A 144,179-nucleotide genomic window follows, 5' to 3' on the forward strand; every position below is an offset into this window, starting at 1 on the left:
GAATCATACCTGCGTTTGGGTTTCTTGGCTGTTGTTGTTTTTGGATTCAGCCTTCAACGTCAGTAGCCGTGCAAGTTGAGCTCCGCTCTTTCTCCTAATTGGTTAATTTTTTTCTCCGATGTCAACGCTTTCCTCCTTTTTTTCGGGTCCCTTTCCAAGTCCTTATAATCCGAATGCACGACATAATGAGTGGTTGTCAATCAACTTTGTTTTCAAATCAACATGCTGTTTAAGCCCCTCCATCCACGTTCACCATCAAGTTTTGTCCTCCTTCTCCCCTTCAGTCTTTTCTTTTTCTTTCGTTTCCAACTGCTTGGCTTCTGGTTGCGTCTTGTTCCCTTGCGGCGACTCCTCGGACTTGCCGGGTGAGTCCGGTTTTCGGACGGCCGGACCACTCCGCCCCTTCTTGGCTGGGTCTTCCTTGCCTGGCTTAGCCTTCAAAGTCAAGTCCGCCATTTTCTGCATCAGCTCTTTCTGCGAGCTCTTCTTCACACTCTTAGGCGCCGGCATGGGATAGTGCGGCTTGATGCGCTTGATGTCAACGCTCACGTTGGTGTAGAGCTCGTTGAAGGTGTAGTTCGGGGTGCGGTACACAATATCGTTGAGGCCGTCGTTTTTGTAGCGCCCTTTGAACGAGCTGAGCAAGCCATGTCTAGAGTTTGGAGAATTGGGAACATTGACACCAATTCCAAATAACGAATTGATAGGGAGTACCAAATAAAAGTTAAGATACAATTCTTTTAAAAACTAAATTCTTCAATAATGAATGCCCTTATTTAGGCAATTTGAAATAAATGCATACACGACGTTATGACTTTTCTCCAATAATATTACAGGAAAAATTAAATAGAGTGGTTATTGTACATATAGATGAAGTCAAGTTGCTGATGCATAAGTTTTTAAATGCATTTCATTTAGTTTTCACAACGTTTAACTTGCATACATGATAAGAATGTGATCGACCCCGAAGCGACAAAGGACATGAAGGTGGACATGATACAGGGCTCACACCTGTAAATAAAATGGTTATGTCCCAGACCCCTTCACAAATTCGTACCAAAGATACAAAAATAAATGAAGAAAACAAATAATTAAAAATTAATAATGCAGTTTAGCATAAAGCTGAATAGCTGCAGATATTGAGTATGAATTCCTCAAGAAACTGCATTTTGGTTTGAAGATGAAAGCTTTTCTCATGGAATTTAAAGAGACTCTATTTCATTTCGTGCATGTACAGAAAATAGGTGATTTTTTTTTTAATTTTTTTTTGTGAAAAGAATTCGTAGTCTGGCTTTGCGGACCCTTGGAAAGAGTTTGAGCTGAAGAACCCGCCTTGGAAATTTGATGGATAGTGAAGATGAAACACCTCATTTCTCCCAGCTATTTTATAAATTTTTTTGAATTTTGAATTTTAACACACGTCTCTATGGGGAATTATTTAACCGTGTGAGCCCTACACACCTTTCTTTGGAAAAGGGCGCGCTCTTGTGATGATGCTTGATGACGTCAAAGTGGCCGACAGGTCCCTTTGGCCGACTGACCACCAGACCACTGTCCTTCATCCGGTTCCAGATCTCGTCATCCTCGCCTCCCCAGCCCCAGTACACGTTCGGGAAGCCGTTAATCTGCCGAATCTGGCCCTTGGTCAGTCCCGAAACAGCCCCGAAGAACGCGTCGTACGGCAATCTGCGATTATTATACGCAATGTTAGATCGTTAGTGCAGACCGTTTGTCGTGTCGCCCAGAAGCAATTCAGTATTCCGCGAGATAGCCATTTCAATATACAAGATGATGATGATTTCATTATGGGCCCTTGCTAATGATGATGATAAGCGTGGCCTACATAGTTGTTAAGATATTTCCTCATTTGTAAATTGATGTGGTAACAATGATTATACTATGATGAACAAAACTAATTATTTTCTGTGTACATTTTATCAGACGAAAAACCTGATTTGCAGTAAAAAAAAAAAAAAAAAAAAAAAAAAAAAAAAAAGAGAGAGAGAGATGCTACTTGCCCGTAGAGGGGAGAAAGATCTCGAGAATGAGAATTATACAAGGTTTACAAATGATTTCTTCTCGTGCTATTTAAAGCTTTGTTGAATGGAGATTTTTTTTTCTGAAATAAGATTCAAGTGAAAAGACCATACCCACTACTTAATCATCTCAAGATCTTATGATCCAGCTTTAGGAATAGAAGGCAGAGCAATACCGTTTATTCGTGAAATATTTAAAATGTATCTATTCTGCACGTCATTACATATGTTGCACAGTAATGTGTCAGCAGTTCATTGTGTTGGCAAGTATGTTTATAAGAGGAGGTACTATTGGTTCTCACCGTGCAGAATGCTTTGAAATCTACGTTATCGACCAATCAATGACAGCTTCAAACAACCGTAATTTGAGACATGAACTTTTTCTTCGTACTTAGATCGCATTATTGTTTTGCGCTTGGATATCACGTATCACGCCGCCTGTTTTCGCAGATCACGAATTATCTGATGAGACCGACATGAAAAATTGCTTTTAGTCTAGGTCACACTCTGTTTACCTTGTGTGTCCGACATGATTATTGCATATACGGCCAATGCACTCTTCTAGAAGAGGGAAATATTGTAAAATTGAGTTACAGGTGGGTTTTCCAGGTTACACTCCACGCTTACTTGTACTTCCACCTGTCCGCGCCAGACAGAAAGTGACGCGGCATACCCGAGCAGCCGTAGTAGTTGTGATCATCTAGCGGCACGTGGTCGACATCGTGGAATATAAAGCAGTCGTAGTTGGTGAAGTTCAGCGCTTCCAGGAACCCGACATTCATCAGCATGGCTCGATTGAACAGGTCTTGATTGGCCTTGGGATTTGAGATACAAAACAGAAAAGTGAGGTCATAAACCTTAAAGGGATGGTACAGTATTGGTGGAGATGAGAATTGGGCCAAGAATAACCAAGAAAACACTTATGATATAGTACAGAGCATACCATTTTAAGAGGAATTCAAAGTTTATTGATGAAAATCGGGTTTGGAATGACCGAAACATCCAAAAACAAAGTAAAACAAAGAGATCGTAATAAAGTGTGGGTCCCACACTTGATTAGAAGCGCTCTTTTTTTGGATATACTCAGCCATTTCAAAACCAATTTTCATCAAATAAACGTTGAATTCCTCAAAGAATTACATGCTCTTTCATATTTCATAAGAGGTTTCTCATTACCTTTCCAAAAAAATGTTAGAAACCTGAAATCAGGTCTCAACCAAAACTGTGTGATCCCTTTAATGTGTTGTATGAATGCGTTGTGTGTATAGATGTATTATTATTATCATCATTATCATTATTATTATCATTATAATGTTATTATCATATCATCATGTTTATAAGTACAATTACCATTATTCAGTCGTCTCATAATCATACTAAGGTTTAAGTATTATTATTTTGGTTTTATTTATACAGGGTAGACAGTCACTTCATTCGATTCAATTCGATTCAAATTCATTGATCTAAGCGTTGTTCTCCTAGTGGGCCCTGTTCGTGTCAGATACAGAAATAAACATTCAAAACAAACAAACAAACAAACAAACAAATAAACAAACTAAGACTGTAGGAAGTGCAAACAAATACCACATATAACATGTTTTAGATAGGCTCTACAAATACTCGTCTTACTAGGTGAATTACATATGCGTTATATCTCTGTTTTCTCTCTCCATGATTTCCTTATCTCTCATTTGTAAAGTTAGCCATGATTAACGATGAATCAACGTGTATGTTTTCTAAAGTGATTTGTACCATGCAGAAACAATACATGAAATGACAATGAAATGAAATGTGGGTAATGTGTTCCACAAGATCATGGAGCTGCTAAGGGTATTTACGACCTTAACCGACTTCGAATCGGGTCGGATGGATTAGATAATGTTCCTTTGGACGCAAGTTGTAACCTATATATCTAAATTCTCTATATAAATTTTCTATGACATATTTCAAAATCCGAATATATTATTATGATAACGAAAATAGCAATGACAATCATGACAAATAAAGTCATAAAGTAAAGCGAAGTTTTCTTTAATCATGTATTACGTCATACTTTAATGTTTGTGGTGTCATTCATAATGACAACATCAATCATTGCCTAATTTGGTTAATAGTATCAAGTGCGGATAATGATGGAAAAGAGTATGAGGGCAGTAAAAGCGGAATATTACACCTTTGTGTTGATGAGACTTTTTCAATAAAGAACTTGCCTGTTCAATGATAAAGAAGCTGAATTCGAGGAGCTGCCGCTGTAACATTGGAACGAGGTACTTGAGCACTATTGGTAGATGAAAATTTCTATCTCGAAACGGGATGATGATTGCGACCTGAAGAAAATAGAAGGAAGGAGAAATAGAGACACATTTCACATATTCTTGTAATATATATATATATATATATATATATATATATATATATATATATATATATATAAGTTTTGATTCATTACGCAGTAAATGAAGTGTGGAGCCTAGTATCATATTATGATCATGCTGAATGTGATTACATCTTTGCGTGGATATTTGTTTCATTCTTGACCGACGTCCATATCCCTATAGTTAAAGGAGCCCTGAAATCCAAATGCATATTGATTTGTGTTGATTTATGATGCCCTCAACATCACTTTTGCGGTGAAACGAATATCTAGAAACATTCCATATATTTTTAACGATTTTTTTCTTCTATTTTTCTTCAGATTACTTGGGAACGCCCACAAAAAATCCTTCTAAACCAATATTCTTGAGATGACCTCATCTGTCAATCATTGCTGAAAGTACTGAAATGTTTAACAAAAGACATTGGAATGCACCTTCCCCTCGACTCAGCCTAACTTGCATGTTCCCTCGCCATGTCTTTTGTTAGTCACATTAATATCACAGAAAAATGCAAGTTATGCTGATTGGATGTTTGGATTTCAGGGCCCCTTTACTGACAGGTAATGATAATGATAATAATAGTAATGATAATAATAATAATAATAATAATAAAAATAATAATAATAATAATAATAATAATAGTAATAATAATGATAATAATAATAATGATAATAATGATAATAGAGTATTATCTATTTTTCAAATAAAACAATCTAGCAGATCAAAGCCTGATACGGTTGCTGTACATCGGGCTCACAGAAATCTAAAATAAATTAATTATCTAAACAGTAACGCTGATTATAAAATGCATGAGAATGAAATACAGCGTAATATCAAGACCTAAGCTTCAATGATGGAGTAGGCCGGTGAGCATTGCACAAAATGTATTAAGAGTAGGGAAAATAGATCCAACGCACAAAAACATGAAAACTAAAAACAACAACAGCACTCCAAGAGAGCAGATCTCCGCCAAAGCAGCCGTGATTAAGATATCGCCATTTCGTAGGCAGTGCCTTCAACACAAACACAGACCCCGTTTACACCAACCGAAAGGCCGGCCTTTCGGTTGATGTAAACGCACAAAAGTCGAAATGTGGTACCAAATGGGGTACCAAATTGCGGTACCAAATGATAGCCCGCGTCTACCTCGAAGAGGTAGTCTCGGGCCGGCTTCGGGCCGGCCTTTCGTTGGTGTAAATGCAAGCGGACCCTAATGCACGACCTGCCCTCTCAGCTAGCTTTAGAAATCGCGCTGACGTCACGCACCGGTTTGGTTTCATCAAAGATTGTACACTACATGTATGTACGATCTTTGGTTTCATTTTGCGTTCACTTCCGTTGTGTCATTTTGTGCAGCTGGGACGGTGACCTGCTTAGAAAACCGGCTGCTGTCTCAGTAATTTTTTAGATTATTTCCTTCTTGACAGGTATAGATTTCTTTATAATGTACATCTGATTTGTTTACCCTTATTTTTCCGATTAAAATTCTGTAATCAAACGTCGGAGTAATGTTGTCTATTACCAGAATACAGTAACCCTTTCGTTTACAACAGTCCCAGTCCATTAGAGCGCCACAAACGACGAAAAGTAAACACGCGGGAGGGGATTTCTCTCCGAGGCCGCTGCTCGCTAGGCAGTGTAAACGCACGAAAATGCGATTCCGAGGACCGCAAAGCGGCCCGGCCTTTCGGTTGATGTAAACGCACAAAAGTCGAAATGCGGTACCAAATGGGGTAATAGACCCCGTTTACAGCGGCCGAGCCCCGCAATTTTGTCCGTTTACACTGCGGGGCTCGGCCCGGGCTTTTCATTCAAACCTTTCAATATTTTGTCGTAGTGGGCTCTGCTTGTAAATAAACGCCAGTGCCGTATATAAACGCAATTTAGTATAGTCTGGTTTTCATACCCTTTGCCAACTGGATTCCGTGGCGACGAAGTCGCCGTTCGGGCAAAGGCCTTTGCCGAAGGAAAAATCCTTTGCAGGACAAAACCACCTTAAACTATACTAGTTTTTCGACGTTGAGGGGGTTAATATCCTGAATAGCGAAATAGTACGGGCAGAGGGTCTGGAAGCCGGACTAAAATTGGCCGCGCATTTGGGCCAGTTTGCGTTTACACTGAGAAAAGGCCGGGCTCGGCGGCGGCCGAGACCACCTCCAAAGCGTGGCCAAAATATGCGCGGCCAATTTCGGCCCCGCATTTGGCCTTTTGCGCGTTTACACTGAAATGAAGGCGGGATCGGCCGCGGCCGAGCCGCGGCCCAGCCCCGCACTGTAAACGGGGTCATAGAGGTATCGGGACACCTACATAATATATTTTGTGAAGATCTGATTCTCCATTGTTGAATTATTTGGAAACAAGACTTATTTTATGTCCTTTATGACCCCCTTTGATCTTTGACCTTTGACCTCATGGCACTAAAATCAAAATCGTTTGTTTTTTACTTCATTATAAACGCACAATGCAAGTTTGGTGAAAATCGATCATCGTTTCTTTAGTTATTGGGAAGCTTAATTGTCCTTTATGACCGATGGCCTTTGATCTTTGACCTTACGACCCCCAAAATTTAACAGTTTCTCTCTTACTTCATTTTGAAAACATCCTGCAAGATTCGTGAAAATTCGATCTTCCGTCCTTGAGATTATTGGGAGATCAAGCTAATTTTATGTCTTTTATGACCCTATGACCCTTACAACTTTGACCTTTAGCCTCAAGATACTCAAAATTAATAGTTTCTTTCTTACTTCATTATGAACACACCCTACAAGTTTTATGAAAATTTGTTCATCCGTTCTCAAGTTATCTTGTACACAAACAGAAAACATAGCGTAGGTGTCACCTTATTGGCTGAGGTAAAACACGTGGTGTCTACACCACAAACAGGAACCGGTAGTCAGGATATGTACATATACAATATATTTAGATATATATATATATATATATATATATATATATATATATATATATATATAATGATACATCTTACCTTTTATACTGCTGAATGCGTGCAGAGTAAATATGATAATAATACAGATTATGAGATTTGTTACTATAATGAAATCGATAAAACGTACAGAGCGATTTATCACGTACAGGGCGTCCGTAAAAGGTAATAATGTCCTATCCAAGGGACACAGAGTGTTTTGCCGGGGGGGGGGGGGGCAGTTTGATTACACACGACATTGCGTTTATGCTCAACTTTTCGCTGCCATATACCAGCGTTTTGAAACGTGATTACTGCAAACACGGTTGCGTCCTAAAGGCCCGGTCACACAGTGCTTTGCGGCTTAGTCACGGCCAAAACACGTCAAAAAGTGGCCTTCCGTGAAGCAGACGATGTTGTTCGCGTTGATGTCGAGTTTAAGACGAGCTACGGTCGATTTATAGACGTGGCAGGGCGCGGGGAAAAATCGGAACGGCGTCGGACGCGGTAAAAAGTTTTGAACTGCTCAAAATTTTATTCCGTGGACAACCACGGGCGGCACACGTGGTAGAGACGTGCAACACACGTGAAACACACGTGATAATCCGTGTTCTGGCAGTGATTAAAACTTGGGGAGACGCGGTAAGACGCGAAAGTTTAGCCGTCTGTCACGGGCAGAGCACGGTCATCTGACGCGTGGTACGCGTTGGTATCACGGGAAATAGCGTGTGTTAAGCGGCTTATCACTGACAAATGGATTTTTCCACATACACACACGTGGCTGGACGTGGTTAGCCGTGCTTAGGCAGTGCTTCAGCAGTGGAACAGCCGCCAACGGCCATACCCCGTACAAAGCATGGTCAAACCAAAATTGACCAAAAAATTACCACTTACGACCACGTCCACCAGATTTTCTTAACTTTTTGTACGTGATTTAGACGTGGAGTGCTGTGTGACCGGGGCTTAACACAGCGTTTCAAAACGCTGATTCCAAACGCGGGAATCGAACCCAGGGTCCCATTTCATAAAAAGTTCATATGATAGCAACTCTTGCTGGAATGACAATTGTCATGGTAACGACAAGAATCCAGCTTCCTGATTGGCTGTTGCTATGGGAAGTGGTCATTCCAGCAAGAGTTGACATCCTAACATCTTTTATGAAACGGGGCCCCCAGGTCATTTGGATTAGGAGGCAGACGCGCTTATACCGACTGAGCCAAATCACCACCTTTTCAACATCGATAAATCAATATTATTGAAAATATTGATAACACAACAATTATGGTACCAACGTTCACAAGAACTTTGTTAGTCTAACCCCAGATTCAATGTTTATCTTCTTTCAGGCAAACTTTCCATCTACGACTTTCTCGTTTTAAATTTGTTAGGTCCCTGTTATATGACGAACAATAAAATCACAGTCTCATAACTCTTTTTTTTTTCATGCGCATTGCACTACACTTTTAAAATATCTCAGGAAATTTACAGTATATCACAAGGAGTAATAACAGGTAATGAATACAAAATCATCAAAGGATAAATCAACATAATAAAGACATACAAACAGTACCGCAAATTAAACAAATATGAGTTTTGTGAATGGGTAAAAGCTCGTCTCAATATCTTATATAGCTCACAGAGATGAATCTTTAGTTGATTTTCCAAGCTTCGATGGTTGGGGAATTCTAGATTTGGGCGGGAGGATTGTTCTGCAGAAGGGATGGAAGGGCACAAACCGAGTAATTTCAATCACCATGGCGGTTGTGTAATTTGTAACATGATAAAGAATCGAGACATTTTGGCTTCATAGACGGTGTAGCTTAAGTTTTGTGCGAGTAAAAGGTGATTATAAGATTTGACCCATACACTAGGGCCCGAATTCACGAAGGTGGTACAAATGAAACCATGGTTTAAACCATGGACAAAAACCATGGAGCGCCAAGTGTCGCATGGAATATTTCGTTACGAAATCAGTCATTTCATCGATGAAATGATTATTTTGTAACGAAATGACAACATTTTATAACTAAATGAACAGTTCGTCCACGAAATGATAATTTTGTTAACGAAACGGTCATTTTGTCGACAAAATGACCAATTTCGTAACGAAATATTCCATGCGACACTTGGCGCTCCATGGTTTTTGTCCATGGTTTAAACCATGGTTTCATTTGTACCACCTTCGTGAATTCGGGCCTAGGTGTTCACAAAAAAAAAAAAAAAAAAAAAAATCTCACTTTTGATCCTTAGTAGTTCAAAAGCTATACGTCAGGTAACAATGTCATCGATATAGTGATAGCTGAATAGTGTCGGAGGTCAATTAAATATGGATTATGAGAGCATGAATCAGTATCATTAAATCCGTGATTAATTTTAAAGTTGGGTTCCAGATTTTGGTCAAATTTGAACCCTCTGTACAAAATAGAACTCTACACAGGAACCAATGATGTGTATGTGAGTGTGTGTTTACAATGCCATGAATAATTGACACGAATACCACGAATACCACCTTTTCAGAGCTCTGCTGACTAGGCTTCTCTCTTGCTCCAAGGCACATGAATGCTTTATTAATAATTCATGATGGATTGCCCTGGGCACTGCTAGTTTGAATTCATGGTAAAGGGTAAATGCATGCACAAGAAAAAAAAAAGTAAGTACTTACATGTTTTCATGCTTTAATTTTTAGATTACCTTCAACAAAATTGTAGTTGTACACTATTCAGATATTGCTTTAATATAGCAATGTCAGTGTTATCTGATTATATAGTTTTTGAACAATGAAGGATCAAAAGTGGGAAACGTTTGGGTTTTTTGTAACACCTAGTACAAATCAAAATACATTTTGAATTCCAATTTGAGTAATTGTTGGTAGTGAACGATCCGAGACTTGTCTCGTCAGCTAATTATACATAAGAGGGTGTAGGCATACTCAAGTTACCGTCTTCATTATCTTCAATCAATTGAAAAATCACTTTGACAATTTACGATGTAGGAGTATACATTCCAGAGGCTTTGAAATATCATTCTTTTGGAAATAAAAAAAAAGGGGGAACAATGATGCTAATAGCATCCAGCCAGACACGTCAAACTCTTCACTCTTTTTCCTTGCTGAAAACAAACAAACAAACAAACCAAAAATACACTATACATAATATATGTGTCATTAAGAGAAATTGCCCCGGGTAACAGTCACATTTTTCAAAGAGGAAGATATGACAATATAGAAAGGAACGTTACTGTGATAATATTGAATCAGGCAAAGAACGCCGCATGCAAAATGTCCCGGAGGACATCAATACCTACAGCATTCCGCGGCTGCATTAGGGATTTAGGGGTCTTTGTCGTTCATGTTGGCGTCTTTTTGTGTCTGGTCTCTGCGAGCTTGGTAGTACTTGCATGATTTGTATTACGTCTAATCCCCCAAATATAACCAAGGAGGTACTATAGGCGAGCTCGCCTAGTACCTCCTAGATGTAACTATATCGAAGCGTACTGCACAACGAACCTTGCATCTTCGACATATCGACAAAGATTAGGAAACATGAAAAGGATTAACTTTGTCATTATCGCTTGAAACCTACTGGGATGTACTGTCAACTGTTTTTGCTCGAGTGCATCTGAAAATAAGCTGATCTCTTGCGGGTTCGAGAAGAGAGCCGATAGTAACAAATCGGAGTTATCGACCACAGAGGCCCTAAAATACAGAGTCTGTCTGTTCCCACGCAGAAGTTAACCATATTCCTATTCTATGGCTTACAATAATGCTAAAGATTGTTTTCGAAATTTAACGTGTGGATGAAACAGTGGAATAAGTCACCGAGTACACTTTCAGACACACCGAGCTATCGTATAGCCATACGTCGTATGGATGTGGTCATCCCACAACACGAGTCATACAGCCCATGAGTTCGACACTAGGCAAAGAAGGTCCATGAGTCGACACTAGGCACTGCTAGGTAAAAACAGCCAACGACTTCCACATTGCTCGGGCTCGTGGGCCTTGTTTGCTTAGTGTCAAACTCATGGGCTACTTCAGTATTACTCGCGGGCTGTGTAGCTCATGGGCTGCATGACTCCGGGCTGTATAACTCGTGGGTGTCGGTCTCGTGATGTGCACACAATGGCTTGAATTCACAAAGGTGGTTAAATCTTTGTAAATGGCTTAAACCATGGACAAAGACCGCAGTTTTGTATGGGGCGCCAAGTGTCGCATGGCCTATTTCGTTACGAAATTAGTCATTTCGTCGAAATGATCATTTTCGTCATCAATTACCATTTTCATCAATGACCATTTTCGTCGATATGATCATTTCGTCGACGAAATGACTGATTTCGTAACGAAATAGGCCATGCGACACTTGGCGCCCCATACAAAACTACGGTCTTTGCCCATGGTTTAAACCATTTACGAAGATTGTACCAACTTTGTGCATTCGGGACTATGGATATACGTCGTATATTGAGACTTTGTCCAACCCATCGTTTCGATAAACGCCGTAAATCCATACAACGAACACCGATATAAGAGCATTCAGACACACGATTACGTGCTATATCCACACGTCGTTGTCTTGTCTCAAAGTGGGGCCTCCTTGACTGAAATTTCTGGGCTTGATGATTACACGAAGAGAAGCAGTGACGGGCAGTATTTCTGCGTGATATTTCGTTGCTTCAGACTGTTAGGTGTGTGTGTGTGTGTGTGTGTGTGTGCGCGCGTGTGTATACATACACTTGTATAATTTATTTTACAATTGTACACTAATAACAGAGAGCATGGCAAGTGTGAAGGCATGTGCATGTGCACGTATGGCTACACATTATTGAAGGCTACGTGTATTTCCTTGTCAATACTGTCTGGCATTTTACCCTCTCTTTCTACAGTACAGTACCACACAAAAAAATTCGGTTCCACATACTGTACCTTCCAACGGGGCAAACAGTTCATTGGTTTCCAGTGGCCTCCCGGTAGATACCAGTAGTTGTTGATTCCGATAGCTTGGGACTCTATGGCAGAGTCAAATAGCCAATCAACGTTTGTGATGTTTGAAGCCCTGGCCGAATCCAGCTTGGAAGAGAGAATTTGATTGGCCCGTTTGACGGCATTTGAGACCTCCTCCAGCGCGGCCCCGAAAATCTTCTTCTTTGATTCCGACATCGGGGAGTCTCGCAGGTCCACCTTTCTTTTCCCAACTGTCAAGATAAGAGTTCCTGGGAGTTATAATTGCTATTTAATCGAGATAGACAAATGATATTGAATAAAACAATACTATTTTAATTAAGAAGCCATGGTTTTTCGATTCTTACCAAATGGGTGATTCAGAAATCTCTTTCACGAGGTTTAACTTGTACAGCTCTGTCACACTTTGCTTTGACAGAGTCAGACTGTTCCATGTTCTCGTTTTTACGATGAATTCTTCTTCTACTCAGTATTTCACATTTTAACATTGAGACAAAACGAAAATCGGATTTGAATCTAAAATTGAAATGATATACAACGGAAATTTTCCTTTTTTTTAAATTGTAAAAAACAAAACGAAACAAAAATAAAAACAACCCCCCCAAAAAAAAAGAAATATCTTGACAAAGTCTCATATAAAGCAACCTAGGTGCTTCTTGACTGGCTCTACAGAAGAAGCGGTTTTAAAGATTCTTGAACTTAGAGGATTTAGGACTTCTGCGGCTCCAACAGGGGAGCATGTTGCGCATTTGCACATTTATTCGTCCCAGCGACGATACCCGCCATGTTTGGTAAAAAATTGAATATGCGTTTTCAAGAAGAAGATGAAAATATAAAACATTGGACCCCAAATGTTCCCAACAGAGTCCCTGAAATCTTGAAATATAGACTGATGATGTTAATTTATGTTGTATGTTCCATAAGAGCGATTCTGATTCTTCACTTGTTATAGAAGCAATTTCCATGAGCTTTGCTGCACCTAATCGAGTCCTTTAAGGGTTTAAGTTTAAAGGGTGAAATAAAAAAAAAAAACTACTGTTATCTTGCGAGTATTTATTAGCAGATTTGCGGGGCAGAATGTGGGAGTCCTGTTTGCACAATAACTGGCGTAGTTCATTTTCTTCCTCTATTGCATGGTAGTGTTTTCGTTTTCCTGTTTGCTGCGGTGACTACAAAGCTCCTGTAATGATGTTATCAGTATAATAAATCATATATTGACTCACAAGGATGATCATTAATAATGATGATAATATAAAGTTGATAGTAATAAGGTATCAAAACACAAACAGCAAATTTGCACATCAGCAATGCATTTAGTAGGCCTACTTGGTAAAGCGTCACAAAAGTGGGACTGCGTCAAAATAGATGAGATAAATTCTTCAGGCAGACTCGTAAGATGCATTCCTCGTCCCATGGTAGCATTCGTATGATATATATATATATATATATATATATATATATATATATATATATATATATATATATATGATATGATATGATATAAAGCGTAGTGGCCAAAAAAAAGAGAGAAAGATATAACTAGATGAGAATTATTGCAGTGTCACCACTGCAGGTTGCTTATGATAATTATGGAATTCAGTCCGAACTTGATACTGCCCTAGTTTTAACTTAACTAAAGTGGCGACATGGGTTCTAATCAAAGGCTTGGAAATGAGAGACATTCATTGTACTCCTATACGTACATGTATGTGGTAAGTGTGAGCCTTTGGTGTAAGCCTACTGTACCGTGTCTGCAAGTGTACGGGTCGTCGCTGATCCCGTGCATATCGTTCATTATATGGTGGAACCGCGCGCGACTGCATCGTCATGGACCTGCGGTTTACGATGGTAAGTCTATGGCATTGTTAAACCAAGGAGGTGGAAGAGAGACCCTGCCTGTACAAAAGTTATTCAGTTATTCTTCAATGTCGAACTGGATGTAAATCTGTCTTTTCTAACATAAATAAAGGCAAACATCTATTCTTAATCCTATTGAGTATGACGGTTTACCACGGGCATAAACTTCTGAGCTCCAAAAGCAACCCGTGGGAAGTCATTTATCTCTTTTTGAAGAGTTTTTTTTTTTCTTGTCGTGTTTCATGCCCAAACAAACCAATTGATTTTGATCATTCAAGTGGCGAGTGCCTGGGTAAATAGACAGAGGACATTCACAGTTCGCCGACTTCTCACATACCGAGAGCATCAGTCAGTATCTCTACATTTACTATTTGTAGAAAGAATGTTGAAATAAGAGTTACACAAATCAAAAATTCGTGAAACTTCGCCCATAGCAGGTAACGTTCAGCGCAAGTCGCGTGTTCGAGTCTAGAATGAACAGCTATATAGAATGAACAAAGTTGAATGTCATGATTTATTATATATTAACCAAATTCTTTACCGCAGACGGGCCTTCATATACTTCTTTTTCTCTATTTTTTCTGCTTCTTATTTTTCTCTTTGTCTGTTTATCTTTTTCCTCCCTCACTTTCCTTTTATACTTTATATCATTCTTTCTTTCTCTTCACGCACAGCATTCCGGTTTCACATGTTGTTGTTTTTTTTTTCATTACACTTTGTGATGATACATATAAAAGGCCTTGAGCAAACTTTGCAAGATATTAGAATTAGCATAAGTTCTCGTTCATAGGTAAATAATACTTTTTTCTTAACTTTCATATCCACTGGATGCCTTTTCAAACGAAAAGCGAAGGCGGTGACCGCATAGTTCACAAATCGTTTGGGAAAGAGATCCCGTTCTTGCTGCTGAAGCTGATAACTCATTTTCAGTTCATAATAATGGCCACACTCATTACGCGTGCTCCATATACAGCACAAGTGTTGCTCTTAATGTCGACACAGACATAAGTTATTACAAGAAAAATGAATGTTTGATATGTATATGCATGATTATATATATATATATATATATATATATATATATATATATATATATATATATATATATTATGGAATACATTCATTCTCTTGCTAAAAATGAAATAACATTACATGCATAGAAGCATACTCATTTGTATTAAAAAAAACACCAAAAACAAAACAAAACTCTAAAGAGTACTATGAGAGAGCAACAGAAAGCTTGAAGGAGAGAGTGGCTACATATTAATCATTCATCCTTACCTAGTCCGGGGATATCGAGCTCGGGGCACACCGGTCTCTCACCAGTACAGGTAAATGGACCTAGTTGAAAAACAACAACAACAACACAAATAAACAACACCAAGGTTTATTAGATGAGTAAGCAAACATGAAAACAGAGGACATACAATACTCAAAATTTAACAGTTATACTGAAATCCATGGTATTAATAATTGTGTAGATATTATTCATCAATTATCCCTCAATTCATCAAAATACCCTAGCTGTGTCCAACTCTGTATCCCTTTCTTGCGCCGTACTTGTTTTTGTTGTAAGATATCACTGTATTTCAACTATATACGCAAAGACACCTATACATCGATCTCACATAACACTGGAAATAGTTAATATTTCCGCAAACCTCATTACAATTACCGGTATCCTTTTTAGTCTTGTTAGCACTTTGGCACCATCATTATTACTGTTCTAATCATCATCACTCTTATCTGTTTAATGATGAAGATGATAATGCAAACAATAAAGGTAATCAGAGCTCAGGTTCTCATCTTTCGATTCTTTCCTGACATCAGCATTATTTCTGTGTTGACAATCATAGTTATATTGCCATCGTCATTTCATTCTGCACGAATGGACAGAAACAACAGCTGCAAAACGCAAGAAGTGCACCAACTGGAGAAGATGAAGTGTTTTTGTGTATCACATGTATATCAATCGAACAGACAGAATAGGAAACACTATTTTCGGCAACTAAAGGTATCAATGATTGTATCATTGGCTCTGAAAGACTGTGACATAATCAAGTAAATGCGCGTCGGTTCTGTGAAACATTCTGAAAGACTTCTATGGCTTAAGATTACGTTTACATTGCTGAAGGACACAGGATATTGCTGTCATGCTTAGTGGGAGAAGAAAAGATATTAAAGCCTTAATTTCTGAAAAATAATAAAATGAAGAAGTAACGAAGGGACAAAGAAGCAGACAGACAACAGCCAATCACAATGATTGACGTATACCGTCTCCCACGCGGGAAATTACTATAAAGATGAAGTGTCAAGGGCCGATTCAGAGCCAACTAGCGTGACGATCAGCTCCGAAAACAGAGATGGAAAGATAAGATTATTATTGTTTGTGCTATCATGGGATTTATTTCTCACAGGCATTTTCATGTAAAGCAAACAGTCCTCGTCACGCCTTGATGGTGACATGAATTAAAGTGTGTGTGTGTGTGTGTGTGTGTGTGTGTGTGTGTGTGTGTGTGTGTGTGTGTGAAGTGGGGGGGGGGGGGGAGCTTCTTAGGTATATTGGGGAGATTAAATTCTGCCGACTCTCCTCACACCACGGCTTCTTCCCACCTCCCTGGATCAACGCCAGATGCAGTCGAGTCCGTTGCGGGGTCTAGGTCTGGTCGTCCAAGCGATCACAGACACAAAAAGGGTCAAAAGAGTAAATTGCTGTCCTGAAATAGAAACATACGTCATCAAGCTATTACATCCCACCCCAACCCCATACGCACAGCACACACATACATGCACACACCTATTTGTCAGATTATACGTCAACTATTTTTAAGAGGATACGGATTATGCAATTACCAACTTTGATGTAAGTTAGGTTTCGTTCAGCCATATTCGATATAAATCATCAAAAGAAGCTATTTATGCAGTTTACAGGTTGAAAAAAGTGTACTTGTCATGCTTTAGACATTAATAGGCACGATACCGTTAGGTTTCATACCCTTGCAGCTACTAGGTTACTGTACTTTAAGGTGTCTGTCTGGAAACGCGATCGACATAACTGACTCGGACGGAACAGTCGGAAAATAATTAAGTGTCAGCTAGCTTTCATGTATATACAGTGTATTATCATCATTCATACGCTGCTTACGGGTACTAGATATATCTGTCACGCACGGAAGAGATTAGAATTCAAGACCATATCTATATCCAAACAAACCTAAGTGAATATTGTAGCTGGTATTTCTCGCAGAGGGCGCCTCTTTCTCTTTCTTGGCGTCTTCCCGCCTCTGGAATTCCTCGATGATTTTATCCTGCTCTCGCATCTGTTCCCGGAAGCTCTGCGCCGGCTGGATGACGAACAGGTCTTGCAGACCGCCCGAGACGTTCGGTAGCTGCATCACGTCGCGTAGACCCTTGGTCAGACTTCGGCGACTGCGGAAGTAGGAGGACGGTGATTCCAGGGTACCTATGATGCAGGATTTAGATCGAGCCAAAGTGGATTCAGTTTGACGATTTTGTAAATTTTCTGAAAAGAGAAGTTAATAGTATTCGTGAAGGGGCGGGTGGTAGTTAAGATAATCTTATCCATATTTTCATGACTGTCAGCAGTTGCAGTACATAGTGGTAATGGTGATAGTGTCAGGAATGTAGTGGAAGTAGATCGGATACGTGTATTATTAAAGGAGGTAAGAATATCAAAGACAAAAAGCAGAGAAGCCCCTGTTTCTGTAGCACGACCACGCCTTGAGCATGGTGAGAGAGCAAAGTTACTGCTGAGTTTATGTTTGATCAATTACTTTCTCGTCATCACCCAGTCCTAAACTCATGGGTATTTGAATTTTACATTTTGCATAATCCTTAATTATCGTGTATATATGTATTTTTCTAGTGCTAAGATATTAAATAACCTCCCCGAAAATGTAATAATAATAAATACTTTAAAAGCTTTTCAAAGAATATTACATTGTGTGTGCTATCATAGGTTTTATAATGTTTGAGCTAATTTGCCTGCATTTACTGAACATGTGGTTGCCAACATTTTTGTAGCGTTTGTGTTCAGTAATTACATCTTTCTATATTTTTTCTCTTTTTTTTTTTTGGTATGTAGTTTCTGCTGTAGATGTGTGGTTGTAACTTTTATCATGAACTGAAATGTAAAAACGTTATCCTCATACTCTTTGGGATTAGTAGTAAGCCGCCAAGTTGTGATAGTTTTATTACGTATAGATTATGTCGCAAATTGCGTGATTCTAAATATTTGCGTGCGTGTTTGTTATCGTCGTCGTTTTATTGTTGTTGTTTTTTTCGGGTTGGCGTGGGGGAGTTTATAAATTGATGTCAGGACTTTCAACTGAGAAAAAGGAAGTGTTGGCATTGGAGTCAACACCAAAATATTTTCGAAGTGTTTCGCATATTATAGATTAATGTAATGTACGATGATCTACTTTTCTGTGTAGATTGTGTATAATGAATTTATCATTCTAGTTTTACTTCAAAAAGTCGATACTTATAACAAATACAAATATGTGTGTTACTGTATATTTGTTCTATTCTATATTTCATTTGTCAAAAGTGATGCGCTGGAGTGAAATGTTATGGAAAGTGACAAATAATGTAGCAGTTATGATTATCTTTGTTATTTGTTACAGTTTTCATGATTGGTGTATAGCTGAAGTAACTATTCGGGCTTGTACACTATGGTCTTTACAATATAGGGTTACATGTATAATGATTATTGGTAATATAACTATTCTAAGTCACATACCTTGTTGACTGTTCAGTTCCACAAAGTCCCATAAGGCGTAGGTTGATAGAATACTTAGACCAATGCAAAGATAAAGTAGAGTGTAGAAGATGGCTCGCCTCAGTCGATAGCACATCGTTAAGGATCTTTCAGGGGCAATTTTACGAAAGCACCCGCCTTCCAGACATCTTGGTATTCTCTCGCAACTACGCCACCCTCTCCTTTGCTTCCAAAACAGCCCCAGAGATGTTTGACATGACTTGACTTTCTGAACAATCTTATAGATAGACATGGCCCTGTTTATTACTTCTTTCGAGGAGATCGAAGTGAAGTTTACAGGCCTAATGACGAGATGGTTTTCCCGCGAAACACTAAAAATAAAATAATATTATCATTGAGTTGTATGTCTTTCAGGTAGTAAACGCTTCCTCCATGATTGGTCCACGTAGCACCTGTTGCTGATAGAATGTATTGGGTGAAAGTCTTCTACTACAACACCACTGAAGAAGATGCTCGTAGGAGAATGTATACCCATCGGGAGTGATCGATATTGGAGCTCGTCATTGAATGGTCAAAGCCCATGAACATTACATCACTCCAGCTCGGACTTCGTCCATCTCAGTCCCGACTCCCTCAAAATCGATGACCAAGCCTTTGTCCATTGTTCTCCAATAGAGCTCCCCCCTTCCCACACACACACACACACACACACACACACACACTTGTCATTTAAATCATTCATCTTCAAGCGTCCTTGCAACGCAAATTTCCAAACATGATTTACCAGCCGCCACGAGGGTGCTTACAAAATAATTAAAAAATGAGAGATAATTATCTATTCCCCATACAGGATCGAACGCGAATTCTTGTCAGCTTCCGATAGAATAATGATGATAACAATAAACATATTAATTATAAGTTACCAAGATGGCCTCGTCTGTCTCTTTCTGAGAGACTCTCTGCTTCGAACTTCTCAAACTAATGATTTATTTTAACCACATAAAGGAATCTCGAAATAGCATGAGCAATAAATTAGTGTACAGAACAAGAAAAGAATAAATACGTTTATTGTCACCATTTATGTTATACATGTATCTTTTTGTTTGTGTTCATTCTGCTTCCTCAAGTCAAAACACACACACACACACACACACACACAAGCATTGCAGTATGGACTTTAAAAAATAACAAGATTACAAAGGATCTCAAGTAATACTGCAGTATAGTTATTATACACAACATTTTATTTTATGGTTGTATGCGTTAAAAGATACAGCACATTCTAATTCACCAAGGATGCAGAAAACTTTCAGCATAAGCATGGCTTGACGATAACTTTTGTTTCCTTTTGAATGATAATCATATCTTTAATGATCATCCATATGGATTCCGGAATAATGATTAAACTCCTTTAGCTCGTAGGGAAACAATTTGATGAATTTGAAGAAAACTAATTTCTAGCTGGTGTATTTGTCTACTTCTCAAAGGCATTTGACACCATTAATCGTTATATTTAGTTATAAACATTAAGTCATTATGGAATACGTGGAGTCGCTAATGACTGGTTTTGCCGTTAAACAATCAATCAATCAATCATAGTTTATTTCCAATCAACGAAAATCAAAACATAATAGAAAGTATACATGTCACGAAATGATATTGTCCAAACGTTTACAAAAAAATTCATGTGGTATACGAAATAAATTATATACAACAACATATGTACAATAATTACGAGGAACAATGCATGTATACCTCGTGAGCGTTCGGAAAATAACTTCAATTATGGAAAATAGCGATCCACTAAAAAGCAAAGCTTGTGGAACGTGGATCGCTAGATAAATAATGAGTAAACAATATATTATTCAAGGGTGTTTTTTTTTTACAGCTATTGTATTAAATATAAATTACTTAAGTCATTTGTAAAAATATAGTTATTTTGAGATACGCTGGCTTCGGCAATAATAAGAAGACGCCTTCAGTATCCTAAATGTATGTCCATTTTATCAGATTTCAACGAAATTGTCTGTGGTGTCTCACATCAGGGGTCCTTGTTAAGACCACTTCTCTTTATTATTTACACCAATGACATAAGTATGTCACTGAAGTATTTTCTTATATCTTATATACAGATGGCACAACATCCTCTGCTCTGATCATGGCTTACTCTCATTATGTAATACAGTAAATCATAATTTAGTTAGTATGAATAAGTGGTTAAATGATGATTATAAGACTCGCTGTTTGTGTCAATGTATGTAATTATATGATATTTGGTAATCGTCTATGATCATGCTGATCTAACAAAATCAGTCTTGTTTTTTAATGGTGTTAATGTTCCAAGTGTTTTCTGTAATACACTTTCTTGGAATATATCTTAATTCTTGACTATCGTGAAAGTATCGTATGAGGTTCAAAGCAGAATTTCGAAGAAAACAGATGTCATAGGTAGATTTTCACATAGTTTGTTGCCGAGTATAACATCTTGCGAATACTGCAGTTTATTCTCATTCTTTCATTCTTATCGCACTGTAATATAATGATATGGGAAAACACGTCCACTTCAAATATCAAACATTTATAGCTATTCATAATAAAGTGATTCGAATGATTTCTAGAGCATTGAATCTTCTTACTGCTACTGAGCTTATGCAATATCAACTGGGTATCTTCATATATCAATGGGTCAATGGTCTGCCAGTTTGCTTAATAACTCCAAAACCAAGTTAAAAAAAAAATCATTCTACACCCAGCTCTTTAAACGATGAATAAATGAAGCAGGATCTTTTACGTGCACGAGTTGTGATTCTCTCACACACGTGACCTCCATTTTATGTCATTTCCGAGGGACAGAGTGTTTTGCCTCTTACTAGAGGGGACGGTATTTACACACAAAATCTATTGCTCAGTACTCGGGAATCGATGTCTGTAAACATCGTAATAGAAATTTGATTCCATGAACTATCTTGAAGGACCAGTGACCGATCACGGGGGGGGGGGGGGGGGAGATTTAGGGGGTTTAACTATACCCCCCCCCCCCCCGTCTTTCAAGTGAAAGGTAGAAAGCAAAAAATGTGAAGACTTTTTCCTCTTTTTTTTTTTGGGGGGGGGGGGGGAGGGGCTTGACAGCCGATTTGGCTAGAGAATTGTCGTAATTTTGATTTTTTTTTTTCAATTCAAAGTTTATTTCATTTTTCGACAAAACATATAAGTTACACTTCTTTTGACAACAGAGAATAAGGTAAGCATAACATTATGTATCGAAAAGTATATAAAACAATTGAGGAGGACCACATAGTAATTATACATTATAGTAAAAAAAAAAAACAAAAAAAAAACAGAAGTATATAGTACATGTATAACTTTGCTTAAAGTGCGAAAAATGGAGAGACCCACTAAAAAGACAGAGCTTGTAGAATGTGGGCCCCTCTCCCCTTGATATACCCCTCCCCCCCCCCCCCCCTTGGAGCAAAATGCTAGATCCGCCCCTGAAGACAAAACAAAAAGGAAGAATGGTCGGTTAATCTAATCGGTTAAATAAGCATATTCATAAGAATCTTTTGAGTGGTTCATAATAAACAAGCATGCTTTTTAGTGAACCTCACCGATCACGGGGGGGGGGGGGGAGATTTAGGGGTTTAACTATACCCCCCCCCCCCCGTCTTTCAAGTGAAAGGTAGAAAGCAAAAAATGTGAAGACTTTTTCCTCTTTTTTTTTTTTTTTTTTTTTTTTTGGGGGGGGGGGGGGCTTGACAGCCGATTTGGCTAGAGAATTGTCGTAATTTTGATATACCCCTCTCTCCCCCCCCCCCCCCCCTTGGAGCAAAATGCTAGATCCGCCCCTGAAGACAAAACAAAAAGGAAGAATGGTCGGTTAATCTAATCGGTTAAATAAGCATATTCATAAGAATCTTTTGAGTGGTTCATAATAAACAAGCATGCTTTTTAGTGAACCTCTCAATAACTTTGTATTTTGCAGGTATGCATGTATATCTTTATCAAATAGTATTCAAATACCATTTATCCTGTGCACAGTCGAATATATGCCTATGATATAATTCCTGAATTATTATGTGTTAGGTTTTGTTGGGGAAAAAATGAATTGAATGGAATTGAATTGAAATGTGATAATTATTGATTGAATCTGTCTCCACCAATTTCTTTTTGCAGTTATCCTGTGAAACAAATGAAGACCTTTTTAATGCTTTGAGGTCAAATATACCATCTATAAGCCTATGGGTACACGGCATGGGGTCAAGTATAACAAGTATCATACATATACTCCCATTGCGAAAAATCATCATGCTTGTCTTGAAAGAGAAAAAGAAAAGAAAAGAAAAGAAAAAGCAATGGAACAATCCAACGAGTGCACATGAAATAGCTTCACTTAAAATTTCCAATTCAACTTGGCCGTACAGATCAGACGATTAGAATCGTAGAGGCTTTATCAAATTAGGACTTTTACATTATATACATGAATAATAATAAATTGGTTATACTGCATGGGTACAGACTTTTAAAATTTGTTAGTGGTTAGGCTGGGGAATAAGAATGCTTTCCAAATTTATATCAAATCACAATAAACAAGGATGATGACATAGATTACATAAGTTGGGACTCTAATAGCAGAACAAAAGAAGAAAGCATGCATGAATTCTACACAGGTGAACTTGTTAAGCAAGCGGCATTATAATGAAATTACATTGTTACGCTTCTGAAATATGTGAGTATATGTCATCATTTTTCTTCAGTGTAATTTGTTTTGGAATTTATTAGAGTATCGATTTAAAAGGATGGTACAGTATTGGCGGAGATGAGAATTGGACTTTTAACTTTTTGCGAGATACCAAGAAAACACTTATGAAATGGTGCAGAGCATACCATTTTAAGAGGAATTCAAAGTTTATTTGATGAAAATCGGGTTTTGAATGACGGAACATCCAAAAAACAAATAAAAAAAAAGCGATCGTAATAAAATGTGGGTCCCACACTTTATTAGAATCGCTCTGTTTTGGATATCTCAGCCATTTCAAAACCAATTTCAACAAATAAAAGTTGAATTCCTAATGGAATTACAGTCATGCTCCTTCATATTTCATAAGAGGTTTCTCATTATCTTAATAAAAATGTTTTTGTGAAACCTGAAATCAGGTCTCAACCAAAACTATACGATCTCTTTAACTGCGAAAGAATCACAATAAATTCCACAAATCATTACATGGAACTGTCGATTTATGTGCTATATACATGATAAGAAATTATGAAAATCGTCTAGACTTCCCCTTTCATAACAACTTTAGTGGGGGAGAGGATTACATTATTTTGCTAAAGAAGGGACACAAAACATGATCACTTATAAAATGTGTATTTACGTATAAACCAATGAAAGAGGTGTCCTCAACTAAATTGTATCCTCATTGCAGACAACTGATTGCCGACTGTCGAGGCGAATAGGGACATGGTGTCTGCTCTGTTACTGGAAACATAAATATAAATTAATGCAGATCATTGCAACTATCTTGTTTGGTTAAAACGCACAAGTAAAACCTTGAAGTTTTGTAACTTTCTCTTTTTTTCCGATTTTGATGATGAATTTTCCAGGTTCTTCCTTTGCTTTATTGCTATTTTTGGTCTGAATGTGCTCTGCCATTGATAATCACGTCGCTAAGGGTGCGGAAGTGTGTTCTACGCTCATTTCGATATAACACGACACCTGCTCCACTCATCACGAGTAGTCCTACGAGAAGGGGAAGACCCCCTTCGCACGCTATCCGGATTTCCGTCGACTTCATCAGCAGATGGCCTTGTAATATCACAGGAGCATCTGTCAAAGTTTATTTGCCATTACCTACGGAACTTGAGTCAGGATAAAAGCTTCATTTCATATGTGTTGTTGTTTTTTTACGGTTCCTGATATTCCTTTTGTCGTGTCCAAATTTTGAGGTGTTTTTATATCACGTTAATATAGCTTGCTCGATTAACAGTGATCCTTTACTCGATTGTGACTTAGGTATTAAAAAATTTTCGATGCAGGTTTCTTGGACCCTGATGAAAGAGCCCGTGATTATTTTCATTGTCTCATGACTTTGCTTTGAACATGGACTAAAATCTATTGAATCATTTTATTCAAAGAATAAGTTGTCGTTTTAAGTTGTCACTATTCCGTTACACTGTTCGAATTCCCCGACATGCATTCGGTGCCCATTTGCAGTCCACGGCTGTATATACCTTTAAGAATTATCGAAAGATTAAAAATGAGAATTTGAATTGGAAAGAGAGGCAATGCAGCCATTCAGTGAAAGTTTTTTTCGCAATATTGATCAGACAACGTAATTATTTAAAGGGACGTAATAGTATTGTTGAAGATGAGGATTGGGCTTTTAACTTTCTGTGAGATACCAAGACACCGTCTTGTGAAATAACACAGAGCATGCCGTTCTAAAAGGAATTCAGAGTTTAAATTATGATGAAAATCGGTTTGGAATGGCTGAGACATCCAAACACAAGATAATTCAAAGCGATCCTAATAAATGGTGGGTCCCACCTTATACGGTTGCTCTCTTTTGCATATCTCAGTTATTTCAAAACCAATTTTCATCAAATTAACGTTGAATCCCTCTTGGAATTACATGCTCTTTGATATTTCATAAGAGGTTTCTCAATATATCACCAACATTTAATGTTAGAAACCTGACATTAGGTCTCAACCCAAACCATACGAGCCCTTTAACTCTTGGTATCGTCAGGGGGTTAAGAATGAGAAAAGAAGGAAAATCAACAACTAAATGTATCTCATAACGGCAGCTGAGGTCACGTGTTACGACATTGTTTGCGTAATAGTAGATGCCTATTTTGCATGACAATTGAAGCACAACTGTAGTTGTGTCCAACACTTGTGCACAACACGCACTAACGGGAAAATGCTACATCCATATGATGTGCTATTTTGTGTATGAAAATGTTTTGCATTGCTGGAAATGAAATAAACGAAATGAAAATGAAACGAAATGATGTCATCATGCCATAGTCACGCGATTAACATTAATGTTTTGAAAATGGCTTGGAGGGCTAACTTTGCTAACTTACTAGCACTCAAACTGCTATAACATTTGACAGCAAGTCAAATTTTGCTGGTCGTTTGTTCTTATGTGACGGATTTCATGAACAAAACATGTAAACAAAAGTTGAACATGAAAGCAAAGAAAAAAAAATCCACTAAAACGTTCATCTTATGTTCGATCCTCACTTTCATTATTCGAACTCTAAAGTCGACAGACAGTCTGACATAATATAAGATGTAGAAAAAAAATGTTCTGCTACGAAATCAAAGTTACATATACGTCACGTCATTGGTGGAAATTGGAAGGGTTTGTGTAATGGCGCCAGTCTTCCTCTAAGGTCACTTATTTCCTTCCGGGTGACTAAGACGACACGCAAAACCATTATGCAAATGTCCCCTATTATTGGCGTTGTGTAACTGTATCGAAAAGGTCACTCAAGTGTGTCTATACCTTACAAAACGGTTTAATCCTTGACTTTGAGCCTGCAGATAAACAATTATGTCATAATATTATTGTTCTATTTCTTCTGGAGCTCTGAATGTTTTATAATTTGGCAATCAATCAAAAATCTTCAGGCGAACAATAGATTGAGTTGCTGTTAAAAGTCAAATTAGTAACTTCCTTTTTGTCGTCCTTTCATAACAACGTCTACGTCTTTCATTAACACGAACTTCGATAAGGTCGGATAAACAGTACGGACGTTCTTTGTCATTTTTCCCGTATATATATATCTACATGAATAATCATACTACAGAGAAAAGCAACAAAACATTATTATGTCACTTTAAGAGATATTCTTAACGACAGGTCTGCTTGATGATATTCCAATAGAGAAGGGATATGATGTTTTGCAATAAGATTATGTGAACACGAACGTATCCGCCCACTACCATTTTGTTTCATTATGACTATGTATGAAGGGTATTCAAAACAACAGAAAACTTGATCATGTCGGTGTCGAGCTATCAAAAGTTAATGGCCAGGTTGGGCGTTAGTTGAGTTGTTGGCTGGTGTCTTTCAGTGAATTCACTGAATATTTTCGGAGAGCTCGTCAGACCAAGTAGGTTTTCTCCTGGGTCAGTCAACGATTTGTCAATTGACCTGTGTTATCATCAGTGACTAATGGAATAATAAAAAAAAATCCGAGAAAGAAATTTCTTTTGTATATAAAATCAGCAGCCGCGGTCAAGTTCTTATGACAGCGTTTGCATAGCAATCCTCAGTAGGTCTGATGCTTTTTTTTTTTTGTGCATGAAATTTCACAAAGTTCGCATACTTCAGAGGGCATAGTGCTCGATGGTGGACTATGTTCGCCACCATTTCTTAGAACTGTGCAACTATCTGATACACATTGCATGACCTGGAATGGAACGCTTTCTTTGAAAGGAAACATTCGAGCCAATGGGGAAGAATGCTCTAATCTGATCAGGCGTCATCATAGTCACGCGACTATCATCCATGGAGCCGCGGAACCAAATGGTTTGGGGTTGGGCTGCAGTCTCCCCCTCCCCCAACACACACGCACACGCACACATGGGTTTTAAAAAAAATGGACCAAGAAAATGGGGGGGGGGGGGTCGGAAAAAAAATCACAACACCCATGACTTGAAGGTTTCACTTTTAGATTATTTTCAGTGGTTTTCTGGAAGTGGCACCAGAAATATTAGTTCCCCCCCCCTTCACAGAATTCCTGGATCCGCCCCTGGAGACCCCACCCCCCCCCGCAAAAAAAAAAAAAAACAAGCAAACAACAACAACGAAAAAAAAAACCAAACCAAACAATCTGCGGCTCCCGACCCGATCATGATCGACGGTATTCCAAACAGGAGAAGAAAAAAAAATGACCATATCGGTGTCGAGTTATCCAAAGTAGGGCCTACTAGCAGGCCTAAGTGTTACACACACACACACACACACACACACACACACACACACACACACACACACACACACACACACACACACACACACACACACACAAATAAAAAAAATCCACTCTTGATCGTCAGCTGGTATCTCACTGAGCGGCGAACGTTTGCGAACGTAGCGAATTTGAGATTCGCCAACTTTTTTTGACGAATGTTTGCGAAAAATCAAGGTTCGCGTCTGCTATTTAGCCACAGTTAGCGACGTTTAGCGATGTTTAACGACAATTAGCAACACTTGAGCGAATGTTTGCGAAAGTGATTGCGAAACACAGGTGGCGACTGTTAGCGACTGTTAGCAATGTTAGCGACAGTTTTGCAAATGTTAGCGACAGTTTTTGCAAATATTAGCAACTGTTTGCAAATCCCTTGCGACAAAATTTTTTGCGAATGTTTTGGAACCTGGAAAAGCACCAGGCGATTATGTATAGTCAGACCGATGAAACGAACGTACAACCTTCCACTGCATTCAGATCTCTTGTGACCACCGTTCAAGATGGATTTCCAGAATATTGAAATGAATGTCGCAAATCCCTTGCGACAATTATTTGCGAATGTTTTGGAACCTGGAAAAGTACCAGGCGATTATGTATAGTCAGACCCATAAAACGAACGTACAACCTTCCACTGCATTCAGATATCTTGTGACCACCGTTCAAGATGGATTTCCAGAATATTGAAATGAATTTCTGCCAGGAAGAGGCTAAACGTGCTGCTATCCTTGAAGAGCTGCTTTGCCTGGCTGCTGCTACAGCTATCGTGCAGCTTAAGAGAAAGAAGATGAAGAAAAACAAGAAAGGAAGAAAAAAGGTTTATAAAGACTGTTTGGGTCCGAGAGTGGTTGTTGCAGAAGACAGACTTTGGTCAATATGAAAAGTTTTTGCAGCAATATTTACATGATGGACATGTCAAGAGCTTCAAGAACTTTCTTAGAGTGGAACCTTGCCTGTTTCAGGAGCTTTTATAAAGGAACCATATGGTTACTTGTTCGCTAGCAGTGGCGAATCAAATAAAAATGTTAGCGACACCGTATTACGACCTTTTGCGAATTCTTACGAGTCCTTGCGAATTCTTTGCGAATGTTTGAAAGTGTAAAATACAAATTCGCAAAGAAATTTTGAACATGTTCAAAATTTCTTTGCGAGAAGAAAAACTGCTTTCGACAATAAAAATCGTTTACGAACTTTCTTGCAACTGTTAACGAACCTTTTGCAACCCTTTACCTCTCTCTTTTTTTTTTTTTTTTTTTTTTTTTGCGCCATGAGCATCTATTCATGATGGATATCGGCGCATTACAAGTGTTCATATTATTATTATTATTACTTACGAACCCTGGCGAAATCTCAAATTCGCTACGTTCGCAAACTTTCGCCGCTCAGTGAGATATCCCCTAATAGTTCGAAAACTGTATATCAGATAATACTGCCATTGATATTGAGTAATAGGTGAATAGTGTACAATTTAGTTGGAGGTGATTTGAATATGAGATCATGAATCAGTTTCGTTAAATCCATGATTAATTTTAAAGTTAAAGTTCCAGATTTTGGTCAAATTTGAACCCTCTGTACAAAATGGAACTTTACACAACAACCAATAATGTGTATGGGTGTGTGCTTACAATGACCCTGAACAATAGACATGAATACCACGTATACCACCTTTTCAGAGCTCAGCTGACTAGGCTTCTGGACTCTTGCTCCAAGGCACATGAATGCTTTATTGATACACGTTGTAATTCATGACGGATTGCCCTGGGCACAGCTAGTCTGAAGTCATAGTAAAGGGTAAAATGCATGCACATAAAAAAACAAAGAACAAAAATAAGCACATGTTTTCATGTGCTTGCATACACTATAATACATTTCAGGATGAATAAAGACTAGCTGTGATAGTGGAATTTTTCATGAATATGTAATAGAGCATTCAAACCCTGACCATTGTTCAGGACCATTGTCTGGGTGTTAACCACACTCTCCCATACACACCAATTACCCCTGTGCAAAATTAAAATTTTGTAGGGCCAACAGAGTGTTGTAAATAGAGCAAAATATGAAACCTAACATAAAAATGAATATTTATTAGTGGAAAAATTGAGCAAAGAAAATGGGATTCCATTTATTAGCCGATGGAATCCCATTTTCTTTGCTCAATTTTTCCACTAATAAATAATATTGATTTCTGGTCAGTTTTTCTGTTTTCGTTTGTTATAAAAATAAATATTGAATTTAATGAAACTGATTTATGCTCTCATTTCCAAATAACCTCCAACAAAATTGTACACTATTCAGCAACTGATCATATCAATGTCTAGTGTTATCTGATATATAATTTTGGAACTAGAACGTGGGAAATGTTTTTTGTAACACCTACCGGTAGTAGATGGTCGCGGTCGGGTTGTCGATGGGGTGGTTAACTCAGGTTGAGTTGGCAGGTGATCGAATGTGCTGTCTGTGTGTTGTGTGTGCTGTGCGCTGACTGCTACTTGGATCTGGAATTGGTCTTGGTCGTCAGTGTTGTAAAGTCTTTCAGAATAGATTACTCAAGTAAGTTTGCACAAAGTAAATGTTCTCATTCTTTACTGACTTGTATCATTTTTTTTCTACATCAAAACATTTGAGTCGCATTCAGATTTAAGTTTTCGTATGTTCATTCGACGTCAGTCCCACGCACACCTATTGTTGTTAGCTTCCGTAGCATTCACATGTTCGCCGTGTTCACATAGTTCTAGGGCTGCACGTGTTACACGGACGTACACAACACTGCACTGTATAAATTTACACAGCATGTAATGAACTCCCGGTGATCTATCAATGAATGTCTGGAGTAGACTATTTCATATAGTACTACCAAGTACCAGCTTACGCTGAGGATTGTATAGAACCCTGCCAGTTTTTGCAAAATCTTGTAAACTTTATCTGGCCGTCCATCCATGGCCATTCCCGTCATCTTATCCGGCCACAAACACAGTAAATTCTAGTTTAAATCTAACCGTTACGAATATAGCCGAGCGAGTAGAACGAGTTCTGGTATGTTGATTGTTAGGCCTATTTACTGTTACCGGTAGACTCTATAACCACGGCATGGGCCATGGGCATGGTAGACCGTATAAATAAATTATTTGTAAATTAGAAGCCTTAGTAATTGTAAAATCTCTAACCCTAACCTGTTCTGTTATTAGTGTTACGGTTGTAATGTTACATAGTAAGACGTTTAACCGTTAGACCCAATCTAACAATACTATAGGTTCATTCACTGCTGTTCAGTGTCGGGGCAATAAATCTACATTCTGATCTAGAATTTAGATAGGATCTAGATTTGATTTAGATAGAAATATAGACCCTGATAATTCTATTGTAATACTTGACTACATGTTAATAGACCTCTACAGAGTTACAAGATAAAAGATTTACATTTTGTAATAAATTTAGTAATGGTTTTATATACAGATATGGTATTACAAGGTATGATATTACCAGATTACCAGATTCTGGACGCACAAATTTGTGCATATAAATGACATTCCGTACATGCGGGACTTTGTAAAATAGCCTCACAGAGTGTGTATGGGCCAAAATCGCCAAAAAAAAAAAAAAAAAAATATGACACAAAAATGTAAAAATGCTAAGAAATTCACAATTCACTTTGGATTTGGAGGAAGATGGCAATTAATTTTTATCACAAGTTTTTATCACGTGAACTGTTCCAAATGTTCATGTTAGACCTTTTAACGTAAAATACGAAATTTGAGCCTCATTTTCTGATTTTATCTTTGTCGTCTGCTCGGTAAGAATGTGTATGGTGAATCGTGAGTATGAATTGTGATTCTAGTGCAGTGACAAGATGTGAAAAACATAAATTGTTCCATTATGAAAATCGTGTCCGGAATTATACTGCAATTTTACACTGCGCTAAAGACAACTTTTTTTAGAGGGGTATACTTGAAGTCTATTTTCTAAAAATCAGAGTGAATAATTTTCATAATTTTGCTGAATTTGTAATTTTTAGGACTTTGTGGATAACTGTTGTTATTTTTGGCAGAAATTTCATCCTCTGAGTATGGAATTCAGAGCCACGCAAAAAAAAAAAGCATCTGGTGATACCATCCAATCTCCTATCATGATCGTTGCTATATGCACATGTGCATAGTTTGTAAGTCATAAAACATTTAAATTCATTTAAAAAGGTTGTGTACTCTTCATATTTTAAAGGGACTGTACAGTACTGGTTGAGGTGGGGATTCATGTTTTGAACATTCCTAAGTGAGATAATGAAAAGCCTCTTGTGAAATATGAAAGAGCGTGTAATTTTAAGAAGGATTCAACATTTATTTGAATTGGTTTTCAAATGGCTGAGATATCCAAAAAAGTGCTAATAATAAAAGGCGACTTGCCACAACTTTATTAGGATCTCTTTGTTTCACCTTGTTTTTGGATATCTCAGCCATTTCAAAACCGAATTTCATCAAATAAACTTTTGATACCCCTTAGAACTGCATGCTCTTTGACATCTCATAGAGTGGTTTCTGAATATCTCGCAAAACATTAAAAGCTAAATCCTCACCTCGACCAGAACTGTACACACCCTTTAATGGAAAGATGTGTTTTGCAGGTAGAGTTCTAATTTGAATTTATTTGGGTTTTTTTTTTTTCAACAGTTGATTGATTTAATGATAATAATCATAGCCAGTTGATATGACCAGGCCACAAACAACAAAGAAAACCTGTAACCCATGTACTGCATATCTAAATACCCACCATCCCCGGCATTAGCACCGGAAGATCTACATTATTTTCTGTTTTTGCTTCCAGTCTGTTCTGTTAACAGAGCAGTCACCATGTCCCTAACGTCTCGACAGTCGGCAATCAGTTGTCCTGGTCATACTCGTCCAGTGGTCCACCTTGGATTCAGTGAAGTTATTCAAGATCATGGATACTTTATGATCAGTGCTTGCAAAGGTCAGTTATTATTATAATATAAGTTGTTGTTGTTGTTCTTTAATGAAATCAGGAAGAATTTTATGGAATTCATTAGATCTCTTTTAAGTTAGCGTTCGCAGTAGAATTGAGTGCAGTGAAGTTGTTCTAGCCTTTGTTTAAAACTCTAGTGTGTCAAATCAAGACAACATGAAAATTAGACAAAGAAAAATAAATGAGATGTTTGATTCTAACCATGATGCATAATTAAAATGCCATTAAAAGTCAACTACTATTATATAATTTTCAGGGAGACACAAAATTACAATTTTTGCCATATATTGGGAACAAAGGTCACCACATATGCACGTTGAGATTGATGAATTTGATATACCAAAGCTTAGTTCCGATTTGTTTTTCTCTCATCCCAGCTTCTCACAGTTTGATCCAGGGCCTTTTAATCTTCTGATCAGTCATTGCAACCCTTATGCATGATCAACACAACCACCATCAGCAATATAAATGAGTGCAAGCCATTAGAATGGGACTTTTGACAGCCCCTCAAAATAGCATTTCAAACTGAGCTTTTCATCCTCGAGTCATCATATCTGCACATGTACTTACATGCAGAATGTACATGTATATGGGTGAGTGAAAGTAGAGAATACAAACTTTCAACTTATCACAAAAGCTCTGCTGAGCCTTACAGCTGTAAGTACAAATTGTTTTTCGGCGCTCTGAAGTGAAAAGGATTTCCATTGATTGCGTGTAAATTATCACTGGTTTATCTAGTGGTACTATGTGCTTTTGTTTACATGAATAGATTCTCCCATGAGGGGTTCTAGAAACTTTGCTTCTCTTGGCCAAACATAACAAAATGTTCCACTATCATAGGGTCAAGTTTTTTATACTTCTCATTACTCACTGGTGAGTGACCATTCAGGGTTGATAAAGGGTTGATACACATCTGACATCATCTGTCCCTCCTAGATGGCAAGCCCATGCTGAGACAGGGTGAGACGGGGGACTGGATTGGAACGTTCGATGGTCACAAGGGAGCAGTGTGGGGTGCGGCACTCAACAAGGAGGCCACCAGGGCAGCCACTGCAGCAGCAGACTTCACAGCGTAAGGGAGAAAATTTGATCTGACTTTCAGCCACCTACGGCAGACTGAAAGACATTTAAGACCGTTCTTGTGTGCACCGTTCTTGTGTGCACCAGCCAATGTTAATCATTGTAATCATTTTTAAGTATTGTTAAATATGCAAAATGTGAACAATAGTTATAATGAAATTGTTTCTAGATTAAACTGTCTACAGTTATGGTATAGTCAGAAAAATAGTGATATCTACTTATATTTTAGGCTTTATTGCAAAATTTTTTTCTTATGTGGTAGGGTGTTTTGTGATACAACTGATCATGACCTACACATATGCATCAAATGCGATAACTTGAACATTTTTAAAATCACTGCTCCCAATGGTAAACAAAACTTTTAAGTATTATTTTGAAATGCTTATTTCAGTGCCAGTGAAAGAAAAACATCTGATGGAGCATTTTCTTTTTCAAATCTACCACAGCAAATAAAAGTGCAAATAACTCCTGCCAAAGTTAAAGCCCAAACAAAGTTCTGGTACGCCTGCAAAAGTTGTCAAATTTTGCTCCAAAATGTGAACGTATGCCTAGGAAATGTGCAGAATAACGCTGTAATAACAAGATATTCGATGGGTAACGACGAAAATGGAAAATATCAACCAAAAACGTTCAGTCTCAGAACTTGCCTGAACGGGGTCAGGCTAGACTCGGACTCGGAGATAACTCGGCCTCGCTTTGCTTGACGACGGGATGAGTTGTATTGGTTGTCCCTCTGGATTGTACAGCGTTGAACTATGCATATGGAAGCGGCCTGTATAAACTACATTGTAGCCTTCTGGCTACTCGCAGTAATGGTCCGAGTTGTTACAACGCGCGTATCAAAAACCTCTTTGGCGCGCATGCAAAATTAGTGTGCGCCTCTCAAGCACCTCTAAAAACAATCAAAGACGCTTGATAAACAACAACAAAAACTTCAAAGACCGCGCGTCTCAGCAACTGAGGTGATGTGTGTATACTATATAGGCTTGAGGACCGCGCGCTGTCCATTTGTTTTGTACAGGATTAGCACGCACTTTCCTGTCTGCTCATCAAGGCCTCGTTTGGTACCCGTAGTATAGAGTACTGATGAACATGGCGATCATGAACTGTGTGTAAATTGTCTGAAATAGGGTCGAGTTTTCCCTGAGACCGAGTTAGTCTGGAGCCTTCTGGAATAAAAGTCGGTCTACCGACTTTTATTATTTTTCTCAAATTACTCCAAAACGACTCATCATTCTGGCAAACCGCGTCAGCCAGGTGAGTTTCTTTGTAGACTCTTTCGATATATTGTAAGCAAATATGAAATGGTGCCAGACGGGTTCTCAGGCCCTTACCAGAACTTTGTTTTCACTTTAAGTTTCAATCTTTCCCAAATTGATTTGCAAATAATCTGCTAGAATGGATGTAGCCAGCCTGTTGGGTATTTTGGGCGTAAAAATACAATTTTTCTTTTCATGGCTCTTGTCCTTGTATCATCCTACTTCTTCACAGAAAAGTTTGGGATTCGGTGTCTGGACAAGCCCTGCATAGCTTTGCTCACAAGCACATTGTCAAGGCTGTGGACTTTTCAAAGGTGGGTTCAAAATGGGAAGTCCCAAATGATAAGGATAATGCCAGTGATAATGACAATACATGTACTGATGTTGCTGATGATGATAATAATGATAAGGATGAGGATAATGATAATCATTATCATCTTTATCATCATCATCATCATCATCTTCATCATGATACACTGACTATGATGATACAGTCCGACCTCTCCTATCCAGCCTCCCTTTATCGGAATCTCTCTATTATTCGGATGCGATGTCGGCATGATTTTTTTTATGCCTCCGCCACGAAGTGGTGCCGGAGGCATTATGTTTTCGGGTTGTCCGTCCGTCCGTCCGTCCGTACGTCCGTACGTACGTCCGTCCGCTTTCGTTTACGCGATAACTTGAGTAATATTTACTGGAATTTTACCAAACTTGGTCCAAGTATGAAGTATGATGGGGCAATTATTTGATTAGATTTTGGGTGAAATCGGCTGAAGGTCAAAGGTCAAAGGTCAAGGTCAAATCATGAAATTGTATCCGTTTACGCGATAACTCAAGACTGGATGGAGCAAATTTCACCAAACTTTGTTGGAGGATGATGTATGATGGGACAATTACTTGATTAGTGTTTCAGTGAAATGGGACAGAGGTCAAAGGTCAAAGATCAAGGTCAAATCCTAAAATTTATCTGTTTCCGTGATAACTCAAAACTGGATGAAGCAGCTTTCACCAAACTTGGTCCAAGGATGATGTATGATAGGACAATTAGTTGAGTAGATTTTAGTGACATTGGCAAGAGGTCAAAGGTCAAAAGGTCAAGGTCAAATGCTACAAATGTTGCAATTTCCCCCATATCTATGCAATGCCCGAAGTTATTTTCTTGAAACTTGGTGTGGACATGTACTACTGCGTAAAGATTCTCCAGAGAGAGTTTCATGTCATAAGGTCAAAGGTCAAAACGTCAAAGGTTAGGTGAAAATGTTGCAATATTACTTTTCTCTCAAATGCTTCAATGTATCTTCGTGGAACTTGGTACATATGCATGTACTGTCTGGCAGGGATTATCTAGGGAATTTAGGGGTCATGGGTCAATAGTCAGGGGTCAAAGGTCAAGGTCAACTCCTCAAAATTTTACTATTTCCCTCATATACTAGTATATGCAATGCTTGCATTATTAGTTTCAAAACTTAATACATGCATTACCTTATGGAGATTCTCCGGGAAATTTCCTCCCAGATGGTCAAAGGTTAAGGGTCAAAGGCCAGGTTTCAATGCCCGTCATCACACTCTTTCTTCGTGCATTGGAAATTACTCATTGCATAAACTTTCCCAAAATTTCCCAAATATGTGTACCTGCACTCTTAGAAAATTATAGCAATCCCAGTTCAAGACATTTCTGACAAACCTGTCATTTCAATATTTTGCCAGTTATGTGAAACTGGCATGGATCACACATTGTGAAGACATTGTACTATACGCCTATTGGGAGAATCATGCATTATGGCAGAGGCATCAGTCGCCATAGCGACATTTCTAGTTTTTTTTTCAATCTGATAATTACAGGGAAAAGGGGTATATTCTAAACTCAAACAGAGTTCCTACACAAACTCGTATGAATTACATATATTATTCCCGACATAATTAACATACATTCACATCAAATTTTCATCTAAATAACATGCATTCAGACATTCACTATCCCCCAAAATTTTGAGCTGATAGCAAAGAAAGAGTTTTAGTGTATGCAACCTGCAATAGGTAACATATACAGTGAACATCATGTATCTACCTTTAGGTAGACAGCATGCGTGTATCATACACCGAGTCTCCCATATCTAGCCAAATTCCTTATCTGGATGAGTGCTGGTTCCAACATGTCTGGTTGGGAGAGGTCGGACTGTAACTGTAACAATGATCAGTTGAAGTGATATTTGATTAGTCACAAGGATGATTGATGATATTGATTATAATGGGTAGAATTCTAACATCCTAGAGGTCTGTATATTCCAACAGTAGCTACTCAATATGATACAGGCTTTAATCTTCGGAGGAAAGTGGAAACACCTCACTACCTCAGCCAAGGGATCAGAGGAGGTTAACTTTTCATTGGCATTAGTTTGTTGGTTTGTTTGTCCGTGTGCAAAATAACTCACAAAATAGTGAACAGATTTGGATAAAACATAAAGGAAAGGTTGAGAATGACACAAGGAACAGATGGTTACATTTTAGTAGTGATCCAGGAATTTTGATGGATTTTATGATGGATTTTTGATATTTTGGCAGGTAGGGTCAATGAACTTGAGAGTTCAAGCTGCACATTTTTGAGGTTTTCATACGCGCACTAACGTGCATGCTCTAGTTTCTGCTAGGGCGAGGTGTGTCGCGCAGCTGAGGGTTGATGACATAACAAAAGGCTTCTATATTGGGAATTTGGGTGATTTTCAGCATGCATCGGATGGGTGGAAATTACTGATCTCTATGGAAGAACAAGATCACAGGTGGAAATTAGCTGCTTGGCGGTGGTCTGTGCTCTCAGTGCTTCTCTAGTTTGTTTTGTTTGTTTGTTTGTTTGTTTGTTTGTTTGTTTGTTTGTTTTTTTATTGTAGCACATGTCAAGTGTGCATGACTGTGTGGGTGTGAGCTGCCTGTGATATGTGTGTTTGGGAGTGTGACTGGGTGAGTGTCTACATGTATGCATAGTATCTTAACACAACTTAAGGAGACAGTTGCTGAGGATCGAAAGGCATTCTTGTGTGAAGCTGCCATGTCATTGTTCTTGTTCATTGTGATTTGTTATGAATTTTGAAAACATTTTTTTTTTCTCATCTCAATCGCTATGAATTCTGAAACTCTGTACCCAGTATAACCCATCTATACAGGTGTTCTGATGTAAAAGTCTTAAAATCATCTGGAGGTCTCCTTTAACTGTGTCTATACAGGATAGCTCCAGGCTACTGACGGGAAGCAATGAGAAACTGCTGCGGATATACGACCTGAATAATCCCGAGAAAGACCCAATTCAGTTCAGCGGCCATGAGGATAACATCAGAAATGTTCTCTTCCTTCCTGATGACAAAACCTGTGCTAGCTGCGGGGACGACAAGACCCTAAGGTTGATCTGGGTTCCTTTCTCTGCTGTAATGTGATTTTATGTTGTGTAGGGGGAATGAAAAAAAAAATGAGTACGAGGTATGAGCAATTCTAGTCCTGCCTTTAATAGTAGGGCAGATATGTAACAAAAGCAGGTCGAGATGCTCACATCTGGCAGAGTATGAAATTTTGTGTGTGAGTAGTTTGGGGCGCTATTTTCAAAAATTGCCAGATCCAAGAGATCTGATCACTGGGTCGACCGCCATTTTGAATTCCAATATGGCTGCCAAAACATTCAAAGATCCCTAATTTGGATTCTAAATGATCTGTGGCACTAATATTGGGACACTAGGGATTTTTGACATGCTAAATGCAATGATGTATTGATTTGAAATGTCTGACAAACATTGAATGGTCACCATTGTGAATTTTAATATGGCTGCCCAGACAAAATGTTGAAAATCCCTGTCTGGAGTTCTAAATGACGAATGATGCTGAAATTGGATGCACACAGGTATTTTAACATGCTGAGTTTAAAAAAGGAACAATGTGATGTGTCTGACAAACGGTATGCCCGTCATTTTGAATTCCAAAATGGTTGCTAAGACGAGCATCACAACTAACATCCGCGGGCATACAAATAAAATGCAGCAAAAATAAAGCATAATGCACTTTCACTGATGTCACAGTGTACATACAGCAGCGTGCACTCAATCAGTTACAAACGTGCGCTCAATCAGGTAGCTAAACTCACTAACCCAACATAGAAATCTCTAACATGGCAACGATAAAGGAAATTTCAAAGTGGCTACCATGGAGCTTGTCAGACACGTCAGATAAACCTATTATTGAAGTCAGCATGTTACCATACCTTTATGTACCGAATTTCAATGGCCTATGTCATTCAGAACTTGAGATGGGGATTTTCTACTGTTTCATGGTGGCTGTTCTGAAATTCAAAATGGCAGCCAACCAAGTGATCAGATCTCTTGGTTGCGGCAATTTTTTTATATCGGTGCCCCAAAATACCCCTATATACAAAATTTCACACTCTCCGCCGCAAGTGAGCACCTGTTTCACAAATCTGCCCCACTATAATGCCTGTTTGCTTCATTAGTCTAAACTAGACATTATGAATGTATTGCAACTGATTGACAAATTGCCCTACATCGACATAGATAAGCACCAGTTATTCTGTGTTCTAGTGTTTAGTGTGTGGTGTTTTTTGTTTGTTTGTTTTTTAAGGGGAGAAAGGCTTCAATCAGTTACTATAAGAGCAACTTCACGCAAGAATTCATTAACTTGAATAAATACGCATTACCTGCTGCTACAGGGGATAAAAATCAGCATTGGCTGTCGGGCTGAAGCTCGATAGTCTAAAAGATACGAGGCCTGTCTAGTAATTATGAGATTGTTATGTATTTCTTTGTTTTTCAACTTTTGTTTTTCTATTGGAAATTGTCTCTGACCACCTTTCTACCACAATTAGCATTAAATCAATTCAATAAAAGTGATTAATAGTCAAATTTTGTATGGGTTTCATGACCGAGCACAAATGTACACAAAACAAAATCACAAAATTGTGCCTTTTTTGGTGACATGCAGTTTCAAAAATGGGTGTTGCTTCGTAATGGTACGCACAGATGTTGCAAATTCGGTCTCAAAAGTTACATGAGAAAAAAGGTCAAGAAAAGTAGAAGCCTTTGATATGACAAGGCCCCCTCGCGTTACAGAATTATTGTGTGAAACATCAAGAGGGGCGCGAATTCTGCCCTACCCCCCGGCCCCTTTTAGTGTTGGTCCGTTGAGGACAAGTCCTGAGCATACTCGGGCAAGTGTCAATGGGAAATACGTGTTATAGCAATATCAGCCCATCCTCAATGGGCTGATTTCCTTAGCCTGGAGAGTTCCATAACCTGGAGGTTCCCTTTGAAGATAGGTTTAGACTAGTTTTGATTAAGTCTGAGGAGGCAATGCAAGCCGATTCTACCCAGGAAGTACCAAGTGATGTAGAGTGGGCACAGAGTGGAAAATTGTCTCATTCCCAGAGAACTGTGAAAAGCCCAGGGTGGAAAGATGCCAGCATTGGTATGATTCCTCCCATTTCTAAATCCTGAAATACGAACCAAAGAAAAAAGTTTTTGTGACATGAGCATCCTTCTCACTCTCTCCCAATGACGAGCAGATGTATTCATTCTCGATGATGTGCCTGCATCTCTTTGAATAAACGCAGGATTTGGGACATCGCCGCCAATGCGGAGGTGAGGAAGATCCCGCTCAGTTGTGGCAATGCTAGCATGGATCTGGTGTGGGACGGTTCAACCCTGGTGGTCACTCATGGCAAGATCGTCTCCTTCTATGATACAGCAAGGTAAAGAAGAAGAAGAGAAAACAAAGACAAAAACTACAGTAAAGCTATTGATGGGGAGGTTAGATAGACAGGTCAACACTACAGTAGTCACCTCTAACATGCGAGGTGACAGCTCAGCTGGAATGCATCCAAATGAGTGGGATGAGTGCACAAGCTGTGTGGAATTGACAGCAGTGCACTTTGTATAATGGTATATAAATCACTTTGAGCACTGCAGTGATTGTGGTTTAAAGGCGCTATGTAAAGAAATCAGCAGCAGCTATTGGGTGAAAAGTTCAAATCAATGTTTGATGGCCCCTCCAAGAATGAGCTTGTGAAGTTCTCTGCAATGTTGTCATGAGGAGTCAGTCTTTGATCCAGATTGCTCTCTGAAGAATAATGATTGCATCTGTGTGGAAGCACTGGACCATATTAAATGTCTGGAAAAAGATCTCTTTCTGGTGTGTTGATGTGTATTGTAAGCAGCGTTGTATCAATAAATACCCAGAATAATGCTCAGATGTGCTCAGGCAAGCTATTCCAGACCCAGTCAGAGATTATGCCAATGAAAATTTCTTTATTTCTGACTTTTGCCATCAGACCATGAAACATCCAGGTTTGTGTTTTTGTGCGCCATGACCACAAAATCTTGCTTATCGAGCAAATCATTTGAAAAACAGATATTGCTATGAATTATTGAGTAGCATATTGCTGGTGCATATTCCGAGACAATTTTATCTGAATATGGCTCGACATTACACGCACACCCTTTCGCGTGAATGTGAGGAATTAGTGTGTGGGCATGGACCAAGACAAATGTTGGGAGTAGCTCTGCACATGGTAGCATGCTCTTCCTAATGTGATACTTATAGTGTTCTTCCCATCTTGTTTCCCTGTCAAAAAAAGTTTTGAGGAAATCAAGAGCTTCGCAGCAGAGACCACCTTAAACTCAGCTTCTCTCAGTCCAGACAAGAAGACGTACGTTGCCGGGGGAGAGGATTTCAAGATCTACAAATTCTCCTATGAAGATGGAAACGAGGAAGGTACAGAATCGTCCCCATATATTCTAGGTTCATTATCACAAGAAAATGATCAAAACAGGTGTTCCAAAAGAGAACTCATATAGACCAAGGGAAATGTTGGTAACATAGATACAGATGACACCATTTAAATATTTTATTTTTCAATGCCTTTTTTAAAAATGATTTTCTTTTAAACAAACAAAATTAATGTATGCATTTTCTCCCTAAAACTGTTATTTGATAATTTGTTATGTTTTCATGTGATATTTCAATTCACTTTTCCCCAAATGTGTAATAACTTGCAAAATGCAATAGCAACGGGTTATCTAAAAGTCAGATTTAACTGTGCAAATATCAAGAAAGTAATTATTATGGAAATGTTATTTTGTTCGTCAGTATTCTGTCTTATTTACATTAAATTTCCTTATTTTTCCCATCCTCTTCGTTCTTTAAATACAATGTATTTTTGTCTTTTGTTTTGTTTATTGGACATAGATATACTAAAAATTTACTAATTACACCATATTCCTCAAAGGTTGTAATTTGACATCATTAGGCCTACACAGTTTTGTTGCAGTCGTTTATATTGAGGAAAAAAAAAGGGAAAAAATGAGAATGCTGTTCTGAACATTCCTATGGGACAGTATGAAACCTTGATGCAAGGTGCTCTGTTGCAAGTTGAATGTCTCTACGGGAGTACGCAAGACTTCTGACATCAGGTTGAGACTACTTTATTACCAATAAATATTTTGTAGTGGAACAAAGAGAAACTTTGCTGTGAGCTTAATTTCTTCAATTCACATTTTCCCTATGAACCCACCTCTCCTTCAGTATCCTACAAGGGCCACTTTGGACCGGTCCACTGTGTACGTTTTTCGCCCGACGGAGAGCTCTACGCCAGTGGCTCCGAGGATGGAACGCTACGCCTCTGGCAGACCAACGTGGGCAAGACCTACGGCCTCTGGAAGTGGGTGGACGACAGCGAAACGGACGCAGTCCCCGCGACCGAGCCGGACACCGCGTCGCCCCAGGTGGTGAAGGTGGAAAGTTAACGAATCACAGGGTATCGTCGCACCACCTTTTCGCTTCTCTTTTCTTTTTTTAATGTCCTTCGTTCTTCAGTTTGTTTGACAGCTGGGGAGGATTTGGCCATAGAGGACATGTGTCGCCCCACATTCCTTGACTCTGGAGGACTATTAAAAGAGTTGGTCAGTGTTGTCTCCCTGCTGGCATCGGATTGTCCTGGATGCACTTTGCTGCGCGATCTTTTCATCATGCTCAGTTGACCGTTTGCCGATCACACTTGCACTCAAACTCAAAGGCCCGAATTCACGACGGTGGTACAATTGAAACCATGGTTTAAACCATGGGCAATTTGTACATAGCGCCAAGTGTCCCACGGCCTATTTCGTTACGAAATCAGTCATTTCATTGACGAAATTGTAATTTCATGACGAAATGACAACATTTCATTAAAGAAATGAACATTTTATCAACGAAATGGTCATTTCGTCAACGAAATAGGCCATGCGACACTTGGCGCTCTATACAAATTGTCCATGGTTTAAACCATGGTTTCAATTGTGCTACCGTTGTGAATTCAGGCCAAAGAGGGGGGAAAAAAGGAAAAGCAGTGTTGACATCGGTGTCAAGTGAAGATTCTGCAAGTTGCCACCCCCCAGCCTCCAGGTTACTTCATCCGCAGAAGGTTCAATCTGGCAGCTGCGTCATCCACATTCGCCTTGTGATGATCCGAGATCAAGTTGAGTCAATAGTATCACGTAAAAATGTACCCATAAGTACACAAAGACAGTGCAAGGCTACGAATGGCTGAGAATATGACTTGGGTCCAACAGGACTGAAAAAGCAAACGTCTAAGTGGGTACATTACATGAGTAAATGCATCTACTGACAAAGAAGTGTTTTATTTTGTTTTCCCCCAGAAGTGAGGCTGGTTGAGTCAGAAGTAAGATTCAAAATTTGAAAGTGTCATGAAAGAGGGACATATAGGAGAGAATGAATATCCAGTTTTGTAAAGTTTCCTTCATTTTTTTTTGTTATTTCGTGTCTTGAAATTGGTCTTACATTCTCCAGTTTTGCAAAAACACAAAGATTTCCAGTTGTCATCAAAGTTGTTATTGAATACCGTTGAAAAACAACACAGTGGAAACTCGATATAAAGAGATCTGATGTAAAAATACCTGGTATAGCAAACTAATTTCTCTGATCCCAATGAATATATTTCCTTTGTTTTGTAATGCTCATTGACTACTGATATAACAAAATGTATCTGATATGATATAAGGAACAAATTGTCTTGGTCCCAAGGATCTTGTTATACCGAGTTTCCACCGTATATATTTCGTGCAAGTACTTCAAGAAAAGTACAATGTGTAATTTGAAATGATATCAGAATAAGAGGGAGAGAGGGAGAGAGAGATGAGAGATAGTGATTTATGAAATGATGATACATGTATTTCAAAAATTTGTAGACATGTCTAATACAAGTAGGTGGGATATGCTCCAGTCTGACCGTTAAATCATTACAAAAAAAAAAAAAAAAAAACCAACAACAACCAAAAGCAAGGTGCTTGCAGCCAGTCATTCTTAGTTTTGTTTGGTGTAATGTCATCAGTTGATTAATCCCAATAGACACCACGATGTTTAGGGGTAAGCCTATACGACTCATAACACCGCATTGATGCTCTTTGGTAAGCCTATGCGACTCGTAACACTGCACTGTAAGCCTATGCGACTCATAATGCCGCATTGATGCTCCAATACCAGCAACGCACTGCAGTGCCACAAACTTGCAATGGACATCAGCATGCTAATTAACAAAAAGTTTGCGCAGGTTTTAACTGTGTGAAACATTGCATTTTTGTGTGTGTATGCATAAGTTTCTTATACAGAATGGCCTTTAGCGGTCAACCGCACATTTTTCATTATTATTTCTTAGTTTATTTTTGTTTATTTTTGGTGGCTTCAGAACAGATTGAGCAGAGTGACCCTGTCGTATCTCCTGCACAACATTACATTTCTACAGAGACACCAAAGACATGCACGCCTGCATGATATGTATTCATTAAATTTTGCTGATGCTGGATAAAAATAAAGGATAACACCACCACCACCAACAACAAAACATCAGTGTACTGCGTGATGAATTTACAAAAACTTCCTTCCTTGAATTTTTCCGGGAGGAATTGAATGTGGTTAATCTGCTAACACTTCTCCATTCTCTTTATTGTCTACCCGCAAAGGATGTTTGCGCACAATTGATGGCTATGCCATTTTTTAATTTTTTTTTTATTCTGTGCAATGTTTAACTTTGTCAGTCAAAATGAATGTGAAAGAGACATTTTTCTTTCATTCTCTTTTTTTTATAATTTTTTTTTTTTTTTTCTTCTGCACAGTGTTTAAGCCGTTGAGGACAAGTCCTGAGTATACTCGGGCACGCGTTTATGGAAAATGTGCATTGTAGCAAAATCAAACCCTCCTCAACGGGTTAACTTTGTCAGTCAAAATGAATGTGAAAGTGACAGTTTTCTTTTGTTCTCTTTTTTTTTGTAATTGTTATATTGATGTATGATCTCCTGATGTCTCAGCTCAGGTTTTCAGTCTGTTCATGCTCACCCATTTTTTGTTAGATAAATTGTCCAGAATGTTGCTAAAGCTCGTTTTTGCTGATGTGGTTTGTTACCACGATATTTAAAGCGTTAAATGGCGTGGTATAGGCAATTTGTAATGCTTGTGGATTTTAGCATTGTTCTTGTCGTACACACATCAAGACTGCAATTTCCTGTTCATTCATTCCTCGTGAAGATAAAAAATTGAATGAAATGGCAAATTAAAGACAATGCTCTAATGAGTTTATGGTTTTTATATCTCGCATATGTTTTCATTGTCCTTTGTAATTAATTGGGAACATGTTTGACCCATTCAGTAGCAACTGATTTGTTATGGGCCATTGGAAAGGCCATTGAGCAGATGTGACTATACTATTCAAAATGCATTGCAAGATTTATTTCATAAATACATTTATGGAGACAAAAGGTTACTACCATTCATTGTTATTTACTGCAAATTGTGCCTCTTGGTGGGAATACAAATATAGCACTGTATACGTTCATGCTTTAAGTAACTACACGTTTGTGGCATGGAGAACTTTCGATCAGAAATATTTATGAGAAAATGATTGCTAAAGCAAAGGTTATACTGTGCTGCATTTAAAAGGAATATGGTCTATGGTAGCACCTTTGGCTTTAAAAAAAAATGTAAATACAAATTCGTAGGTATGCTAGTTGAGAGGGTGGATATTGATAAATGATAGAATTGTGGAAAAATTTTTTAGAGAAATCTACCATAACTCATGACAGATATACCTCTGCACACTGAAGTTGTGAATACAATGACACATACAATATTTGTGTATCCAGACGCATGTTATTGTATTCCTCTGAGGTAGTGTGTGTGTGCGTGTATAGGTCTATCTGTGTGTGTGTGTGTGTGTCTGTCTGTGTCTGTCTGTCTATTTGTGTGTAAGTGGGGGCATTTGTGTAACACACTATCCAGGAAAAATGTCAAGATGATTTCCCAATTAAAGATACAAAGCAAAGTTAATTATATTATGGCGTTTTGTGTGTTTATCTAAATGAAAGTCTATGTACAGCATTGTGCCAAGCAGTGTGCAGGCGTGACTGGCAAAGGTCATTGTACTCATTCTCAAAATCACAGTAAATAAAGAATTTGCACTCAATCTGCCCAACATCTACATGTTTGGATTTGACATAGGGCGAATGACATACAACCAATGACGCATCTATTTCTGTCCCAGATTTCAGTATTTATATTCAAATTCAATGAAGCACACTTATACAATGTACATGTATATCATTGTAATAAACAAGAAAGAAAAGAACATTCCTCTATACCTTGGTAGATTATATAAATACAAGGACCTGATACATCGAGCCAGACACGCATGTAATCGAGTAAATGAACCACAATATGCAGATGTAAAGGACGGCAAAATTAGTGCCGTCGGGCACGACATCCCCTGTTAGCATGCACCTCAGTGGTAATACCAACCGACCTTTACCGGGTGGGGATTACAGGAGTTCAACACTACCATAAATAATCACTTTCAAGACGACACATCCAGATCTCAAGAGCTGCCGACAATCGAACGTCAAAAGAGATTCCAAAGTGTGGTTGGGGAGATGTGTAGCAAGATACCTGATATATAATGATGAAATTTTGAAGGTCCCATTCCTTTTTGATATTCTTTTGATTTTATCCCCGATATAACGAGGTGCCTGACACAACAAGGAAATTTCAGCCGTCCCAAGCAGCCTATTGTAATGAGTTTCCCCCTGTACTTGAATTGTGTGTTCCATGCAGCTCAATTAGGCCAAAATAATGGCCAAATTGGGGAGGTCTTTGTATCTATCACGAGGACATTGACGAGAAATTTTGGTTTTCAAGGAAACTGCCTGCAGAATCGGGTAGACCTGGAAGCTTCGAGATCTAGTTTTAAATTTCTCAGCATACGGCTGTGCAATCTATTCCTTCGCTCCCTTTCCTTCAAATGCGCATCAAACAAACTGTGTACATCTCTGACCAACTGACTCCATCTACTCTGTTGACCACTAGCTGTCTGTGAAGTATTCTGCTCCATCCAAAATGATCCAGAATCATGCAGTCACTGGTCACAAATACGTTACACACAACAACTACAAACAAGTTTAATATCCACATGTCACAACGATGCAGAAGTTGTAAAATGTACCATCATTACTATGATTAGGATCAGCTGAATATATATGGAATGTATATTTGCAAGACAGCACTAACATTATCTCGCCAGGTGGTAAAGCCATATATGCAGCTGTCGGATAGGTCAGGAAAGAAAAATAAAGTAGGCTAAACTATCTATCAGAGAAAGGACACACATCCATTTATCATCGTTTCAGGAGATGTGCATATGTTGAGACAGTCTTCCGTCTCCCTTACTGAAATGAAGAAATTTCATCATATGATACCTGTTACTATTAAAAAAAAATAATAAATTTAAAAAAAACAATGACAATGAAGCAAAAAAGATCCTGGTACATGAAGTGAGGAAAATGCACTGTTATCATGGTAGTTCCTACATCCTGACAGACATAATATTCAACTCCCTTAGCCTCCTACCACCCCCCCCCCCCCCAAAGAGAAAGTTATATCAGCAGTTGTCGGATAGGTCAGGAAAGAAAAATAAAATAGGCTAAACTATCTATCAGTGAAACGACACACACCCATTTGTCATTGTTGCCGAAGATGTGCATGTGTTGAGACAGTCATCCGTCTTCCTTACTGAAATGAAGAAATTTCATCATAATTATGATACCTGTTGCTAAAAAACAACAAAGCAAACACGATCCTGGTTCATGAAGTGAGGAAAATGCATCAACAGTTGCTATATCCGACAGTCGTAACATTCAACTCCCCTAGCCCCCCCCCCCCCCAAAAAAAAAAAGGAGAAAGAAAGAAAACAGGGACACTGAGTAATTTTTTCTGATGGCTTCACCATCACCAGGGATATGGAGACTGGGGATTTTCCTCCATTGCTTATAGCCAATGGAACTCCCTCACACCTCTGCTCTGTGAAGTTGATTTGGGGCACTTCAAAGCTTCACTCAAGACTCACATTTTTCACCAGACATTCAACTATCTTGAAGCAGTCTGCCACTTTGAATGTTTTTTCTTCTTAAACAGATAAATAAATATGGTGCCATAAAAATCCCGTAAATCAAAAGCCAGCCGTGATAATCAGAGAACAGCAAACACGTTCGCACTGCTCTGACGACTGGAATGCAAATCACTAAAACCTACAACACAGGCAGCAGAAATGGCAAGATGGGGGGGGGGGGGGGGGATGAGGGGATCTTAGTGCAACCTTTCTGGCAATTATAAACATACTTTGCTTGAGAGTCCTAAAGTACAGTTACAATTGGGCAAAAGCAACCAAAACATAGAATTAGCAAACTCACCAAAACTAAGAATATTTCTGGGATCTAATCCAAGATCTTTGGAACCACTTCTTTGACCCTAGGGTCACAGGGAGCATCCCACCTACCACCCAATGCATACCAGGGGATAGGTGCATGCTTTGAGAAACATTCCCACGTCACAGATGTGAATTCTGACACAAATCACATGATAGTTAAAGGGATGGTACTGTATTGGATGAGGCAAGGATTCAGCCTTTAACTTTTTGCAAGATACTGAATAGACACCACATTGTGAAATGTTAAAGAGCATACAATTCTAAAAGGAATTCAAAGTTCATTTGATGAAAATCGGTTTTGGAATGGCTGAGATATCCAAAAACAAAGTAAAACAAAGTGATCCTCATAAAAGGTGGGTCCCACCTTTTATTAGGATTGCTTTGTTTTGGATATCTCTTTTGGATAGCTATTTTAAAATCAAATTTGGTCAAATAAACTTTGAATTCCTCTTGGAATTATGTGCTCTTTCATATCTCATACAAAGTTTCTCATCATCTTAAAAAAATCATCATCAAAAGAACTTGGAAACCTGAAGTCCCATCTCAACTGTAACTGTACCATCCCTTTAAATCATGCAGATATTAAAAAAACAAGAAAATTAAAAGCAAAGAATGCAGATCGGAAGTTTTACATTAATGGTTTCCATGTAACTTCTGTTAATTTAACTTGTGATAGGTGTGAAAGCGTAAACATCTTTTATACAAATGTACGAGTGAAATAAAAATTTACCCTTCCGATTTGACCAGTCAATGTCTACTTTAAAACTAATAGTATTCTACTAGTATTCTTTGTTATTCCAAGGTAACGGCTAAGGTGTTGCCATTTAACAGACAGGTGTGGAATTCTAAAACAAAACAAGAAATTTTCCCTGCTTCATAGGTATAATGCCCAGCATAGACAATAATATTCTGATATTGTTTTTTATATGGAGGCACATACACTGTATATACCAACTTGCCATTCTAGTTGAGCCGCACGGGCCATAGACTAGTGCCAGCTACTAGGTGAATTGTCACAAAGACAAAGTGCTGTGAACATAATGTTATGCAAGAGATCCAAAGTACATACAAGCATGTGAATGCCTTTTTAAAAGCACACACAGACATGGGAGCCGACAAAACGGCCCAGGGCCCCGTTGCTAGAAACTTTGCGTTTAAACGCAACTTGCAACTGATTGTCACTGGTCAATCAAAATCATTGTTGCATGCATGTCTTCTTAATAGGGCAGACCCTGAGCCAATCAGAATGGTTGTTTAAAAATTAGCGATTATTTGCAATTGATTGCAACTTTCTTGCAACGGGGCCCTGGACACATAATCCCTGCACCACCGTTACAACACCATCTTCATACTACGTACCCCGTGTACCGCAATGTAGTGCCGAATACATAACTTACTATCCTTGCAATCTCCAGATGCAAATTCTTTTTTGCCTTTTTTTTCTTTAACTCATTGAGGATGAGCTGATTTTGCTATTCCCATGCACAGACACCTACCTGAGTATACTAAGGCCTGTCTTTAAAAGACAAGTCCACCTTCATATACATGTGGATTGAGTGAATGCAACAATATTAGTAGATCACATCAATGAAAGTTTAGGGAAAATCGAAAAATCGGTTCAAAAGTTATTAATTTTTAGAGTATCTGCGCAGTCACTGCTGGATGAGAAGACTACTACTGTGTGTGATGTCACATGCGTACAACAATATAAGGAAAATAAAAAGAGAATTTCACAAAACTTCACTTTTTGAATAAAGTGCACATTTCTTCGACTTGTTACTGACGTATGTTAAGGGTAATATTATTCCCCCTGCCTTCTGAAAGAGAGCATGTCGAGTATTCTTTTGTTATGCGAGAAAAGGGAAAATATGTTGAATTTTCTTTATTCTTTCTTTATATCGTTGTTGTACTCATGTGACATCACAAGCTATAGTAGTCTTCTCATCCAGCCGTGACTGAGCAGAAACTTCAAAAATTCATAACTTTTGAACAGATTGTTCGATTTTCGTCAAACTCTCACTGATGTGTCCTACTAATATTGCTGCATTCACACAACCCACATGTCTATGAAGGTGAACATGTCCTTTAACGGGTTAAATGAAAATAGGTAATTGGCGCTGAAAAATAAATAAGGCAAGTTGATTTTCAGATACAATGCAAATATCTTCTATGCTACTGGTTACGTTATCTAAACCGGAACAACCTGCATGTCTTTGTGATAGTAGTAAAATCTGGTTGAAGCATGAAAAAACAGTCACACCACATGCATACACACACACAAACATATTACATGTATATGTAGTATGTATGTATATATATATAATATATATATATATATATATATATATATATATATATATATATATATATATATATATATATGTATATATGTATATATATATATATATATATATATATATATATATATATATATATATATATATATATGTGTGTATATATATATATATATATATATATATATATATATATATATATATATATATATGTGTGTATATATATATATATATATATATATATATATATATATATGTATATATTTTGCCTTATTCTGTTCAAATGTATGCAAATTGGTTGCTTTTCTGCTTTTGTGTTTACGTTCCAAGTCCTTGAAAAAGACCGGTAACTCGGTCGAAAGCTTGGGAAAATAAAAGGCTATTAGTGAACATACTGCAACGTCTGTGAGCAGTCATTCCTCCGTCCCACCTATACATAAAGATAATGCAGCACCCACAACGTACGAGGCCAAGCCCGCTTCACATATGTATGTATGTATGTATATATATGTGTATATATATATATATATATATATATATATAAACATGTTGGCTCCAATATAACGAAGAATCAAGAAATAAACTAGAAATGCATTATTTTGCCAATAAAGAATGAGTTTATTGTACTCAAGAGAAAAATGGACAATAAACTCATTCTTTATTGGCGAAATAATGCATTACTAGTTTATTTCTTGATTCTTCGTTTATACATATATACATATATACATATATACATATATACATATATATATATATATATATATATATATATATATATATATATATATATATATATATATATATATATATATATATAAAGAGAAAAGTAGTTAATGAATTTAGCCAACAAGCTATTTTATTCAATAAGAATATCTTGTTGGCTAATTTAATGTATTAAAGGAAACCTCCGGATGATTTTCAGATTTTTACATTTGAACAACTATAAATTAATTGATAATGAGGACAGAGTTTCAGAATTTGTAATAATTGGGATGAAGAATAAGAATATTTTCAAAATTTAGAACAAATTGCAATGAACAAGGATGATGACATGGCAGAGTCACCATAAGAATGTATGAGTTGGGGCTCAAGGAAGCAGAACAAAAGAAGAAGGCATGCGTATATTATACACAGGTGAACTTGCAAGCAAGCGGTATTGCAATGGAATTATACTGCTACATTTCTGAAATATGTGAACCTCCTATGTCATCATCCTTGTTCATTGTAAGTTGTTTAAAGTTTCTCAAAGTATTGTTTCTCTGCTCAAGAACCACAATAAATTCCACAAATCTATACATGGAGTTGTCGATTTATGAACTACATGATGTGAAATTATGAAAATCGTCTGGAATGTCCCTTTAACCATTTTTCTCTTGACTATCAATGTGTAAATGCCAATACATGTATTAATCAACATACACTTCTTACATTCATTCACACACGAGGGCGGCGACTTACTTGGCTCAGTCAGTAGCGCGTCTGCCTCACGATCGTAAGGACCCAGGTTCGAACCCGAGTCTGGACTGAGCAATGTTGTGTTTAATCATACCGTCCCCTCTAGCAAGAGGCAAAACCCTCTGTCCCTCGGATAGGACATAAAATGGAGGTCCCGTGTATGAGAGAGTAACAACTCATGCACGTAAAAGATCCCCCTTCATTCATTCATCGAAAAGAGCAAGGGTGTTTAACCCGGTGAAGTGGTCACACCTCACATCCAACTGGACCCCATGGAAGACCAGCTTAATATAGCTGAATATGGGCTATCTAGCCATCTTCTCAGATGGAAAATGAACAAACAAGCAGACAAACACAGGCACACACAGGGTGACTACAGAGGGATATTTGCAGCTTCTGCTTGATTGTGTACTGTCTTCAAAAGACAAAAAATCTATGCTCAAAATTACTGTTTAGCAATGTATGCTGCATGAAAGTCACAGTTGTTAATATTAGAAAAATCAGACTTTTCATGAAGATATGGGAAACCAGAGGCGACATTAAGAGTTTAAATTATATATTTCATCAGGACACGATAGGGGCAACATGCTGAATTTCATTTGCATGACATCAAATCAATGGAATCTGTTACACAGAACTCCACACAATATTCCTATTATCGATTTTGTTGCATTTGCACACCGACCAAACTTAAAGCATTCCTAAGCAAGGCTATGCAGTAAAGAACACATAAATGACCAAAGCTTTTAGTCATAATGGACCCCAGATAGAAGAGAGAGGGAGAGTGTGTGTGTGTTATAGTCAAAATATATCACTTCTAAAACAATGGCAAAATATGACAGCAACTACACACCTAGCTAGCAGAAATTAATACATACCAGAGCAAAAGATGTACAGTGTAGCAGCATCATAGACAAAAAGAAAATTACAAGCACATGAAGACAAACAATTCTAAATCAAGCTAAAAGGGATGGTATAGTATTGGTTGAGGAGTTAGCTTTTAGCTTTTTGCAAGATACTTAGAGACCACTGTATGAAATGTTAAAGAGCATACAATTCTAATAGGAATTCATCAAATAAACTTTCAAGTCCTCTTAGAACTAAAATGTATATGCTCTTTCATATTTCATAAGAGGTTTCTCATTACCTGAAAAAAAAAATCATCATAAAAAAATATATGAAACAAAAAACCCCATCTCAACCAAAACTGTACCATCCCTTTAGAAATATCAGAGATTGCACACAATCCTGCAGGACTATAATCTATGAGAAGTCAGCTTGACATGGTGTAACTAAGTTTTCAAGCTGCAATAAATCACTAAACATTTTTGCAATATTTTAAAAGAAAGGGAAAAAAAAGGACAGAGATCATGAAGCCCCCAAACTACGAGACACACACAATTGTTGGTGTTGTTGCAGGTGTATATTTCAGAGTGTTCACTGTGGCGTCCCACTTCAAAATTTGATCAGGAAAAAAAAAAAAAGAACTGAAACAAACAAACAAATATTAAAGGGAACCACACAGCTCCCATGAAAGATGGATATTCAAAACATATCACACGTGTCGTCACACAAATCTTAGAGAATGGATCAGTGGGAAGATGTCAAACAAAATCATCAAATATCGTACATCTGTGACTCGTCTGACAACGAAGTACAAGTTTCACTAACTGACCTCAGCTTTCTTTCTTTTTTTAAGCTCCGCAATTAAAACTTGTGGAGTTTTTACACAGCAACAATAGATATATGGTTTGCTAGCAACATTGAAGAGCGCCAGAGGGTAGCACTCGTAATCATGGATATGAACTCAGTACCTATTTAAACACACCATTTGCTCTTAAAAACATATTATGAATGCCTTGACAAGAGACTATGAGGAGTACCCTATAAAGTACCTGCAAACAGTGTACAGACTGCATGCTCACAAAAATATAATGAACTCCTTGACACAAGACTGAGGAGATAGAAGCCAGCAAACAAAGAATTCACACACTTTGCTCCTCCATCCACCAAACTGAGATACTACGTTTTGAATTCTTACCAGGGCTCAAGACTAGTTACATCTGCTGTAGTAGGGTACCTAAGGGGGGGTCACCGTGCACCCCCCCCCCCCCCAGGACTCCTCGAAACTTACATTTTCAGGATCCTCATGACATACCAAAACATAATCAAGATGTTAACAGGAACGAAAAGTGGTTGTTCTAGGTGAAATTTAATGTATTGTATTGTTTTTCATAATTTCTTATGTATTTCTTTGTTTTTCAACTTTTGTTTTTTTCTTTATTTTTCTATTGGAAATTGTCACTGACCACTTTTCTACCATAATTAGCACAAAACTAATCGATGAAAGTGATTAATTGTAAAAATAATCAGGTTTTCATGACTTTCATGACAAAGCACCTGTTTTCCATAGGAAATGTACACAAAAGCACAAAATTGTGCCCGTTTTGGGACGACATTCCGTTACAAAAATGGGCGTGACTTCGCACAAGTATGCGGGGAAGTTGCAAATTTGGTCTCGAAAGTTGCGCGAGACTTGAACAAACAAAGTCAAGAAGCCTCGCAACAGATTTATAGCACGAAACTTCGAGGGGGGGGGGGTGAACCCCCCCCCCGTCCTTATAGGGTTAATGTTGCATGAAAAAAATCAATTTTCACATAATCTCATTTTTAAGGAGGTGGTATGCTTTACTAAGTATTTATCCATATATATCTTTCTTTTTGATAAACCGAAAGTCACTTAACTTCGTGGGTGCATTCAACATAAATGTATTTCTTCTGTTTCCACGACAACAGGGTGTGCTATATATATATATATATATATATATATATATATATATGTATGTATGTAATATATATGTGCTTACATGTAGGGCCTACATAGTAGGGTACCTAAGGGGGGGTCAACGTGCACCCCCACCCCCCTCCCCCCCGGACTCCTCGAAACTTACTTGACTTTGTTTTGTTCAAGTCTCACGCAACTTTCAAGACCAAATTTGCAACTTCCCCGCATACTTGTGCGAAGTCACGCACATTTTTGTAACGGAATGTCGTCCCAAAACGGGCACAATTTTATGCTTTTGTGTACATTTCCTATGGAAAACAGGTGCTCTGTCATGAAAGTCATAAAACCTGATTATTTTTACAATTAATCACTTTCATTGATTAGTTTTGTGCTAATTATGGTAGAAAAAAGGTCAGTGACAATTTCCAATAGAAAAACAAAGAAAAAACAAAAGTTGAAAAACAAAGAAATACACAAGAAATTATGAAAAACAATACAATATATTAAATTTCACCTAGAACAGCCACTTTTCGTTCCTGTTAACATCTTGATTATGTTTTGGTATGTCATGAGGATCCTGAAAATGTAAGTTTCGAGGACTCCTGGGGGGGGGGGGTGCACGGTGACCCCCCCTTAGGTACCCAACTACTGAGACCATCACAAAAGAAAACCCCACAAATCAACATGATGAAATACTCTGCATTATCAAACTGCATCTTGGCACACATTTGTCTAATATATCCAAGCAGAGCACAAACATCACAAACGCATATTATATGAAAATAGATTTTTCGTGTATGCATAAGCTTCACAGCAGGATTTCACATGATTAACAACTATACCTGGTGATATACACTGTACAATGACCAACACATTACATCTCTGATAACTTTGTGTTTCCTATCCCGTATGAACAGACAGAACAAGAAAATGGATTTCAATTCTCAAGTAATTTGAATTGGGAAGATTTGGGTTCACAAATAACCACCATATGTAATTTCTGTTTCTAACTATAAGCTTATGTCCTCACCAAATTCAGTTAGTTTTAGAAAACGTTGGTCAATGAGAAAAAAAGAAGTTTTGTTGATATGTCCTCATAGAAATGGATATCACGCATGGATCCCATCTACCCTTACTAAAATCATGAGTATGAGCATGCTGTGTGTGTTAATTCTTTTTCACGGTAATTTAAATTTGTGCTTTTCCTGATAGTCTTAGCACACCAAAATATTCCTTGCTGTATAGACTAATACAATGCATATCATCTCAAAAAAGGAAAAGTGATCCATGTCTTATTTCCTTATTACTCATTCATTGTTCTGTAACAGTTGTTCTTAACTACCCATTTAACCACTTGTGAAATTTTGTCTTTAACATATCTCAGTTCACAGAATATCATGCTGGCGACGTATAAGCTGTGCACAGCGTAGGACATTGTACATGCCATGGGAAATAAAACAACATTCACAAGACTTTCGATGAAAACAATTCTGGTAGACACATACAGCCTGATTGTGTTGCTTATCTGCCTCCTGTGTATTGTTAGAATATCTCAGTACTGAATAATCCGCATAAATTGCATTTGACTCTGTGAAACGCATGGTTTCTTTTATGCACAGCAACAAGCACTTCACGACTCGCAAGGACTTTGCAATGACAGTCATTTGGCTGTTCTATGCCGTCATCATCCGTGCCATTTTTTTTTTTTTTTTTTTTTGCGTGGACGTACAGTACGAAGTCCAAAGAATGAAGAAGCTGACAACATGCGGAATTATCACATTTAAGAAAGCATTTGTTTGAAAAATGGAAGTGACACACGGGCACCAAGAACATCAACAGTATTTAACACACTGGAGGAACTTGGCACACACACAGTTCGTGCAAGGTGTGTGAAATGCAATATGGCACATCTTTCAAGAATGTACCGTTTTGATTAAGTCTAACCTGCCAAGTAATATTTCACATCTACAATCACAATGCTCAATCACAACGAGTTCACCAGATGACAACAAAAAAAAAGAAGAGAAAATAAATAATACATAATACAAAGTAAAAGCTGCTGTAAAAGTACGAGGGAGTTACACCTTTTATGGAATATTTTTCTTTCACTTATATATTACGACAAACTATTCAACAGCTATGAATTGATCTTTATGTTGAAATCAAGAAGATGCAAACAGATTGTATTGATGAAATTACTGTACAACAGCACCAAATATGAATAGATTAGACTTAACATCCTGCAAACTCAAACATCAATACAGTCAGCCCTGCATAAGTTACAATCCACGCAAAATTAGCAGTTGGATTCTTACGAACTTCTGGAATAATCAACCAGGACAATTTTTTTTTTAACCTTACAGTCAATGTAAGAGAGACTGAGTGTACAGTATACTGTAAAACGAGGAATGTTCGTGTGCACTTTAATTTTGCAAATTTCGCGAGATTGAAAAATCAAAATGCATGTGAAAGTTCTTGTTTTAATATACTATATGCACTAAATGTTAGAGGCAACTCACGAAAATTTCACGCCACATGTACAAGTTGACTGAGACATCAAAGTTGAGATGAAGTCCAAGCTCTACACACACCCTGTGAATGAATCATTTTTCTTTTCTTTTTTTTTTTAACAAGTAGAATGTCGAATGATACCAAAATGTTTTCTTTGCTAGTAAAGATTTTGCTCACACAAGGTTGACTGTACATCATACTGCATGCGCTACTCGGGAACTAATGCCCTATAGTCACTGATAGTGCTCGTAAATGTGCTAGATATTGATGGTAAAAGTATCTTGAGTGGACGGCGTTCTCCCTGCATTTCTTTCTTCTTCTTTTTTTTTTTTCATGCACAATAAAATATTCACAAAGCAGAGTAGGACTTTGGCCACCTCCTCTGAAAAATGCAGGATAGATTTCAGCATGTCAAGAAATGTGTACAAATATCATCCTATATAATGCATTTTTACCTAACATACTCTCTCTCTCTCTCTGTCTCTCTCTCTTTCTATCTCCCTCCTATCTATAAACCATACACCAAATAGCAATAATTCTAATACATCTGAGAGACATTATATATTAAAGTCATAACATATTTCAATAATGCCTCCGGCGACACTTCATGGCGGTGGCATAAAAACAGAACACATTTGAGGTTGGATCAATCCATACTACAAAGGCGGACTGCCTTGAAGCATTTCACTCATCCACAATGTCATATCTTTTACCATGCAGTCAAACATATTGTTCACAAGCCTAGGAATGTTCCTTGGGGGAGGGGGATATATTCTGAATGAAGGCAATGCATTGGGTAAATAAAATATGGAGTATAATCTGTCATACGATATAAAAATTACTACCATTGAATATTGTAAGTACTCCCTACAAGATGGTACATCCCTCACAAATTATTTCTTGTCCTCTAATTGGTCGAGGGCATCGAAAGTGACAAAATATAATTTCCACCATGAAAATCCTAGTCCAACTATTTTCCTTGAAAAAAAAAAAAAAATGACAAAAAAATCCCGCCGCGAAAGCAATATATATATATTATATATATGCGCACCACTCTTGACACAAGTGCATATTTCAGTGCATGGGACATCATGTCACAATACCGTTTTCACCAAAACCCACCGCATCTACACTTCGCGAGAAGACAGTAAATGGTATCGCACAGTCGATGCATACACTTCTAAGTTCTATGTGAAATTTTGTGTGTGGGAAAAAAAAACTCTAGATCAGTCAACCACCTACTCAACTTTGCTGCTGCTTTTAGAATTCATTGGAAGGAATATAAAACAAATATACCAGGCCATTGTTTGAGGTTCTGCTTAAACTATGTGCTTTCAATGACTTCAATAGCACTATCTTCTGAGGGGCTGCACCCCTCAAAAAAATGGTACCATTGAAGTTACCTTTATATGCACATAGTTTCAACCAGAACCTCCCAGGCCTGGCATATGATTTTTGTATAATATTCTATGGGTACCTCTTTGCGGCTGTCTTGATCATGTGACCATCATATGACTCAGAATTCTTCATACAAAAGCACTCCTCATTTGCTTGGTGTACATAGGCAAACAGCATTATGCCATTTTTCCTTGAAGGACATGCTTTCTCCGTAACCCTATGACAATAGTATCACACATCATCCAAACAAAGAAAAGTCAATTCCTTCATATGAATCAAAAGATGACAGTTCCCGGGATGTGTTTTAGCATACAAATGCAAATGGCAAATACTAACTGAGAGCCTGTAGAGTAATAAAACGAGATTTCGGAGAATGCTCAGCTGACATTCATTCTCTTCTGCTGTTTGTTCACCCAATCATTTTGTTTTACTGACAGGTAACTTCTTTATCGCTATCACTGTGTCCATTCGTATCACTCTGGTATTGAATCCTGAAACTGAGGCATACGAAATGAAGAGAGTTTGGTCTCAAGAAAACTGAGAGGTGACTTGCAGTGAGAATACTGACATGACATTTCCCTTGTGATTATTCTGTGTGAACAGCAAATTTTGAATACTTATAAAAAACAGCCTACTTGCAAAAAAATTAATACTGAGAACTCATGTGATCTTCAGCTAGTTTGTGACTGCCAATACTCTCTACACTGTCTCACAAAGTCACAAATCTGTTTATCACGTTCTACGGAGAGAATCCCCACTCTCTTTATATTAAGAATCAATTTTACAAATGCACTGTGATAGAAAAAAAGAAAGGGAGAACAAACTGTAACCACATCTACAAATGCCATTTCGTAGCATGCTAAATACTTTCTGAAAATGTTCACATTGTAAACATATGGGGGAAATGAGGTATCCAGTACCTCTATGGTATTATATCACGTCTTTATCTTGTCTGACCATTTACGCACACACACACACAAATGATTCCGTGAATCGCACGAACAGTACTTGAGCAGCTCTACGCGTGGCTTCATTCAACACTCGTGAGAAAGGGTGATACAGCACCCAGCTTAATAGGAAAGGACCCCTGACATCCAATCCCATTCTTGTGAAATCCCATTCCTTGCACACTTGGGCTGACGTGAATATGTTTGCACATCATAAATTCAGTTACTGTTTGATCAAACTATGTATGACATGTTTCACACATTTAACTCTTCCTGTTTTTTTTTTCTTTATTTATCTGCACCCACAAAGCTCCAATCCTTATAAAAAAATTTAAACAAAAAACTGTTTTTTTTTGTCTTTTGTGATGTCACCAAGGGTGAATTCAGCTAAAAACAAACAAACAAACAAACAATAAGCATAAGCGCGGCAAATGACAATCGTAATTGATCTGTGTGCATCGTAACTGAAATGTTCTGAGATGCTGCTGTATGAGACCTTCTTGCCGTTGTGAGTTTGTGCATCGGGAAAGGCATAAAAGATGATTGACACATGGTACTGCAATGCCAATTTCAGCTGATTTCACTGTTGATGACATCATAGGGGGCAAGCAAGTTCTTTCTTTAAGGGATGGAGCTTACTAGGTGCTTTAAAAAAAAATGATTAAACATCTGTGATATATATTTTGATTTAAAAAAACAAAACAAAACTTGAATTTGTGATTTCTAGACCACTCCACAGTGGTAGAAATCAACATGGAATTGGATGTCAGGAGACTCATCCACTCAGTTTTGGCTACAGTCCATCATTACTTTACCATCAACCTTTCCTAGCTGGTTGGTATTGGGTCTGAACGGAACCCAAAACCTTCCAAGATATCAAAGTTTGGCGGTCCAAGATAAAAATGGCACACATCACGCAGTTGGCAATGCAAACAAGCCCAGGCAGAGATGACGTGAAAATCGTTCCAGTCGATCCCAGAGTCCATCATGATTTTTGTCGTCACCTCGACACCAATACCAAGCGTGAAGTCTCGACAGGTTCTCCAGTTAATCAGCATGGGAATACACAGCAGTTAACAGAGTTGGCGACATGCAATGACCGGTGCAATTCACTATCAATGTAAGTTATACAGATAAAAATTGTGACCAAATTCCACAGCAGCTTATTATTACAATTGCTATGAATTCTGATTTAGCTGATGACAGAACCTGAATGATATCACCTAACTCCGCTAGGCAGGGGGGAAATGTAAATGCTCCTTGTCTAGTCCTTCAAGTAGCGCTTCCAAGTTGAACATTTTAAATACTAGTGTGTCGTGCGAAGATCGGTTCCCGGCCTCGAACAGGACCGCAAAGTTCTGCGACTTCAGTCCCGTGACGGGGTTCCTGACCTCAAAGTAGGTCAGGTCCGAGTAGCCGGAGAAATTGGAGAACACTTGCCAGGGGGCGCTCCATGACCGGCAGCCGTCCTTGCTGAGCCGCACGGACAGGTGCTCCCGGAATTTCGGCGAGGCGGGGTTGGAGAAGAGCACCCACGTCGAGGCGCTGGATATGTGCTGGCGGGGAGCGGGAAATCCGATCATACTCCCCTGCGAGGTGTGGTGGGGGGGGGGGGGGCATTAAATGACAAAAAGAACCAATAACACAATGCTCTGCAAATATCACTGACAGAAAATGAAATTCACACATACTCACAACTATGGATATAGCATGAGAAAAAGAGATATGTAGTTGAAGGGGCATGAGACTAATAAAATAAAACATAACATTTACAGACTATACACTAGGAGAGCAAGATAATGAAAGCAACAGTCAATATATAGGGGAAAAAATACTAGTTTAATCCTTCTCTTTTCAGAAGCATGAGACAACAGAGATCTTCTGTGAACATCAGCTACTTCTGTTGTCAAAGTTACCTTCGTAACTACTGTATTAACAATTGATGAGAGGGACAAAATTGGTAAAGCTATTTCTTATTCCACCATTGCTGTGAATGAGAATTTGGTTTTGAGGGAATATCTTGAGGATTGTCCAAAACAAAAATAAGCAAAAAGGAGAAGAAAAGGGCATGCAGGGCATAAATCCACACAGAGTACTGCATACAGCAAATATTTTGCAAGGTTTTTATTTTCGCAAATTCTGTGAGTCAGGCGCTATTCCCAAATTTATGGGGAAAATATTGACCCTAATCCCGATATGAATGTGACGTGCATGCATATGCCTACATTTCTTTGTTCAGTGCAGTACTCCACAATCGCGAATTTAACCACTTGCGATATCGTCAGGAACTCCTGCTTCATGAAAATATAGACTTGCTAAATATATGGCACATACAGTATGTCACAGTACCTGGCATCCTGCCGCCTTGGACGGCACCACAAAGTTCTCGTGGTTGATCTTGTAGCCGGGTTCCACCAGCTCCTGGGCCAGGCGCCCCACCCCGAACGTCTCCCCGCCGTTCTTGCTGAAGGAGATCACCCGCGTCAGGTCGGCGTGGAGCGTCCGACTGTTGAGACACAGCTCCCCGCCGTCCACTTCCACCGCCTGTCAAAAGATCCACAGCAGGCTTAGTCACACATATACGAAAAGTGCAAGTTGAATCACAATTCCAGTCACGCTTTCTTGGTGCTCTGGTTCACACGTACACAGGCAAGAAAAAAAAAAAAGTGATCTAAATTGCACTGGTTCACAAAGAAAATCACGACTTAAATCACACCAGTTTGAGTGTTGCCAAACTGCGCGTCAGTGAGTCTAGGACTTTGACCTGACACACACACAAAAAGAAGAAGACAAAAGCATAAAACCTGCTTCTTGTGTCAGCCACATATCATGATGCATTCTTGTATAACTTTTGTCAATACACATCTTCTCATAAGTTTCATCAAACTTTTTCTACAATGAATATACTAGCCAAAAAGCATGTTTGTGGGATATGTGAATGCATTCACAGAATATTCACATGATAGACATAAATAGAAAAATTAAACAGAAACTAACAAATGGTATTCTATGAGCAATTGCAGTGAGGGATTATTAACATAACTGTGAAAGTTCACATAATTGTTAAAGTTTTTTTAAATCTTAAAATAAAATTGTAATAGCATCCAACTAGAAATGTTGCTATGGTGACTGGTATGCCTCCGCCATAATGTATGATTCTCCTAATAGGTCTACAGTACGTCTTGTCAATGTGTGATGACAGTTTCATTTAAATGGGAAAATATTAAGTTGACATGTTATAATGTGTTGAATGTTCACTTTCCTTGAACTAGGCTTAATTGGATGAATGGCTACATTTTCTAAAGAGAGCATGTATTTCGGGGATTCAGGGACTTTTACTTGACTTTTGACCCTTTCATAAGTCTCTATGCATTGAGTAATTTTCAAGGTACGAAGAAAAAGTGTAATTTCTGTATCAAATAGTAAATTGTTAGCATCTTGACCTGGCCTTTGACCCTTGACCTATGAACTTTGACCCTAAGACCTTAAAATTCCCAAGAGAATCACTGTCAGGCACAACATGCATTCATATATTAGTTTCAGAATGATACCTTGAGCCACTTCCGAGATATGGAGGAAGAAGTGAAATTTAGCACTTTCACTTGACCTTTTGACCTTTGACTTTTTCGCCAAAAACTTCCAAGAGAATCTTTATTGGGTAATACATGTATACACCAAGTTTCAAGAAAAATCTGGCAGGCATTGCACAAATATGATGGAAAAAATGACATTTAATGAATTGACCTTGACCTTTGACCCCCTGATCTTTGACCTCATGATCCTTAACTTCCCTAGATAATCACTGCCAGTCAGTACATGCATATTATGTTCCATGAAGATACCTTGAACCATTTCCAAGATATGGAGAAAAAAGTGAAATTTCAACATTTTCACTTGACCTTTGAACTTTAGCCTCATGACCCCAAACTCTCACTAGAGAATCTTTATTGGGTAATACATGTATACACTAAGTTTCAAGAAAATACCATCAGGCATTGCATAGATATGGGGGAAATAGTGAAATTTTCAGCATTTGACCTTGACCTTTGACCTTGAGCATCTTCACCCAAAAGTTGATAGGCACAACTTCACCCCCTCATACATATACCTGCCAAGTTTCATTATGATACCTCAAACGGTTTTTTAGTTATGCTGTTCACAAAATTAATGACGGACGGACGGAAGGACGGACAACCCGAAAACATAATGCTTCTGGTGACACTTCGTGGCGGAGGGATAAAAACAGGCCTCCTGAAGAGTAGAGAAATTGTGACAAGACACTGCCTACATCTGTTACAATGTCCATACAAGGATTTTATGCTACCAGTAATCGGGACTCTGAACAGACGAGATGTGAAAAGGGCTCCGATCAACTACCCCACTCAACAAACCTCTTTTTGTTTTTCCCAAAGCCTAATATAGAAAAAAAAAAACACCAATGGGAATAGGGCTAATGGGGTAATTAATCATCAGTCCTCGATTGGCCCATTTCTCAAATGACACATATTAATGGGAGCACTTACTGCAAAGTTGTAATGTCATTATGGGCAAAGCCAGGCCATTTACACCAAGGTTTTGCTGTTTGAAAAAAAAAAAGACCAGAAAAAAGAAGAAGGGACCTACCATCGCCTCATTTCCGTGAATTGGCCGCCAAAAGGGGTCCATTCCAAAAGGGATGCGTCCACCGGGGAACCAGGTATCCCCATTATCATCGCTGAAGATCACATTGGCATAATTTGTTGTGTTGTGGAAGTTATCCAAATAATCTGAAAGGGGAAGCCAGAAAATATGTCCGCCAAATGAAAACAAAAAAGAGATAAATTATTATATAGTTTTACGTGCATCCGACCACAAGGTGTCTTTACATCAATAACATATGGGAGTAATGCATAAAAGCACGGAGCTACAATGTGGCATGTACATGTACAGTTTGTAAAAGAAAAAGAGTTATTGATTACAGAATGACTCAATTCTTGCCACTTTTGAGTAATGCATCAAGATTATTGACTATTTTTGATTGTATATCTTCTTGATAACATTTGGTGGATGATACGTTTGGATGGTACAAAAACATCAAAGTGAATAATTGTACTTGTTAGTACATTTGGACATCAGCTCTACTTGCAATGAAAACTGCCTGCAATGCAGTCACTGATGTACACGTTTGTACTATGATTGCCTGATGATTTCAAACACGCACGGCCACACAAATATTGTCAAGAACACATTAAAATAACCCATTATATGCACTGAGAGCTACTTTCATTCTCCTGTTGTGTAACGGGGGGGGGGGGGGGGGGGGGATAGATAGAGATTGATCAACTCATATATGGTAATAGCATGATATCCATTATTGCTAACTGTTTGATGCATAGAGTGGATGGCAGCAATTACACAAATAGCAAAATGCTGGTATACACGTATCTGGCATAATTATTATCTTTTTATGCAACATCCCAACAGCTCTCCGACCAGTTTTTGATAGCCGAAGTGTTTATTGGAAATCTCATTGATATCTGATGAAGTAACTTGTAGGGAGAGCCGGATCTAGTTATATACTTTGCATTATGCATACTTTGTATTATGTATTATCTTTTGCTGGATGGGAATAGAGTGTGATTGAATTGAATCAAATTGAATTAATTCTGAAAAAAAAAAAAACCTCTGAAATACTGGAGGTTTAAATTTCATATCTCTGTCACCACTGCATACTGCTGGGGTATGATACACACTGATTAAAAACCAAAATCCAATACAAAACTTTTCCAGGTCAAAAAACCATGCAATCGTCATTATCTAGTGTGCTTGTTATTCTCTGACAATGATCTCACTCACAGCACTGTCTTATGCACCAACAGAAAGTCAAACCCTCTATACTGTGCACTTACGTAATAAAGGACCTATTTCGTCCTTAACAAAGTAGTTTCCAGGAACAATTAATCTCCCCGATGCCATCTGAATACCATGGCCAGGACCTGGTTGAAATGAAATCAAAAGAAGAAGAAGAAGGGAAAAAAAGGAAATTATGTTGAAGAGCAGTAATATACAAGAAGAAGAAGGGGAAAAAAGGAAATTATGTTGAAGAGCAGTAATATACAACACTTGGCTATCTTATGCTGCATTGTAAAACAATCAAGAATATGATGGGGACAGTGAAGCCATTCTGACATTGTACAGCCATTGCACTCCAACCGCTGAGCGTATTTGATTTTATCGGAAACAAACATAGGCAAATTTCCACTGCTTTTAAAGACATTCATGGTAGGGAGGGAGAGTAGAAAAAGAAAATAACATCCTCCTCATATATTGCATTAGTATTGTATGCATAAATAGAAATATGTGACCCGCTACAACAAAATGATCCTAAAGTCGGGCGAGGTCGATTATTTGAAAATTGCATGACATAATTCCCTAATCTGTCTGCTTTAAATTGATATATAACACATCTTATGAAAATAATCGGCTGCTGAGATATCAATGTTTAAAAGAGAGCATGTCGAGACGTCTGGGAAATCACTGTTTCAAGAACAGCGCCCTAAAAGTTTCCCTTGCGACGCAATCACCATCAAGGGACACGCAAGTCAGTTTTCAGCTCCGGACAATAGAAGGTAAGCCCTATATAGCAACCCCCGAAATGCTCATTCAAGCACAGCGTCGGCGGTCTCCTCACCGACCAATCAGTGACCAGGATGCCAGGAGGAGCGGCTGGGCATAGCGCACCCCGCCTGATCGCATCAGTCAACTGGACAGTGTGCGAGCGTCACGCTTCGGTTAGCGGCAAGCAGCAAACTGACCAATGAGATCACTCTGGTTATTGTTAGGGGCGGAGCCTATCTGTGGCGCTCAATCCAAATTATCGAACCAGTTTCTGCTTCGTTGAAATGCCAAAAAACATGGCCCAGAAAAACGCTATTTTTTTGGTCTTTCCTTTCATCTTTTTGCTTCAAAATTTCGACAGATGATACAAGACATGTCAGACTCCAATAATATGTCAAAATCAGAAAATCATAAGTTTTGACCAATTTTGACGCTCTGACTTCAAACTCGATTTTCACGGCTTCGACCGTGCGCGACTTTAGGACCCTTTTGTTGTAGCGGGTCACATATTACTAATTCTTTCTCATTGTAGCACTGACTTATGTGAAACAGTGAACATTTATTTGAACCTTTCAACATTTAGGTAACTTAATATATATATTACGTACATATAATCAGCTGAGAACCAGAAGGGCGCTATAACATTTTTTCTTGGGGGTGGGGGGAGGGGGCATTGAATTATTGGTATCATGTTGTAGAGCGTGATCTTCTCTACATTATGGTGTCAATTTTGTTTTGTTTTCATTTTCAGTAAAATGTTAAAAATCAAAACCACAAGGGAACTATTTTACCCGATACTTTGAAACAATGCTTACAAATCTACCCGCTTTTGATTAAGTAAACTTTTTATTTAATGAAAATTGATTGCTTCATTTGTATACATGCTCAAATCTTAGAAGGCAATTACAGCACCCTTCTGGTTCTAAGCTGATGATAAGACTACTATCACAAACACGGCATTGTCTATCACATTATAACTACAGATATTGTTAATTCACTAAAATATATACATGTACATGTATCAATGCAAATCTCTCTCCCTTTTACGATAATATACAACACTTATTAACCTGTTAAGGAGGGGCTGATTTTGCTACAGCATGCATTTCCCATAGACACCTGCCCGAGTATACTCGAGACTCATCTTCAACGGGTTAAAAAAGAATACAAAAACAAAGCAGTCCCTTTAATACCTGGAGCATAGAGTGCTGGGGACGGTCTCATCTGGCCGAGGGTTGAGCTGGTGATGTCTGTGGGTATCGTCCACGTCTCCCCGCAATCAAAACTCTACATAATACAACATGTACAGATAAAAAAAAACTGAAAATCAAACCATGTCAATGTCACGGCAAGACTTGTAAGATCACATGCAATAGGATAGGCCTACATGCATCTTGTATAGTGTGTAATAACACAACAAGGGGGATGATCTTTGATATGGCGATGAATCTGTGGAGGATTTGAAATAGACTGACTAATATCATATCCAGAAGACACTCTAGCGTGTTCAAAACTACAACCTCCAAAATTCAACTTCATGAAAATGATAGGTCGTGACAACACAAAGGAAATATCCACTGAAGGAAATTAATTAAACAATGATCAATTAAGTTCTTTTATCACACTTTGAAAGTAAATTATTCAACTTTTTGATGAATTACTTGAAGAACTATTGTCTTGACTTCTGGCTAGTCTCTGAAAGACATCACAAAGACATAGTGGAGACGTCTCTTGAGACCAGCTACAGACCGGGAAAAGTCTCCCAAAATAATGAAGATTTTGTATTCTCTTGCGACTGTTCGAAGACCAGGCTAGTCTCCAGAAGACATCACGGAGACATCACGGAGATGTCTCCATGACGATTCTGCGACCAGTGAGACTCGAGTCGCCACCAAGTCGCCACGAAGTCTCCAGGCCAATGAGATACCCACATTGGAGAGACAAAGTCACGTTTAATAGGACACAGTCGAAACAATCAGTCTACTTACTCTGGTTACCATCAGCTGCTGATTGTAGATGCCTTCCCGTACCAGCTTCCACTGGCCGACCCAGGCTGGAATGAGTGTAAAGACCAGTATGATGGCGTCCAGCGTCTTGTCCACTATAGGGACTGGATTCATTGCCCTGATGGAATGCATTGAAAGAAGACCATATCACATGACAGACAAGAGGACCAAAAAAATGTAAAATATTAATTCTATTTCATTTCACTTCATTTCATTCATTTATTGTCCCACTTTGGATAAAAAGTGTTGCCATCGTTTTGCTCACTCTCCATCACTCTAAAAAGGACTTGTTTTATACTATGATTTGATGAAATATAATTCACACAAAAAATTTATCATCAGTTTCCTTTTGTTTGCATTTATTAAAAATGTATCATGTTAACAAATGTAATTCATCTAGCCAGCCCACTCTTGAAAACTGAATCAGTGGCAGTTGTTTTGCCAGACAAACACACACAAGAAAAGTGCTAGTCTAGTCCTATATTCTTAAGATTGTGTGTCTGCCTGTACATTATATAGCATTTACAGTCTTCAAGGCTTTGCAAATGCAGTATGAGCTATGAAAAAATTGACATGTTCTTTTATAATCAACTGGAATAAATCTAGATTCCAAATGCCATCGCCAATAGTAGTTTCTGAAAAGGCATTGATATTGAAGTTTAAGGAAAATTGTACTGAGTCTTTAGTTGAAACTTTTTTAAAGAGGCAAGTATCATGCAAGTAATCCTTTTATACTACAGAATGCCTGAATCAGTTATGGTGGTAATTCGGTGGGGGGAAAAAAAATGGGGGGGGGGGGAGAAGGTGGGGGAGTAAATGAAATAAGTACACGTATGGAAGAGATCTAGAACATGATTGGATGTCAAAATGAATGTAAATAGATAGGCACATGTACAACTTGACAAGCACCTGGCTGGGTGCAAAATAAAACAAATAAACAAACAATAAACACAAACAAAAACACAGCCCTGAAATCCTAAGCTGACCTACCTAAATCCTGTTTTGGATGCAACAATTTGCAGCTCGCCCCATTCCACATTCCAGTCTGTCCGTTTGCCTCTCCGGAGTACGATGTGGATGTTCCCAATGTCGTGGTGTGTGTCTTTACGCGCCTCACAGAAGGCTAGGAATGTATCTTTGTGGTAGACCAGAGCTGGTATTCTGGTGGGGAGGATCATCATCGTTCATGAAAAAGACAACCAGAAATGGATAATCAATGTGAGACCTCATTTCCAGATGGATGGATGGATGGGTGAATGAATGAATGCATGAATGAATGAATGAATGAATGAATGAATGAATGAATGAATGAATGAATGAATGAACGAACGAAAGAACGAATGAAGAATGAATGAATGAAGAATGAATGAATGAAGAATGAATGAAAGAATGAATGAATGAATAAGAATGAAGGAATGAAGGAATGAAGGAATGAATGAATGAATTAATGATTGATTGGAACACAAAGAAACTGAAACAATGAAACTGCAATGGAATATGGCTGCACATTAGAATCATTTGAATGGCCATGGTTCTGTATGACAAAATAGTTCCTTGTATCATCCAAAGTGCCTTTTTTTTGGTCTAAACAGAAATATTATAATACATACACTTGTTTTGATGACTGTTGCATATGCGACATACAGTAGAATATCAAATATCCCAATGGAAGAAAACAAAAATCATTGGCGGTAATGTGAATACCAGGTATCCATAAAATGAGAGAAAGAAGATAAACTAAGGTATGCAAATGCTGAAAAAAAACCTAAACAAACAAGAAGTGAAACCTACACTGTGAAACATAGTACTAGTAAGGGCTCAACATTTATCTTTCACCATTTAAAATTTGCTTGCCATATATTGGAAAGCTCTACCAAGAAACTTGTCTGGCTGACGCAATGTGCCAGGATAATATTGATGACATATTTTTTTTATTATTTTTTTTTTTGGTAGTATGTTGAGTTCAAATACGTGAAATAATGAAAGTCGGTACACCAACTTTCATTCCAAAAGTGCCCTACCCGTTCAGTAGTGGGTGTGTAGAATGCTGCTGGAACGGTGTCAAAGCAGAAGCACTGAGTTGCATGCAGAATGAGCTGCATGCAATTCACTCTCGTGTGCAATGGATACCAGCACATGGCCCATTTTATCATAATCAATGTTGCAACTGAAAACCATTTCCTTCTAAAAGTAAGATTGTTTGGTGGTGCTTAAGAATGAGAAATGTCATGCCAGATGTGGCATATTAAAACTTGTGGCATGGTCTAACACACATCATTTGGAGTAATCAAAATGAAAAGGGAACCATGTTGATTCACAAATATGTTTAATAATTTGACTAAATCTTTATAGCTACAGCATTACAAATTTCTCAAAAAAACATGGCCATTGGAACCACAGGATCAAATAATTGACAGATCATGGAAAATGCCATGTATCTCAAAAAGTGTCCACAGCTAGAGCCCAAAGTACCTGCTGTTAAGTACCTTTTCTACCCCGATAGACCAGTTCGTAATTCCACTTTGCGCATGAGCAGAAAAAGGTCATTTGTACCAACAGGCATTTTGGTTTGTAAATTCATTGAGATAAGCATCTGTGATGCTATGATTATTCATGTGATCCTTATCTAAATGGTGCTTGCGAGCACATTCACCTGACAGCAAAAATGGTATTTTGCCATATAAAAGGAAATAGGCTGTAATTGCATTCAATACAAAACAATGAAATGGATGCCTGCTAAATTGTCAACACTTACTGATGGAGTATTCTGATCACCTGATCTCAACACAAGTTCATTCCCTGTTCGAACATGAATTCCATAAATTGTTACATTGGACAAGCTTATGCATTATGCCGCTTTGAAAACGAGAGAAGTGCCTAACAAACTGAGAAAAAAAATAAAGGTCATTTGTACCAATGTGTACATGAGCTAATTACGAACTGGCTTATTAACAACTGAAATGCTTCTATGCCTTTGAACACCATTCATCTAAACCCATTTGGTTTATAAATACAGTCTTTTGTTCACAAGATTACATGAAATCCTCTGTACTGTATGGAACATCTGCTTAAAATGTAACATTAGACACATGCAACATCAGAAACTGGAGGGAAAATGTAGTCTTGCAAAGATACAGTGTATGACACACAATGTCTCAATTTATTACATATAGTGGCACACACAGCGTGTAATCTTGCCACTTGCTTGGCATGTTGCCATTGTAAATGAATGAAATTAGACACATTTGTTACTATTTTGAAATATTGGAAGATGTGTGCAAAGAACTTACTGTGCAAGAACTGTGCAAGAATAGACCATGCAACTGCTGTGGCAAATGGCAGCAACTGTAAAGGTTGCATGGACACAAACAATGTCTACTTCTTACTATCCTCTCTAATTTACAGGGGAATTATGAGCCAGTTAACAGTTAGTCACATTTAGCTTACACTTCTGGTTCTAGAAAAGAAGATTTGTATTTATAATGTAAAGCTTCCTTAACAATCTACCCCTGGTACTTATTCATTGTAGCACTAATTTAGCTCAATCACTTCTGATTCTAGAGAAGGAGTTCTTTTTTTTTTATTCCTTAATTGGGGGGGGGGGGTTGGGCATCAGTGGGGGGGGGGCATGGTACAGTACGTACACGTAGTGCCCATTTGATCAAACTGAGGCCCTATCCCTCAGAAATGCTACATGTACCTGCCAAGTCTGGTGAAAATCTATCACAATGATTTCAAGAAGATGAAAAGGTGAAAAGTTCATGCGTAACGCACTATGGACCCCACAACGATGAATGATTGCAAATGCTAACCTGAACCTTTGGCTCAGGTGAGCTCAAAAACATCCCATGTTTCAATGAAATCTCTGGGTCAAAAGTCAAATACACCCCCTTTAAAAAAAAAAAAAAAAAAAAAAAAATCAGGCTGGACTACGTTGTTTGAAAAGTACAACTTTACTGGAGATTTAGGGAATGCACATTTGGTATGGGGGATGGGGGAATAATACCTCAGTCACTATGCTTGGGGGAAATATGGAGAAGTGTAAACAACAGAATGTCAGTTACATAGAAAACAAGTAAACCAAATATACATGTATTTCAGCCATACCCAGACAATCTGAGAATGACACATACACAGAGCAAAGAAAATGTGGGGTGAGTGAGGGTTAATTTAGTAGCAGAAAAGCAGACATCTACACAATGTATGTCCAAAGCTCACCCAAGTACGAAAAAAATAACAAATGATTATGCCATGAACAAACAAGAGCAATCATGATGCTAGTGATAAGACAGATTTGACACTTAATTTTTCCCTTCAAAATAAACTCTGTATCAGAGAAGTAAACACCTTGTAAACTGGATTGCATAACGTACCTGGGCACTCAAGAAATGACGTCTTGTGACAAGATTACACTTCAATCCTAAAAATAACAATGCACCAAGCTGCACACTCAGTGGGTTGTGTACACCACCTCATTAGAAATGACCATTTCGTTAACGAAATTATCATTTCGTGGACGAAATGTTCATTAAGTTACAAAATGTTGTCATTGTAAATCGTAACAAAATAATCATTTCATCGACGAAATGACTGAATTCGTAACAAAATATTCCATGCGACACTTTGCGCTCCATGGTTTAAACCATGGTTTCATTTGTACCACCTTCGTGAATTTGGGCCTAAGTGGCACAATAGAAAGAAATAGAGACCTTGAAGTGTAAGCGCAGTAAAGTTATGTTTTTGCACTGAAGACCTTTTTTTCCTCTCTTTATTTGTTTGTTTGTTTGTTCATTTTCCATCTGAGAAGATGGCTGGATAGCCCATATTCAGCTACGTTAAGCTGGTCTTCCATGGGGTCCAGTTGGATGTGAGGTGGGACCACTTCACTGGGTTAAATTTATTTCTTTTTGCTTGTCAGCTCAAGAAACCCAGAAGTGGCACCAGAAGTTGCGCAGAATGCCTTTTTTTTTTTTTTTTTTTTGCTTGTTAGCTCATGAAACCTAGAAGTGCCCCCCCCCCCCCCCACTTGGAAAATGCTCTGCTGGCCCTGTTATTATTTAATAGCAAACTTGCAGTTTCCAGGGTGGCCTTTTATTTTCATCTTGCCATACCCTACAGACAAAATAAATAGTTTCTTTTGAATCAATGACCTGGAAGAAATCAACACTACTATCTAGCATGCCTCAATCAACCAGAAAAGCTTGCATCAATACATCAAAATGGATGGGAAAAAAAGATTAAAAATTGTTCTCCAGGGGCATGTTAAGCAAGTTCCCTTTTATTCCCCACACAGGTAACAGAAACTGGCGTAAATAGCTACTAGCAGTAGGTGAACACCATACAATGCCACTTCCACTTCAATATACAAATGATGCACAGGATAGAGTGCGTTAGCGAAGGTGCGGCGCACTCGAGAGTATTGACAGTGGTGCAACATGCACGAGGCGCACAGCCTTGTGCATGTTGCACCACTGTCAATACTCTCGAGTGCGCCGCACCTTCACTAACGCCATGAAAATAATCCTGTGCATCATTTGTTTTATAAAATGGGTCGAAAACTAACAGCATTTTCATGTACCTTTGTGGGTCAATACCAGTCAGCTACATGTAGCACTCGCTCAAAAGTAAGATGTCCGTCCGAAGATGTTCGTCCCAAACATTTACGCACGTCGCACTCGGAAATCCCGCACATATAAGTACTGTACGTACATGTATAAGAGCATACGTACGCCACATGTTATGCACAAGTAAGAAAGGCCGGCTGGCAGCCCGAACTAGAAGTTGTTTACAGGATTGACAGCGCGTATAGTAGCGCGCGACGCACTTGTAACAACTGATTGAGCGTGCACTGCTAGTGCATGTAAACATTGTGACATCAGTGACTTTACGGCGTGCATGTTAGTAAGAAATTAATGCACGCACACATGACTCATTTCAGCGCTTCCAATTGGATACATTCTTGAACCCATTTTATAAAATGATTTATTGAATACATACACATAAAAGTAAATCCAAACAGAGAAGACAGCATCTAGGTTTTAATGAGATATGGAACTCACTCTAAAATATCAAGCTCTACATGGACGTACATGTAACAGTGGACTATGAGCATTGCCAGGAGCATTGCGTGTGTGTGTGTGTGTGTGTGTGTGTTGAGTGGTGAGCAATATTATACCCACGATTGACTTGCACAGAGTTCTGATTGCTGGACGATTTCCATGTAAGCACCACCTGTACAAATATTACTGTTTTCACTTCTACTTTTATGCAATAAATGAGACTGCACATCATTTTTCCAAAGTCATTCATATGAAATACAAATCTACTGAGTTAAAGGTCTGAAGATAATGCCTTAAAGGGACTGTACAGTACTGGTTGAGGTGAGGATTCATGTTTTTAACATTCCTAAGTGAGATAATGAAAAGCCTCTTATGAAATATGAAAGAACATGTCATTTTAAGAAGGATTCAACATTTATTTGATGAAAATTGGTTTTCAAATGGCTGAGATATCCAAAAAAGTGCTAATAATAAAAGGCGACATGCCACAACTTTATTATCATCTCTTTGTTTCACCTTGTTTTTGGATATCTCAGCCATTTCAAAACCGATTTTCATCGAATAAACTTTTGATACCCCTTAGAACTGCATGCTCTTTGACATCTCATAGAGTGGTTTCTGAATATCTCGCAAAACGTTAAAAGCTAAATCCTCACCTCGACCAGAACTGTACACACCCTTTAAGTTGCCTTGGATTATAGGGCAACTAGTTTGTGCAGTAGCGGATAAGAGCAATATTTCCTATACAAATCTAAAATGCAAACAAACATGAAGGCTATCAAACTATCTTGTTGCTTGAATTAACCCTTTAGCACCTGAGGATTCTGTACATAAAAAGGCCTATGGTTCCCTGAAAGGTACAGCAATTTTGCTCTCATTTCCACAACTTGCTAAATGATGGAAAATAACTCATTGCATGATTATTTTTGTCAATTACAAGTTATAGTATGTTTAATACTTGAAAGCATATTAAGACTTTGCGAAGAGAATGGTGTGCAACAGAAGCAATTCTGACATATTTTTGTTGTCCTTTGACCTCTTCCTAATTACTACATACTCTATGAAAAAAAATGGTAAAAATGAAACCATAAAAAAACACAAACGGGCAGCTTCAGTCATTTTAGGGAGCAATAAGGCAGTTCTGGGCGTTTAAAGTGACTAATAGGTTTTAATCCATGATGAAAATACCACATTGTTTGGTAAAAATTCAATCAATCAAATTTTATCAATCCACAATGATCGTTCCTATCATGTGTCCTATAATTACCATTAGCAGATGTTCAGCACTAAACATTATAAATTCAAACATGTGCCACATCGCTGACACGGGGGTCTGAGAGTTGGGCACGATATGTGCTTTGGGAACAGCAGCAGAGTGCACAGTTGCATTGAGTCTTGTCAAATTGTGCACACGGATGAGTGAGATGCGAGCGCACGATTATTCATCAACCTCATTAATAACTAATGTCATGTCATACGCCCGCTCACCCCCCCCCCCCTCCCAAGTCTCCCTTTTATGGGTTACAAGTAGCTCCATCCATATAAATACTCTATTCCCATATGGCTTCAACGTTTCTGCCCGGCTTTTCTCTGGTAACAGAATAAATGAATAACAAAACCCAAGTGAATCACGCTCAAAACCTCATGCTACAGTTCTGGCCTCTGACCTGAAAGAGAAAATTACAATTTGTGCAGTGAAGGAGTTATTCTTTAATAACAAATTAGGTAGAACAAAGCCAAGAAATTGGGAGAATGAAACTTGTAAGATAAATTTCACAATGAAGGAGAAAGTTCAAATGATTGTTCAGTACAGATGTACAGTGACACTCCACTTTCAAATTGATGGGTCTAGTATCAAAGGATACATTGTAGAGCTGTACTATTAACATACCGCAAACCTCTCTTCCTCATAGACATCAACATGTAAACTTTCAAACAACACACCCATACAATAAAAGTACATTACTGTGTGTCTGTGTTCACAGAGTTTTCTCTGAAAATAACCAATATGTTACAGTGTGTAGATGTTGACACTGTCTAATCACATACAATGATGAGGAGAATATTTGATAAACACAGCAACGCAGGCATGAGAACAAAGATCGAAGCTCCTGTTTGCCACAGGTCTAAAAATTTGCAGTTATACTGTACCAGAGTAGGCTTTTGCGTCTCTGTAAAACGCTCTATCATTATCCCCCCCCCCCCCCAACTCAACAAACTAATAATTCACAATGAATGACAAACACTAAGCAGTAGGCCCTAATTATAAGACAAATTTGACAGCATTGTCTTTACGCTTAAATAATGATCTGAGATGAAGGCTGTCAACAAAAGGATGGCCTTTACATATATAAATGGATTTACAGTTTGATGTGCACAGTAGGCACAGATTGCAGCTATAAAGTATCAAATCAGCCATGACAAATTAATAGGAAATTGCTTCTTCTGCATGAAGTCCAATTATGACATATGATGACAGTGTCAGAAAACCAATATATGAATGACTGTGTGTGGGACTAATATGGCAAACATGCACTAGTCCAAAATCTTGGCATTTCAGGTACCTCCCCACAAAGCCGGGCACATGTTTACATTACAGTTTGATGCTAACACAGATGAAAGAAGTCAAATATTTGTGTTTCCCCAATCTATATACAACAGCATACTAGGCCTACATGCTTTAAAGGCATAATTTACCATTTGCAGATGAACAAAACCCCAGCAATAGTGCTTTAAACAAGTTCAAAAATGTGAGTAAGGGATAGGAACAACCACTGTAAACATCTGAATCCATATTATCGATGTTAAGTATTGTTAAATACAGTGTACACAAAATGTGAACAATAGTTATAATAAAAGTGACTCCAGACTAAACCGTCTACAGTTATGGTTTATTTAAAAAAAAATACTGATATCTTCTTATATTTTGGGCTTTATTGCCAACATTGTATATGGTAGGATGTTTTGTGATACAACAGACCTACAAATATGCATCAAATGTGACATCTTGAAAAATTTTTTAATCACTGCTCCCAAAAGGTAAACTGGACCTTTAAATAGCTGAAATTGATGATTCCTGAAGGGAACATCAGTTTTGATGAAACAAACGATCAAATTGATATCTTTCTGTAGTACAGCCATGAATTTCTTATTTCAACTCACCTACCTGGTACTGAATTTGAAAATTATCATCATTATGTTGCACATTCCTACGTTCAAAAAAACAAACAACAACAACAACTTAGTTCTTACTTTATAAAGGTCCAGTTTACCTTTGGGAGCAGTGTTTTCAAAAATGTTCCAAATATGACATTTGATGTAAACAGCATGTATGTGTAGGTCACTTGTATCACAAAACAGCCTACCATATAAAAGTTTCGCCATTAAGCCTAAAATATAAGGAGACATCAGTGTTTTTTCAATAAACCGTAACCGTAGACGGTTTAGTCTGGAAACATTTTTATTATAATTATTGTTCACGTTTTGTACATTAAACAACACTTAACATCGATTATACAGATTCAAATTTTTGCAGTGGTTGTTTCTATCCCTAACTCACATTTTAGAACTATTTTAAAGCACTAATGCTGGGTTAAAAGACATCAGAGCATCCCAAAAAGTGTACTGGAAGGGATTATAGAAGGCAGAAGATGCAGAGGACGCCAGCGCAGTGTGTGGTGTAACAACATAAAGGAGTGGACAGGAAAGAGTGGGGCCGCATGTAGTAAGGCGGCCATGAACAGAACAGAGTGGAGGTCCATAGTCGCCAATCTTCGGACTGAAGACGGCACTTAAGAAGAAGAAGAATGCTGGGTTTCTGTTTCATCTGCAAATGGCAAATTATGCCTCTAAGAGCCAAGTTGTAGTCAATTACAATACAACACAGTACAAGCAGTGGCAAGTTGTCCTGATTTCCATGAAAAGCTGTACACATGTCACTGCGAGTGCTGATAAAACTAAACTCACCATCACTCCCAAAACTCACCACTGCAACGCAGCTAAGCGAGAGCTGGCCTTAACTTGAAGACAGTGCAATGACTATAAACACAAATGTTTCCGATATTCGTCCTGTATGCAGGCCTTGAAATAGGATTTTGGAGGGGCAAGGCCATTTAGAAAAGGGCACTTTTTCCAAGAGGTAAGGGCACTTAGGTCAGTCAGAGGGGTACCAAGGCCACATTGGAAAGGGCATGTTGGGTGTTTATACGTGATGTGAATGCCCCATAGAGCTGTATGCTATCGACCGTGCTGCTACACTCCAGCAGCGCACGCACGCATAAGATCTCTCCGCAGCAGACGACGTTAGGCAGTAGGCCATATGCAATACGATGTAGGTTCTGTAATACAGTACGTTCTCAACGCGTACGCCGCGCTCGCTTTGGAGCACTTCCGGCTCCATTTTGCTTTGAGCATGCAGGCATGAATGCAGAGCGAGAGAGATGGCAATGCTCGCAGCCGTCCGACAGGCCTGGCATTTTTTAGCATGGCTTGCGACCACTTGCTCCGGCCCGCCGCTGCCTAGCTAGTAACTCTATGGCCGCTGCGCTGCAGTAAAAGCCGGTCAGGCGTACATGTACGTAGACTTCTACACGTCGTCTCGTATCTCGGAAAGATACTTTGAGTTTGAATCAGATATACACTGTATTGGGACGCGAGTGAACTGAAGGTATGATATTTGAGATCAGGAAAGTTGTTCGAGCTTATTAAAGTGTAGACTTTGAGAAAGGGCATATTATACGTCATAAATAATAACTTTCATTCTAAAAAGGCACCACGGCAACAAGAAAAAGGGCACATTTTTTTTGGCCGTAACTTTGATCAAGGAAAAAAAGGCATTGCGGCCAACGAGAGGGGCACCGACGACCATGGCCGTCGGTGGCCGTCGGTTAATTCGAGGCCTGTGTATGTCTTATCAATCTCAAGACATTCCAGTACAGTATTCACCACATAATCAGGCATCTGATAATCGGGAACCTCGCTTATTAATGACATACGCTTCCCAGAAACATTTCCAATGCATGTTATTTTCACTGGACAATCGGGCGGGGACCTCTGATAAACGGGACAATTTTTCTTCAAGCGATCTTTGATTTTGTTGATATTTTACACAAAAAATCTACCAAAATACCACAACAATATTTCAAAGATTCCCTATCAGTTGTCGTTTACATCGAACTTACAAAGCAAGCTTGCGACTGGTGTGTTTTGACCTCTGTCCATCCAGTACACGTACATGCATAGCCACGAAAGCGCCGTGTATATAATATCCATGCCATTGCAAAACACATGCTTTCGCGAACATTCTTCTCCCCCTACATAAGCAAAGCCATGTGCTCGCTTGCAATTCCTACTGAGAGAGTTGACAGAAGAAGAACCCGGTTACGATTACTCTACAGTACATCATTGCGAGAACGCAGGGAGAGCTAGAGGGTCGTGCCGAGGGGTAGCGTGGTTGTGTATTCATGTACATGTACAGTACGTCAGTATGCATGTGTGTATGTGTGTGTGTGTGTGTGTGTGTGTGTGTGTGTGCACTACATGTACATGTACATGTCGTATGCCATTAGTGTATGGTGAGTGCTCATCGCGAAATCGGGCACCCCGCTTAAAGGGGCTGTGTTTGCTACTCCCAACCTGTCCCGATTATGTGATGAATACTGTATTATACAACGATCATTACATTGTATGTCAAATTTCACTGGTTCCTCTTTTGTCCTTTGATTTCATTCGAGAGCCTTACATCATTTTTGTTTCTGCAAATGAAAATCTAGTTTCATCTGTTGTTTCATAGGTGATAAAAATGCACTCAGTAAGAAAGTGTGAAACTGAGAGCTTCAAATCCCACTCAGTAAGAAACCATGGAACTGAGATCTTCAAGTCCCACTCTGAAAGACCTTACAAGTATAAGATGGCAGACCCACAGTATTCTCCACTAACTCCAACCTCAGAATCATGTCTGTTGTATGTGTGTAAAACTACACTGTATGTGAAGAGCCATAAAGCTTTAGCAATTACCAGTCTTTACAATACTGAAACTCTTTGTGGCACCTTGGTCACTGCTTATACAGCAAGGACATTATCATAAAGGATTTATCCACCTCTGATCATATTCAAAGGATAAAAAGTAGATGCTTGCTATGACAAAAAACAAACAAACAAACAAACAAACAAAAAACTAAAACCAGGCATACAGCCATACAGTAGGTTTCAAAATGACTGGTCAAAACCAGGGAGGTGAGACAACACCTCCCTGGTCAAAACACCTAAAGTTGTGAATCTTGGGCTATCACAATATATATGGATTCACCGTCACAGAGATGGCATAATAAATGAATAAATAAATAAAACAATATGAACAAACAGACTCAGGGACAATCGCATTAAATGCTTCCAGCATTCATTGTGCTTGGAGCATGACTGTCTAAACATTGAGGCTATGCAAACAAATCCTCATTTCTATTCCATATTCCATTTTTGTATTCAGGTGAACAATTGATCCCCATGCTGCTACGAAACATTACAAAGTGTCTTGCACTCAGCCTACACAGACTGAAAATGACAATGGTGATTCGATATGCTCTACACATACACCATATATGTTTTGGAAGTGCAATTAAACTTTATAGTTATTATAATCATTATTATTATTTATTCAGCATTTGCAAAACAGTACAAGTGATAACAGAGAAACAAATAAGACAAGCAAAACACAAGAAAACAAAGTGTCAGGCTTTCCCTGTTGAGCTTCCCTAAGGATGGTATTGTAGTTAGGCGCACAGTCATGATTTTTGAGCTTTGTGATTAACACAACAGGCAGCATTTCTCAAAACAGCAGAAGAAACATGGTTCACATTATTTACATAGTACGACGAACTAATTACCGCAAACTCATTCTGGAAATCGGTTTCACCCCAAATAATGGTCTAACAGTATGATGAATTGATCTAGTACAATGAACCAATGAGTCAAATCACTATTGAAGACAGGCTGTGTTTGACCAGTGAAAGTAAATGCCTGGAGCTTTACATTGTAATTTGACAGCTGTTTGGACCTGAGCACCATTTCAGACTGCCCAAGTATTTGTGCATGAGGTGAAACTGGAAACAATTTGTCATCAAAACATCATGTTCACTCAGTGCATACTGACTGTGAAGTTCTTGTACAGTTATGTAGCTTTTTCGCACCATGTACATCAAACCATCATGCTGTGTCGCACAAGTTCCCTCAGAGTGAGAGGTGTTTCAAAAAACAACTGTCCTTTTTTTTTTAACAGTTGACTGTAAACCTACTGAAAGTAGAATTACAGTTACTAATATTAAATGGGTTAGTCAAATACCGGTTAGTGATTGGCTAAACACAGTCACGTGATGGAGGTACATTCGTTATGTTCGCCCATGGGCGAACATTCTTGTTATGTTCTCAAATGGGAAAACATTTTCACGTAACAAATACCCGCGCGCACAGTGAATTTGGCTCTGCGCGAGCTAGCGCGATCGAGTGCATTGTGCGCGTACTGGACCTTTTCGCTAAGCGTACCATGATATCAATAAGATACGGTGTACGGTTTAATGCGCCACTTTCAGAGCATGAAATCAATTGATAATGATGGTATATGACTAACCCATATAATATAACAGATGATGACTTTTGTTGTCGGGAACATACCAAACGTTCGACCCTCAGGGTTTGAAATGCTATTTCGGGAGGCTACAAGTCCCTCGACTTCGTCTCGGGACTTATAACCTCCCTCAATAGCATTTCAAACCCTTCAGGTGGAACATTCGGTATGTTCCCTTCCCCGCCAGTCATCATCTAATTATATAATGTTCCACAGCCTCAGTTTGGCTAAAAGTACTTACATTGTAGCTGTGAGCATGTGTACCATCAGGGAGATGTAAGAGAGACTCTCTCTTCCACCTCCCTGGTACCATTATTAAAGCAGGGCTGCACACTGACCTATATGTATATATATTACTGGCCCGACCTGTCATTATTGGACCAGCAGATAGCAAGTTTGACTAAATTTTACTGGTCCTGTTCTTTTTTTTTTCTTCTTTTTTTTTTGAGTGGTCCCAACAAAGTAATGTTCGTTTGTTTGTTTGGTTGGTTGTTTGTTTGTTTTTTGTTTTGTTTTTTAACTGGTCATGTCAGACTAGTATATTTGGCAATTTCTGAAAAGTTACTGGCCCGACAGTGATTTTTACCAGTCTGGGACCGCCAGACTGGCGCCAGCATTAAGCACTGCATTACATTTAATTTGCTACAGTTGCAGCTACAGTTGCAACTGCAGTTATTGCAACTCGCATTGCTTGCAAGCTTCTTTACAAAATCCTCAAAAATACTATTAATGGGATGTGAGAATATATTCTTACATTTTATAAGATTTTTCTGTTGCTTGTTCCACCATTGAAATGAAGACACAGAATTCACAAGTGAGTCTTCATATTGCTGCATGCACAAGTTTGAAAGGCATGCATGACACATAACTTTCTCTGTTTGTTTTCGACACATGTACAAGTATGTACTAGTATTAGGAATTGGGGGCGTATTCTTTTGCCTTACAGCTCTTACAGTCTCTAGGGTTGCTTACCTTGAAGAGTTGTAGGGCTTCATTCCAGCCTTAAAGACCACTGCAAGTTAAAAGACAAGAAATCATCAAAACGGTGATACAGCACGATTCATTCAATTGAAGTGGAGAAAAGTCTTGAAAAACAGAAGCAGTTACACATGAGGAACAAATGAATAAAAATAAAGAAGTATCAGACATGGGGATGCACTCAAAGAAAATAAAAATTACAAAAGTCAGCACATCTTGAGTCGTTTTATATGACTTCCATGGACATTTTGATTGCATGGTAGTTTATGGCTATGGTGTCATTTGTGAAGTTCTCCTCGCATGTTTTGTACTAACTATTACAAAAAAAAAATATATTCCCACCTTTGATCCTTAATAGTTTGAGAACTATGATATATCAGATAACACTGTCATTGATATGAGCAATAGCTGAATAGTGTACAATTTAGTTGGAAGTAATTTGAATACGAAAGCATAAATCAGTTTCATGAAATCCTTGATTTGTTTAAAGTTAGGTTCCAGATTTTGGTCAAATTACAAAACTTGAACTTCACACAGAAACCATTGATGTGTGCATGTATGTGAGTGCGTGAGTGTGTGCTTACAATGACCCTGAACAATAGGCATGAATCAAATGAATACCACCTTTTCAGAGCTCTGCTGACTAGGCTTCTGGACTCTTGCTCCAAGGCACATGAATGGTTAAGATTACTGATTTATATCGACTTCAGCTGGGTTGTTTTATGTACAATGTAGAAATTAACGCTACCCCTGCTGCATTTAAGGAAATGTTCCAAAAGAATAAAGTTATACATACTCAACAAGGCATGCGAATGATTATCATCTTCCTAAAAATAGAACTAGTTTTGGCAACAGAAATTTATGTTTACTGGTCCTAAGCTTTGGAATTCCTTTGATCATTCATTGAAAAAAGCTCAGAGCTTAAATAGCTTTAAGTATAAGCTCAAAAATATGTTTCTTGATAAGTACTAATAATCGGTTCCAGGATAATTAATGTCTGTATATTTCAACCAAAGTTTTCTAGAAGTACATGTACTTTCATTACGTACACTCGAAAGGTTATCATCTGTTTCATTCATTATTCTAATTGCATATCGTCGCTGGGGCGACAAGACCTCGTATCTACAAAATGTCAAGTGTTCAGGAGAGCCAAAAAACATGGCGGCCAAAGCACAGTGGTGAATGGGATAGCCATTCCTTTGACATGCCGTAGTGGCTTTATTTTTGGGGTAAGACATCTAGGATTTGGACAGAACATCACTTAACTGATTATCTGACCATTAACCCAAAAAAGCCATTTTCACCAAAATTGCAGATAAAAGGTCTTGTCACCCCAGCGACGAATTATAAATGCACACTGTCAACACTTTGTACATCGTAAACCTGTACTGTGTAACATTACATGTACAATCTAAATCCATACCAGGGTTCATAATTGTGCCCTTGTAAATAATACAACGTATGGTGTTTTCATTACAACACTTTGTCTTTTCTTTGATATCATTTTCTCTGTATTCTGTAGGGGGACTACACACTAACAAGCAGTACTTCTAAGTAGTCCCCTCCACATTTGTACACGTTTTAATCTTATCTAAAAAATATTTGTAAACTGTATACTCTGTATATTTATGATGTAATGTCTACTGTGTGTTATACTCTGTATATGTCTGTATTTATGATATAATGTCCACTATGTGGAATATTCATGAATAAATTTCATTTCATTTAAACTACTTGGGGTAAGACATCTACAGGATTTGGACAAAACATCACTTAATTGATTATCTGACCATTAACCAAAAAAAGCCATTTTCACCAAAATTGCAGATACAAGGTCTTGTCACCCCAGCGACGAATTATAAATGCACACTGTCAACACTTTGTACATCGTAAACCTGTACCGTGTAACATTACATGTACAATCTAAATCCATACCAGGGTTCATAATTGTGCCCTTGTAAATAATGTACAACGTATGGTGTTTTCATTACAACACTTCACCTTTTCTTTGATATCATTTTGTCTGTATTCTGTAGGGGGACTACACAATGTACATCTAACAAGCAGGTACTTCTAAGTAGTCCTCTCCACATTTGTACATGTTGTAATCTTATCTAAAAAATATTTGTAAACTGTATACTCTGTATATTTATGATATAATGTCTACTGTGTGTTATACTCTGTATATGTCTGTATATATGACGTAATGTCCACTATGTGGAATATTCATGAATAAATTTCATTTCATTTCATTTCATTTAAATGCTTTATCAATAATTCATGATGGATTGCCCTGGACAGTGCTAGTCTGAATTCAAGGTAAATGTAAAATGTATGCACATGAAAAAAAGTAAGCACATGTTTTCATGTGTTTGCAGACACTACATGTACATTTCAGGATGAATATAAGACTAGCTGTGACAGGCCGTGACAGTAGAATTCCACGTGAATGAATAATAGAGCATACAAACACTGACCATTTTCTGGGTGTTTTACATGTAACTACACACTTCATAAGGGCCTACACATCAATTGACCCCTGTGCAAAGTTAAAATTTTGTACAGAGGGTTTAAAATAGAGCAAAATCTGAACCCTTGTAAACTAAAAAACCAATCTTGAATTTAAAGAAACTGATTATGCTTTCATATCTAAATTACCTCCAACAATATTGTACACTATTCAGCTATTGCTCATATCAATGTCAGTGTTGTCTGATATATAGTTTTTAAACTACTCTAACTTAAGGATCAAAAGTGGGAAATGTTTTTTGTTTCACCTACTGTATGTAGTACACAGGAGAAGTACTTGTCAAATCAGTCAGTTTCCTTTTAAGAGAGTGCTCAATATTTTCTTTGTGACTCTCCTCAAGACAAGCCAGGGAAAGCACTTCCCCCAAATCATTCAGGTGCAACTCTAGGTCATTGATACAATGTACGTTGACCAGAATAAACAGATTTGAATGAGCAGAAAGAAAGAACGAATGGAGTTATTACATCAAAATCAGACATAGATCAAAGTTACAGAAGGCAGGTTTCACGTTTTCACCAAATGGCAAAGTTGCTCATAAAAAAATATAAAAAATCACACATACATTTAACTATGCAAATTAGCTCAGGTGATGATGTCATCAACTCACAACAGTCCAACTGGTTTGTGCATAAAACATGCTGCAAAAACATTGTGATGTTTTGGTATTACCTCCTCCCCTCACCCTTCACAGTACTTTACAGCTGGTTTAGAGTCTGATTACAAGGATGAAACCTCTTCCATTCTGTTTGGTGATTTCACTCCAAAGCCAACTTGAAGTAAGTGTGAAATCGTACAAATTGTATAACGTACAGAAGAAGAAAATAATTTTACAGAAAGGAATTGATATTTCCGATCTTGTGTACGATGCAAGCACAGAATTACATGTATGTGCATGCAATATGAAAGTCAAACAGGACCCAATTATTATTATCGCTGGGGTGACTAGAAAATACTGTATAGCTTATGATTTATCAACACTCAGTCAGATTTGAACTTTCTCTGTTATAAATTCACTCTTGATTTCACCTTCAGAGGTACAGTGTAGGGATATCACTCTTTTTTTTTATTTATCTAATCAGATATTTCTTTTGAAATGAACTATCTTTCTACTAGCTTATCAAAATTCATATGGGATGGCACTCTCTGCAAATTTCTAACACTCCTCATCCCTTTAAATGTCTGATCATGTATTTTCCCTAGTATTCCATGAACCATTTCATAACCTCTGACCTTGGCATCTGACTCCTGACAGCAAATACATGGAGCTACAAATCATCTTCAACTCGGCCGGTTACTTGCAAGAATTTATGATGGCAGGAGCATCTAAAAACTCAGTACGACTAACTTTTATTCATTTTTTTTTTTTACAGGGTTAATTATAAAGCCGGTAATAATTCAACAATTTACCTCAATCTACAAACTTTTGTCAAGATGTACATTTTATGCCACAGCTGCTAGAATGGTGATAGCTTCAATGTCATCTTTAGGTACCTGTGAACTTGACTAATGACAGCATTTTGCACAGGTTTTTCACGGACTACAATCTTGGTGTGACTGTGAATGCAACTTTTTCACTCGGTCTGTGTCAAACAGTACAACTTTGTGTTTAAATTCTGCCAATCATGCAGTATGAGTTTGGACTGCAAGCTTTTGGTACACACTGTGTATTGTAGATGGTGTGACTACAAATATTTCCTGGAGAGAAGGGTGAAAAGAAAGGTCAGACAAGAAAATCGCCCTTCATGGCAAACATTACATTGTGTACATGGGCAATTCCACGGTAACTGACGTTACGCGTAAGGATTTTCATGAAATTGTTTATGTTGCAGTTTTGTGAATGAAAGCACCCGGGGCTTGTAATTAGCATTGATGAATGAGTTCATGAGAATGAAGAAATAGGTGGAAAGTTTTTCTCTCAAACTGCATTCCTTATCACATAGCAAGTGAAAATGTGTCGGTAACTGACGTTAAGGAAAAAGGACATGGGAAATTATGGTGTAGATTTAAATGGAAATATCTCATGTCCCTGACTTCTAAACTCCATGTGTTTTATATGGCAATATACCTAGGTTCTTAGGAACAGTTGTGCAAAATAATGTGCACTTTAGATATTTCCTTTTAGCACCATGCCAATTTCAGTGAAGGCATGACGGTAACTGACGTTACGTAACTGACGTTACGCTTACATTTGCCATAGGGTTTACACATGGAAAATCATGATAAGGAATAGTTTTGTGATATTTTATAATTCTGACCTTTCAGAGTGATTTGTTTGATATGGAATCATACCTTGGTTCATCAATTACAAATACCCAAATGAAATGAAACATTAGTCCATTATATTTGTGTATAATGAAAACTTAAAGGGAAACATGTCAGTAACTGACGTTACACATACTTTTGCTATGGGGTTTACAAAGAACTAATTTATTTAACAGGTTATACTGCTGCAGTATACCAGTAACAATCCCAGGCATTTACTTAGCAACAAATTAAAACAAAATTAAAGACACAAATGGGATGGGGTCCTTAGGGGGCAAGCTCCACCCCCCCCCCCCCATGCCATAGCACAGTTGAGCAAAAATAATGTAAATGCACCAGAGGATATTTCTTGACATTTGTCTTAAGATTGAATGCTTATTCAACAGTTATGATTACACAGAGCCATCTAGATTCAGCGGTTCCAAGTATGAATATTGACATAACTAAGGTTTTGTTGTTGTTGTTGTTGTTGTTTTAATGAACAGGAAAGTTTCTATCTAGAGTACCCCACCCATAATGCCCTGCAGTACTATACAAAACACAGATATTTTTGTGTGTGAAAAAAAAATATCTTTCAGGTCATGGGGAAAAAACACATACAAATAAAAATATTCATAGGGCCTATATATGTATGAAATCTACTGTGATATATTCTTTCTTCTTTTCTTTATTTTACTCCTTCTCCCTCAAGGCATTGTTAGGGCCACAAATAAAAAAAAAATGGTCTCCATTATCAATAATGATTTAAATGAATAGTGTTACACTTTTAATATTTTTTCTGTGAAGAAGAATCATGCTATTTTGGTCAAAAGGGCATTATTTGTTTATTCCTTGCTTGAAGGAATGTAATTGTTTTTCTTTTCCTTTTCACTACAGTATATCAAGGCTTGCAAATACATCCCAGATACCAAGAAATAGAACTTTGCAACGAAAGAATTCTAAGATCACTATAAATGAATCTTCCTGTTCATAATTATCATGTATTACAAAAATGTCCCTGCATGAATGAAATAAAATAATCAACAAATATGAAAAGTTTTTTTTATTTTACCCTAGAATGACCTCTCACTTTGAGCAACATCAGTGTTAAACGTTGAGCAACATCAGTGTTAGTTTCAAACAGTAATGACAGTACATGCCTTATGTCAGGCCTGCTTATGTACCATTTCAAGATGTTCCATATTAACTAAACCACACATTTAAGTGCAAGCGAAGAAATATATCTGTTCCTGCATTTGCCTTTAGGTAGAAACTTCACCAAGCTTCCAGAAAAAAAAGAAGAAAAATGCTAGCAAAAGTAGTCATTAGTTAAGATTATAAAACTGTTGGTATACAGCTGTACACAAGCTTTTTAATAGAAAAAGGTGGTTACCATGCAACCACGTCATTGATTAGGCCTACAAATTTGGTAGCTTTATCATCCCGTAGGACTGTGAATGTACTGTATAGTAATTTGAGTGCATTATATATTGCATGTGGTAAACCTGAACTTCCAGATGATTTAACCTTAAACTTGTGTTGAACAGAAAATCAAAAGCTCAACCTCCCCCCCCCCACCAAAAAAAGAAAAGATAAATAAATAAATAAGATAAAATGAACAACAAAAAAATGTATCCATGGACATACAGTGTACCATGGTGATGACATCATTCCCTATCAAAGTTCCCAGATGTATTGAAATGGCCTAAAGTAAAAACATTTGCCCAAGTTATAATTATTGACATGGTAACTGACGTTACATACTGGTATATGACGTTTCGGTAACTGACGTTACACATTTTGATGTGTTCATTTGACTCTCCAGTATGCCAAGTATCCTTATTTTCTGGGATTGAAAGGAAGGCATATGGGCATACATTAGAAATCCTAAGTTACATCATACAGCTCACTTTCTTTGATGAATAAAGTTAAAAATTCCTTGTTTTTGGTAACTGACGTTACATCCATCATTGTCAAACTAATTAAAAGTTTTCATAAAATTCTTTAAAGCAACCAGCTTTTTCTTTCTATCATGTGGTAAAAGACTCGTCTGGTAACTGCATACATATAAAAGATTGTTGTTTAGAGTACTAGTAAAGTGGATATACAGAGGGTAAATTATGTGACAATACACTCTTTCTCACCATTGAGTCATAGGCATATTTTGGCAGCCATTTTGAAAATCAAAATGGCCGCTTTTATTGAAAAACATAATGATTCTTAAAACTTCAACTCAAGTGTTGTCTGAAAATGTATGGTGTTTGACACAAATATCATTTTGAATTTTCAGCATCTGTGTCCTACATACCGTGGAATTGCCCACATGTGTCTGAGCGAGATTGCTCAAAAGTGTGGATTCATAATCATGCTGTTTACCCACGCGAGACAAACAGATGTCCTTTATGCAAGGCAAGGGGGTCGATTTAATGCATTGCTTTCAAATTCTCACACATTACTGCATCATATTGTGCATATTTACAGACCTGTGAGATACTGTTGACTCTAAATTCCACACACCATCTGCCCATATGCCAAGTTGGCTAAACTGACCTACAACCATGTACACACGTCATGTCCACACAAAAAGAAAACTACAGAGAGTAATACACCAAGTTTCAGGGACAACTGGAGATTAGATAAATATCCTTTAAAATCTGATCATAAAAAAGTTTGTTTTTCTATTTGTTGTTGTGATGTCAACAGTCCACACACATTATTCAAACCCGTTGAGGACGGGATGATTTTACTACAACACGCATTTCCCACAGACAGCTGCCTGAGTATGCTCGGGACTCGTCCTCAATGGGTTAAAGAATTGACCTACTGCTGAAAGGGCAAAAAAAAGCAAACATTATTATCCTTGAAATCACTAGCATTATTATAAAGAAAATAAGAAGTAACAAAACAAACATGATAGACCCAGAATTATAACTGACTGAAGGAAAACATCTTTACAGATGAAATGTATTAGATGGGCTGGGCCATGCAAGTACAGTATGATATTGCCTGTATGATCTCTTTGCATGTCTCCATTACACTGATGTGATATTCTAGCTTTTAGTGCCCTCAAAATTGCATGGTTAGTATGCAATTTCAAAATTTCTAGAGACTTTCACATATCAGAGTTAAATCTTGTCTATCTCTTGAAAGCATCCTCCTCTTTAGTGTCCTATTCTATTGAGCATACTTTGTTTGAAGACGGAAGTTACATGTAGTATCAGAAAAGTAAATTGATGTCACACGTAAACATATTGTATTAAGACTGAAAATGCATTCAAACAAAAGAGCAGTGAGAAATAGAAGCACACTTTCCCTTCCTGTATCTCCTCTGTTGACTGCCCGAGGTCACAGTAAGTCAAGAAAGACTGCATAACATTAAGTGTGTGTGACATGCCTCATTCTGACTTTAAAAGTTGTGCGAGCTTTCGACTCTTTTACCCAATCAGTGCTTGCTTCATTTTTTTTTTTTTAATGAATATTGGTGCAAATGCTGTCTTAACTGAACAAGCATTTTGTAGGTGAGCCAAGAAGTAAACCTAAAATGATAACTTGGAAACCATGTGAGCGAAGAACTGTTTAATCGACCTGCATTTCTGAAAGAGGAATGAAACCCAAATATTATGGATTGAGTGAATGCAGCTATTATCAATATGACACATTAGTACAGTTTGAGGAAAATCAGACAATCTGTTGAAAACTTATGAATCTTTAAAATCACTGAACTGGAAGACAGATACAGTTTGTAATGTCACATACATGTATGTACAAGGATGATAAAAAAAATATGAAAAAAATTCAATAAACTTTCAGCTCTTTTAAAGAAAAGTACACATTTCCTAACTTTCTTCTGATTATTTCAAATGGTGATAATATTCCCCCTGCTTTCTGAAAGAGGCAAGTTACGTATTCCTTCACTATGCTAGAAAAGCAAAAATGTTTTGAATTTTCTTTATAGATATTGCTGTCAATACATGATGTTACAAAGTGTTGTACTTGTAGTCTTTTAATCCAGCCATAGCTGCACAAACTGTTGAAACTCTAAACTTCATTACGGACTGTCAGATTTCCTAAAACTTCACTAATCAATGTGTTCTCATAACATTGCTGAATTCCCTCGATTCACATTTATATTTGGAATTCATGCACTCTCCTTTAACTTTCTACCAAGTGATGAATGGTGGCATCACTGACCTTCTGGCTTTGTCTCTTGTGGCGACATCGTGGCAAACATGTTGTCCTGGCTGACCAGATTCTCCTTGATAACAAAGTCCATGGGGCCCTGCATTTGGCGGACGACGACCACCACGGTGAGAACGCCGGCGATGATCACAAAGAGCTGGGTGGCAACGCAGGCTCGCAGATCCCGCAGGATCGCCTTCCGTATGCCCATCATCATGTTTCGGAGCAGCACCCTCAGATACCGCATGTGACCGCCGAGAGTGTGGGAACTGTCTGGAGCTCCGCCAAACACAGAGAAAGGCTCTGTCCCGAAACTTCAGGGCGAGGTTTTGCGAACAACTGCTATTCAAACAAGGCATGCAGCGGTCTCGGACGAGGCTCGAAAAGCTAATTTCCTGGTCCTCATTTTAGCCTCTGTCCGTCTCCATGCATATACTGGGAACAGTGGTACCTCACCTCCAACAGTTCTTGTGTATTAATACTAGTACACTTGAGTGCTTCTTTCTGGATGGAAGACGTCAAGCGCACTTCTGCCTTAAAAGTTTGCTTTGGTGTTCAATACAGGAACCCTTGCTAAATACTCATTTCCACAACACATCAAGTTGGAATGCTGTAAATGGCAGGGGTACACCAATGATGAGCCACCACTTTGGTATTACTGCCATAAATCTGTGGGTGTAACACATGCACAAAAACATCATAAATCAGAATGCCAAGCACAAAAAAAAACACACACACACAAGAAAAACTACAATGACCTGATTACACAGAAAACATACTGTTAATTACAACTTAAATGTCCAAATGTGCCAAGCAATCAAATGGAATTGCTTTCCTACCAGCGGCATTTATTAAGTGATGTTGTACTGTACAGCTAGACTGATTACTAAGCCGATTGACATGTATCTAGACTGAACATAAGGAAAAGACAACAAGTTATTGAAGAATTGTGGAGAATACCAGGTACTCTACAGACACATTTTGACAGTACAGCATTTTCCCAAATTTCAATCGGAAATGTTTGGAGATTAAAAAAAAAAACAATAAAGAAGAAACTTGTACTTGTATATATATACTTGCTATTCAAAAGCAAATGGCTTCTCACTTCTAGAAAGGGTCATATTTACTAGTTTTGTTCAGTCTGAATGCAATCCAATAAAATGACCCACAGCCTGAGATATTGATCTAGTACTATTACCAAGAGAACATAATACTACAAATTGTAAACAACATTAGCCTACTTATGTACTCAAATAACCAGTAAATACATACACATTGCACTTCCTGATGCAGTTAGTACAGTTGAACCTCTCGTATCCGGACAAGTTGGGACCGGGGCTCATCCGGATAAGGGATTTGGCCGGATACGGGAGACTCAATGCTTTATACATGTACATATACATACACATGTACTGATGTAGCCCATTGTAGTACCACATGTAGTAATGTGTATACTGCAACCTTTTCATTGTTACATTTGGGGATGACCCTTGTTTCAGGATGTTGAAATGTCTGAAGGTAAGCTTTGGAAGGAAATTTGATGCAATGTATGTTAATCATATTGGAAGTAATATGTAATTCATGTGTGTTTGTGTAGGAGTTCTCAAGGAGTTGGGAATCCCCCTTTCTTCCCGTAATTATTTAAAAAAAAATCACGGCGAGATTGCGTCCGGATAATAGAGAGATCCGGATAAAGGGAGGCCGGATAATAGAGGTTCAACTGTACATCATTCAAGACCAGCCATCAATAAAGCCCCCCTGACATCCAATTCAGGTTATGTGCATATGATGACTTAGAACTACTGATATGAATAGGTCTTTACAGCACAAATTCAGTGTTGTTTGATTGAAATGTGCATCAAATAACTTCAATTAATATAATTCTTCATTTTTGTGAATCAACTCAATCCTCAAAAACTTTCTTGTCTTTTTTCTTTTCAAGTAAGTGATGCATGTAGTAAAGGCAGCTGAAAGAAGTGTACCTTACAGTATGCACCTTGCATTAACCAGGGGTACCAACTCACAATGGCACAACAGGTTTCATACAACAGAATTTCACACCTTTCCTTGCCATACAATTGTACTCTCAATCCTGGAGGTGTTTCGGCATAACAATGACTGACATAATTGGAAGGTTCAGAGGTGTTATTCTACAAGACCTGTCATGCTATTGAGAGTTTGCGCCCAGTCAAGGAAGGTGCATAATATTAGGTATTGTGATGCTTACAGTGTATTTCAGATGATTTCACCATTGATAACACCAGGAAAGGCAAAAGAGTTGCTATTTAGGGGAACAGCATAGTTGGTGGAGAAAAAATGAAAAACAAACTGAACAAAAATCTGTGACAGTAATGGCTGTTAAAATATCTATGCAAACACACACACAAACACACAAATATATATATTTTGTCAAATTGAATCCCAAGATAATGTACAATGTAACATACACCTACATGTAAGAGATACTTTTGTATGTGATGCTCTGTAAGCCGCATGTACGAAGTCAAACTGCAACATAGAATCTGGCAGGAGTATATAAGACCAGGCCAACTCCAATAATGGAATGTAATGATACGAATTGGAACAACAATCACATTTTGTATTTAAGCTGTTATTTTCACATACAGATACAGTATTTTCGCAAATGAGGAGCTCACAGATATTTTTGCAAGATAGCGTCAGTGAACTGACACTGGCACTATTGTAAATGCACTATTAACCTAGTGCACTGCAACATTTTTGCATGTTGCTAAATTTGTGATCTCACTGCAATTGGCAAAAATCAAACCTTCGCAAAAATAACAGCTTTAAGTACAGTAGTTGACTGATATACAAGCCATATAATATGTTGCATTCCTACCATCACCAAATTGCCTAATAATATGTATACAGTTCCTAAGTACACTTGGTAGCTCTACAACTGGACCTCTATGGAATCATGTACAATGTAACTCAATATGATCTTCTTTAAATGCAGGAATGATGCATGAAATTCCTGAATTTAATCTGTTTTTTTACCTAAATTCTTATTACAAATTTTCCAACAGTCTTATCTGAAGAAGGAATTATGATTTACTGCATGTTGATACTCTGTTGAATAAATATATTGTATTGTTCTCGTCTGGTTCAGTAAAAATCATCGTGTCATTAAACAAAACAACTCATAGCGCAAGTCTGTGATGTAAGACCAGCTTTGCATTGCCAAACTCTTCTAATCTCTCAGGCTTTATTACCCTTCAAGGAACCAGTTGACTTCAAGGTTGTGTATCCCTTTTGCAAACATAACAAAATTACACGTGGTTGAAGAATACAAGCGTCTTCCAACATTGCATATATGAAATCTTACTATGGAATACACTGTGCAGAGTTTTTTGTGTTTTTAATTTCTATGAAAAACTAACCCAATGTTACTCAAGTATAAGCTCCCCTTTTGTATTTAAAAAAATAGGTTGGATTATACATGCTAGAGTTCAAATAAATTCACAGGAAATACAGTGTATATTATCACTGGTACTGTTTTCTCCTCCTTGTAAAGAAGTTTATAGAACTTATTGCAAGGAAAGAGTGCCTGAATTACCTACCCTTACAATATACTTGCTTATTACGTAAAGCAATCTCATTTTTAGGGTTGTAAATTGGGTACATGAACTTTAAATGGACAGCAGGCAAAAAGAGGCACATGAATTAACTGCTCTCATTGAAACACTGTTAGGTGTCACTGTAGCACAGGTCCTTAACTACAGCTGTATTTACACTATATGCCAGAAGCGGATCTAGAGGGGGGGGGGGGGGGGGGGGTTGCAACCCCCCGAAAAAAGAAAAAAAAATCCGGGGACCAATTTTTTTTTTTATCTTATCTTTTTTTTTAAACTTGTAATTTTATTTTTTTCTATTTATGGCAATGACCTCTATACCAAAAATAGTGGTGTTTTAGATGCAAGAAAACACCATTTTCACACACAGATTTTCAAAAATTCTCCATACTGTGGGAGGGGGGACACCCCCCTCCCACACCCTCCCCCCCCCCCCCCCCTCGCTCGCTCCGCTCGCTCGGGCTCAGTCGCTACGCTCCCTCGCATGCCGCCCCCAACCCCCCTTTATAAAAAGCTAGATCCGCCCCTGTATGCCCCTTGATATCAAATGCTATAAAGCATGAGAAGTAAAACCTGTGCTTTGATTCAAACTTCTGGGTACAATTGTAGATTTTACCAGCTTTCATTACCAACATTGCACATTTAAACTGTCCCTAATCTTTTATAGAGAAATTGATATACATGTACAGCCTCAGGAAGTTGAACTCTTTGTTCTAGAAAATACAAAAAGAATTTAATACATATTGAGGACACAACTCTATGATCAAAATAATCATGCTCTCCATACACCTTGAAGTAATCAATATTAAATCTTTGATACTAGGTGCTAAAAATTAGCATCGCTTGAGGTACATGGTAGCAAGATCATCAATAAAATCAGTCATGAAAACATTTTATATCAAATAGCTGTGAATAACATTCAAAGTGGTCCATGGTGCTATTACAGTGTACTAAAAAGCCTATACACCATCCTTTCGCACACACAATGATTCCAGTCACTTGCAATAGAATTAAACAATAAATCAGTGAAAATATCATACAAGAAAAACATACAATAATTGGAAAAAATACAAATCATCTACCATATTTTAATGTTCAGTGTACCAAGCTGGTTACTGTGGAATGGAATATATGTTAGAATTCACACGTGCCAAATTTGAATGCTTGTCCAAGTTACATGTTGTACAACTTCTCTTTTGTTAGTGCATGCCAAACACAGCATTTGCGCATAGCGTGCTGTTATCAACACATTGGCATCTCTTTGTCTTCCTGGTTAAGTATTTGCCTGGAGTCACTTACATGTAGGCACTATCTTGCGCTCATGCACATGTCCATAAGTTTGCACACACGGCTTGTACAAAATTCCGCTCTGTATTGCAGTGAGCTTCGACAACGTTGGATTTACATAATCCTATTTTCCATAATGTAATCCGGACAAATCATTCTTAAACACTTAACAGTGGATTTTTCCATAACAAAAATATAATATGAGCCTGACTTCACTATCGCTAGCAGTGGTTCCATAAAGCAAGGAAAGGTCATAAAATTTGATTGGTAGTCATTGTTGCAGTCAATTTATGCTTCTTTTTTCTGTCCATTTTGTGAAATTACAAATTTCTCAGTTGGCAGCAGCGACCAGTTTTGAAATCTGATTTTAATGAAATTCTTTTTTAATGAAGTTCTTTTCCAGTCTGTTTAAACCAACAATTCTTTACCACAGTCAGGCACACAATTCAAATTCGGCACACAAACAAGAGCTTGTCAGATGATATTTTGGCAAATTTCCCCAAAGCACCAGTCTGTGGTAGCAATGTTTCACCAGCACGCCGGGTCAGAGCAGCTGTGCGTGCGCTTGACTGCATACACATGGAAGCAGTGTCAAGCATGCCAAACTACTCCACTCGGTAAATGAGGAAAATCAGGGCAAATTGAGAGGTTTAATAAATGCTTTATTTTGCAATTTAAATCAAAAGCAGATCAAAAAAACAAAAAACAAAACATTGTTAAATGTCTACATAGGGCAAGTAGAATAAAGCAAGCTGCCCATAATTTGACCACAAACACCATCCAAAATTCAACCACCGACTACATGTAAAACCCATACTTTTGCACACAGGTGAATTTCGGCACAGGAGGTCAACCTTGAGGCAGGTTTTTTTAACTACATGGTACATATTTTTGGGCAAAGGTCTAATTTATCTCCCTGCAAAACTTCAGTCTTCTGGAAGTTTTGAATACTATTAAAAGGGCTTCCAAACTATGCATGTGAGCATGCAATGACATCTAGAAATACTAAATGGTCTGTGAGCCTGGCTCTATAGAGTATGTGAAATAGGTCTATCAAGTTATACAGGAAGGGAGGGCAGAGTAAACACTGACAATGAGTAATTTGGCATTAGAAAATCTAGATCTAGATCTTAGGTCCTAAATCTACTACTTGGTCAGGCTGCCGGCTGGGACCCTTTCCCTTTAGTCTACTTTTTTTTTTACCTTTTTTTTTTTTTTGCATCTTAATTTGGTACCCTTCTACTTCTACGGTGCTTCTCATCAAAGCCTGTTCAGCAACTGGATGAGGGTTTGTGGTGTGGTGTTTCTGACAGTGGATGCCGTTTGTGCTTTGTGCTCTTTCAAATGTATATACAGGTCCTCATTGTGTAAGTAAAAAATCTCTGTCATGCTTAGTAACGTTAGTTGGCTTCTATGGCTCTCTTGAACTGCTCAACAGAAGGCAGTTCAATGATGTGTTGGGGAAGGCTAGCCCAGTTTCTGATTGTCCGTGGGGGGGGGGGGGAAACAAAAAAAAAAAAGGTAATCTGTATTTTTGCACTAACTTTGTCTTGTGAACAGAGAGTAAACAAAAATGCAGTTCTCAGGATTGTTACTCTACACTGCACTGTTGACCGACTGTCTCCAGCCAGCTAACACTAGATTCAGAACAGTAGGCATAACAGGAGTATTCTATTCATTCAAATCATCAACATATCACACTTGACCGAAAGATCGGTCTGTCGGGGATTTTATGTTCCGCAGGGTAGAGACTGCATTTCGCTTCACGGAATCCCCATGTCTACCGAGGAGAGTGGTTAAAAAAAAAAAAAGAGAAAAAAAATGGGCATTATCGTGAAATAGTCCACCACTCCATTCACCGCCATTCATTTCGCCACACTCATCATAGCCGCGCCGCGCCGGTGACTGCTTTCAACCTCCATACTTACATAGACTTTGCACTTAGTGAATACGAACACGTAGCCCGACCAGACGCTGTTAATACGCTACGCGAATACAGCGTCTGACCAGCGAGCGGGCACCTTCAAAGTGGGGAACCACAACACAACTACAAAACTTATGAAAATTTATACGTTCTTTATAAACAATGTACACGTTACCAAACGTTACTCACCTTACGTGCATGCTTGTATTACAGAAGGTTCGTAAGTCCATTGAGAGCCCTCGTGATAAGTCCGTGGAACCAAAAAATGATACTTTCTGGCGGATTCCCTAACACCGTCGGGGTTCATCGTTGCAGAATTCAAAATGGCGCCTTGATCTCTGCGGAATCTTTTGCGTGCGTGCAATGCGCTGCTTGAGTGTTGGTGTAGCAGCACGGTCGACAGCGCGACCTTTTGAAAGGGCATTCAGATCATGTGACCTCGCGTATATTGGAAATGGCCTGGCGTGAAAGACGATGTACCGTTCGTGAACCGTTCACACATGCTGCATATAACCATCAATTTAGGTAAGTTCTTAAATCTAAATTTCAATATTCATAGCATAGATATGAAGTCTCTTTATCATTTTGTTCGTCAGATGAGTTTGAAGTGGCAAAAAAATGAGCTGAAGTATCAAAATTCAATCCGATCGCATGCGATCGTTGGACCCTCTTCGTGTTTGGAGCTTCGCTGGTACAGCCCTGTCGCGCTACGTATGTACAGCGGCGACTGGGCTGTGTATAGTTAACGAACACGCAGAACGAACAAGGGGACCGATATCATGTACAGTGACAGTAGTGTATCACGATTTAGCAAAAAAAAGAATGATAACAAAAAACTCCTCCGGACAGACGGATTTTTCTGTCGGACTGTCTAATATCACACATGAAACGGGTTAGACGTGCGTCTATGCACTTCACCCGGACTCACACGCTTCACTTGTCTTTGGACTTTTTTTTGGTACGGTAGCCACGAAACAGCAGAAGTACAAAACACTACCCAAAATTGAATGTATGGGACTTACAAAACGGCAAGACCAAATGAAATATTAACATGAATGATCAGATCATGAACGGTTTTCCTTCCTATCTTACTGCCTGATTTTGGAATCCAATACAGAAAAAAGAAGTCACACCATTTATCTTCAACATTCATCGAAAGGTATCAGTTCGTAAAATCTTATAGATTCTAGACATACTCACAAAATGACTTCTACAGGAACTCAACCAAACTAGATTCACGCAGATTCACACCTGCAGTAATTGCCCGTCTAGCTTAGTTGCACATACGTTCTGCATATATCGCATGCACTATCGAACTGGAGCAATGCGTTACATGTACAAGAAACTGAAATTCGCTCAATAAATTGTCATCGAGTCTGTCATTTATTTACGGAACGCTATATGTTGCAAAATTCAGAAAACTCACGGATCGGGACAATAAAACCCAAACATTAGGCCCTAGCTAGCTAGGCCTACATGTATATGGATTTTTTTAATATTGAGGGAATAGTGGAATGCTTCAGCGGAAATCGAGGAAAATCGGACAAATCGTTGAAATGATATTTTTTTTTAAAGATATTCGCCACCGATGGATGAGAAGATTCCATCTTGTGACATCACAACTTGACAAAAAAATATATAAAGAGGATTAAACATTGTTATTTTCACTTTTCTGGCACAATGAATGTAAAGAGCACTTGACTTAATACCTCTTTTAGAAGAAGGGGGAATGGTAATCCTTAATGTATTATGTCAGAAACCAGTCGAGGAAATGTGCACTTCTCATTAAAAAAAACATACGAAATTTTGAAGAATTCTCTCCATTTTTTAAAGTTTATATCATTGCCATGTGTAAACGCATAAAAATAATGTAGTCTTCTCATTCAGCATGGCACCATTGAAACATTAAAAATTCTTTACTCGTTTCCTTTTTTAATGCCAAAAGTGTGGTTTATGGGTGGTTTGTGAGTTGAGAATCCCGTTACTAGCAAAGTTTTTCTTTTTACCTTGTGTGATTCATTCAACTAAATGTACAATATAATGCAAACTAAAGTTGTTGTGGCTTTTTTTTTTGTCTGAGACATCGAAATAAAATACTAACCAACTATCTTGAGCATTAGAATTCACATAAACTTTTGTATTTCCGTGTTGAGAAAAGGAAGGGGAGCGGGAGATAGGCAAAAATTAGTATAGCGGGTACATGCAGAAAAAAGAAAGACTGATCAACAAATTTCTTGAGTGAATGTTTACTTTGATTATGATGTGTACAGTTGGGGATTCGTTAATGACAAAGGTAAACGGCAATCAAGGAGATGTAAGAAATTTTGCAGTATCGAAAAAGCGCCTATGCTTCGAATTGAAGGCTACATATTTCCACTAAGATTCTGGCTAGACGTGATTGTGTACCTGGGATACAGAGCTGTGCGTTGTTTGTGGTTTTCCCGAGAGAAACTAGCACACCAGTACAGAGATGAAGCTACCGATTAGAGGTTTTTCTTTGCTTGTACTCATTCTTATATTAAAACTGGCAATCAGGGGCTTTGTGCCTGCACAGCAAATAAACAAACAAACAAACAAACAAAAACGTCTCTACTTTGCTCGTGTTAAGTGAAAATCTGTGATCAGTAATTTCGGGCTGTTGGAACCAGTTGAAAACTCTAAATCAGTAGTTTTGCTGTTGCTGTTATAACGAATAAATTTATTGGAAAAAGACTAACGCGGATAGGTATTTTTTTTAACGTTTGTAACATATGGCGTTCCATAAGTTTGCGATCGCGCACAAAGAGGCTGTCTCCCTCTTCAATCTGTGTAGCAATCACTCCAACTGATTTGTTTTCTACTCTTCTGTATAGAATAAACAAATGAATTCCTGTTGATTCTACAGCAAAGTGGTTCATAAAAGAATTCAGTTGGAGTGATTACACAGACTGAAGAGGGAGTTCGAGTGTAACAGTCTCTTATGCAAATTAGAATTAATAGATGTCGGGATTTCTCCTTCACCTTCTCCTTCTCTACGTATCGCCATTTCTTTCTATACTTTCCTTTTTTTTTCTTCTTTTCATTTCCTCCTCGTTTCCTTTCTTCCTTCTTTCTTCTTCTTCTTTTATTTTCCTCAATTCCTCTTCCTCCTCTTTTTCTCATACTTCTCCATTTGACAATCATAATACTTACGTGTCACTTTTTTGTTTTGCTGGTCATACATAGACTCACCGTCTACAAAATGGGCGGTTGTTTAAGCCATTTTAATGTTGCTCATAATAATACAGCCATTAATGCGTCAATTAAAAAACAAACTAACTAACTAACAACAACAGGTCATTGGCCGTGAAAGGATTTTCTGTGATCACATTTTCCTTAGAAAGAAAAGAAGAGTAAATGCAATGGGATAAAAATCAACTGCAAAATGGTGATTCGAGGGCGTACGTATAGGCCTACGTTTCATCGACAGACCATAACCAGCACCAGTAGGCAGATGATTGAAACTCTGCAATGTATAGAACAGAGCTTAGAGGTATTCATGATAATTAGAATCGGTTGTGATACTATTCAATGAACTTGGATGCGCAAGAACTGAATTTCCGTATGAGCATAAATTTAATGAATTTATGTGAATACTAATATATGAATATAGGCCTAAATATGAATAACACATAAATGCATATATCACGTGTGTGTCTGTGTGTGCGTGCGTGTGTCTGTGTTTCTGCGTGGACAGATAGGTATACAATTATATATATATATATATACAAATATATAAAATATTATATATATATATATATTATATATATATATATATATATATATAAGAAACATTGTAGGCCTATTTGTTCCGTGTATTGGCAGTACAAGTAAATATAACGTCACAATAGAGGATTGCATGCCAATTGCCTTGATTTTGTGGTTGTGAAAATTCATAAGCACTTTCATCCCTGACGAAGGGGGAGGCCCCCGAAAATTCTGATTTTGAATTAGAATCATAAAAGCAATTGGCATTTTATGCATTACTCTATTGTGACTTTATTTATTTATTTATTTATTTATTTATTTATTTATTATTATTATTATCATTATTATCATCATATCGGAAGGCTATAGATCACAAGAAACAGAACTAAAGTCTATAGACATCACATTTTAGACGTCCTCAAATCACGTAATGCATGCCAATTCCTTCACGAATCCTACACGAATCATTACATGTAGCTAATGAAAATTAATAACCTATACTTAAAATCGATCTTGATAATGAAACAATATCAATATCATCATCACTATCACTATCAACATTAATGTTTACTAATGTTATCAATATTGACACAACCAATATTGACGCAGCCATGAACGATTTGCATTAGGCAAGCGTTGTGGGAAGAATAATTAAAATTACACGAATTTCTTAACATCTCCAAAATACAATATTAATTCTGCCCCCAGACATAGGGGGCGTTGCAAGAAAGTTGCAATTGATTGCAAATCCCCAAAATCTATTGCAAATCCTGAAATCCATTGCAAATTTGCAATCAATTGCAAGTTGCAATCAATTCTGTTGCAAGAAAGATGCAATTGATTGCAAATCGATTGCATCTCTGCAATCAATTGCTAATCAATTGCAACTTTGCAATAGATTCAGGGGTAGTTGCAAATTTTGCAATCGATTTGCAATAGATTACAAATGTCATAATTGCGGCTGCTTATATAGATGCTGGGGGACAAATTTCCAAACTTGATCATTTCTTTTAAGAAAAAAGAAGAAAATATTCCGTATAAATGACATTTTTATGTAATGTCTGATTGTGTAAGATACTTTCTTTTTTAACTTACACAAAGTGTATAAGGGGTTACTCAGTATACTAGTATATGAATCAGCATGTGGTCGGTCGGGCAGTCCGTTGCAAATCTTGCGTCACGAACTCCATCTACAGTTTTGAAGCAATTTTCATGAAACTTGGGTTACATGATGACATCGAAGTGAAAATGTGCACGACGTTTTTTTTGTCTTTATCGGAGAAAGCGTTGCCATGGTAACCACAATTTCCCAAAAAACCTTGTGGAGTAAACTACTGCCACAGTATTTGAGTAATTCATTTCAAATTTTATGTGTATAATGATTTTTAGGTGTAGTTATGTAAGAAACACTTTGTGTTTGTACCCGACAAGGCGTTGCCATGGTAACGGCATATTTTCTTGAAAATCTTGTGGAGTGAACTCCTTCCACAATTTTGAGGCACTTGAACTCAAATTTGGTGCACATAATGACATTGAGGTGTAGATGTGCAAGACACGTTTTTTGTGTTTGTCGGAGAAAGCGTTGCCATGGTAACCACAAATTTCCCAAAACGTTGTGGAGTGAACTACTTTCACAGTATTTAAGCAATTTGTTTCAAATTTGGTATGTATAATGATCTATAAGTGTAGTTATGCAGGACACACTTTGTGTTTGTACCTGACTGGGCGTTGCCATGGTAACGGCAATTTTTTCTTTGAAAATCATGTGCGGTGAAACTATTTCGAGTTTTAAGGCAATGGAACTCAAATTTGGTGTACATGATGTCATTGAGGTGTAGACGTGTAAGACATGTCTTTTGTGTTTGTAAGAGAAACCGTTGCCATGGTAACCGCAATTTTCCAAAAACCTTGTGAACTACTTTCATAGTATTTAAGCAATTCGTTTCAAATTTGGTATGTATAATGATCTATAGGTGCAATTATGCAAGACACACTTAATTGTGTTTGTACCCGACAAGGCATTGCCATGGTAACGGCATATTTTCTTGAAAATCTTAAGATTTGAACTTCTTTCACTATTTTGAAGCAACTGAACTCATATTTGGTGTACATAATGACATTGAGGTGTAGATATGCAACACATGTTTTTGTGTGTCTGTCGGGGAAAGCGTTGCCATGGTAACTACCCAAAACATTGCTGAACGAACTATTAGTTTATTTATTTCAACTTCAGTATGTAGGGCGTGAAATGATCCAAAGGTGTAGTAATATGCAAGACACTCTTTGTGTTTGTATGTGACGTGTTGCCATGGTTACTGCATATTTTCTTCAAATCTTTTTCAGTGAACTACTTCCACAATTGTGAAGTACCTGTAGTCAAATTCACCAGGTACTCACGAGGTACTACACATATGTATACACACACACAGACAGACACACACACAAACACACATAGCAAGGTCAGTGCAAATTTGTGATGGACACATTTAACAAGAGTATAGTTGAAATTCTGTTGTCATGGAAACAGTGCATTTTGACCCTAAACTCAAGTTTAAAAATGCAGATTGATATTCACCTGCAGTTTTCAGGAAATTCAGAAGAAATTTTGGCGCATGTCAGGATGGTACTTTAAAGGTGCACTTCAAGTATTTATTAAAGCAGCTGTAAGCACTAGAATGACATTTTTTAATGACGTAAAGTATGAATATGATGCATTACATGATATACACCATACCACACTAAAATTAACCTACTGTATATGCTCAATATTCTGCAAGGTATATATCTTCATGAATTTCCCAAGACAGGTGCTACATGTATCCATGAATTTGAAGACACACAAAAATATCAACTCTGACACTGACATTAGGGTCCATCTGCAAACATATATTTCTACATTCAGTACTTTGTACCCCACAATCATGAATTGAACTACTTGCACAATTTGTCTCAGTCTTGATAAATACTTGTTAAATATATGGCGCGTACAGTATCGCAAATTAAGCTTGCTCCTCATCCAACCCCCCCCCCCTATCGCTAAATGTGTCAAAGCCTCCACATTGAAATCTGTATTCTATACCTTATGTCTTCTCTGCAGTTCAGCACGACTGAACACATACATATGTAGTGTATGACATGAACATCTTCATGATAACATCATGCACTCACATCTGAATTACACCAAGTTTCTCTTCCCATTGCATAAACCCTATCTATCCCAGATCATACCATCAACTGAGCTCAAAATTAACCCACATCTATGGCTGAATACTCATGTGTGTGTTCCCCACTGTCATGCACTCATGCATATCTTTTAAGCATGCATGGTCATAGAGGTACTAATACAGTACTGAATATCAAGACAACCACGCATAAAGTTAGCTTATCTACATGTAACTTATCTGCATTTGTTGAGTTTGAGTTTGAGTTTGAGTTTGAGTTTATTTTATTTCACCACGGGTCACTCACTTCAGCCAATGGCTGTTCTTCTGTGAGTCCGTGAAGTTAAAAATCATACAATTACAAAATACAACATTTTATACATAGTATAGGAAACTTAAAAAAAAAAAAAAAATTGTATACTTGTGCTGTGATCTACTCATACAAACATGTCTTTATTAAGTTTAAGGTAACCAAATGTTACAGCGAAAAATACTTCTGACATGCAGAACTGTTAATTTTTTGCCCAAAAATGTATGCAAATGCCCTAGAAATGTGTTGAATTATGCTACAATATCACGATGTCAATTGGGAAACGACATATTAACCAAAAAAGATCCACCATTGTGTTCACTGTATACTGTACATGTAACTTTGTACAACTGATTAGTACTGTAATCTGCAAATTGGCCCAAAGCAGTATCTAAGTCTGATCTTTTGTGCTAGTATGAAACAGATACAGCTTGTTGGAAAATATGGTTTACTACATATCTCGTAACTACCTTCTAGCCTTCTAGTGGGAACTATCCCAGGACCCATGAATGCAATACAAATAAGTGGTTCAATTGCTGAGAAATCAAATTCAGTGCCATCTTGCCACAGCACAGGTTCATCTGCCCCCAGGTGGTGCTACACAACTGTAAACAAGATCAAGATCATCATAATTTCAACCAGTACTTATTAAAGAATTTTTTTTTTTTTTTACCACCAAGAAACATGAAATGTCTCACAATATACCTTGGCAGTTTTCAGTTCGATGATGTCCTTTAATACAACTGTTTGTTATTTTGAATGTTCCTTATTCTAAAGGTTTGATAGCCTGAAATGGAATATGGCTGAGACTTACAAGCCTTCAGAGTAACAAACCATATTTTGTGGTTTGAATAACAAAACAAGGACCAGTGAACTGTTACCTTGGAGATTATGAATACAGTAGTAGCTGTATTTACGGTGTATAATGGACCAGGGTAAGGAAAAAAAAAAATATAATAAAACATGTCCATAGACATGATGTTCACGGCCAGATTACTCTTATTTAAGTTATAATTGTCCTACAACTCTCTAGAAACTCAAACTGTGGTGCTTTACAGTGTACATACATATACCAGGGAGGTGAGTCACCTCCCTGCATTATATACATACTCACATCATGGACTGAACATTTCTTCCCATGAAAAAGAACAAAACAGGGCTCTGCAATATGTTTTCTGCCAATCTCTACGTGGAGGGTTTTGGATGTTACACGTAACTTCTTGAACACTGGTTCAGTAAAAGGTTGATTATCCCATTATCAGTGCTAATACTGCAGAATAAATGACTCACACAGAATAAGTGACAGCTGGGCAAAATATCCAAAGGACTCTTCAATATCTTTGAAAAGCACAATGTGCTATTATTGTAGCTAGCACACTTGGATGCATGTGATGCAGCCGAGATTATTACTACCCATGCACTTGTTGCAGCTCTGAAATACTGCTTGCTTCGTGTGTCCCTTGTTTTCTAAGAGTGATGACCTCAGCCTGATGAAATGTGTTTAAAAAATCACTGCCTTGTTTTGTTCACACTTTTCCTCATTGTTGACAGCGAGCTGCTCATCCTTTGCAGTGTATACCGTCTCTTGACATCAAGTTTGGCCTGTCTGCCCTCAGCTGCCATTCCCCTTGATTCACAGAAGTTTAATATACCTATACATGATACAAGAAATATTGAAGACATAAGAAATGGGAAATAAAAATGGAAACATTGCACTCACAAAGTCAATTTGTGGACATCCAAAAGGCGTTTTGTGTAAAGGTATGATGGTACCAACATTTTAATTTGAAAATGAGGGAAATTTCAAACAATCAGTAATATACTGAAGAATTCGTATTACATGCAACTTCATCCGCCAAAATAATACAATGTACCTGAATCATGAAGGCCTGAATACTACTGTCAGGATATGTAGAGCATTTTCAGTTTTCAGGGGGCTTGATAAAGAGATTTGAATGTCTTAACTCTTTATTAAACATAATATAAGCCATTGCTGTACAAAACATTCCTTTCATTATGGGTAACTTTGTGTTATGTAAATTTCAATGCATCATTTTTGCTTATAATTTTGTATGAACTGCTGCGAAGTCTTCTTTACTCATTACTATGCCATGCTGTACATTTTCTTGTTCAGTAGGATGAAGTCATTGTACAAGTATCCTCAAATGAGACATCACATCAGAATTTATTCTAAAACAATAATGACAGATTCCAACAAATCAATATATTCACATTTCAAGCTGAGAGGTTCTACACATTTCATTCTCTCTCTTTTTATTATCGTACAATGTACAATGTTCACTTACTGTCTGTGTGCACTGGCTGGAATTCTCATGCTGGTGTGAGTCTCGGTCTTGAAGAAACATGGTTTTTCTCCTCTTTTTCTTCCTTTCCCTGCTGATAGAACAGATAAAATTGTCTCATCGTGCAGAAGTACAAAAGAGCAATGAGAATTTGCAAAATTACAACCAAACAGTGTAGGAACAAAATGGACATTGATGTTTAGAAGCAGGCACTTTTTTCTTGATATTACAATAATGTTGGAACACTCTTTGAACTGCTTTCATATCCTCCCCTCTGTAACAAATTAACCCTCTATGCAGTCATTCACCTTGCATATTAAAGTCAAATAATCACCAACGTCTGCAGTCTTTTCACATCCTCTTCTCTTTATATTCTATTAATTTTATCTTCATAAGCCAAAATTTCTTGAAGCAGAATCTATTTCTTTAGTCCAAATCAAATCGACTTAGGCACGGTTGACTGTTGACTGCCCATCAATCCATCACCCCCACTCATATTCATATGCAGACATGTACAATACTTTTAGTGCTGTACCGTATATATTATACAATGTACATTGCAAATCACACATCCATTAGGCTCTCATGTGTCCTGCCTATTGCAAGCACTCTCAACTATGTTTCCTCATCTCCCAAATCCGGAGGTCACTGTGACGTGGTGCTTGGGTAGGCCTATGGGGTTACATACAACTACACTATAGGGTGGCACACACCTTGTATTAGAGTATGGTACTATGCAAATTCTGGTATCTAATTGGTAAGTGTCCATAAATACCATTTGTTTAAATGCATTCTAACAAGGCCTATAAGTATTTGTTCTTTCCACAAACAAAAAGAGCATAAAGAATTGTTGTACTCATACTTATGACTCCATCAAGTAAATCACTTGAATTCCAGGCCTGGGTAGCTTTCATAAGTGTACCCCTTCAACCACTGGCACTTGTTTTCAACAAAAGCACTGACACATGTAAATATTTCTGCTTGGATATCCTACAGTCAGTTTGCTCATCTTATCCGTACGCTTCTTGTCTGAAATGTCAGCCTTGGTGACTATAGACCTATATTTACACACTGTATTACAAAACTTAAAGTTTTACTGGCACTGTTTGATACACTACACTACAGTACTATCATTGCAACTCTGATTACTTGTAGGTACTTGCTATAGAAATGGTTCAATTTCTCCCCCCCCCCTCCCCCCAAACAGTAGCCCAACCAGATGCGGTGCGAAGTACAGCGACTGGGACCCTGGGATGCACTTGGCCCTTGTTCGTTTTAAATCCTAGCTTTTTATTGATCCAGCTAGTCAACACTAAATTGCAAGATTTCAATTGATCCGTCCAAATTCCAGAACAGAACAATTCTTAAAAAGCAAGGTCTATTCCATCCAAAGAGGTTCTCCAACCTCTTTGATTCCACCTCCCTGCTCAAAGAAGGTTTTAGACTAACCCCGGGGCGCTGTAGGCTCACACCAATATCAATAACGACACGTCTGTGTAGGGGTCACTGATACAGTTGATACGGTTGATTAGTTCTAACCGTTGGACTAAAATAGTGAAATCGTGGAGCACGTACCCTTGGGCCAACTCTTAACTTTCTTTTAAGACCTGCAAAAGTAGAACTTCTACTAGGCCTAGAACCTCTAGGCCCTACCTAGATGTAAACCCCTAGCTACGTCTAGAAACTAGCCCAAATTACAAATAGGCCTATAGACTATTTTATATACTAATATAGGCCTAACACAGGCCTAGACCACAGAGTCTAATCGAGTGCTTAGGCCTATCAAAAATAAATTTACACATCAATTAAAAAATTCAGCAAGCTTTCGCGTCACATGGACAGTATCACTGCAAAATAACTAGCCCACATGTACAGGAGGGGAATGAGGCCAAGGGGGTAGGCCTAGGGCTATGTAAAATCTAGATGGTTCTGCTAGACTAGAGTATAGACTGTAGGCTACGTAGGGTGCCTACATTGTGTAAGGCGTAGCGTAAGCCTAGCACCTATTCATCGCCATAGCACTCACCAGCACTCTAGGTCTCTACCGATAGCTTCTTATCCTGCTTGAAAGTAGCGGATTTGGATAATGAATCAATAATGAATAGCGTCTAGAGTACTTTCAGAAAGTCTAGTTGACATTGACTTTTTTTTTAAAGCTAGCCTATAGACATAAGAGCCCTGCCTCTGGCAGCAGAAAAAAAGAAAAGAAAAGAAAAGAGCTTGCCAATGCAAGAAAAAATGCTAACACAAAAAGCAATGTGTGGGACTATGATTGATGTACTGTGTGCCCAATGAGTGGTCGAGACGGCCACAACTCTGTCAGTTATAGGAAACACATTTTCCCATTTTTCAAGAAAATTCTTATAAGAATTAAGTCTAAGGAACTAGCTCTTTTAAATACAAGACACAATGAGTAAAATAATGGGATCAAAATCGACAATTTTTGTAACTTACTCTGTTTCGAATCCCCAACGATCGCACAGCAAACCTCCACCACAGGAGAGACACAACACATTGAGGTATATGGAGTATCTCTCATGCATGCAAAATGCATTGAAAAATGGACAAATTGGCTAGGCTTGTCTTGCCAGTCGCTTTTATAAATACAAAATACAGCAAGGGAGCTTGCAATTAATTGCATCTTGCAATTAATTGCAAGCTCCTTTCTTGCAACAGCAACTTGCAATTGATTGCAAGTTGCAATAGATCTATCTATTGCAAAGTTGCAATAGATATTTGCAATTAATCGCAACTCGACTTTCTTGCAACACCCCCATAGATTCATAATACTATATGTGGCCATGCAAAGGGTGTTCGTGTACTTTTCATGGGTGACTATTTTATTAGCACAGGCTTTACTCTTATATACTTGATATGAGCGAGGACAACGTGCATCCATTGACGTGAATGTGGGTCTCACGCATAAATAGCAACATTAACCACCACCCATGCAACTTGAGATGGCAACACTTGATGATCCCCAGGAATTGGTGTTATAGCCACTCCAATGAGGAAAAATCACGTAACCAGCCACTTAGGGGGTGTTGCAAGAAAGTCGAGTTGCGATTAATTGCAAATATCTATTGCAACTTTGCAATAGATAGATCTATTGCAACTTGCAATCAATTGCAAGTTGCTGTTGCAAGAAAGGAGCTTGCAATTAATTGCAAGATGCAATTAATTGCAAGCTCCCTTGCTGTATTTTGTATTTATAAAAGCGACTGGCAAGACAAGCCTAGCCAATTTGTCCATTTTTCAATGCATTTTGCATGCATGAGAGATACTCCATATACCTCAATGTGTTGTGTCTCTCCTGTGGTGGAGGTTTGCTGTGCGATCGTTGGGGATTCGAAACAGAGTAAGTTACAAAAATTGTCGATTTTGATCCCATTATTTTACTCATTGTGTCTTGTATTTAAAAGAGCTAGTTCCTTAGACTTAATTCTTATAAGAATTTTCTTGAAAAATGGGAAAATGTGTTTCCTATAACTGACAGAGTTGTGGCCGTCTCGACCACTCATTGGGCACACAGTACATCAATCATAGTCCCACACATTGCTTTTTGTGTTAGCATTTTTTCTTGCATTGGCAAGCTCTTTTCTTTTCTTTTCTTTTTTTCTGCTGCCAGAGGCAGGGCTCTTATGTCTATAGGCTAGCTTTAAAAAAAAAGTCAATGTCAACTAGACTTTCTGAAAGTACTCTAGACGCTATTCATTATTGATTCATTATCCAAATCCGCTACTTTCAAGCAGGATAAGAAGCTATCGGTAGAGACCTAGAGTGCTGGTGAGTGCTATGGCGATGAATAGGTGCTAGGCTTACGCTACGCCTTACACAATGTAGGCACCCTACGTAGCCTACAGTCTATACTCTAGTCTAGCAGAACCATCTAGATTTTACATAGCCCTAGGCCTACCCCCTTGGCCTCATTCCCCTCCTGTACATGTGGGCTAGTTATTTTGCAGTGATACTGTCCATGTGACGCGAAAGCTTGCTGAATTTTTTAATTGATGTGTAAATTTATTTTTGATAGGCCTAAGCACTCGATTAGACTCTGTGGTCTAGGCCTGTGTTAGGCCTATATTAGTATATAAAATAGTCTATAGGCCTATTTGTAATTTGGGCTAGTTTCTAGACGTAGCTAGGGGTTTACATCTAGGTAGGGCCTAGAGGTTCTAGGCCTAGTAGAAGTTCTACTTTTGCAGGTCTTAAAAGAAAGTTAAGAGTTGGCCCAAGGGTACGTGCTCCACGATTTCACTATTTTAGTCCAACGGTTAGAACTAATCAACCGTATCAACTGTATCAGTGACCCCTACACAGACGTGTCGTTATTGATATTGGTGTGAGCCTACAGCGCCCCGGGGTTAGTCTAAAACCTTCTTTGAGCAGGGAGGTGGAATCAAAGAGGTTGGAGAACCTCTTTGGATGGAATAGACCTTGCTTTTTAAGAATTGTTCTGTTCTGGAATTTGGACGGATCAATTGAAATCTTGCAATTTAGTGTTGACTAGCTGGATCAATAAAAAGCTAGGATTTAAAACGAACAAGGGCCAAGTGCATCCCAGGGTCCCAGTCGCTGTACTTCGCACCGCATCTGGTTGGGCTACTGTTTGGGGGGAGGGGGGGGGGAGAAATTGAACCATTTCTATAGCAAGTACCTACAAGTAATCAGAGTTGCAATGATAGTACTGTAGTGTAGTGTATCAAACAGTGCCAGTAAAACTTTAAGTTTTGTAATACAGTGTGTAAATATAGGTCTATAGTCACCAAGGCTGACATTTCAGACAAGAAGCGTACGGATAAGATGAGCAAACTGACTGTAGGATATCCAAGCAGAAATATTTACATGTGTCAGTGCTTTTGTTGAAAACAAGTGCCAGTGGTTGAAGGGGTACACTTATGAAAGCTACCCAGGCCTGGAATTCAAGTGATTTACTTGATGGAGTCATAAGTATGAGTACAACAATTCTTTATGCTCTTTTTGTTTGTGGAAAGAACAAATACTTATAGGCCTTGTTAGAATGCATTTAAACAAATGGTATTTATGGACACTTACCAATTAGATACCAGAATTTGCATAGTACCATACTCTAATACAAGGTGTGTGCCACCCTATAGTGTAGTTGTATGTAACCCCATAGGCCTACCCAAGCACCACGTCACAGTGACCTCCGGATTTGGGAGATGAGGAAACATAGTTGAGAGTGCTTGCAATAGGCAGGACACATGAGAGCCTAATGGATGTGTGATTTGCAATGTACATTGTATAATATATACGGTACAGCACTAAAAGTATTGTACATGTCTGCATATGAATATGAGTGGGGGTGATGGATTGATGGGCAGTCAACAGTCAACCGTGCCTAAGTCGATTTGATTTGGACTAAAGAAATAGATTCTGCTTCAAGAAATTTTGGCTTATGAAGATAAAATTAATAGAATATAAAGAGAAGAGGATGTGAAAAGACTGCAGACGTTGGTGATTATTTGACTTTAATATGCAAGGTGAATGACTGCATAGAGGGTTAATTTGTTACAGAGGGGAGGATATGAAAGCAGTTCAAAGAGTGTTCCAACATTATTGTAATATCAAGAAAAAAGTGCCTGCTTCTAAACATCAATGTCCATTTTGTTCCTACACTGTTTGGTTGTAATTTTGCAAATTCTCATTGCTCTTTTGTACTTCTGCACGATGAGACAATTTTATCTGTTCTATCAGCAGGGAAAGGAAGAAAAAGAGGAGAAAAACCATGTTTCTTCAAGACCGAGACTCACACCAGCATGAGAATTCCAGCCAGTGCACACAGACAGTAAGTGAACATTGTACATTGTACGATAATAAAAAGAGAGAGAATGAAATGTGTAGAACCTCTCAGCTTGAAATGTGAATATATTGATTTGTTGGAATCTGTCATTATTGTTTTAGAATAAATTCTGATGTGATGTCTCATTTGAGGATACTTGTACAATGACTTCATCCTACTGAACAAGAAAATGTACAGCATGGCATAGTAATGAGTAAAGAAGACTTCGCAGCAGTTCATACAAAATTATAAGCAAAAATGATGCATTGAAATTTACATAACACAAAGTTACCCATAATGAAAGGAATGTTTTGTACAGCAATGGCTTATATTATGTTTAATAAAGAGTTAAGACATTCAAATCTCTTTATCAAGCCCCCTGAAAACTGAAAATGCTCTACATATCCTGACAGTAGTATTCAGGCCTTCATGATTCAGGTACATTGTATTATTTTGGCGGATGAAGTTGCATGTAATACGAATTCTTCAGTATATTACTGATTGTTTGAAATTTCCCTCATTTTCAAATTAAAATGTTGGTACCATCATACCTTTACACAAAACGCCTTTTGGATGTCCACAAATTGACTTTGTGAGTGCAATGTTTCCATTTTTATTTCCCATTTCTTATGTCTTCAATATTTCTTGTATCATGTATAGGTATATTAAACTTCTGTGAATCAAGGGGAATGGCAGCTGAGGGCAGACAGGCCAAACTTGATGTCAAGAGACGGTATACACTGCAAAGGATGAGCAGCTCGCTGTCAACAATGAGGAAAAGTGTGAACAAAACAAGGCAGTGATTTTTTAAACACATTTCATCAGGCTGAGGTCATCACTCTTAGAAAACAAGGGACACACGAAGCAAGCAGTATTTCAGAGCTGCAACAAGTGCATGGGTAGTAATAATCTCGGCTGCATCACATGCATCCAAGTGTGCTAGCTACAATAATAGCACATTGTGCTTTTCAAAGATATTGAAGAGTCCTTTGGATATTTTGCCCAGCTGTCACTTATTCTGTGTGAGTCATTTATTCTGCAGTATTAGCACTGATAATGGGATAATCAACCTTTTACTGAACCAGTGTTCAAGAAGTTACGTGTAACATCCAAAACCCTCCACGTAGAGATTGGCAGAAAACATATTGCAGAGCCCTGTTTTGTTCTTTTTCATGGGAAGAAATGTTCAGTCCATGATGTGAGTATGTATATAATGCAGGGAGGTGACTCACCTCCCTGGTATATGTATGTACACTGTAAAGCACCACAGTTTGAGTTTCTAGAGAGTTGTAGGACAATTATAACTTAAATAAGAGTAATCTGGCCGTGAACATCATGTCTATGGACATGTTTTATTATATTTTTTTTTTCTTACCCTGGTCCATTATACACCGTAAATACAGCTACTACTGTATTCATAATCTCCAAGGTAACAGTTCACTGGTCCTTGTTTTGTTATTCAAACCACAAAATATGGTTTGTTACTCTGAAGGCTTGTAAGTCTCAGCCATATTCCATTTCAGGCTATCAAACCTTTAGAATAAGGAACATTCAAAATAACAAACAGTTGTATTAAAGGACATCATCGAACTGAAAACTGCCAAGGTATATTGTGAGACATTTCATGTTTCTTGGTGGTAAAAAAAAAAAAAAAATTCTTTAATAAGTACTGGTTGAAATTATGATGATCTTGATCTTGTTTACAGTTGTGTAGCACCACCTGGGGGCAGATGAACCTGTGCTGTGGCAAGATGGCACTGAATTTGATTTCTCAGCAATTGAACCACTTATTTGTATTGCATTCATGGGTCCTGGGATAGTTCCCACTAGAAGGCTAGAAGGTAGTTACGAGATATGTAGTAAACCATATTTTCCAACAAGCTGTATCTGTTTCATACTAGCACAAAAGATCAGACTTAGATACTGCTTTGGGCCAATTTGCAGATTACAGTACTAATCAGTTGTACAAAGTTACATGTACAGTATACAGTGAACACAATGGTGGATCTTTTTTGGTTAATATGTCGTTTCCCAATTGACATCGTGATATTGTAGCATAATTCAACACATTTCTAGGGCATTTGCATACATTTTTGGGCAAAAAATTAACAGTTCTGCATGTCAGAAGTATTTTTCGCTGTAACATTTGGTTACCTTAAACTTAATAAAGACATGTTTGTATGAGTAGATCACAGCACAAGTATACAATTTTTTTTTTTTTTTTAAGTTTCCTATACTATGTATAAAATGTTGTATTTTGTAATTGTATGATTTTTAACTTCACGGACTCACAGAAGAACAGCCATTGGCTGAAGTGAGTGACCCGTGGTGAAATAAAATAAACTCAAACTCAAACTCAAACTCAAACTCAACAAATGCAGATAAGTTACATGTAGATAAGCTAACTTTATGCGTGGTTGTCTTGATATTCAGTACTGTATTAGTACCTCTATGACCATGCATGCTTAAAAGATATGCATGAGTGCATGACAGTGGGGAACACACACATGAGTATTCAGCCATAGATGTGGGTTAATTTTGAGCTCAGTTGATGGTATGATCTGGGATAGATAGGGTTTATGCAATGGGAAGAGAAACTTGGTGTAATTCAGATGTGAGTGCATGATGTTATCATGAAGATGTTCATGTCATACACTACATATGTATGTGTTCAGTCGTGCTGAACTGCAGAGAAGACATAAGGTATAGAATACAGATTTCAATGTGGAGGCTTTGACACATTTAGCGATAGGGGGGGGGGTTGGATGAGGAGCAAGCTTAATTTGCGATACTGTACGCGCCATATATTTAACAAGTATTTATCAAGACTGAGACAAATTGTGCAAGTAGTTCAATTCATGATTGTGGGGTACAAAGTACTGAATGTAGAAATATATGTTTGCAGATGGACCCTAATGTCAGTGTCAGAGTTGATATTTTTGTGTGTCTTCAAATTCATGGATACATGTAGCACCTGTCTTGGGAAATTCATGAAGATATATACCTTGCAGAATATTGAGCATATACAGTAGGTTAATTTTAGTGTGGTATGGTGTATATCATGTAATGCATCATATTCATACTTTACGTCATTAAAAAATGTCATTCTAGTGCTTACAGCTGCTTTAATAAATACTTGAAGTGCACCTTTAAAGTACCATCCTGACATGCGCCAAAATTTCTTCTGAATTTCCTGAAAACTGCAGGTGAATATCAATCTGCATTTTTAAACTTGAGTTTAGGGTCAAAATGCACTGTTTCCATGACAACAGAATTTCAACTATACTCTTGTTAAATGTGTCCATCACAAATTTGCACTGACCTTGCTATGTGTGTTTGTGTGTGTGTCTGTCTGTGTGTGTGTATACATATGTGTAGTACCTCGTGAGTACCTGGTGAATTTGACTACAGGTACTTCACAATTGTGGAAGTAGTTCACTGAAAAAGATTTGAAGAAAATATGCAGTAACCATGGCAACACGTCACATACAAACACAAAGAGTGTCTTGCATATTACTACACCTTTGGATCATTTCACGCCCTACATACTGAAGTTGAAATAAATAAACTAATAGTTCGTTCAGCAATGTTTTGGGTAGTTACCATGGCAACGCTTTCCCCGACAGACACACAAAAACATGTGTTGCATATCTACACCTCAATGTCATTATGTACACCAAATATGAGTTCAGTTGCTTCAAAATAGTGAAAGAAGTTCAAATCTTAAGATTTTCAAGAAAATATGCCGTTACCATGGCAATGCCTTGTCGGGTACAAACACAATTAAGTGTGTCTTGCATAATTGCACCTATAGATCATTATACATACCAAATTTGAAACGAATTGCTTAAATACTATGAAAGTAGTTCACAAGGTTTTTGGAAAATTGCGGTTACCATGGCAACGGTTTCTCTTACAAACACAAAAGACATGTCTTACACGTCTACACCTCAATGACATCATGTACACCAAATTTGAGTTCCATTGCCTTAAAACTCGAAATAGTTTCACCGCACATGATTTTCAAAGAAAAAATTGCCGTTACCATGGCAACGCCCAGTCAGGTACAAACACAAAGTGTGTCCTGCATAACTACACTTATAGATCATTATACATACCAAATTTGAAACAAATTGCTTAAATACTGTGAAAGTAGTTCACTCCACAACGTTTTGGGAAATTTGTGGTTACCATGGCAACGCTTTCTCCGACAAACACAAAAAACGTGTCTTGCACATCTACACCTCAATGTCATTATGTGCACCAAATTTGAGTTCAAGTGCCTCAAAATTGTGGAAGGAGTTCACTCCACAAGATTTTCAAGAAAATATGCCGTTACCATGGCAACGCCTTGTCGGGTACAAACACAAAGTGTTTCTTACATAACTACACCTAAAAATCATTATACACATAAAATTTGAAATGAATTACTCAAATACTGTGGCAGTAGTTTACTCCACAAGGTTTTTTGGGAAATTGTGGTTACCATGGCAACGCTTTCTCCGATAAAGACAAAAAAAACGTCGTGCACATTTTCACTTCGATGTCATCATGTAACCCAAGTTTCATGAAAATTGCTTCAAAACTGTAGATGGAGTTCGTGACGCAAGATTTGCAACGGACTGCCCGACCGACCACATGCTGATTCATATACTAGTATACTGAGTAACCCCTTATACACTTTGTGTAAGTTAAAAAAGAAAGTATCTTACACAATCAGACATTACATAAAAATGTCATTTATACGGAATATTTTCTTCTTTTTTCTTAAAAGAAATGATCAAGTTTGGAAATTTGTCCCCCAGCATCTATATAAGCAGCCGCAATTATGACATTTGTAATCTATTGCAAATCGATTGCAAAATTTGCAACTACCCCTGAATCTATTGCAAAGTTGCAATTGATTAGCAATTGATTGCAGAGATGCAATCGATTTGCAATCAATTGCATCTTTCTTGCAACAGAATTGATTGCAACTTGCAATTGATTGCAAATTTGCAATGGATTTCAGGATTTGCAATAGATTTTGGGGATTTGCAATCAATTGCAACTTTCTTGCAACGCCCCCTTAGAGTGAGTGTTGTGGAGCTCGATTCATCAGACGGCATTCAGCACCGGGCTCAACACTAAAACATAGCTACCGAAACAACGTCATAATAATTTTGAGGACCTACTAACAACAACTGATTTCAAGTTCGGTATTATTGATGGTGCCCGTGATAATAACACTAGCACCGAACTCGAAATCACCCAATGTCACTGAAATATTGATCGCTAAAGTGAGCTTCAGCATTTTTGTAAATTTTATCTAATAGATTCTTGCATTACACTTCTGCAACCACACCAGTCCACATTTAACAGCATGTAAGCCTATTGGCTTTCCAGAATTGAGTTATTTCTTGAGTTTCGTTCCTGATAAATACATCTTGCTCTCCTCTTTCCAGTTGCTATGGTTACAGCCCATATCTCTCTTTCAGCTTCTTCTCCAGAACCATGGACAGGAGGTTGCACATTTCAAAATGGAGCTGCTGTAATCTGTGGAAATTTATATACCCCCAAGGAAAAAAAAAGAAAAAGAAGGAGAAAATGATGATTATATAACTCACACTTTAGTGATAAGACTATAAACATACATTATCATAACCAGATATCATAAAGCACTTAGTCCACTTGTATTGGTTACATGAAGAGCAGTAGCAGCCCTTCAATCAGTGTTGTAATTAAAAAGTTGTTTATGGGTTGTGATTTTAAAGCTGTGATATTATAGGCCTACAGCAATTTGGGACCATTTTGACACATAATACTGACATGAACCACAATATGAAAAACAAAAAACAAAAAAACGCACACACCACAACGATCAAAGACTAAAATAATAAAACCAAGAAAAAAAAAATAGAACCGTACACCAACTGAAAAGTCAAACATGGAAGAATGGCATACAAAATCAGACGAAGAGAAGTTCCACAATCGAAACTGAGCTCTTGAAAGTAGCTATCAAGTTTTCCCTCGTAAACTAGATATCATAGACAGGTGATAGAGGAGCTTAAAGAATCCACTGCACAGGACTGAATACGGTGTTGGCACGTAAGTTCCTCAATGGAGTATGGCGGATTACCAAACAGCCATGAACTGCCGTGTAAATCATCCATGTGTGAAAGGAACTTTAGCGGCCACATAACAAATCATATTCAAATTCAATTCTTTTAAACGTTATATGAAGTGGTTCGAATCATGTTCCTTCGTCGCATCTTGGTTTTGTATTCTATGATTGTTATCAATTCGATTCAATTCAAATCAATTCAATTTTTCAAAAAGAACATAGACATTTCAGTTTTCACTTTCCTTAGTAACAGAGAATAAGGTTTCATAAACAAAGCGAAGTTGTTTGTTTGTTCATTTTCCATCTGAGAAGATGGCTGGATAGCCCATAATCAGCTATGGTATTCATGGGGTCCAGTTGGATGTGAGGCGGGACCACTTCACCGGGTTTAACACCCTGTTCTCAGTAAACTGAGAAGAGCAGAAAATAATTGTGGAACCTTGTACATTGTCATGAGAACTGAAGTGATAAAGATAAAATAACAATAGCAAACTTTGAAATATGGAGGTACCCACTAAAAAGGCAAAGCTTGTAGAATGTGAATATCTATAAATATAAGAATATGCATAAAGGATATTCATTTAAAAAAAGGCGCTGGAATCTGTTTTCTTTGCCCATCCGATTAAAGAGAAACTATCTATTTATGAATAATTTCCCCGTTTTTATTGAATGCATAAGGGGTTAGCTGATAATACGGAGTATTCAGGTGTGTGATACCTTCATGTGTTATGTTTACACACCTGAACATGGTGTTATCTTGGTGCTCGAGGGTGGTGATGTAGGCCTCGATCCAAGTCAGACTGGTCGCTAGGTCAACGGAGATGGCGTAATCATCGTGGCGCAGTGTCCTCTGAAATTCTTTGACCATGTCGTAGAAGTCTTTGTAGTGCCCTTGACTCTGCATAATTCGATAGGAAAACGGAGGAAAAATAGTGACAGAAATACTGTGACATTAATTCTTAAGGAGGCAGTTGCGACCTCCCATCAAGATGGGGTTTTCTTTTCCACTTCCTTCTTCGGCTTTACCCACACTGCAGAGTGACCAAGATGCATTTTTCTTACTTTCTTCATCATTTTAAAGGGATAATATATAGTATTGGTGGCGATGAGAATCGTGCTTTTAACCTTTTGTGAGATACCAAGAAACCACTTATGAAATGATACAGAACACATCATTCTAAGAGGAATTCTAAAATTATTAGATGAAAATCAGTTTTGAAATGGCCGAGACATCCAAAAACAAAGTATTGCTCTCGTTTGGATATCTCAACCATTTCAAAACCATTTTTATCAAAATAAACGTTGAATCCATCTTGGAATTACATCCTTTTTTCATATTTCATAAGAGGTTTCTCATTATCTCATCAAAATTGTTAAAAATCGGAATTTAGGGCTCAACCAAAACTCTACAATCCCTTGCAGTCAACCTGGGTCTAAGTCACTGTGAAGTCGGAAATGTATGACATGATGGTAATCGGGGTTTATTCATAAACAGATGGATTTATAGTGGTATTGAATGAATCAAAAACATAAGTCGCTGGAATTTCGATTCAGGGTATATTTAATTCTGTGTTTTTGTCTCTTCCATGCTATCACTGATGAGGACACTAAAACTCTTGAAGTCGATGTCTCGCAAACTTAACTTGAGAGATGAGGAAGTCGCCCAGCTTAATTGGCAAGTATCAACTTCCTCCCGAAAGTGGCGTTTTATGTTACAATGATACTCGGATGATAGCATTATAGCTAGTTTTATCTGGAACTATTTCCTGTTTACGGTGAGAAATAAAGGCACAAATTTCCTGTCACTTCCCATTGATGGCAATCTACATCTTTCATGGTGAATCTTTCCTTGATTTTTCTTTTCTTTATTCGATAATTTTCCTATCCGTTGATGGTCTCACCCGCTGCCTCGCTGCCATCGTGAAATTATTGCAAGGATGCTTTGAATTTTAGGAAAGATAATACGATGATATCAAATGATAATAATTTGAATTCAGTGCTCTGATTTCATGCAGCATGAACAGATGCACCGAACCATCGCGTGAGGTTCATTGGGTCCATTTTCTGTCTGGAAGACACCCCTTTGATACCCCCTTACATGCCTTATTTTCGCCATTGTGAAATACCGACATTTTTATTATTATTATCTATAGAGGATTCAGGGTCACAACGACGACGCTTTGAGTAAACGATAACGTTAACCCGACGTCAGAGCCATTTCCTTCAGCTCATTTATATTTTGTTTTGTTTTTTCGCACTTAGGCCTCCTTTGATTTGCGATACAAGGAAATTTTCTCTCCCAGCATGCACCTCCCTGGTGATGTGCTGATTGCAGTGCAGTTCGTCTTTATGCGTCAGCCACCTTCTTCTTTGCATAATATACGAGATGAAATTGTGTCATCTCTTCAACTAATAGAAATTTTCTGTGCATAATTCATTCCATGAAACTCTATTTTCTCATGATATATTATGCTACAGGATGAAGGAGTTGCAGAACTGACTGAAGAGGACCGGGGACACTTTAAAAGAAAAAAAAAAAATAATCAACTAATTAACTATCTAACTGACTGACTGACTAAACTAATGGCATACCTGTTTCTCCAGCATCTGCCTGACTTCTTCATGCTGCCGTCGTATCATGTACTCCTTCTTGCGCTGTATCGTCTGCGGAATCAATGACGAGTGGTTGAATAGAGGAGAGGGAAAAGCGAGATAATATTTGAAACATTGTCTTGATTCAAGCAAGGTTTTTTTTTTCTTTTCTTTTGTATTTCTATCAGCAAATATAGTTGTGTGTAAGTCATCATGTAACCTTTATGTCTCAGTAACTGTATCGCGCACAGCTTTTTTTTTCTCATATTTTAACACTCCTTGAAATCACGATTGCTATTACAGATTACCATAATAGAATGCAGCCACATGTCCCTTGTCATTTTATTTCCGTGCTTCGTCTTGCCTAATGTGACATCTAAATACATGTCATCGTGGTAGTCATGGCATTGTGCTATAAATAGATGTACATCCCACTGACGCCCTCAACTTGGAACAATGAAACCTAAATTTTAATCCTTCGAGTAAAGTGATTTTTTAGTTGAATTTACTTGGCAATGATGACATTTTAGGGGGTTGTACACATTTCATGCACATCAATCGGATGCCAGACTTGTGAATCTTCTCCCCTTCTTTGATCCAAGAGGTCGAGATGATGATATCACTCTTGTTTATGATGATTACTCTCTTCTTCTTCTTTTTTCATCCTTTTCGGTCAACATTTCAAAGTATGCATTAATGTTCTTAGTTATTCTTCTTTGTTGTCCATTTCATATTTGAATCTTTGAATCTTTGAATATCTTATCATATATTATACGATTTATATTGCTCTATGTATTTTTTTTTTTTTTTTGCAAACTGATCATAATAAAATAATGTGATGTTGTAATGTATTTTGTGTTGTATTCTTTGTTGGATGTCGGATGGAAAATAAAATGAAATTAAACTGAACTGAACTGAACTGATATCTCATATCTCGCCTTCTTGTCTTCTCGGATCCCAAGAAGGAGAGATGACGAGATCTCAAATCTCGTCTACTCGTCTTCTCCTACTGAAAAACTGGTTGAGAAGGGGAGGAATTATTTCGTCATCTCGCTTGTGCCTGAATATAAACGGGGCCTGTTTCATAAAGCTGTTCGTAAAGTTACGCACGATTTTACGCACGACTTAAATATGGCAAGCCAAGTGAGTTTCCTAATCATTGTTAATTTCACTAGCTGGAAGTTGAAATGTGTAGATGAAAACGATTATTTTTACATGTTGATACACTTTTTAGTTGAAAATGTGTTTTCGTCCCGAGGTAGATGACATATTGACAAACAGTCGTCCTTGGTGAAAACATAAGGGGAAAAAATAGGCACACATATTGGCACTTCATAATGTTCAGTCGTTCGTAAAGTCATGCTTAACTTTACGAACAGCTCTATGAAACAGGTCCCGGGTATACAAGCTTCCGTAGTTTATACCAGCTCTCGCTCAATCATCTGCTCCCGACGGTACGCCTCCGTGGCTTCGTGGATGTTCATGATGATCATGCCGATGAAGACGTTGGTGAAGATGAAGTGGCCGAGGATGATGAAGATGACCGTGTAGATGCGGGACCCTTCTCCCAGCTTGTCCAGCTCCATCTGCATGTCCGTCCAACCTTCCACCTGTACACAGTCATGAAGACGTTATGTCACAGGCCTCAATTCCGTCGTTACGTTATGATAATAACTCCTATCACCACTGTTTGCCCATTGATCCATGACATCGATTAGTAACCGTCAAAATATATTTTACTATACTTTTGAGTGCCCATTAACCAGTATGGTTATCTCTTCGCTGTCTCCCGCTTAATGAAATCATTAGATTATAGCGATTTTGCTTCACAAGCCTGGCATGCAGAGAATGTTGTGACTAAACATTTACCTGGTTATATAATTCGGCCTGGGAGCATTCGACAAACTGGTACGCACTCCTTGTTTACCTATAGGAGCATGCAGACATGTTCATCCTTCGGGTATCCTTAAATCACCATCCACTACAAGACTATTTGCAATACATTGTATGCTTAAAATATTCAGAGGTTGATCATCTTGCTGCTTGGGCACCATTTATAGCTGACTGTGACACATCAGATGGAAGAAAGACAAAAGGGATGAGACAATGGAAGGAGCGGGTAGGAAAAGCATGAAAATAAAATGCTAATTGAGAGACAGACAGAAAAACAGACTTATTTAAATCGACGCAAACAATGATAATTATTTCCCATACAGTATGTGCATTTTATAGGCACATTTTCCTGTAATAAGGTCCGTCCGTATAATGACAGGGTCTATTTTCTGCTGTGTTGGCATTGTTTTTTCTGCTTGTTATTCAATAATAACTTCGTTTTAATGGGCTCTTACTGGTTATGTCTCTTCTTGTTTTGTTCTTGGAACTTGTTCTGCACTTTCGCTGCACTTGGTTGGATCCGCTGCTTTTCAGTGTTATGCCATCGCGCCTCTCTCCCGCCCCTTATTATTTACCCCCTTCTGTGCCGGAAACTTAGGACAGTGTGTACAACACTGTACGCCAATCGGCACAGAAGGCACATAAAAGGTTAAGGCTGATACCGTTACGAAGGTGAAGAGCGTCATCATGGCTGCCTGCAGGTTGCCCCAGTTCTCCCTGTCCGAGTGCTCCTCCTTGTAGCCGAAGAAGTAGTAGCCCATAATGGCGAAGAGGAACATCAGGAGCAGGAGCAGGAGGATCACGTTGAAGACCGAGTTCCGGAAAGTGTCGATCAGGGCATTGACCAGGACCTCGAAAAATAATGACCAAGTTGACAACAACGGCGAGTAAAATAAAATATCAAGCGGAGGTAAATGACGTATGCTGTACTATTTTGATGAAAGCGAGCAAGTATCAGGGTTCAAATCAGAATAATTAGTGTTTTAGAACTGTTCATAATCTTACTCGCATTTTAAGTTTTGAGCAGAAACAGTCGTCCTCGCGAGAGACAACCAAGTAAAGATGTCATAACGTTGCACTAACGCCTACGTCAATGGGCGGTGCTTTTCTTGTCACTTGCTCCAGATTCACAAAGTATCGGGTGAAGTAATAATGAGTGAAACGCGTCAGAAGTGGATAGACAAAAATATACGACGTCAGTAAAAATGAAGGGACAAAACCCCGCAGCCTGATTCAGTCGCTCCCTTTCCTTCGTCGTTGCACAAACTTAAAGCTTTGTTTTACTCAAAATAGTGGAACTAAAGCATATCTATAGGATGTGTGTTTGATACAGATGACACGAGACTCGTAAAATCAATATCCACATCTGAGCTTGGCATCTGAGCTGACGAAAGTCAATAAACTTCAATGCCGTCCCTTTTTGGGAAACTGAACTTGGACAGACATCATGTAATTAATCAGTAATTAACTGACCAAATTTCCAAACATTTGCTTATCACAAACATCTGCTTTGTTGTTACTATTTCTCCATTATTACTTACTTGGAGTCCCTTGACAAAGGAAACAGTTCGCAACGTTCTGAGTGTGCGCAAAGCCCGGAGTGTTCGCAGGGCGTTCAAGTTCGGTCCATTCACAGTCTGCATCTGTCCTAGTAAAATCTTCAAAGATGCGAAATCAAATCAATCAGAAGAATGGATGTAACGTGTAAGAGAGAGAGAAAAAAAAATACTCAGTGATGATGTTGTCAAGCGATTACAACTGGCAGAACTTTCTTTGGTTCAACAGAAAAGGACCTTATCTGTGAATTTGAATTAAAGAATGTGTAATAGCAGGTTTCATAGTAATCAATGAAAACTGCGAAGCTCATTCATTTACTTCATTTATTTTCACTTAACAAAACGTGCATACATAAAAATGTAACAATGTATGACAAACATTACATGACAATGTGACAAAACATACAACAAGCAAACAAACAACCAGAGTTATGGATAAACGGGCCATTCAAATACACTCTACAATTACGAATGACGGCATATTATGCGTACGCATATTAAATTATGGCTTAAAGGTCCAGTTTACCTTTGGGAGCAGTGATTTCAAAAATATTCAAGATATTACATTTGATGCATATGTGTAGGTCTGTTGTATCATAAAACATCCTACCATATGAAATATTTGCCATAAAACCTAAAATATAAGGAGATATCAGGGTTTTTCTCAATAAACCGTAACTGTACACGGTTTAGTCTGGAAACAGTTTTATTATAACTATTGTTCACATTTTGTCTATTTAACAACACTTAACATCGATTATACGGATTCAAATTTCGACAGTGGCTGTTTCTATCCCTAACTCACATTTTAGAACTATTTTAAAGCACTAATGCTTTCATCTGCAAATGGTAAATTATGCCTTTAAGATGAACTGACGCGACACTATCGAAGATAATCGCAGCTGTACGATTTTTCCTCAACTTCGGGATATAATACAACGACATTTTAATTGAATTGGAATTCAGACAGAACATATACATGTACCTGGATGAAAGAAATCACGAGGACGGTGAAGTCGAACAGATTGTAGCTGCTGTAGAAGTACTTGACAGGTTCGGCGTAGATTTTGAGAATAAACTCGGTGGTGTAAATACCAAGGAAGAGACCGTCACAAGTTACAAATACAGTCCGGTACTGCACCTGTTCATTGGAATGACATGTAATAAATGATTAGAATGATTGACATGTAATAAATATCATGATTAGAATGATTTGCATGTAATAAATATCATAACTGCACCTAACGACGTCACGCATTTTCACAAGGAGTTCTTTAGAGTGTCGTCTACACTTAATATCAACATATCAACATCATTATCAACATAAATCAACATATGGCCATCACTCTATGTATGGGTATTTGACATACACAATAATTCCCCTCCATACCCCATAATGACAGCTAAAGAACTAATTAGACCTATAGCTTTATATTTGATATATTATTGCTCCTACATCACATTCACATTGCATTTAGACCTAGAAGCTATCATTGAACAATACCCCCTAAGATTAGGCCTATTGTCTTGGAAACAGGTATCATACCCTATCCAATTCTAAAACTTTACAAGAATTTTCCATGGCTTTGGAGAATCCGAAAATTCAAAGCAAATGCAAGAATTATCGGCCCTATCTTGTTTATTTGGGGCATAACATTATTGTTTTTCCCAAAGTTCGAATTTCAATGCCATTTACTACCCGTATTACCTTCAATTCATCTCCCGTTTCTATGGCCATCACCAGTGCGTTGAGAACAATGGTCACCATAATAATACCATTGAACCAGTTTGACTCGGTGAATCGCTGGATGAAACGGTGGAACTCGTAGTCGGGTCGGACGCACTTTTTAAGTTCTCCCTCGTCGTCGATGATGACATCGCTGTCCTGACGAGTGAGGCTTGGGAGGCTGTCTGACGACATCTTGACTAGTTCGACAAACAGCCTATTAAAAACTAAATCTAAAAGGTAGATGTATGAGATTCCTTCTGTTCTGATTGTTTGCAAGAGATGAATGCGCTTTCTCCATGCTAGCTAATAGGAACCGAAAAAATTATAGAGTTGCGTTGCTCACGCGCAAGGCATTTGTCATCGGACCTGAATGCGCGTAAACGAGTGCGCGCACCCTGCTTCTCACGCAGTCTTTCTGCAAAACATTACTTGACCAATCAAATTGCAGGTGCCAATCGTTATCTCCCGCAAAAACATTAGAGGAAAAGACTTCAGTAATTCTATCTTTTTTCTTCTTTTTTTTTTCCCCCTGTGGTGGACATGTCTTTTCTGCGGCTTGTTTGCACAAAAACAATCTGATTTTTCTTACCGAGTTCAAATTTCCCCAACTTCAGGCTTTTTGCAAAGTGATGAGCACACGAGTGTGACAGGAAATGTCTCTCTGCAACACGAAGCTGTTCGAACAATAGATTGAACAGCAGAGATGTATTGAATCGAAAAAAAGCACGAAGAGTATTTTTCATTAGCATGAAGTCTCGACAACACACGTTTGCAATAATACAATGTTATGAGAAACATCTATAAGAGTTTCTCTCCTCTGGAAGTATAGTGCTTTCAATTAAGTTTCCTTGGGGAATAGTGTAATACACTGCCCTTATCAATGGTAGAGCATACCCATCACAAGTACTTTTGCATTGTTTTCCTTTCTTTTTCTTTTTTATCAAGTTCACAGTACTTATAAAGGGACTTGCAGCTAGTATAGGGCCTATCTTGTTAGTTTGGTTTCATTCTGCATTTTCCTCTCTCCTCGCTGTTTATATCTGTACGCAGTAACAAGACATTGTGCAACTACATACAATATACACAAAGGTTTACAAAATATGAATTAGATTCAACCCACTAGTGACCATCGTCAATATTCTTCTCCTCTTCTGAGCTAACTTCTGTAGTCTGCCTCCTTCAGTGTTTATTAGAATTCTTCCAGATTGGACTGCAGACTGTTGCTTATATCACAAGTTAACAACACAATAGAGGCCCTAGGGAAGTATACAACAATGATATCGCATAGATCGGTGTAGGAACGGAAAAATAACCTGCAGGAGATCGCCGTTTTGGCCTGGTTCAGGGAGGTAGGATGGGATCCAAACATAAACAAAACGGATCTACTCTTTCATTCTTTCGGTCATTCATTCAAAGGGAAATATCGGGCCGAGCTGTGGGACTGTGAGTGAGGTTGTTAATACACTTTTTGCAGGGGCATACATACTGTGTCATTTTCATCTTCATTAATCCCCTTTAACACTGTCACCTGTCTAAAGGAAATTAAAAAAAAGAAAATGGTTTTATATATTATATATTTGTTCGTATGTCTGTTGTTGGTCACATTGGTTTTGGTTCGGTTGTCATTCTCGTTTGCTTTGTCCCCTGCCCCCCCCCCCCCCCCCCCCGACCTAGTGTGGGGTCTGCGTAATAGACTACAATACAGCTGTACTATACTAAAGCATCGCATGGAGCTGCCGGCCTTGCCAGGAACCAATCACACGTTATCATCAAAATCGAACAGAAATGGCGGGGACACAGCAGGCAACGAAAAACACGATCACTCTGAAAGGATCCAGTGATATTGTGGCTGAGTTCTTTTGTGAGTATACCAAAAAAAAGTTATTTTGAACTAATGGAAGTGACATTCTTTCTTATTTCACGACAAGACAATTTTGAATTGCCCTTGGAAAAAAAAACCGTCAAGAGTTGGACATAGTAGTCCCACGTGCTTATGATTGTGTAATTATGGAGAACACCGCAGCAGCTAGCAGACAGACTGGTGTGGTGAATCTCTCGAGTCTATCCCTAGGCCTATGCTACTATAAACACTGATAAACGTAGCGTTTACACTACACGAGCTGCTAGTAGTACTAGTATCTCGCAATGTGATGCAGTGCAGTGCCAGTGAGGAGTTTACATTACACTGTAGACAACTAACTAGACATTTATGTCTATGTACTTAAGTTAATGTACTTAAAGTCTGGCCACTTATTGCTTTATTTATGATTGACTGAGCTGCCTATTCATCATGCTAATCTAGTCATCACATATCATCTATATATACGTTATAGGTCTCTAGTAGTAGTAGTAGTAGTAGTAGTAAAATACCAATTGTTACCATATTTATTCCCTTCCATAATTTGTCAATAAATTCTTCATGTCATGGCTAGAATTAAAAAAAATAAAAAAGATTTCTCAAAGCCAATGTCAATGACATTGTGATGAATAGATTACGGTAGAAAAGTAAACTTGAGTTAGCATAGGTCTTACGTAAAGAGAGGTCTAGTAGACTTTCTACTTAGGGTAAGCCTACCACTACCAGTAAAGGCAGTATTCAGTCATTCACCGAAATTCGGTCACTTATCACTATATCACCAGCCAGCAAGTTCTACTGTCACAACACACGCTAATCACATTGATTCACATACTGGCGCACTCATTCACAACAGGAAAGTCCCTTAGTCCCCTCCAAAAATCCATCCAAAATCCCAAATTCCATCGTCAAAAGTGCAGAATCGGCGTGACTTTCCCAAAGTGCATGCGAATTAAGCCCAGTTTTAAGAGTATGGGTAGCGAAAAAGCTCTAAAAATTGAGAAATATGCCGTTCTCTTGTGGGATTTTTCGCTTATCACAAGCTCAGAGTAAAAGAAAAACAAAATGTCCATACGTGCTGATGCAGTGACTCAATGTACAAGGGTTGAATGCATGTGTCGACTCCCCAGTATTCGGTCACCAATATAATGGGCGCCGCAACGTCCCCGATGCAATTTTGCGCCAACAAGGTAGTGTGTGGCGCATTTTTCAGCTGCCTTGAACACACATTGACTTTGAACGTGCATATCGCGTGACCGAATTCTGATCGCGGCGACCGTATTCTTTGGGATTTTCAAGACCTGTGATATATTTTGGGATTTTGTGAAATTCTGTAGAATATTTAACAAAATGAAAATTAAGGTTAAAGAAATTTGATATATTTTACAGTGTACATTACTGTAGATATGATGTATGTATTTATGTAGTTTAAAAAATATTGCAGAAAAGCTTAAATGATCGAATACTGGGGATTTTACCCTACATGTAGACGATACTTTACAATTTCAGTCCGGGAAACCCACTCATGAGGGGCGCTCCTGCTCATACTCATAGTCATAAGGTACTCTCCCCCTGCCAAATGAGCACTTTTGTAATCGTCATGAGGCCCTTGGCCCAAGATGCTCGTGAGGTCCCCTGTTCACTTATCATCAATCTCACTTCTGACATATTTCATATATATATATGTATTGTCGCAAATTCACACAATGATTTTTTGATACACACAAGTGTCCACTTTCCATGATGAAAAGAAGAAATAATTCTGGCAGCGCTTTTTGACAAAAATCGAGTTTTAGTCAACCAATGTGCAGTGACCCACCAAAGCGCAGCCGGGTGCCAGCAAGTTTGCTTAATGCAGGGCTGCCACACCTTGACCTATCGGCCTGATCCGACTTGAAATTTTCCGTGCTTTTTTTCATATTTTCCCTATCATTTTGGACAGCTTCGTAGCAGCTAAGAAGCCAAAGCAAGGAGTGCAGACTCACACAAAAGTTCAAATGTTCAGGTACGCCCTGTACAAATGTTCTGTGCGCGCGTGGAGCGAAGTCTGCCATCGCTAGGTAGGGCGTTCATGTAGCGACTGCAGACATACATAGTTCGCCCTATGTAGGCAGTGAGTATTATAACTCCTCCGATAGTACCTAGGAATCTCTCTCCCTTGCCTTTTTCTACCATATTTGGTAGCCAATCCAATCACAACAGCACACAGTCTCCAACATGATGGGACTCCCTCCTATGAAGACAATAGCATTCCAACTTAGATGAGATGTACTTTTAAATCTATTTCTCTGTTTTGAATTACACTTTGATGACATTCAGATTTCGGCATCAACAATCTCCTGTACCAGAGAGGTATCTATCCTGCAGAGACCTTCTCCCGATGTGAGAAGTACAAGCTGCCACTACTAACAACAACTGATGAGGCTTTGAAGACCTATCTCAACACTGTCATGGAACAGCTTAAAGGTGAGTAGGGCTTTACAAGGAACATACTGGAGGTGCACTGCTTGCCAGGTGATCTTGGTCAAGTAACAGTTTGAAAATCTGCTCGTTGAAATAAGGAAAATAAGCTGGCTCAACCTGGTTATTGAGTACTGTGAGCATGAAAAAAAAATAACTTGAAACATATTTAGCTGTTGGACATCTTACCAATATCACCAGGTTTATGTTTTTGCAAATATTATCATAGAATGCATAATTTATTTTCCACTCACTCACAAACAAATGACAGATGCTATTTCTCTCTCATATTCCGTGTCAAATGCTTTGACAGATACTTAAAGTATTATCATCACCTTGCCTGAGCCAAATGGCTCACGTGAGCTGTGGCAATTGTTGGCCGTATGACATATTGTGGTGTGGTTCAGTGTGCATTGTGCGTCATGCATCGCTTAGTGTGCGTCTTCCCCTGCTGGATCCTTTCCAAACTTGGCGAGAATCATCGGTGGATTGAGGGGATCAAACCTTCTACAAATGATTTTGATGCCCTATGGGGGGGGGGGGGGGGGGGCTAGGATGGGACCCAAATACCCAAAATTAGGAGGATGTTGCCCAGAGAGCCCAAAGAGCTCAGGTGTTGTATATATATAAAATAGGTGGTACTCTGTGATAAGCAGTCCCGAGCAAAACAATCCAGGACACAATTTTGTTTTTCTATTATGTGATACACATGGCCATGGAGTCGAGCCATATTAAATAAAGCATTTATCCATTTTGATCAATGATTAGTGACATTCCTGATGTTACTCTGTTTACTGTCATTGTTTCTATCAGGAATGCATGCTCCCTTCCTTGTTTCTCAATTTTGCGGCCCCTTTCACATCTTATCCACATAGCAGGATAGCGAGCTAAAAATTGTTGATCACTACGAATCCTTTTTCTGTGATTTTTGTTTGCCACATCCCCATAGACTGGCTGAACCAGCAAATCGTCCAGAAAGTCGTGGTCACCGTGTCCAGTGAAGAAACGGATGAGGTCATGGAGAGGTGGCAGTTTGACATTGAGTGCGACAAGACGGTCAACCATGAAAGGTGAAGTGTCCGAGGGTGCTGAAACCCCAAACTTTTGACCCATTTTCTTGTCCATTTATGTTCTCTAAGACAGTGCTTTTATCCCAGTACAATGCATATAAATCACATTTGGCAGTGAGGTGAAGGCTTGCAGTTGCATCTCAAACCATAGACAATTGCTGTATGCTCCACCTTTGTGTATTCATTTGCCTGTGTAAGCTCACGAACACAGGTTTCTTCTACAGGATTTGAAGCCAGTGAAGACCTGATTCAATCTTTCATTGTTGAGCTGTGGCAACTCTCGTTTTAGTAGCTCTCTTCCATTTGACATTAGTGGTTACCTTGATGGTTTTACTCTGCATGAAAAGTAGTCATATATTGATATAAGACACAATACATCATCATTCCCATAAAAGTGGATGACAATTTCTGTGTCTTCTTTTTTTTCTCTCCCCCTTTTGTTTTTTGTTTTTTCAAAATATGTGTGACAATGTGAATATGACAGTTGTCAGCTGCTCATTCTGACTGCAGGTAGAGACAGCAACATTTTATCAATACAAATTTGGAAATTCATGTTTCCGAGGCAGTACTTGTGAACATCTGTAAGTTAGTTGCTTTTGATATCATGGCCAAGTGGAGAATGCTCTGAAAAGTACATGTAGCCCACAAAAGTCCCAATCTTGATGAGACACACTATCATGAAAATCAGTCACTTGAGCTTTAAAAATGTTTTTCCCCAGAGTGATTGTTTTCTTTATATATTTATGAAGTCACCTGTAATGTTGGTACATTGTAAGTATTCAGTGAGATGGTATTTAAAAACACACAAAAGCTCAGCATTTTTTCCCCAGATATTTTGAACAATTGATATGAAGGTGCATTTTAATCATGTATCAAGTTACAATGCAAAGTTAAGATTGCTGAGTGGCTTTTAAATGAAGATATATTATGAAAAGGTATTCTATATCATTTCTTTGCAAGCAAACCCAAAGAGAAATCACATGCAGAGATCTACAAGGGTATACAGGCAGTCATCAAGCAAATCACAGCATCAGTCACATTTCTTCCCCTCCTAGAAACAGCATGTAAGTCAAGATGACATTGTGTCTGTATCAACTGCAGCATATGAAGTTGCAACATTCTGTTCTGGGAACATGGGACCACAGCTGTTGCATCAAATTACAGAGAAGGTTTTGTTGTGCTTGATGTCATTGTGCCACAGATTTTGTGAACTCATTGAGAAAGATGTTCTGGGCCCCGTTTCATGATAGTTGTCAGACCTGACAAGTTGTCAGTCTCTGACACTTTCAGTAAAATCCTTGGGTTTGATTGGCTGAGAAGCTCAGGTCAGGCGACTGTTGCTATTGTGATTGTCAGAGACTGACAACTTATAGGAGCTGACAACTTTCATGAGACAGTGCCCAGATCATTCTCATTCTAGAGCTCATGAAACATTTCTGTATATTAGAAGGGTAAGTCCAAAGAGATTTTATATGCACAAGAGTGCACACTGGCCATAACACATGCACACAAATGGGGCATCAAAAATTAAAGAGGGAGTGCATGCACTGATCAGGTAATTGATGGCAGTCTAGTTTCAAGTCATATCTTATAGTTTATACGTGGAGTGATTCCCCCCCCCCCCCCCCCCCCCCCCCCCCCCCCCCCCCGCAGCTGTGTTTATTTTCATAAATGCAAGTATGTTTTGTTGTTGGGGCACAAATAAACAATGGAAACTTGAGCATGGACTGCAAAATTATTTGAGCATTATGACCTTTAAGCATTGGGATTATTTGAACATTGAGATGCAACTAGAAGGGCCTGTGGATGACTGTGTTGAAGAATAGGAGTCAAGTGCATTTCAACAGTGTGCTGCCATCTACTGTTCAATAACGGTACAGGATCCAGGCAAGACTGGCACCCACAGCTAACACGGCCTGCCTTACACGGCTGCGTCCGTTCAAGGGCTACGCCCTCTTGTGCCTATTCTATCTCTTTGCGTTAATCAAATTGATGCCAATAAGAGATTCAGGAAATCTGATCAGGTGATAGTTGACCGGTTGTAATATTCCTCCAATGGCAAAACATTCATGCAGCAATCTCCATTGGTTGAATTTATTGTGTAAACAAATAGTTAAAGGTGACTTCCAGATGATTTTTTGACTTTTGCATGTGAACACTTATAAATTGGTTATACTGGGCACAGAGTTTTAAAGTGTAAAGTGATCAGGATGAGGAATAAGAATGATTTCAAAATTCATAGCAATTGACAATGAACACGGAGGGTGACATGACAGCTTCACCATAAGAATGCATGAGTGAGGGCCAGCTCAAGGAAGCAGAACAAACTGGAATGTGTGAGCCTCCTATGTTATCTTTCTTGTTCAGTGTATTATGTTTTAGATTTTTCATAGTATTGGTTTATCTGCTCACAGATCAGAATAAATTCAACAAATTTGTACGTGGCACTGTCAATTTATGGACTATTTGATGTAAAGTTATAAAAATTGTCTGAAATGCCACTTAAATTACATCGAATGATAGAACACTGATTATTTCCTTGTGATTAATAAAATGAATTTAATTATTCAATACAGTGTGAAAACCAGAGCATTTAACTTTTTCTTCTTCTTTTTTTTTTAAAATCAGGTGTCACACTTCCTGCTCTCGGGGTGGCTGATGGTGTAATATAAATTATATTTTGGAGTACATTGAATATAAGTTTATTCTGTGTGAGGTGTTGGTCGTAAGATACAAAGCAGCAAAATCCAGGAAAATTCTTCAGGGGATGAAGTAGGTGAGATGTCAGCAAGATATGTTTAGCATTAAACTGAATGCCATATACTGTAACTGGAAGGTAACATTTGCAAGATCATCCATTTCTTTGACTATCAAGCAAGTATTTGAGATGGTTGCTAGTGTAACAGCTGTTCTACTAGCTTTGTATAATCTTGTTTTGTGCCTCTGTTCACCAGGCAAGTTCAACCTGTTGATCTACACGGACAAGGACCTGGCAACCCCCGAAAAGTGGGAAGAATCCGGACCCGCTCTCATTGCCAATTCAGAGGAGGTGAGACTGCGCTCCTTCACAACATCGATACACAAAGTGGACACCATGGTCTCTTACAAGATAATGGATGGTATGTAGGAGTCATCCAACCGTTGAGGAGAAAAACTTCACATTCCGTTATGATGCTCCGTTCGACAAGAGTGACAGCATTGTTCAACTGAACAAGAGAGCTACTGTGAACGTCAGCTGTGCCCTGAGCACATCCTTTATTAAGGGCATTTTTGGCACATTGCCTCGCTTGGAGGAGAGTCGCGTTCTACAAGCCTTCCAGTGTCGCACGTGTGTGCTGCAATGGTCAGCCTGGTCATCTGCAGTCTGGACAAGTGCTTTGTCCGTCCACTGGTGATGGATAGTTGAAATGAAGCACTACCAAGTATGCATGATCTGACACCTCCCTTTTCTTTATGTTATAAAGCTTGTTTTACATGTTTTACTTTGAGTTGAAGGTTTCTATGCATGTGGCTCATGTTTTTGCATGAGGTAAAAGCATTTAATCAGTCTTGACCCTATAAAGCCTGTACTGGTTATATAAACAGCACACTTTTTTCAGATGATTTAGTGTGTCTTGGGATGGATTCAATCAAGATTACAGGTATTGTGCCATGCAGGGGTGCATATATTTCTCTTTCTTCCTACAGAACATGCATCCTAATCTGTACGAGCAGTACTTGACCCGGGAGTGTGTATGAGGTTCTTCTTCCCCCTCCCCATGTGGTTTAACCCTAAAATGGCCGGGGGGGGGGGGGGGGGGGGGGGGGGGGGGGGTGCATCGACCCCCTTGACATTTTCCATGGCCATTCCGCCACCCAAATTTTGTATACTGTGCCACTCGCTGACTTTTTACTTTCAAGTCTCGCACATATTATGATACCATTTTTGCAAAAAATTGGGCATACCATTGTGATGCTGCACAACCTTTAATACACATGCTCGTCAGACCGAAAATTGCTCAAAAATGTGATTTTGTTTACAAAGTCAATGCAAAAGGAGTTTTCTCATCTTATTCAAAAAGATATGATTATTTTCACTTTCATTGGCTGAAATCAATTCATTTTAGCATGATTATGCTTGAAAAAGTTATGTGATAAATTTTGTGAAAAGAAAGAGAAGGTCGAAGAACAGAGAAAAGAAATTCATACAGCAAAAATATGTGAACAGTTAATTTTCACACCCGATTTTTTTTCAAGTGCATTGTTAGGAATGCTGTGAAGAATATTTACACCAAAAATTAGGATTCTTGGAGCTTTATTTTCTGATTTAGAACAGAATGTATAATTTCAAGCATATAGTAGAATGATTTATCAATATAAAATCTAAAAATGATTACGCCACAGGTAACGTACACATGTATGTACCAATTTTCATGGCGATTGCAATATTGACGGCCAATATCTCGGGGGGGGGGGGCATTGATTTCAACACTGAATAATCAATGTTTAGATAATGTACATTGGTGACAGGTGAAAGGTAACTTGTCAATCAGTTGCAATGTATGACAATTATTTTGATTTTTTCACTATCACTGTCAATACACAGAACATGTCAGAGATAATGACCCTGATTACCAGAGTGTCAGTATCTTTATATATTGACAGTAATTGGCTTGCAGTAATGATTGTATTGATAAAAATGCAGTAATTTGATTTTTATGAGGATTGGGAAGTTAGAAAAAAAAGTCTTGCTTTCACTCAGCCTTAGGCTGAATTTTGTAACCTGTGAAAAACTATTCCTCAGGCAATTGCCATATTTGAAGGGTTACACTGTACAATGTATGACCACAGTAAAGAGGTTGCGTTGGGAATTGTAGCCAGCTGTTACAAGTTGTCATGTGGCTTTATTTGAGGAAAGCGTTGGTATTGAGATAAATGTAGCAAATATCAAACTACAACTTGAATTTCTTTCAAGCACGTCACTCGGGAGACTGATGGGGCTTGTGTTCAAAGGCTATGGGGATGGCACAATCTTGTTGGAAAAGCCTTAAAGTAATGGTATAGTTTTGTTTGAAATCTGGCTTTAGGTTTCTGATTCTTTTTGGTGAGATAATGAGAATGCTATTATTAAATGTGAAAGAGCATGTAATTCCAAGAGGAATTCAATGTTTATTTGATGAAAATTGGTTTTGAAATGGCTGAGATATCCAAAACAAAGCACTCCTAAAAGAAGGTTGGACCCACCTTTTACTAGGATTGCTCTGTTTTACTTTGATCTTGGACATTTCAGACATTTTACAACAGATTTTCATCAAACAAACTTTAAATATCTCCTTAGAATTGTATGTTCTGTAACATTCTATAGGTGGTTTCTTAGTATGTCGCAAAAAGCTTATAGCTAAATTCTCGTCTCCACCAATACTATACCATCCCTTTAACCCTTTATAGATGTAGGGGACTTTGGACAGTGTGTCCAGCGCTATACAATGTATAGTTTTCTGTGCCAATCGGCACTAAAAGTGCACAAAAGAGTTCTGATAATTTAGATATTGTGGTACCGGTTGGGAGCTGCAGTATGAATTTCTGTGAGTAGAACTTTTGAATCAGGATTACTCTCTATTCAATAGTATTGTGGTGACCCTGCAAATTAAAGGGTGTTCTCTGCCAACTCATCATTAATTGTTTGAATGTGTTTAAAAAATACAATTGTATGTACATTGTATGATCAAGGAACTTCAAATACATATGTTTGAAGCTCCTTGATATGATGTTGGTAATGCCATTCATCTTCTTATGCTGTTTGTATTAAGTATTACTGCATATACCAAATATTTCATGAGGTTTATATTTTTGTGAATTTCGCGAGTCAGGTGGTGTTTGCAAATCTAAAGACTGGTGAAAATATCGCCTCTGATCCTGACATGAATGTGACGTGCACACATACATTTCTCCATTCAGTTCTGTACTCCACAATCACGAATTTAACCTCTCATGATTTTGTTGGGAAGTCCCAATTTGCTTAAAAGTAAACTCGCCAAATACATGGCGCATGCATTAGTAGATGTTAAAATGTGTTTATCTTCCTTCTTTTTTTCTTTTGTGCCAATGGACTGTGCCAAACTGTAATGTGTTACTAATTCATGTTCCAATGTGCTCTCTTCACATAAAAAAGAAAAGAAATGTTAATAGTGAGTGGATACAAGGGGCAGTAGCTTCTGTTGGTGCTTTTCATCAGCTGAATCTTAATTCTGTTTGTTCATATCTGTACAGTTTTTTAGATGAATTCATGTTTATGGAGATTATAGATTACCCTAGGGGTTGGTCGATGAGTTTGTATGTGTTTGGGTTTGGGGGTTGATTGCTATTAAATACCAAAGTGCCAGGCATACAGTGTGTATGTTCAGATGTTGCTTATTACATACAGTACATGACTAGTAACACATTCCAGGAATCAACACTTCAGTGATGGTCTATTTTAACCCGTTGAAGACGAGTCCCAAGAATATTCAGGCAGGTGTCTAGGGGAAAACCAGTCCGTCCTCAATGGGTTAAAATCATCCCCAAAGACCAGGATCCATGTGATAGAGAATCACTTTTCTGGAAGTTTCTCACATGGTGATTATTCTCCATTCACAGTGTAGTAAAGTACCTAAACACCATTGCTTCTCTCCCAATCCCCCTGATGAAGCTGTGCCAATGAATAATTATGATAAGCACACAAACTAAGTAAGCTCAACTATGTCATCATTGCTATGTATCAAGTGCCTTATGAGAAGGTTGAGGTGGTGTAGCTTAGAATGACGTCTGGCTGTAGAAACAAGTCATTAGTCATGAGTAATTATGAGGTGGGGTCTTGTGAGATACAATGCTTTGTTAATGGGTTACTGTAATATGATTTGTTACAATTACATACATGTATATCGCTCTCTCCAAAGTATTAATCATTAATCAATTCATGCTGGATTATACAATGGAGTGTTTGCACTTGAGCTCTGATGGCGTTCAAACATATCTCATTCACATGATGGTTCAGGATAGATTTTTCCCATGCTCCTATAGGTTTTGATTATTAAATGTATTTCTTTTTTTCCCACCTAATCTGGGGCGCATGATATGTGATCTTGAAAAGGGAGACTTTGACCAGACACTATGCAAACTAGAATTACTCTGTTTATGATGTGAACAGTACAAGATATAAACTTGTTCTAGTTTTGTAAGAAGCATCTGCTGATATGCGTTCTGTGCTTTTTGTGTAGATTGTACATGTGCTGCTGTTACATGATACTACAGTGTATGTGTACATTGTGAAAGCCTGTGACTGCTGCTATACGCTGTATACTGTAAAACCGGAAATTTTTGCTTGCATGAGACTTTCATGAGAAGCCAGGATTTGCAAAAGTTAAATGCACATGAAAGGATTTGTCTGTACACAATGTATTGAATGGCAATTGCACTTTGTGAACACTTGAGTGTATGTACATTGTGAAAGCCTGTGTGACTGCTGCTATATACAATGTACTGTAAAACCAGAAATTTTCGCTTGCCTGAGACTTTCATGAGGAGCCAGGATTTGCGAAAGTAAAATGCACAAGAAAGGTTTTGTCTGTACACAGTGCATTGAATGGCAATTCTCCCTATCGCATATAGCTCTCCGAATCTGAACGCGTGTGGCGCTCTAATTTTTTTACCTTTAATTCTCGGGAAAGTAACTTCCGGTTTCATGCGTGCGAGCCACTGATCTCCCTCTCTAGAGGGGAGATCAGTGGTGCGAGCTAGCTCGATGCGCTACCGGCGAACAGTTTTTCTGTACATGGAAACGCTATGGGACATTATTCATCGTGCATCGTGATTGTCAGCCAAGGCAGCCGGTGCCGCGGCATGGCGAGCATGGGTCGAAGAAAATGCAGTCTGTGGAGAGCAGGTACACGCGCAGAGAGTAGGCCCATAGCGTTTCCATGTACGGAAAAAATATTCGCGGCCTGTGCATGTGGTGCACCTCTACTGCTCGAAGCACGGATATTTGTCCATTTTTTTTACTTTTAGCATCATCAGAAGTACACTCTGAGCGGTACTGCCTCACAGAAAAACCCCATGGTGTAATGGATAGTTATATTCGGGAAATAAACAAACTAAAGTCAAAACAAATATATTTCTTTGGATCCAAAACAAAGCTTGTAAGTTCGCCTATAGAAAAGCACACACGCAAATCAATAACCGGAAGTTACTGTCCCAGCCTGAGAGGTTCGATATCGGAGGTATCGAACGATATCACTTGATACCGCCTTGATATCGGCTATATGCGATATGGAGAATTATTTTGCCCTTCGTGAAAATGTCATGCCATGAAAAAGGTCATTAGCTCCAATTTGAAAAAAAAAAAAAAAATCATGCCACTAATGTTTCTGGTTTTATAGTATACAGCACAATGTTTAAGCTGTTGAAGTTTACGACAGTGGCACCAATGTACTCATGAAACCCACACACCTATGAATACCACAATCTTTTTATGTACAGTGTAGAATGCTCTCATTCACTGTTTCAAACCTTCAGTGCTACTTGCAATAGGGCAGTGTTGTTTGTTTTTTAATGTGCTGACTTGCCAAATCGGTCATATTTGCGTAATGCACCTTTAATTGATGTCACTGGTGGGCTGTGCTCTTTGCAGATTGCTTGTTGAACTTTGAACTGAGAGAATGTAATGAATGAGCTTCAATATATTATATGCTGGCATGTTGTAATAATTGCATATCTTAATGGTGTTTATGGGCTATGCACATTAGCAAAGGTTGTGACAGTGGAAGCTCACAAAGATAATGTCTTTGTAAATGTTTTATGTCAAGAACTGGTCACATAACAATGCTTGTGATATGTGGAATCTATTTACACTACAGCTAAAGATAGAAAGACATATTTCTCTTCCAATTCTCATTATGAACCATTTAAACTTAATATCACCATTCACAACTTATCAATAGATGCCTGAAAAGACACTTCTATGCTTAAAATTGTAAAAAGACAGTGCTAAATATACTGCTGATCGAGTCAATAGCTTTATTATAAAATGCAAGCATGAGGTTCAACAGTGCACAGTTGGCACATCCTGTAGCACTTTGTTGTGGTACACTCGTAACTGAAAACCTTTGCTTGAGAGTACACTGTACCAGGTATGTGTTGTACACACTAAATATACAAACACTTCATTTTCCTGTCAAGAACAGAAATCCCTTATCCACTTTCCCTCCCTCATTGCACAACAATTTGCGATACTACCTTATCTTTTTCTCTTCATCATGTACAATGGGTACAGAGGCTCCTACATGTTGTAATTGAGCGCAGAAAATAGAATTTAGCTTTGTGAAGCTCTTTGCCATGTTGCGCAGTGACTGGGTACAGATATATAAAGTCACCATTGCTACCTGTCACCTTCAGGATTTGGTAGCTGCCTCGTGTAGATGTTATACATGGCACATCTAGTATTTAGAAAGCTATTGGTTCCATGAATACAGTCTATCACATCTGTCGTTGTCGCTTCATATTCATTTCAGCAAAAAACGAACACAATAAAATTATGCAAATCTTGCTTGGGTAGAGATTGAGAGATTCATGTTTGTACGAAAGGGCTTTTCTAGTTATAAAGGTGTAACACTTTTTGCTGATGTGCAACCAAGTAAAATCACATAATTTACATGGGAAATGCATTAAGGGGCAAACAGGAGTAAATTTGCATTTTTGTTGGGTTTCAGAGACTAACTCCTTTTTGCGCTCATTGGCAGACACTAGAATACTACGTCACATCAACTGAACAATCATTGATTAGATAAAGCATGTTTTATATGGCAATTTGCACAACATTACAGGCTACATGAATCACTGTGTAATGCTAATTTGTTTAGCGCAGAAGAGCATGGTACATGTTTTTATTTTCATGACACGCAATGTTCTAGGTACTTCTGCATAGATGGCCAAAAGTCATGCCACTTCTGTTCCCTTTTTTTTTTTAATATCCTGGTGTAGATTTCAAGTCATATGAACTGTCACAGCTGAGCCCGAATTTGCCTCACTTTTTTCTGTAAAGGAAACCACAGTATATGCTTATTCAATAGCTTTTGTATTCTTGTACACCTTCAAGCCAGTGAATAATTAATTAATTTATATTATTTTGTTCTTTTATGTAATGTTCAGACTTGTAATGTCAGATAGGAAAAAGCAGTTTATGATGATTAAGTTTAAAGTGTCTTATTTATTTTGTTTGTGATGAGTACAT

General features: G+C 38.1%; 5 protein-coding genes across 5 annotated transcripts; 2 read left to right on the forward strand and 3 right to left on the reverse strand.

The window, feature by feature from the left end:
- Positions 1 to 255: 255 nt before the first annotated feature.
- On the reverse strand, positions 256 to 19,025 carry LOC140228839 (beta-1,4-galactosyltransferase 5-like). The gene is made up of 8 exons (XM_072309111.1): positions 18,911 to 19,025; positions 17,363 to 17,611; positions 15,430 to 15,489; positions 12,256 to 12,524; positions 4,247 to 4,363; positions 2,664 to 2,851; positions 1,462 to 1,686; positions 256 to 652 (listed from the first exon to the last, which is right to left on the reverse strand). Exons 1-8 carry the CDS (start codon positions 19,023 to 19,025, stop codon positions 256 to 258), a joined length of 1,620 nt encoding a protein of 539 aa, XP_072165212.1.
- Positions 19,026 to 30,329: 11,304 nt separating this feature from the next.
- LOC140229284 (serine-threonine kinase receptor-associated protein-like) lies at positions 30,330 to 43,257 on the forward strand. Its single transcript, XM_072309559.1, has 8 exons — positions 30,330 to 30,418; positions 32,684 to 32,830; positions 33,779 to 33,914; positions 35,414 to 35,495; positions 38,400 to 38,572; positions 40,784 to 40,921; positions 41,807 to 41,943; positions 42,754 to 43,257. Exons 2-8 carry the CDS (start codon positions 32,710 to 32,712, stop codon positions 42,972 to 42,974), a joined length of 1,008 nt encoding a protein of 335 aa, XP_072165660.1. The 5' UTR covers positions 30,330 to 30,418; positions 32,684 to 32,709; the 3' UTR covers positions 42,975 to 43,257.
- Positions 43,258 to 60,869: 17,612 nt separating this feature from the next.
- On the reverse strand, positions 60,870 to 93,100 carry LOC140229285 (sialidase-2-like). Its single transcript, XM_072309560.1, has 9 exons — positions 92,584 to 93,100; positions 83,616 to 83,655; positions 69,957 to 70,127; positions 68,949 to 69,084; positions 68,154 to 68,247; positions 66,252 to 66,338; positions 64,987 to 65,129; positions 62,713 to 62,907; positions 60,870 to 61,952 (listed from the first exon to the last, which is right to left on the reverse strand). The coding sequence occupies exons 1-9, from the start codon at positions 92,816 to 92,818 to the stop codon at positions 61,596 to 61,598; spliced, it is 1,458 nt and encodes a 485-aa protein (XP_072165661.1). The 5' UTR covers positions 92,819 to 93,100; the 3' UTR covers positions 60,870 to 61,595.
- A 26,380-nt stretch (positions 93,101 to 119,480) lies between these two features.
- On the reverse strand, positions 119,481 to 128,794 carry LOC140229286 (cation channel sperm-associated protein 3-like). Its single transcript, XM_072309561.1, has 8 exons — positions 128,531 to 128,794; positions 127,808 to 127,963; positions 126,808 to 126,924; positions 125,929 to 126,117; positions 124,798 to 124,983; positions 123,374 to 123,445; positions 121,522 to 121,679; positions 119,481 to 120,213 (listed from the first exon to the last, which is right to left on the reverse strand). The coding sequence occupies exons 1-8, from the start codon at positions 128,741 to 128,743 to the stop codon at positions 120,132 to 120,134; spliced, it is 1,173 nt and encodes a 390-aa protein (XP_072165662.1). The 5' UTR covers positions 128,744 to 128,794; the 3' UTR covers positions 119,481 to 120,131.
- A 1,532-nt stretch (positions 128,795 to 130,326) lies between these two features.
- LOC140229287 (mitotic spindle assembly checkpoint protein MAD2A-like) lies at positions 130,327 to 137,687 on the forward strand. The gene is made up of 5 exons (XM_072309562.1): positions 130,327 to 130,412; positions 132,726 to 132,872; positions 133,816 to 133,936; positions 134,897 to 135,000; positions 136,891 to 137,687. Exons 1-5 carry the CDS (start codon positions 130,337 to 130,339, stop codon positions 137,061 to 137,063), a joined length of 621 nt encoding a protein of 206 aa, XP_072165663.1. The 5' UTR covers positions 130,327 to 130,336; the 3' UTR covers positions 137,064 to 137,687.
- Positions 137,688 to 144,179: the final 6,492 nt, after the last annotated feature.

Source organism: Diadema setosum, chromosome 5 (genome assembly GCF_964275005.1).
Source record: "Diadema setosum chromosome 5, eeDiaSeto1, whole genome shotgun sequence".
NCBI lineage: Eukaryota > Metazoa > Echinodermata > Echinoidea > Diadematoida > Diadematidae > Diadema > Diadema setosum.

Coding starts and splice junctions, on each gene's coding strand:
- LOC140229285 (XM_072309560.1), bottom strand. CDS start 92,818: ATGCGGTATCTGAGGGTGCTGCTCCGAAACATGATGATGGGCATACGG. Junction 70,128..83,615: donor AAGCCCTACAACTCTTCAAG/GTAAGCAACCCT, acceptor CCTCCCCACCAG/AATACCAGCTCTGGTCTACC. Junction 62,908..64,986: donor TTCACGGAAATGAGGCGATG/GTAGGTCCCTTC, acceptor ATCTTTTGACAG/GCGGTGGAAGTGGACGGCGG.
- LOC140229284 (XM_072309559.1), top strand. CDS start 32,710: ATGTCCCTAACGTCTCGACAGTCGGCAATCAGTTGTCCTGGTCATACT. Junction 33,915..35,413: donor GCAGCAGCAGACTTCACAGC/GTAAGGGAGAAA, acceptor ACTTCTTCACAG/AAAAGTTTGGGATTCGGTGT. Junction 38,573..40,783: donor GGGGACGACAAGACCCTAAG/GTTGATCTGGGT, acceptor GAATAAACGCAG/GATTTGGGACATCGCCGCCA.
- LOC140229287 (XM_072309562.1), top strand. CDS start 130,337: ATGGCGGGGACACAGCAGGCAACGAAAAACACGATCACTCTGAAAGGA. Junction 133,937..134,896: donor AAGACGGTCAACCATGAAAG/GTGAAGTGTCCG, acceptor TTTCTTTGCAAG/CAAACCCAAAGAGAAATCAC. Junction 135,001..136,890: donor TCCCCTCCTAGAAACAGCAT/GTAAGTCAAGAT, acceptor TCTGTTCACCAG/GCAAGTTCAACCTGTTGATC.
- LOC140228839 (XM_072309111.1), bottom strand. CDS start 19,025: ATGTGCTATCGACTGAGGCGAGCCATCTTCTACACTCTACTTTATCTT. Junction 17,612..18,910: donor GGAACTGAACAGTCAACAAG/GTATGTGACTTA, acceptor CCTGCATCATAG/GTACCCTGGAATCACCGTCC. Junction 1,687..2,663: donor GCGGACAGGTGGAAGTACAA/GTAAGCGTGGAG, acceptor TAATAATCGCAG/ATTGCCGTACGACGCGTTCT.
- LOC140229286 (XM_072309561.1), bottom strand. CDS start 128,743: ATGTCGTCAGACAGCCTCCCAAGCCTCACTCGTCAGGACAGCGATGTC. Junction 124,984..125,928: donor CGCTCTTCACCTTCGTAACG/GTATCAGCCTTA, acceptor GACTGTGTACAG/GTGGAAGGTTGGACGGACAT. Junction 121,680..123,373: donor GGCAGATGCTGGAGAAACAG/GTATGCCATTAG, acceptor CGAATTATGCAG/AGTCAAGGGCACTACAAAGA.